General features: G+C 39.6%; 4 protein-coding genes across 4 annotated transcripts in view; 2 read left to right on the forward strand and 2 right to left on the reverse strand.

The window, feature by feature from the left end:
- Positions 1-3,583: 3,583 nt before the first annotated feature.
- On the reverse strand, positions 3,584-68,386 carry LOC115790657 (muscleblind-like protein 1). The gene is given in 13 exon segments (XM_030744527.1): positions 3,584-7,299; positions 8,454-8,523; positions 8,838-8,929; positions 9,789-9,824; positions 12,033-12,186; positions 13,045-13,099; positions 14,503-14,603; positions 14,605-14,742; positions 17,598-17,740; positions 17,743-17,821; positions 25,415-25,585; positions 48,771-49,770; positions 68,292-68,386. Coding segments are annotated over 11 exon segments (1,200 nt in total). The 5' UTR covers positions 48,945-49,770; positions 68,292-68,386; the 3' UTR covers positions 3,584-7,299; positions 8,454-8,466.
- On the forward strand, positions 49,649-107,955 carry LOC115790469 (succinate receptor 1). Its single transcript, XM_030744277.1, has 3 exons — positions 49,649-49,760; positions 106,641-106,720; positions 107,005-107,955. Exons 1-3 carry the CDS (start codon positions 49,649-49,651, stop codon positions 107,953-107,955), a joined length of 1,143 nt encoding a protein of 380 aa, XP_030600137.1.
- A 3,540-nt stretch (positions 107,956-111,495) lies between these two features.
- Positions 111,496-119,540, reverse strand: aadac (arylacetamide deacetylase). Its single transcript, XM_030744404.1, has 5 exons — positions 119,136-119,540; positions 117,534-117,762; positions 116,899-116,968; positions 115,133-115,304; positions 111,496-113,326 (listed from the first exon to the last, which is right to left on the reverse strand). Exons 1-5 carry the CDS (start codon positions 119,274-119,276, stop codon positions 112,712-112,714), a joined length of 1,227 nt encoding a protein of 408 aa, XP_030600264.1. The 5' UTR covers positions 119,277-119,540; the 3' UTR covers positions 111,496-112,711.
- Positions 119,541-139,360: 19,820 nt separating this feature from the next.
- The window catches only part of igsf10 (immunoglobulin superfamily, member 10), a 13,159-nt gene continuing 8,340 nt past the window's right edge, over positions 139,361-144,179 (forward strand). The window contains exons 1-5 of the mRNA XM_030745295.1: positions 139,361-139,489; positions 139,758-140,041; positions 141,445-141,574; positions 142,350-142,740; positions 143,306-144,070. Coding sequence (XP_030601155.1) covers positions 139,839-140,041; positions 141,445-141,574; positions 142,350-142,740; positions 143,306-144,070 — 1,489 coding nt within the window. The 5' untranslated portion in view covers positions 139,361-139,489; positions 139,758-139,838. The remainder of the gene's footprint in view (positions 139,490-139,757; positions 140,042-141,444; positions 141,575-142,349; positions 142,741-143,305; positions 144,071-144,179) is intronic.

Raw genomic sequence — 144,179 nt, forward strand, 5'->3', positions numbered from 1 at the left:
TATGCAGAATCTGTAGACCTAAGATGTTTGATACAAGAGGCCTTATGATTTCCATTTGTAGGCTGAGCATTATTGGCCAATCATGTTTGAGCTGGCGTTGCAGGTAAACAGCCCAAGTTTTTTATGACCTTTATTTCCCAAACAGTGACTCACACGCTGTAACATTACGTCCTGGATATGGGCTCCTGTATTTACTGGGAAGTGATGCATAAATTTTTTTTTAATGGAAAAAACATTTAATAGGTTTTATAATATTAAAGGACACCACAGCTGAGGAATTCATGCAATCTTGAGCAGTAAAATGCGTAACATGCAATGACACGGAAGAAATACTTGCTTGAGTTACTTTTGACCTGTCTGGAGTAACAGATTATCTATGGTTACGCAGCTATTGATGTGAGATTCAATGAGTGTGACAGGAAATATAAGGATAACACATCTGCTGTTTAAAAGGGTAAGGAGCTGGTTTAACCGAGAAAAGGGCAGCTGCTCATGTAGTAGCAGTGCTATCTGTTCTGTAAAAAAAAAAGAAAAAACATAGAAAAAAGATCAATTTCGTACTAGATGTAAGTCAGACAGCATTTGTCAAAAAACCTCTAAAAAAACAGCCTTTCTATGGTTGCCTCTCACTGACAGCTTTACAGAAGTTGAAACTAATGAAAATTCATGTTCACTGTCAGGAAGTTGCTTTGAAATCAGCCAAAGTGCCAAGTTTGATCACACCCAAGTTTACAGCTGCAAACATTCAAACTTTTTAGCGAAGCCTAAATTGCAGACATGCATCATGCGTCTTTGGACAGGCTTCAGTTACATGACAAAACCACAACCAAACACAGACCTTTTACTGGCAGTGCAACAACAGCTGGCGTAAAATTTTGCAATGGACTTGAACTGACCGGATCAATAACTCGCCCCTTGCAGGAGGAGATGTGATTAGCTTAACACGCGGCAACTCTTCCACTCTCTCTTTTTTTTTTCCATCAACACAAGAAAACGCTCAGGCACTTTATGTGAACATACACACCAGCATATTTCTGTAATCACATACCTGGATGCTGACACATACACACTCCCACTTACACCCTGGAGAAAATTGGATATTTGAGCACTTCTCCAAGTAGCAGTCAGTGAGAGTCGTGGTGACTCAGCAGTCAGATAACAGTGAGGGAGAGACAGCGGTTTCAGTGAAGGTAGGGGATGATGGTGCATAAAAGTAATGAAATCATTATTATAAAGTGAAGCCGACAGAGATAATCTATGCTGTCTGTCTTTTGATCATTGCGTATCAGCTTTGGAATTATCTGTCATAAATCCTGTTATGATGCCTGGTTTCTAAGCTGTATCAGTTACCGCTGGTCCTAAATGAAAAACATCATGATTTATGTTTTCTTATAACACGCATGCGTCTTTTATTCACTTTATTTTTATGGCTTATTTGCTTTTCCTCTCTTCCTTGTTTAGCTCTGTTTTTCTTCCTCTGCCTCCCTTCTTTACATAATTGCCTTCATAATGAATCAGAGCATTAGTCCATTATAGGGTCAGTTTTTAACTGCTTTTCTAACCCCTTGATAGAACACACGCACACACTGCTCTTCAGTCTGCATCGGTAATTTAAAAATAGAAGTATTCCAGTTTTTTATTACAACCTCGCAACATTTTCTCCCCTGAGAGAAATTCATTAAGGGACATTTATTGTGTATTAATGCATACTTATGGCTGAGTGCTCAGAGTGCAAACTCTTGTGCTTCCTTTTTGTCCACATGACAGCTTGGCTGGAGGTTCAATCTCTTGTATTCTCACACCACACACACACACACACACACACACACACACACACACACACCACACACACACACACACACACACACACACACACACACACACAGCCTTCTCTGTTGTTTTAAAGGGAACCTAATTGAAAAAACTATAACATATTGAGGGGTAGTAGTAAGTGAGATCATGATGCGTTGAGGACACGAGGTCGTACATCACACTTTGTGAGGCAGGCGACAGAAGCTGCCATTATTGGATCAACACTGCTTCATTAAGCCTCCACACGCCGTTGGACAGAGAGATGATGGGAGGGGAGGGAGAGAGGGAGCGAGCGAGAGAGAGAGATTTGAGAAGGAAAGTGAGGACAAAAGCTGTGAGGGAAAGAGAAGAGGGGGAAGAGACAAGGCAGAAGAAGGGGGTTTTTCACAGAGTGGAGGAAGGGAGAGAGGCAAAAATAGTTTTATAAAAAAAAGCAAAATGGGAGCAAAGAGGGAGACTGAATGTGGAAAAAAAAAAACCTCAGCCATCCAAAATATTCTTTAATCTTATCAATCTAATCACCTTTCCTTTAACAGAAAATTATGGAACGTACAAGTGTCCAAACTTTTGATGATCCACCTTGAACTTGGCAGCACTTTTTGGCTCAATTCATTGTTAAAGATCCACATCCTACTGTGAGAAGAAACTAGTAAGGAACAGCCACTCAACTTTATGATATCGGCATCACTTTCTTTTTGTTGAGGCATATTAAATATTTAGATTATCAGTAACAGCTCTGGCTTTCTTGAAGTAAGACAGCAACTTGGATTTCACTTCTAAAATATATAGACCCTCCTTGATATCGGTATGATCAAATGAAGGGAAAGCATCAACAACAATAATCTCAGTGTAGTTAAATACTTATTAATTAAAAAAAAATACCCCAATGAGGTTATGATAGTTTTTCCTAAACTGTGTGTTTACTATTGAACCAGAAGAATCAATTCACAGAGAGATGGTGCCCTCTGGTGGTTGTACAGTGAATCCACTTTTGAATGAGCAGCACGGTTCAGCTTATGTTGGGTCTCTGCAAGAAGAAACAGCCCACACCAAAAAGCCCCAGAGAACTTGTGAACCATGCAAAATGCGCTAACAAAACTTTATAGATGTGTAGTTAAAAATACAAAGAAAACTGCTAAAGAGATCTTTTTCAGATAATGTGGGATAACAAAAAACACCCATGTTAGAGAACTCTGGGTCAGTTTAAGTACTAAAATGCTGACATAAAGCTGTACAAACGTTCTATTTAATTAAAGTATCACGTCAGGAAATCCAAGCTATTCCTCACTCTAATTACACAGCTCCCTTGTTAAAAGACTGCAGCTATCGGTTACTGCATCTCTATCTCAATTAAAATCTTTTCTCTTAATTGGCAATTTTAGTGGGTAGGACAAACTGATCCATCATGTAAAGAGATAGTTTAAACAAGAGTTTGATGAATACAATATAAGATATATATACAGACTGGACTAAAGTTTTTATATATAAAATTACACATATATGTGGATACAAAAATATTTAACTGTACACGGTAAAAGCTGCTGATGGTTGTGTGTTTAGAATATGTGTTAAATTGCTTGTGCTGGTTTGTGTTGTGAAACAGAAGCGTTTAAATGAACAAGAACAGGTAATAAAAGTCAAAGCCTGCAACTCATTAGCTTTAGCTTAGCACGAAGACTGGAAACAGCTAGACGTTCTCAAGGAAAACAAAATCAGCCCAGATCAACCTTAAGCTCAAATGAACAGACACAAATTCTCCTTTACTTGAGTTAATTTGTAAATTTTTATTACTTTTTATTCATTAACAGCAAGAATCAAATATAGCAATGCAGGCCCCATGAATAATATGGGTCATGTACTTTTCTCTTACTGCACACATCCATCAGTGTTGGCACAGCACACCACAAGTTATATTAACTAACTCCATGACTTGAATTATTGCATGATGCTGTAGTTAATAAAACCAAGGCAAACACAATCCTATGAGCTCCAGAACATACCACTCACCACCTCCTTATCATTTCTGGTTTCTTCTCATATTTCATTCTTGTGATTGGATTTTTATGGCTTTAGACTGTTGCAATCAATGGTTTTCTCTACACACGCTTTCCAGATGAGGTGGCTGGTATGCAAACATGACACATCGTTCCAGGGGGCGCCGCAACAGTAAAACAAGCAGAAACAAACTGCAGCAGAAGACAGAGTACATCATCTTAGCACTACAAGCAGAGAAAACAAACAACAACCAAAAAAAGTTCAGTTTACATTTTATCATAAATGTAAGCACGCGTGCTCATAGAAGATGAGAGATGACTAAGAGGATCAGGACAAAATTTCAAACTGGTTAATAACCAAACTACGAAGCAATATTTCAAACTGGTTATTCTTAAATTCTGACCTGATGTTGAACGACGGTCCTGTTGGGTCAGTTTCATCTACTAGAAGCACAGCTTACATAAACATAAAGAACATACTTATAGCTATGGTGTGTGTGTTGCATGTATTTAAACTCTCCAAGTGGTTGAAACTTAGTGAGTATATTCTCAGGAATCTTTTTTTTAAATAAACCACTATTCTATTTTTATATTATTTATATATTTTATTCCATTACATTGATAGAATATTGTATACTGTAAATACAACTTTCTGTGTAAATGTTTTCTTAATCAATGATACTGTTGTTGTGATTTTTTTTTAAACTGTATATGTATTTTCCTTTAACATGCATTCCTCTCTGAGTACAGTAAAGAGACAGGACGGGTTGTGATTGGTTGGGCCTGGGCGGGCGTGGCCATGACACACACCTGTCAGTACAGGCAGGTTGGGGCACCAGACAAACCCAGTCAGGCCCTTACACTGGAGGGTAGTGGACACCTCCTCCGGAAGGTTACCTGGCAAACTACAAGCTGCTGACAAAAAAGAAGAGCAACACTTGGCCTTTTCTGAAAGGGGTAGGAGAGTGAGAACTCAGTGCCCTTTTGATGCAAGCAATTTTGTTCAGCCTTTCATAAGATTTTTTTTTTGTTATCCTAGCAAATTCCTTGTCTTTATAGACATTATTTTTTTTTATTCAAAATAAGATCTCAATATACATGATTCTCTCTTTTTTGACTATGTACAGAAGTGCAAAAAAGTCAACCTTTATCACCTTTATCACCTCAAGATTCCCCACCCCACCCTTGTTGTTTGCAGTTGGCTGAGCAGGAAACGAGCGTTCAGCCTCGGCTCCCCACTCACCACGTTCACCTGACCCCGCCAGCAACGCCCCAAAAGTGATCAAATATGCAGCTTGTTTTCCAACATGGCCCAATTTCCAGGGAGAGTAAAAACATTAAAACAATAGTTACTATTTGAATGGATACAGTAGAAAATAACATCTTTACTCTAACATCTAAGAACTAGATTTTTATAATAGTCTTTTTTTTCTTATATGACTAGTTACAAACCTTACAATCATTAAAATATTACTCGGTTATTGGCGACGGTTGCCACAATGGCAACTTCAGCCTCTCTGTTCTATTATTTCATTACTGTTAGATACTCATATAAAACATCTTTGTTCAAAGAAGACAAAAAAGACTAGCGAAATGAACCATATGCATACAGTTCAACAATATGCATAACGTAGAAAATATTGAGTTTACAATCATAATCATACTAAAATTAACATTGCATGGAATTTCAGGGAACTGTGTATGAGGAACACACAAACACACACACTGTACCTTATATTCCTTATAAGAAGATAAATATAATAAGCCAAACTGAAATCAGAACTAATATATAATTAAAAAAAATCATCCAAACAAAGTAAAGTAAAACACTCGTCGTCGTCTAAGAAAGAAAACCACAAGAGCGTTAAGAAAACACTGACAAAAAAGTGACACTTACATAGTGCTCTCTGTGTGTTAATATGGCGTGGATTAGGCAACTGGATGGTTCAAAATGGCATGTTGCATTGTGCTGACCCGATAATACATTCTAAGGCTTTGGATGAGTTATACAATCGTTTAGATTCTTGTCACTTTCCCTGTACTATCCACCAATTAAATATGCCTGAAGAACACCCAGAATACAACAAAAAGGAGTTCTAGAGATCTACCCCAAACACTCAATCCTTCTTTGGGCTGCTTTTTTTCTTTTTTTTTAAATTTAGCCCCACTAGTCTATCCACAACACCTAATAACAGTGACACAAAGAGACTTGGCTGACTATCTGAAAGAAAGAAAAAAAAAACAGTTCTCAGGTAGACGTAAAAACAAATACTTTTAAATATGTCTGACTTTATATACACTACACTGAATTTACTTTAACCTGTCCTAAAATATGAATAACGATACCAATGAAAAACAAATCAGGTCATACATATTCATCACCAGTTGCACTGTATATTTTGACTTCTGTCTCACAGCAGTGTGGACATCACCTGGTCACCCTGTGGTTTCATCATAACATCTTTATCACTGAGAGAGCTTCTTTGGTCTCTCACCCAGGCCGAGATCTCACAGTCAACTTTTAGAGTCATCGGGCTTAATGGCCATGGAGAGATCTGAGTACAAATCAAGTCATTTTATGTCTAAACAGCTGACATCAACAAAGTTGAAAAAATCAAATCAAAAGCCACTGATTTAGTAGAAGATTTATGTAAAGCCGACAGTCTGGGGAAGGTAATCTAATCAGCAGTGGTGCTCTTAGGAATCACAGACAATGACAGGTTATGACGTTGGACACTACATGCTGTCCAAAAAGAGAAAACAGACGTATTAAAGGGAACTGTTGAGTTGCAACACTTTGTAACACTGCTTAAATACCATTCATGTAGTTTGAGATGTATGGCACTTTACAGGGATGCCTGCAACATTAAAGACATGTGCTTAAGAGATAGAAAGGTAGGCTACAAAGGTTTGAAAGACACCTCACAGACATTCAGTTGCTCTTTTGCCTCTGAGTGCACTCATGTAATTTCCCTTATATCTGGCTTAACAAAATAAAATCATTAACAAAATCATTGTGCATGCATATGTGATTCAGTCAGATTATTTGTTTCTTTTTCCTCAAACCAAATACGAGGTGCACCTTTGTGTAAACAAATGAACACATTAAGGTCAAAGACCAACAACCGATGAAAAAACACACACAACAAAAGTCGTGATTCTTGGTCAACACGTACCGTTTCAGTCGACTTCTTCAGCGACTGCTCCACACATTTACCTTATGTTAACATTCAAAGTGTGTCTGGTGAATAAAGGTTAGTTGCCTCTACAGAACGAAAGGCAGTCTTTGATGCAATGTTGTTCTTTTCTCTTGTTGTGTAATAGTGTGCATGAAGTACACATGAAAACGGTTCCAACAAACTGTGCCTCCTATGTTAACATGCAGATTTATTCCAAACCAGTTCAGATTTGGTTTTCCACTTCGCTCCTGGTGTTACGGGCATGAAGGGTGACCACTAATCTTGGACTTGACCACAGCACGCTCCAGTTCCATCTGGAGAGAAGTGCATGAAATACAGGCGGTCAGATTCTATCGAAGCTCGTGAGTTTCTTATTAAGTTAAAATCAGAGTTCAGTCAGAGAAGAATGCCTCCGTGGAGGCCAATCCATGACTGATAGTGTTCCATTGTGTGTTTTTGTATCCACGTATGCGTTTACTGTAATGTGTGTGTTTGGGGATCACTGTCATTCTGAAAAATGAAGCCGCTGCCAATCAGATGCTTTCCAACAAGGTATGACATGCTGGGTCAAAATCTGACAGTACTTTTCTGCATTCATAATTCCATCAATTGTGACAAGAGCTCCAAAACCACTGGCTGAAATGGCACAAGACATTTGCCACAATATTGTAATTATAATTATATGGGAAAGATAAAAGCAAACTAAAAGCTCAGTGAAGATCTGTGAGAGGAGCCGAACTCAGGACTTAATATTTCCTGCAGTGCTACTGAACACCGACAGAACTCATGAGCCACAGCATTGTCCAATATGAATTTATTTCTTAGAAGTACAAACTGGGCTTTAACAAGAAATGTTGAGGTTGCTTTAAAAAAACAATTATTATTATTGTTTATTTTATTATTTTTTTTATATTACTGTATCTTGTAATAGTTTGTATCAATAACTCTATAATACATACACACAGTAGTTTTATATTCTACTCTACTAAAAAAACTAAGATATTTACAGCTGTATTTAAAAAATACTATTATAAAAATAATATACAAATGATAAAGTACTATAATACTAACTTTCTAATCTTGTTTTTAAGGAAAACAAAGAAGGTTAGAAAGTATGCAAACTCAGTGTGGCTGAAATCAGTTTCATCTTGTTAAGCTGTTTGATGACTATGAGATGAACGTCATCAGTGGGGAATCAGCTTTTACTCTTTGATAGTTTGCAAGGTAAGCTTATATGATATTCCTGCCACCATGTAGCTGCTGGGATGTACAAGCAACATGAATGTGAACAATTTTATTTAGCAAAAAATGATAAATTATTCTACACAGGTACATGAAGCACATTAAATATAGAAAGTAGTTTTTGCAACTCTGTCGCATGAAAGTTTTGGAGGGTTTTTTTGGGTGAAAAGTTTCAGAATGTATTGTTCAAATGCATTGTGTGAGATGCTGGAGGTGCAGTACATACCATTCTGAGACTCCTACATCTGGGTCACATACTTGTGACTAGTCAGATGGTCTGCAGATATTATTGGAATCTGATTGGAAGGAGAGAAGACAAGAGGAGGAAGGGGAAATAGGAAGACAGGGGAAAATAAACAGGGGTCCACTGCAATGAGGACAAAACACACTGGATCCACAACCACTAATAAAGATAATCATAGTGATTATGTCTATAATCACAAATTCACAGGTTCAGAAATAACTAGCTGAGAGGTGAGCCTTGTGCACAATTCATGCATTTTTCATTTCCTTTCATTCATTCACACTGGAATCACAAGATTAAAAGAGAAAAAGTCAGAGGTGATAGCAGAAGTGAAAGACTGTGAAAGAAGGCAGAAGAGGAGCAAACCTGATTGGCTGTTGCTGTTGCAAAGGGAACACTTGTGGCAGATGTGGTGGCTGCAGACACAGTGGCTGGGGTAGCACCGTGCATCATGGGTACTTGGAGGGGAAAGATCACACAGGCAGTTGAACCAGAGCAGATTTAAAGCTTTTAATGCTTTACACTTCATTTTTATGTCCGTGTATAGAATGCTTATAAACATGAGAAATAAAAGTTTTAAATAGCTTAAACTGTATTGCCTATTTCTAGTGATCTTTAACATTCTTCTGGCTACAAATATCCCACCAATTTGTGTAACATCTTAGCAACACACCTGCTGTGAAGGAAGAGAAAGAAACATCAGGGAAATTATTTAGAGAGCAAGGCAGCTAATGGGAAATTTGACAAGCATATAATATCAGGTGGGAACATGTTATTTCTTGGCGGGGGGCATTAAAATATTAATAAGATAGTTCAATAAGTTTTGCTACAATTACAGTATAATTACTATTGCAGAAACTTTACACAACAACTTCCATCCTTTCTTCCACTGTGATTAATAAATCCTCATGTTTATATGGCATTTATAACCAGACAGTATAATGAGGTGCTCAAGAGGTTAGAGAGCTTGAAATGTAAGTATAATAAAGCAGGGGTCGGGGGGATTTTGAACTGCAACAAGCATTAGGTGACAGACAGATCTGTGGCAGAGCAAAAAAGGACTTCATCAAATACCTCAAAGATCTATCATACAGAATATTAAAACACATAATGTCCAATTGAAACTACACAAGTAAATTCAAAATCAAAATTTGCTATTTACATTTTAATAGCCTGTGTTGAAAAGACACTGCACACCATTTTGAGTACATTTCAAAGTCTAAATTAAAAAAAGTGCTCACTTTATGTGATGAGTTCAATGAAAGAGAGCGACTAAAATGGGCTCAAAGATAATCAGTAAGGAAAGCTGGCACCTACCAACACTTGTTGCAGGTGTCATGCACAATATCGAGCCTGCCCATCATGCATTGCAACAGGGAGTGGAGTGAATAGGGGAGAAGAAATCAGCAAAATGTATTACAAGTGTTACAAAGTCAGACAATATTGGATTTATTCTGGATGTAAACAAGCCACTCTTTAATAGAGTGGCTATAGCTTATTAAATAACAGCATCGGTTATTAATAATTACATAGCTTGCAGTTGCTGTAATCACACATACTGCATGTTTAAGAAAGCATATGCATGAGAGCTTTGAGTGGGAAGACGTGTGAAAATCTGGAAACAAAACAAAACAAGACTTGCTGGCCATCCCCAGTTTCCTGTTCAACTGATCCATTAAAGTGAAGGACAAATTAAACACTATCCCTATTCCAATTTTCCCATCAGAGCCGTGGCAGCTGTTTGTACTGTAAAAGGTTTGAATGACCTGCTTTTTAATCCCTCAAAACAGTGCAGCTGTAGTGATGTGACAGTCCAATAGTGTGGGACATACGAGGATCTGAGTATCTGAATCCTTCACAGAGGGGAATCGATGGCAGGCTATTCTTAGGCTGTCAGAGGAGAATATGGGGCACAGTGTAAGATGACTATGCAGTGCCCAAAGATGAGCAGTTCATAAGAGCTGTGTGTGTGTGTGTGTGTGTGTGTGTGTGTGTGTGTGGTGTGTGTGTGTGTGTGTGTGTGTGTGTGTGTGTGTGTGTGGTGTGTGTGTGCGCGTGTGTGTGTGTGTGTGTGTGTGTGTGTGTGCGTGTGCATTTTGTATATGCACACATACCTTGGGTGTAATTTGCACTGGTATAGAATGAAGTGCCTCTCAGATGTCCTGTATAGTTTTGCCCCATTTTTCAGAGTTTCCATTCAGTTAACTAAGTCTGGCAGTTTCTCATCCTGTTCCTGCACTGGTTCATGTAACTTTACATACATGAATCAGTTTTATAATGTTCATATACTCGTTTATATAGTAATACTACTATTGCCTGCCTGCCTACCTGGCTACATTTTATATATATATATGAAAAAAAAAAAACAAACTCTGACATTATTTCTCTTCCCACTTGTAACACCAAAGTTACACCCATGCAACACATGTACACTATATTGCCAAAAGCATTCACTCACTCATCCAAAGCACTGAATTCAGGTGTTTTCAATTATTTCATGGCCACAGGTGTAGAAAGCAAGCACCTAGGTACGCAGACTGCTTCTACAAACACTTGTGAAAGAATGGGTCGCTCTCAGGAGCTCAGTGAATTCCAGCGTGGTACTGTGATAGGATGCCACAAGTCCAGTTGTGAAATTTCTTCACTACTAAATATTCCACAGTCAACTGTTAGTGCTATTATAACAAAGTGGAAGCAACAACAGCAACTCAGTCACAAAGTGGTAGGTCACGTAAAATCACAGACCAGGGTCAGCGGATGCGGAATTGCAGGGTGCGCAGAGGTCACCGACTTCTGCAGAGTCAATCACTACAGACCTCCAATTTCACGTGGCCTTCAGATTAGCTCAATAACAGTGTGTAGAGAGCTTGATGGAATGGGTTTCCATGGCCGAGGGCAAAAGCATGGGATGCAGTAGTGTAAAGCATGCCGCCCCCTGGACTTGAGAGCCGTGGAGACGTTTTTTCTGGAATGCCGAATCACACTTCTCCATCTGGCCAATCCGATGGGGACCATTTCATGCTCCCAGCTTTGTGGGAACAGTTTGTGGATGGCCTCTTACTGTTCCAAAATGGCCCATAAAAGATATGGATGAGCGAGTTTGGTATCGAAGAACTTGACTGGCCTGCCACAGTGTCCTGACCTCAACCTGATAGAACACCTTAGGGATGAATTAGAGTGGAGACTGCGAGCCAGGCCACCTCATCCAACATCGTATCTGACCTCAAAATGCGCTTCTGGAAGAATGGTCAAAATCACCCATAAAACACATTTCTAAACCTTGTGGAAAGCCTTCCCAGAAGAGCTGATAGCTGATATAGCTGCAAAGGGTGGGCCGACATCATATTAAACCGTTGGATTAAGAAATGGATATCACTCAAGTTCATATGCGTGTGAAGGCAGACAAGTGAATACCTTGGCAATATAGTGTATGTGCAATACTGTGCAATTTTTTTTTCCATCATTTCACATATTCAGCCAGTTACGTCTGATTCCAAACCATAATCAAGGAGTGCTTGAACATGAACAGGATAACTGCCACAATGAAGACTCGGGCTTAACCTGATGGTATGAAGGCAGCCTGTTGCTGAAACTGCATGTTGGCCAGGCGCCCTGTTGGTACGGGAAATACACCAGCATGAACATAGTGGTGGCACCGTTGGCTTTTTTCAAGTGCAGGTCTCTTTGGTAAAGGAGGCAAGACGGGAGGGAGCCCCTGAAGAGGGACAACATCAAAACAAAAGGATGGGAGTGAGGGAAATCAAAGAATGGTAGCAGTGACATTCAAGACAGACAGAAGAAAGAAAATTCATTAGAAGATTAAATTGCCCATCAAAACAGCTATCAATATATTGGCAAGCAAGCGGTGGACTACATTACTTCTGTCAGAGCAGGCTGGCAGATGTGCTAGCTGACAAAATGTGTGACATATATCTAGTGACAAGCACACAAGTCCTCAAGATATTGCTGTAAACCTTTTTTTTTTAACATGATTTTGAATAATACAGTACATACAATCATTATTTTGCTGGCTGAGGCAAAACAAAATTTTTCTGTAAAGAGAACTTAGCAACTTTTTAATATAAGTCGATGCACTGACTGTTGGACCATCAATGGAAATGAAGTAGTTAGGAAAGCTGCGCTGCCAGCTCCATGATAATAGTAAACTATAAGCTTGCTAAGACTGTCATGACACCTCTTTAACAATTACACATGCAATGTGGGAAATGACAAATACATGCAAAGGCTACCATAACTTATATAACCAATAAAATATTGCACTTCATGCTTCCAGTGAACTGCTTTTTGAGATTCACTTAAGGTGATGAACTGAACATCGGAAAAAATATGGCCGTATTTTCCAGTTATTTCCAGCCCGTGACTTTTTTTCTTCCTTGATGTGATTGGAAAGGGCAATTTATCAACTTTTTTTTTTTATCCTAGAAAACTAAAGGTTATAATCAGTTCATCACCCTTCAGTGTTTCCTCAGTTTAGTTAATTAAATACACAGCTTAAAACTATATCTATCACATCACAGCAGCATGCCAAGCTAAAGGTGAAAGGTCATAGTACCAGATCAAAAGTTGCGTCGAGGGGTCGCTTCAGTGATTTGACAGCCGACCTGAGTCTTAATTAGCAGGCAGCGAGCACATGATGCAATGGGCCAATGGGTTCAAGCGCATTAACATAAACCAGCAAAGCGAAGGTGCACTCATGGGGGCAGCAGTGCAGTGTGGGTTGGTGAGAAAAAAATAAACAAAAAAAACAAACAAACAAACAAACAAAAAAAAACGAATCATTGGAATGCAATAAACAACAATTACAAGACTTGTGCATGCACATTAATGGCTTCAGGTTACTGAAAAAGAATTCGGCCCTTGGCAAACTTTAGTTATTTTTCATGAATATGAAAAATTGGAAAAGTGTTCCGGTCCAGAAATGATTATTAGTCAATGAAAAAGCTTTAAATTCAAATCCATTAATTTGAAATAGACTATGAATTTTATCTAATATGATCCTGCCCTCTGCTCCAGATACTCTGCTTTCTTAAAGCTTTTGGTGACTGGGCTGAAACAAATTCCCCATAATGGCATATTATCCTGATCCTGACCCTGGTCCTAGGCCAGTTTTAGGTAATGGTAATGTAATATTAATAATACATTGTGCCTATAGATTTATCCTAACTGTCATTTTACACCCTATACAAGCAAATACAGGAAGTTTACCACATTTTATATGGTAAAGATAAGACTGGACATGAATGCTCTAATGTAAATGGCAGGCCTGCTCAAATTGTACTTAATTTATAGAAATAAAGAAATGTGAAATGTTAACTGAAATCAAGTTGACCCTTATTTGTGAATTACCTGATGCACAATGTCATCTACTGTACAGTGCTTGGCAGAGCATGACCCTTTTCTGTCTCTTTACAGAAACCAATCACTGCATTGCGGAAACAAAATCAAAATAAGCTGCAGTCTGCACAGTTGTCTTCTCAGCAAAAAAATTTAACACACCTATTGACTGTGAAAAGCAAAATGTAAAACTAACAAAGCAGCAAACAAGGAGGAGCAGGGGAGGGGGAGCAGAAGGCTCAGTCACATACTAGCATGATTACTACTGCTGCTAATAAAGCACACATTGACACAAGATACATCTGTATCTTTTTAGGGCATACTGAGTCAGAGCTGCAGAGGCACAATGGAGACTAAAGGTTGAGTAAAAGCAAAGGCTAAAAGGTGCTGGCTCAAGCAACTCTGTCAATACATAGAAAATTATCTCAGCTACGAGTATCTGAGGTGTGATATCTGTGCTCTAAATTCAAATAGAATTACCAGGTCCTGTTTATTGTAAAATTAAGCCTGGCTTATCCACTTTCTTTTAAAAAAAAAATAAAATCTAAACATTTTAAAACTGTAAAGTGCATTACATTTCATTTTAATTGTTAGCAATGGGTTGTGATATTATAATACATTTCATGTTTCTTAGATTCAGCTGCCTTTGGTGGTGTAACGGTGTACAGATACCTACCATGGCTGCGCGGCTGCAGCCTGGTTGACTTGGTGTTGGGCGGCTTTGATTTTGGCCTGCAGGTGAGCCGGAGGGTGAAAATACTTGCACTTCTCCCTCGAGCGAGCGGCCCTTTATGTAGTCCATACAAACAGTGACTGTGTTGTCGTTGGTGTCGATCATGGTGCTATCTGCAGGATGGGCAAAGCGACAGTCGTTTTCCCCACGTGTGCAGTTACCCCGCTGATATTCCCGGCATACCTGAGGCAACAGTAAGAATTTGATCATAAACCTAACACACACACACACACACACACACAACACACAGACAGTCTTGCACACACAGTTGCACACACCAGTTACAAAGTTACTGGTGAGTTTGCCTCGTGATAAAGTAATCAATCTGCTCAGTCATTTCAGAACTTCACAGTCACTTTATCAGACAAGGTAACCGATCTTAATGATGGGTTCAGCCATTAATGTTGATTGATAAGCAGAACAGATCCTAACCAGCGTTACAAGCCTCATTAATCATACAGTATTCATCCATTATTCAAATGAGACGTGTTGTTGTTCTTCCCGTGTGTGGACAGAAGGGGGCAGCACCTGCATGAACAACTGGGAAAATAACTGCTTCTGTGTATATTACAGGATCAATGAGGCTCATGGGAATATGAAATGGTTACCCTCAACGGAGGCTGTAGCTGACGTAATCATCAGCCCGCTGGCACACAGTAGCAAACACATACGCGCACAACAAGGTGGGTGTGCATGCATATTATAGGGCAGCATTTTTTTTTTCTTTTCATTTTTTTTCACACTTAGAGAGCCTTGTGATAACTTCAGATCCCTGTCTGCTCACCATCAGACTCTTGAGTCTGAACTGCATTCAAGATCCAATCCTCCACCAAAAGAATGCAATTTCATGGTGCATTGTATTGATCTATCAGTTACTGTGATAGAACAAGCCATTTACCAAGTCTGTTTTCCAGTCTCCCTGTCTGCGTGCATAAAGGATTTGATTTGTGGTGGACCGGCTGCCAGACAAAAGGCCACCAGCACCGTTATCTGCAAACTGCTCTGTCTCCAGTCATGACAGCTCATCATCCACATTCACTGACTGCTGTGAGTGATGGTGTTTCTCTCTTTGTCTGTCTCTTGTTCTCGTAGGTACCGCTCTCTTATTCAAATATGTATTCTTACATGTGCCACACCACCCCACCACTGCTAACTACTACTACTGTTGCTGGTCTTATTTTTAAAAAGGTGAGACTGCCTTGTTGTCAGGCAGATGTTGTAGAGGCGGGTGAGGGAGGGCGGAAACTTGGAAGAGAAGGAAAATCTAAGCGTGGTTGACGAATATAGAATAAAAGAGATGATAGATGGGGATCGAGGGGAGAGTGAAAGCCTTTGGTGATGAGGTGTATGTGGCTGCCATAGAAAAAAAAACAGAAGGGGACTGAATGACAGGAGTTTGATTTTCTCAGGACCAGATGTGGACTAGTGTGTTTGTCCTTTACAGTGATAAATTATTTAGGAAAAGGTAAACCACTGAAGGTGCTTAGTTTGAACAAACAAATAAAGGGTCTGATAATCATATTTCCTGTCCCTATGGTAACTATCCCCCGAGCCACTTACATCACCATGGTTGCAGGTAAGCAACATATGACTTTATGCATGCTGAGAATGTTGCAGTATACCGTATACGAGGACGAGACAGAAGAGACTTCTGGAGAATATTTTCTCAGGAAAACTGTCTGGGGCATTGTCTTCTAAAATAGGAATTTCTCACAGCCTCAAGAAACCAGACTGTAACATATCTAGTGAGCGGTATGTGTGCTGCTCCACAGAATTCCAGCTATGTTTACTTTGAATGACACGCACTGGAAACTGAAATATGACTGGCCCCTTTCTCTAAGATATTTTTAGCAAACCTAGTTCCTTTCAAATTAAGAAACTAGGATATGGATCAAAAAGCTTTCATGCAGCCTGACCACCACAAATACTGTGACCAATAGGCCTCTATATCTAGAAGGAAAACAGTGGAATGAGCAGAGTATTATTGCATTTGGTTAATAAATATTTCATATCCTCTTGTTATTGATCTGTTGCAGGACAAATTGTTTTAATCTGAATCAAGAGCTGCATGCTCTCCTACTAACAACATCTTGCCTCCACTTATCCTCAACCTCTGTGACATGACTTTTCTAACTCCTCTAGAAATTCAGTCAGTGCCCTTTTCCTTTGTTTCTGGTATTTCTGTCTCTGCCTGCTCCAGTCCCTCCCCTGATGACCACAACAGGTCTACAAATTGATTTCCTATCTTCCACCTCCATCTCTCTTTCCTGTCAGTGACCCATTTCCTTGCTCTGCATGTTGTCCACTCATTCGCTTGGTCCAGAGACTTACCCAGCCCCTCACCCCATTAATTACCCAGCTACCACATTACATCTTAAATGTAACCTTCCTACATTCTTGCACGCCTCCTGCCTGCCTCCAACGATTTCTCCATTATTCCGCTGCCACTGTTTCTCGGGTGGGGCTACATAATGGATGAGATTGACTTACTGTCCAATTAATGATTATCTGAACACAGCGGAGGAGGGGGTGCTCATCGGGTTTCAAATAACTAATTTCTTCCGAGAAGAAGTAAAGATTTTTCTGAAAATGACATATGTAGATTATAACTTGAGCTTGTGCCAGACAAAGTTATCTCCTTCATATTGATAGAGCCGGCACTGGTAATGTTGTAGATACTTCATTAACATCTCTTTCTCTTGCTCAAGTCTGAGTAATAACTGTATTATGGTAATGGGATGTAGTTGCTGTAACAGTGTACATACACAAGTCCTACAAGTCTGTAAACAAAAACTGTTAAGACTTCCCAACCCATTTCTTTAATATTCAGCAGACACAGCCCACATCTGAAAAGCCACACGCTGCAAAAGTGTGAAAAAGGTACTTGCTGGGTGCAGCATTTACTAGGGTTGGTTAATCTTTTATAATCTGGGAGTGGCAAGGAAATCACAAAATACTTATGCAAATCCTCCTGATGTGGTTATATTTTTTTTCCCACTTATTCTTGTGACTGCGTGGCAAATGTTTGTGTTCCTCACCTCCAGTCTGTCTGTCCTCATGAGTTTCTGCGCAGCAGCAGCGGCAGCAGCAGCAGCAGGTATAGGAACGCTGGGGTTGCTGGTGACCAATACAGGGGCACTGGGCAAGATGTCAGTGGGCATCAGGCCGGGCGACACTGGCCAAGGTAGGGGTTAAACGCAGCAGCCGCTGCTGCAGCAGCATTGGCATTGGTTGCAAGGCTGGGTGTGACTGAAAACATGGGCTGAGGACACATGCGAAATAAGAGAGTTGGTCAAAGCTGATCCACAATGACTTCTCACAGTCGATATATAAAGATACTGAATATTCAATTACATCTTCCACGCATGATGCCATCATTTTTACTCTTATTCATATTACCCCTGGTAGATATATAGCAAAGAATACAGTGATTGTGGAAAGAAAGAAGATGGTTAAAACAGATAATTAATGGACTTACATCTGAGGAAAAAGAATATGACTCCTTTCATGCCTGCTTGCCTTTAATTTGCACTAGCACACAGAGCAAGCGTCAGTATTTTGTGCCACCTTCTCCCATTGATCAGATGAAATCACATGCTTCATACCCCAGATATCACACAGTTAGCAGGAGTGATGAAGGACGTCAGGCTGTGTGAGCATGTGAGTGGGGAGAGAGGCTTCACTGTAAGTACTGGAGTTGATAGAGAAAACAGGGAAGCTAAGGAGTATGTACTGCAAGTTTCCCCTGCCCGTTCCTGACCTCAGCCCCAGTCTAAGGATTGTCTGTTGAGCCCCTGCCAACAGGACACAGTGAGTAATAGAGGAGCGGCAGCCAGGGCTGTACTGATGCATTCTTCCTAAAACCTCCTCACTTGCGATGACTCAGAAAATCAGAAATAATTCTTCCAGTGCTGCCCTCTGGAATGTCTGTAGAGTTATTGCTATCACAAGGTGCTCTGGAAAAGCAGATGTGTCTCCCTTCCAGGTGCTCAGATATCAGTTTGAGATAGTTGCAGCTCGAGGTTGGATGGAATAGGCATGATGTCATCGAAAACATTTATGGTCATGGGGTTTTAACTATGCAGTGATATCATCGTGCAGAGTTTGAGAGCTTACTAACAGGCCTTTTTTGGAACGTCTCAGAGTTTAAGTAGTGATATGAAACTGAATATTCTTATTGTAATTCAAAAGATATATCATTGCATAGGGCACCTAATGTCAGCCATTTGTGGTGCAGCAGTATGTGAGATTTGTGTAAGAAATTCTTATTAATGTTTAAACATTAGCACTTTTTTTTACTATTTACAGTATAATTTGTTATCTCCTTTCTTTCTTTTCTTTCTTTTTTGCATAATCATACATATTTTAACTCTTTTAAACAACCCTACATTTGAAGATTGTACGGTCTGTACATCAGACAGAAGCACTACATGCTAAATGTGTAATAATTAGGACACACCTGAACATCAGCAGGGAGAAAACAAAGAAAAACATGAACTCCCAAACTCAATAAATTCTACAGTAAACTCCCAATAAACTCCAGTATCAGTGCAGTAGATTAACAACACCTACATGTGGTGTTTGACAAAAACAAACTCTTTGAAGGAGTCGAAGCTCAAATCCAGCTGCATCCTGATGTTCTCCAACACCCGAAGCTGCTTCTGTTTTGGAGCTAGCTTGGTTAGATGCTCGCTGATTAGACTCGCAGGGTCTTTGCAGCCTCTGTACACAACCTACAGAAGTGTCCGACCTCAGGTCCGCATTTATGTTGTGTAGCTGTGTGTGTTGTGTGTGTTAATTACATTGTGGTCGGTGCCAGTTGGGACTTCTTTTTTGGTCCTCGCTCTTTATGCTCAGTTTTTTGGCTGCAAACATATTTGTCCCTGTTTTTCCACTTTCTTCATTTCCTCACGTCCATTCCGACAGCCGTCTCCCTCCAGGAATTTGCTGACATTTGTGAGTCCTTATATTGATGCTTTGATTATTATTCCTGATTGTTATTCTCTCACTGATAAAGTAGACGGAAACGCACAAGAACTGAACAGGTAATCACAGCGTTGCGGCAGCGTGGACCCGCTCTGGACCCGGTCGGTTCAGAGAGGGTCTGCCGCTTTCTCGTGCACACGCACGCACACAGCTGCCCGACGGCGCTCCCAACTTAAACTCGGAGAGCGGAAAAATGATCAATCCACAATAATTTCAGTTAGTTTTAGTTAGTTTTGTAAACTCACAATACAGTTTTAGTTAGTTATCGTTTTTTCCTTTTAATTGTAGTTTTTATTTATTTCAGTTAACGACAATGTTTTTTTCAATTTCAGTTTTCGTTATTTCGTTCGTTTTCGTTAACTATAATAACCCTGCATCAGAGTACAGACCTAGCCTGAGCTTTGTTTACTGTAGTGCAAACTCTTTGCCACACTAGTCTTAACTTCAGCTCCTAAATATTTAAACAGACATGTGGCCAATTACCACTGGAATGCTGTTGCATTGTGGTTTTTGTGCTTTGACTTTTCTTATTTTCAACAGGTATTAAACAGGTAACCAAATGTGAGTGACAACCAGATGTGACAGACCCTAATTACGTCATTGTGTTCATGGTCCCATACATGAAAATAAAGTAGTTTACCTACATTCACTGAGGAAAGATGGACAGCTGCAGATGAAAAAGTGGGAAATAAAATTTGATAGAGACACTGAGGATTGAAGGAGACTGAGCTACAGACACAAGGGAACAATGAAGGAATAAAGTCTGATTCCTAGAAAGGCAAGTACCCAGTTTTACCGTTTTGATCCCCTCTGCACATAATATTGCTCGGTTTTTCTTGACTTTTCTTTGTAGTGCAAGTCTAAAGCCATCTCTCCACACTGCTGTCATCCAATCTCCTTCACTTTACCTACCTGCCTTTACCCTGCCCATTTATCTATTTCTGCTGTGTTCGGTTCTCCCTTTCTTCTTCTGCTGTGTCCTTTGTCAGCTTGTCTTCCTGCTTCTTCTGTCTTCTTACTTTCTCTCTACCCATGACATAAACAGAAAGGGAAGGCTTTGCAGTTCCAGGGAGATCTGTGCTTCTTTAAACCCTGTCCCTCCCAATGGGCCTCTCAGCTCAGCCCCTCTTTTCTAGATAAGGTTGATAAGCCATCAGCTAAGTGTGCACTTGCATGTGTGCGTCCAAGCATACAGCATCTTTTGAACTCCTCCGAATAGCGTTAAAACAAATTCACTCCATTGCTCTTACTTAAACATAAAGGGACAGTGGAGATGACAGAGGAATTACTTCAAGCCTGACTGGCAGTTCTCATTGTCTCTGTAAGGTCTCTGGACCGGTCATGGAAGGATTCATTTGAACTGGCTGAATGGGGCTCTGGCTATCACCTTGAACATCCTTGGAACATGATGTGCATGTACAGAACAATGTCTTATTCAGTTTGCTGTGTGTGTATGTTTCATAGTTTTTTAGGAACCTATCCCAACTGCCTATTTAATCCATTCTGATTTGATAAACATAAATGACCATTTGACAAAACAAAGGTCAATTTACTAGAACTACTAGATCTTCTAGAACAGTTAGTTTTTGGTTTTCTGGATTGTACCAAGCATAAACTCCATTTGCTGAGGCGAAAAAAGTAAGAATTAACCTTTCATAATTATTATTTATCAAATTAACTAACTCTGTTAATTCTCATTAAACTAAACAGAACTGCTTTTTCATTATGGCAAAAGTTCATTTGAAGTACAGTAAACAGACAAACAATCATACCCATTGGCAATCCTGTGATCGGCTGAGTGCTGATCATATGAATGTCCTTATGACTGGCTAATACTGGATAAATGCTACAAATAATTTTTGTTTTAAAATCTGAGAAGTCGTCTTTCCTATTAACCCATACATACTGTTCATTTTTCACGCCTTTACAGTATGGTCCTATTTAGAATGTATAAATAGCCTATCTGACATTAATAAATGGATGATTAATCCTTGATTAATGTCTCAGAGAACAGAGGGAGTACTTTTTTAGGGTTTACAACACTTTTTTGGAGGAAAAACATCTACAATCACACAATATCATATCCTATTTTACCTAAGGCCTGAAAACATAACAGCCACAATGATCTAAATATATTTTATTAAAAGTGAAACTGGCAACAACATTCTGGAACTATTGGGATTTATTTTATATTTATTATATAACCAAATAATCGTTACAACCGTTAAACATGTCCTCATTATTATATCATAAAGAAAATCCTCATAAATACCACCTGTAATTATCAATGAACACTTAGAACACAGCGCACAGAGCACAGAAAAATTGCTTATTGCAAACTAGTCTGTGCATTCAAAGCAGTGAAACCTTGTGTGTGGGGGACTTACACTTGCATTTCCCGCAATCACCAAAATGGCAGCTCAGGTGCCTTTATAATTTTAGGAACACCCTAACTGCTCTTTTGATATGTTTTAATCTGGTTGCTTAGTTTACTGTCAGTTATAAATGGATAAATTTGTTTATTTATAGATTAATTTGTTACATTGCAGGTGCTTGTGCCTCCAGGTGTAAATCTTGTGTCTGTGTCAAGGGACCCTTTAATTTCTGCATTGCTTGTGCTCCTTATGTGCACCATATATGAACTTACACCATCATACAACACCATACAGTGCTTAATAAATTGATCACACCACCACCCAGTGTAAGGTTTATGCCAGAGTATTAGCAGTATTGGTAATTACCAAAATCACTGGTGTCATTCTTTCTGTAATGGTTAATCCGACAGTATGCAGAAGCTCCTTAATCGAAATGATATTTTTAATGCTAAAGTCTGATTATTGCTGTTATCCATTAATTTTCAACATTAAACAAAAGCAGAAAAGATAGTAAAGCAAATGCCAAATTTTACTTGCATTCCTGAACAGAAAAATTAGCTTTAGTGGTTGAATGCTTTGCTTGATTAATTCCTGACTTCTTAGAGAAGTCCAGTTTGCCGGCGCAAATTTGGGTATAAAAATGTGAATTCAATTTGCTATTTGTCTAATAAATAACAATATAATTTTTAGTTTTAGAGCTGTTCTTGACAGATTTCTAAAATATTTGTGTTTTCTATTTTTTTATGGCAGGGAGATCTAAAAAGATTTGTTAAACTGCGTAGAAAGCAGTATGTGCTGCAGTAAAAGGAAGTTGAGCCAATGGCCCAAAATTTGTGTTTTGCTGGCCGCTGCGTTAAAACTGTACTATATAATTTTATGTGCCGGTCTTTGTGTATAATATCAGCACTCGCTCCCTGTCATTCTTTGTTTCTATTGGTTATGTGAATGTACATCACAGTGAGCCACAGCCGCAGTATGTGCGAGTGCTCCCCAGACAGCACGTTTGTGCTGCACTTTGCCAAACCAATAATTCGTTGCAAGCCATAGGAAATAATGGGTTTCAGAGAGCAGTGTTGCCATTGTCGTGTTGTATGTGAAGGGCCCTTTATGCTTTACTGTTTCACTCTTTCAAGATTCCCTGTGATCCTTGAAATGGCACTAGGTGCCTGTCTCTGCAGGAACCTGGGCAAATATGGTGGGAACACAGACAGTTCACGTGACAGTGTCAAGGTCTTCCTTGAACTGTCACCACTGTCCCATAAAAAATATACACTGACATCGCATGTACAGTTACAAAGTTTCAAGATTCACTAAAACCGCCATTTTGACCCACACTAATGGATATGAAATCCATCTAAATTTTAGGAATGTTTAATGGACAATGTCAAAAACTGTCTAAACAAAGGCATTAATCACATTCTTCAATAATAAATCATACTTTAAATGCTGCTTAACTTTTGTCCCTCTAGTTTTTTCATGTCTTTGTACAAACTGGGTGGGAAGTACTCGGAAATGCACAGGGGAAAATGACAGTGCTGAACGGGCCAATTACAATCGCTGTGGGCTACATCGACCCAACGTGTACATTTCTCAGGAGCTGCAAGTCAGCCATCAGGTTTCATTGTAGGTTACGGTGTAGGGTTCAAAGAGATTTCTGGTTATGATGAAGCTTACAGCATAGATTTCCTGCTCAAGTATAAATCCCCGGTTATCAGGGGCAACACAGAGGTATTCCCAGGTCAGCCAAGATATAATCTCTCCAGGGTATCCTGGGTCTGCCCCAGGGCCTCCGCCCGGTAGGACAAACCTGGAACACCTCACCCAAGCACCTCAGCTGGCTTCTTTCGATGTGGAGGAGTAGCGGCTCTACTCTGAGGCCCTCCCGAATGCCTGATCTCGTCACCCTGTCTCCAAGAGACAGCCCAGCCACCCCTTGGAGGAAGCTCATTTCCGCCGCTTGTATCCATGATCTCGTTCTTTGCCTTCAAAATAACTAACAATATTAGACCTAATAAAAATTTCAGGCCAAGATTGCGAAGACATTTTTCTATAAAAATGTCAGGGACCTGGTGCCATATGGCTGCATAAAATTCAAGACAGCCATTTACCAGCATAGGGCACCAATTAAAATTTTAACAATTAGGTTAAATGACTAGTAACCATAGCCGGCTAGTTGCGTACATACCTACTGTCAAAATGGGTCAGATTTGACCTGAACAATATCTAAGAGTTAACATATTCCATGAAATGAAAATCCTGCCAAATACACTAATAAATCAGATTATAGGCAATCTTAAATCAGGAGTGGGACTACACCTCATACACTCCCCTTCCAGTTATTTGACTATATACACCTTCCCATGCCACAGTAGTTTGTTCTCTTTTTTTGTGTCCCACCCTCCCTCCCCATTTCTCATTTCTCATTTCTCACACCCCATATTAGTACATCGGGATCGGCCTGGCCCGGGTGCCGCTGACAGGCCTAAATGAACCCTTCCATAAACCACAGCCTCAGATCCATGCTTATTCCATTTGCCATTCTCTTACAAAAATATTGTCAAATCTAGTTGAGGATGTGGTCCCGGCTAGTGAATTAAGCCTAATCCTGGATTTTTTTGGCAAATTATTTTGGGCCCGGATACGGGGCCTAGTATTGTTAAAAGTTTAAAAATAGTGATAATTGGTTTTCTAGAAATGTATTTGTATTTACACTCACTGACCACTTTATTAATACCGAGTTAGCCCCTCTTTAGTTTTCAGAACAGCCTTTATTCTTAATTCAACAAGGTGCTGGAAACACCTCAGAGATTGCTCTGACAGGTGCTCTATTGGATTGGATACCAGACATGATGGAGCCATGCCTTCTAATTGTTTATGCCAAATTCTGACCCTACCACCTGAATGTTGCAACAGAAATTAAGATTAATCAGATCAGGGAACATTTTTCCAATCTTCTGTTCTGCCCCATTTTGATGAGCCCATTTTGTAGCCTCAGTTAGCTGTTGTTAGCTGTAGTCCATCTGCTTCGAGGTTCGACATGTTATGCATTCAGAAAGGCTCTTCTGCATACTTTGGTTGAAAGAAGTGGTTATTGGAGTTACTGTTGGCTTCCTATCAGCTCAAAGCAGTCTGTCCATTCTCCTCTGACCTCTGGCATCAAAAACGCATTTTTTTGCCCAGAGAACTGCCGCCCACTGGATATTTTCTGTTTTTCAGACTATTCTCTATAAACCCTAGAACAGGTTGTGTGGGAAATCCCAGTAGATCAGCAGTGCCTGAAATATTCAGACCAGCCCATCTAGCACTAAAACCACCTCTTTTCCTGATTCTGATGGTTGTTTTGAACTTCAGCAGGTTGCCTTGACCATGCCTAAATACATTGAGTTGCTGCTATGTGATTGGCTGATTAGATAGTTGCATTAATGAGTAGTTGAACCGGTGTACCTAATAATACCTAATTGCTCTGTACCTAATACATAGAAGTGCCTACTCACCACTGGTTGTAGCTGTGTGCCGGGCATCATGGCGTTAGCGAGCTGCATCTGCTGGGCCAGCATGGCCATGTTTTTCTGCTGGATGAGGTTGTTTCTTCCATTGATCTCCAGCTGGGTCTTTAGGTGAGGAGGAGGATGCAGGTACTTACAGTTTTCCCTGGAACAGCGGCCCTGATGGGATGAGAAAGGATGAGAATGGAGGAGATAAGGAGGGCAAAAGTGAGGGAGAGGGGTGAGGGGGACAGAAACATGGAATGTGGTGGATTAGAATACTATTCCCTTTAACTGCAGCCTAATGTATAGAAGTAATGAGCCTTGAATTAAGTCGCTGCCCTTCTATTTAACAGGCACTGACCTCACATCCTTGACATCTGAGCCTGCCACTCAGTTTGTCATAAAGAAGACCAATGAGTTCTGCAGAAGATGTACGCTTGCTACCTTCTCTATTTTCTCAAGGTTCCCATTGGGAGACAAATTAGCTCAAAGAGCAGATATAAAGAGGATTAACTGTCTGTCTGCTCCTTCTAAGAGACTGGTTTACACAGAGCAAACATCTGACAATGAAAGATGTTGCAGTGTGCCTGTGATAAAAGCAACACTTTTCATTTTGCATTAATCTGGAATTTCTTTTTTCATTTGTTTATCGTTTGATTAAATTCAAAAATTTTATGACCATACTTTCTTAAATGCTAAAATAACATCTTTAAAATCAATTAAAAAAAAAAAATCTTAAATAAAAGTAACTGCATTGAATTGCTTCTGCATTATTGCTCTAATTTGTTTGGGGAATCTAAATAAGCAAAGCTTTCCAGTCTCCTCCATTCTGCCACCTTAGAAGCTGTCCAATTTGGTGCTGGATGTTTTACAAAGCCCCATGAATCATCATTGATCTCCACTCAATTCAAACAAATGAGCTATGTGTCAATATCGGACATAATTTCAGAAAAGATGAGGTGGGAGAATTGATGCGGGATCGATACATGATTGGAGACTTCTAAACACAACAAACATAAACACATCATGGCAATCTAATGCTGTATTATGCTAGTATCTATAGACTGTGGTTTGTGTCTGTGCATACTCACTGCTGTGGGTACTTATATTCATCCTGCAGCCAGCAGCCCAAAGGGAGCAGAGAATGTAATTTACACTCTCATAATGCCTGCTCCACTGAACACTCCCCTGGCTAGGTGTAATATCTTAGATATCTCCACCTCTTTTTTTTACTCCCCCTTTCTCCCTCATTCCCTTCCTTTCACATCAATCCCCATACATCCTGAGCCCCGTGCTGATATTTGCTCTCCTCATCATGAATACAGAGTAGCGCAAGTGCAGAGGTACTGCTGTGATCTGTGTATATATTCATGTGTGTGCAGCATTTGTACTACTCCCTGCTTTTGTCAGCTTCTCTCTCTTTTCTTCTTCTTGTCCTGCCTCAACCAACCTCATCAAAATGCATCCTCAATCCATCTCTTCCCATTACTGCTTTATGTAAATCTATTTCCTGGGGGATTGGAAAACCAGCCCTGCAACAACTCCACCGTATCCCCTCCCATGGGGAATTAAAGGTTGGCTGTCATGCTACTGCTTATCTCAGTGAGATTACCTGCTGCTCACTGTGGCCTACTATGACACTTGCTTTCACAACCTAACACATACACTCTCCCACTCTGTCTTCATGCTTAACACCTCTCTTCTTTCTCCTCCTTTCACTTCCTCATCTTGCTCTGTCTCTCCACCTCTCCCATTTATTCTGCCTAGCTACAGCAGGAAAGGTACTTTGCATTGGAGAGCTGGAGAATGTCAAGACATCTTCCAGCATTTTGATTGGCTAAGAGCTGTGAAGAATAGTATTCCCAGCCTGACCATTGGCCCAAAGGCACCCATTAACAATGCTCCAAGTCTGGGTCATCCCTGTGCGGCTGCAACTATTGATCAATGTTAATTGGTTAATGTCTTTTGATTTTCAGGGTACATTCCCTCTGGGCTCAAGCATGTCAAATCCAGCCGTGTGTGTGTGTGTGTGTGTGTGTGTGTGTGTGTGTGTGTGTGTGTGTGTGTGTGTGTGTGTGTGTGTGTGCGCGTGTAATCAGTTCTGACAATGCGGCGCCTACAATTACATAAATTACAGCTCTATTTGATGGCTGTAATTTATGTAAGCTCTATTTCAGCGAGGTTCTCTGCATCAGTTTTCAGTGGTCAAAGCTCAAAAAGGTTTTAAACACTTTAACATTTTAATGAGTCGTTGTGGGAATAAGCTGCAAAATAATTACTTCAAGAATGATAATTGGCGAAAAAATATTGTTATTTACTGAAAAAAAAAAAACATTTAAAAAGAAAAAAAGATTCTAACATTCTAAGAGTCAAATCTAAAATATATGAGAAATACGCATATGTTTAAAAAACTCATGACATTACAAGCCTTTTGTAGACAGGCAGAAACAGGGTGTCATTTTTCCACAATGAGCAAGAACGTAGATGACCTCATGTTGTCAGCATTTGATCTAAATATTTCTCATAAACTGACTACTTGACATTCTATCATTTTTAACTGAGACCGTAATTCTTCACTACAGTCATGCAGTGCTACTTTCAAAACAACCCTGTCAAAATTATTTGGTAGGTTATGTTTTTGAAAAAGGTATTTTCTTCCTCGAAGACACACAATGAGGATTATCCAGAAAACAGAGGGAATTGGGATAAAGACAGAATCAGAATTATCGTTTATTGGCCATATTCAGAGAGGTCATCACCCTCATCTATTCATCCCCCTCTATTTTCACCAGCAGCCCCATTATCTATAGCAGCGTTGTTGTTCTCCAAACAATGCCATCATGCATGAGCCCGAGGTCCTTGCCAATCACTGTCTGTGATGTTAATGCTCTGGCTTCTCTCCTGGGCCTTGTCACCTGTCTGTTTGTCCGTCATCGAGACATTAATATGCTAACAGACTACCAGCATCTGTTTCTCAAGAGCTCTCTCTATTGGTCTGTCTTCTTCTCCTCTTATTGCATCTACTTGTGTCCTCTCTATCTGTTTCCACTTCTCCAGGTCCAATTCCCAGCAACCCCCCTGTCATAAGCTAATTAGTCTTTCTTCTTAACGCTATGAAACAAATTTCAAATGTCAGGTTAATGTTTGGTTCACTCGTCACATAATGGAGATGGCTATACATATATATTTTTAATCTGGGTTTTAAAGTTTAAACTGCATTCATATGCAGTGACTAGGTATTGTTGGCCCAAAAGTCAGGTGAACAGGAAATCTTGGCCCAGATGTGTGATTGCTACACTGAAAGTCCCTGAAGCCCCCAGAGGCCAATTCGGGAGACAAGCTGATTGATTTCCAGACTGTGACTTTGGCAGCTCACAACAGTGAGTGGGAACAATGTTTTAGTTGAGTATGCAATACCCTCAGCCTCGATCCAACACTTTCAGTTGCAAGGAGATTGCACAGGTCGCCTGCTGGGAGGCATCCTGTCTCCAAACAGTTGCAGTCACTCAGACAGATTGGCAAAGTTTATAGATGACTGCCGTCTAATTTATAAATACACACAAATTGCCAACACGTTCCAATCAATCTGCGTTGGTCTGCACCAACAAGTGCAACTTGTCAATGTTGAGGCTCTTTGCAATAGGGGACAACTCAACTGGCTGCTAGCTAGTTATTTTCTGGTTATACTGTATTTCTATATACAAGCAAGGTTGCCAAGTGCCATTTTGCAATTAAATCGCCATTCTGCAGCAACAACTATCTGTGGAGGAATTTCATTTTCAAATCTCTGAGGTTCTGGCTGGACGTAACTAATGTAACTATTAACTGAATGTAACTAATTAATGTGAATTTGCAACAGACAGCAACAGATTTGCAATTTTTACTGATTTATAATAAAGATTAGAAATCATCACCTACTGACCAACCAGTTCTCCAGAAAACACCGTCACAATTCCTGGAAGATCAGTTGGAACTCTGCAGGGAGAGTGGGAGGTTCTTAAGTTTTTAGTAGCATCTAAAGTTTTTTTGTGTTTTCCTGATTTTTTTTTCCCGTTGGCTGCAAACAATTTTGCAACAGTTTTACGCTAATATATGATCCTAAAAGAGGACACCTGCACTGTACTTGCAAACCTCATATCAAATTTATATGTAGACTAAGCCTATGTTTGAATTTTCTTTTTATATTTAATCATTACTCTCAAACCCTTAAACACCACCGAGCCTGAAGCTGACAGAATTAAAAATTAAAACCATTGGGGGCAGGCTATTTTTTGGGGGGGGGCATTTTCACTTTTGTTTGATAGAACAGTGAAGGTTTAGACAGGAAAGTGGGAGAAGACACACAACAAAGGACCCTGAGTCAGATTTGTAGTAGTAGTTGTTGTAATAGTAGTGCTAGTATGCTGTAGCATTATTTACCACCAATATATCTTTTTACTTGCTCTTCTGTTTGCTTTTTTATTGTCATCAAATGTATGATACACATAAAGCCACGTGTGGGGGGTCAAGGCTCAAGACACTGGCTCATGTCTTTATGAAGTCACTGAATCCCTATTTTGGGGTACATGTGAATGTTTTGTGGGACTGCATGATAAGAACCTCATACTGTCAGTCTTACTTGTTGCCTGTGGTGCTTTGACAGCTCTCTGAATGATGTGTCTGTGGAATCCCAGTGAATAAAACCTGTGGCAGAACTCCTCTCAGAGATTGGCAACAGAGGCAAAGACAAGAACAGAAAGAGTGGAAGGCAGAACAGTCAGAGAGAGCTACAAAAAAAAAAAAAAAGCAAAAGGGAGTGAGACAGACAGAGACACAGATGCAGAGTGTGCTTTTCATATTAATATTAATCAAAGCGGTCTGTGCAAGTGATTTCGGCTGTGCCTTCGCTGGCATGTATCTACAGTATATCCTCCAATGGGCTGAATGGCACATTGCTTTCCCTTCTGCATGTTCACTCCCGTAATCACCCATTGATTCTGAATGATCTTTTAATCTACCCGTCCAGAATGACTCATTCCAACTTAACCACACATAATCCAACAGCCTCTGATCTTTTCCGCATTCTCAGTCTGTCTCTGCTATCGCTGTGTCTGAGCTCCCCTCAAACCACAGCTTCTGCTGCACAGTGAACACCGTGACCAGTGTGACAACTGTAGAGCTCAAGTCTGGACAGCCACCGATCCAAGTCCCTTTGCATTATTAATTCCCTCCCAGTGGAACTGCCTCTCCCTCCCGCTCCCAAAGACAAGCATCAATCAAGAAAGTGCCGTCTGGTTGAGGGCCGTGATGAGAATACACAAGCTCACACACTCACCCAGACACACACTCAGGGGCATGTGCTTTCCTGACCAAAGGTTCCCGTTGGCAAGCATACGTCAGACAAAATATGACATCAGATACGGTACAAAGAACAGCCTGTCTGAGGACTCAGAGTGCTGCCAGACAAGCCAATAACACACCGAGGCACACGGTCACACACAGACACACATACACACTCTAATACAGAATTTTTATTAAGCAATACACTCCAGCTGCAAACCACTGGCAAGTCAGACAGCATGTTTGGAAGTAAACCTGATAACAGGCATGTTTTTCAGAGACAAAAACATCCCGTTTTCATTGTCTTTTCTTTTTACCACCTCTCCCTGTACCATAGCTAATACCACACGGCTATATAAGTCTCATTATCTCTTTCCAATCATTCATTAAATCTGGAACACCCCAGGTGCATTAGTATATTAGCCTGGATCAGTTAATGACCTTAAAATCTCATTTAACTGGGCAGAGGGATAAGCTTTTAAGACAATGACACAGATAGATATATGGATAGAAGAATCACAGACAATGATAGACGAGGTGACACACCTAGTAGAAACTAGAGATGGAACAAAACAGCGGGTGAGTTCGCAGAAGAATGCTGCCGGACGTCACAACTGACGCAGAGCCCGGGGAAAGCTTTTAGCCGTGTTGCTCAATTAGCCAAAACACCAATTACATCACCCAGTAGCACACAGAGTGTTAGCATGTTTAGGGTGGACGCTAGTACAAAACCATTAGCACAGAAAGCTAATGATGGGGCAAAATCATTAGCCCTCGTGGCTAATGACAGCACTCTGCTGCCGCTGAGATGAACTGCTCTGAGTTTGTGATCCATTACTATACATGGTGGAAATATATAACTCAAGTAGTTCATGTTAAAGGAACATTTAACATTTAACATTCTTTTGCTAATATTATGCTCTGCATTGACACTGACTGAAAAAAATGTATATCCCCTCAAGCATTCATTTGAATCTGCATTTAATGTGTCATGGCTATTTTCTTGGTAGAATAATGAGAATATTGAATAAACTAGCTAAATCATATCAATCAAAATACCAGAATATAGCAATAAAAGCCCAGAATTAGGATTTTGTAGGATATTTTGTTAGGATTGTCTAACAAAAACATTGCAGTTTTCACCTAAGACAGATTTTGCAATTCTTTCCATTGTGCTGTCAGGATATGAATGAGAGTCTTGTTGAGAGTCTCTGTTTGAATCTTCAAACAGAATATCAAGGGGAAAAAAAAGCAGTTGCTGAAATCACATGACCTGGACACAGATATCTGAGGAATTACAGTGACATTACTATTTTAACACCAGCACTGACTTATTTCACAGTGGGCCACCTGACACCTAAAGGACTGTACTGGAATTGGCTCACAGAGTGTATACCATGTAATGATTAGACTCCCTTGGGGCTGGACAAATCAGAATAAGGTAAACCTACTGTATCTGCTGCTGACCGCTCTGAAAGTGAACACCCACATGGTCAAAAAAGTCAGCATTAGCACCTAAGAAATAAAGATGGTAGTGAATAAAGGGATTAAATGTAGTGTCAAAGGGACCGAGTCAGCAGCACAGACTCTTTTTCATCTTTGCTCACTATGCGCCTTTCACAGCACACAGTCCAGACTTCTTTTTTCCCCCGCCTGCTTTAAAATGGGGGATGAAAAAGTTCAAATAAAAAAAGTCTCTGCGGTGTCTGACCCTCTCTGGAGCCTGCAATATAGGTGGGAAGTGTTGTCCTGGCTCCAGTGGGAACGTCATTGTAGAGTTGGGCAAGGCAAAGTCCCTAATTAGCTTTGTTCTCATTTCGCCTACAACACTATCTCCCCTCAGACAGACAAATACACACATTTACAAGCACACATACACATATATACACAGCGATGAAGTGAGCGAAGAGAGAGGCCACCCCACAGCCCCTGAGATCTGGCCCTTCTTCTCTATTTCTCTTTCAATTAACCCTCTTCCTCCATCCTCTATCCGTTCATCTTTTTCGCTCGGCCCTTATCTCTCCTTCACTCTCTGCCTGAGCGTTCTCTATTCACAATCTCTAAAGTTTAGTCTAATTCAGTTTTATCTCCCTTTCACTCTGCCAAGAAGGCAGGCAAAGAGCAGACCCATTAAAACAGCCTTAATAGAAGACTGTTGAACAGGCACACAGGATTCAACAGCTTTTAGACCTAATTATTTTCTGCCCATCTTTGTAACACTCGTTTTGCAGATATATGGGCGTCACTGGCTGCTGAGGGCAGATGTCTTTTTTTTTTTTTTTTTTTAATCTTAACCTCCTCCCTAATTTCATATCTTGTGCTCCACCTATTTTCACGCTGCTTGAATTGCTTTACACTTATTGTCATTAAGTGTTCATTACGAGGTGGGCTAAAGAGATTTTTATTTTTTTTTTTATTGTTTGCTTATGAATCTATTTCAAGACAGAGGAAAGCCGAGTTGTGGGGGGTGGGTGTCCTCGTAAATGAACGATACATGCTTGCTGATCAAGACTGGCAGCTGCCTTTGATTTGTGCTGTGATCTTTAGCAGCTCCATAAAGTGGCTCCGAAATGAAAACAAAAGACGCTAATGGCAACAGGCAGAATGCTGAACTCAGCCAGTCAAAACTGCATCTAGTCACTTGAGAGCAAAAAAAAAACTGTGATGACTTCTCTGTATAATGACCTGAAGAAGGAGTTAATATCAAATGACTGTTTTTTTATGAGTTAGGATCAGATGCAATAAAGTCAGAGGGCTGGAATGTTTTATTCACTTCTTCTGATGAGTCATGGGGGACATGGCACATAATCACAAGACCACACCCTAAAGCTTCTGAGAGTCAGTGTGAAAAACTAAGAGAAAGTTGTCAAATGCTAGTAGAGACATCTCTTCTTACACCCATGTGTAGCACATCTCCATTCACACACACGCATACATATTCTCCTTCAACAAAGGGTGTCACTGTACTGGCATCAGCAGCTAGTGTCATTGCCTTGAGGTTAAAGCAGATAAGAGAGGATTAGCATTCATTACTCCATAGAGTGATGATACACCCACCGCCTGCACACACAAAATGATGCATAGGCTTTCTCAAAGCACACGCACTCGAGGAGCATAGCCAAATGATTTTCTCTAAAGATTGCATTAATAATAGAAGGGAAGTACAAAGGGAAACAACAGTAATACAGCATGTAATCCTTTGTATCATCAACAACTGCAGGGCTCGAAATGCTTAAACTGAAGCCTTCGGGATACATGATGAGCTTTGGCATTGTTGGGAGAAAAAACAAAATGACAACAATAAAAAGGAAACTGACTAAACTGAATTAAGTATTCAATGCAAGATCCTTCAATTTTCATGATGAAGTTACCCATTTTCCATGCCCACTACCCAAGAACACTCAGAACAAAAGTAAGATTTGTTTAAAAAACTGTTAAATAGGTTTTTGACCCCTCAGAATTTTGTCTTCTCTATTGCAAAGGAGCACAGTGTCCTTTTCCCATAAAGATACAGAAGGGAAAAAAAGTGAAAGATGGGCAGAAATAATAGAAACAAAGACTGAGACAGAGTCATGGGTTAAGGATATATTCTGTTAGGGTGATATGTCATGTAGAAAAGCATGCCACAATGTGTCTTAATTCCCTCCCACACACTGTGCATGACAGAGCAAAGGGCCATCACCCCCCTCCTTCTTCACATAGCGCCTTCCGGCTGCACACTCATCCACATCGATCCACATTGATCAAAGTCGGCTTGTACCACTTCAGCAAAGAGCAGGGAAACAGTGGACAGGGTGATCACCTTCTCTAAGCCTCTCTCACAATGGACTCATCTGTTGTCAGAGCTGCCACTGCAACACATTGTATCTTGCTGAAGTCACAAATGTAATGTTGTCTATCAACAAAGCCAATTAGAGAGAACAAATTTGGGTTAAAACTGAACTGAATTTACACAGAAGCTCACATGAAAAAGCTTGCTTGAAAAAATCAGGATCTGACTGTACTCTCAATGTCATTTAGATCAAATATTTGTGAGTACATGTAGTCCAGTCTAGACTTAAAATACCAGCAGGGAAGCTGCAGCGATAGACACTGCGGTGACAGACAGCAAGCTGTCGGCAGACCCAACACAACACAGCTGCTGTAGCCCTTCTGATGGCTGAGCCTGATAGCGATGTAATCCAGTTAAAGCCTTTTGAAGAATCACAATGTCTAACAGCAAGCCCTGGAACATGCACTGTAACAATAAAGGGATATTACAGACATTCTTCAATATTGCACATGCCGAAGAGCCGACTGGCACAACTTCCATTCACTTCCATGCTCTTTTGCTTCTATTACTTTCTCTCCATCTGCACACCCTCTACCTTGCAGTTCCTTCTTCTCTATCTGTCCATCAATGTTCATGTGACACCATTTGATTTCTGTGCAATTAGCCATCACTCTTTCAATGTCTTTCACTTTTATTTCATTGCTGCACAGTCTCTTTTCCTTTCTGGCGTTGATCTGCTTGCTTGACATCACCCTTGTGCCTGTCTGTCTCTGCAGGGATTACACTCTTGGTCTCTTTTGTGTCGTGATGATGCAACAACAGATGCAGACATTTTCTGCAAATGACATTGTCTCATTGTGTCATTTCACCTTGTTTTGTTTTGCTGCTATGCCTTATTTCATTTCATTTCTTCATTTGCTGGAGAGGCTTGCATGACTTGCATGTTTCACGGTGGATTTTACAGGTTGCTGTAAGATGGTGACTCAAAGTTGATATATTAGTTTTTGTAGAAAGAAAAAGAGAGAAAACCCATGCTGAAAGCAGCAAAACATCCGCTCCATAATGGTCACGAAGGATCAATACTGCATGGAGAGAAAGTGCCGTTAAACAGTGTGGTTTCTGTTAATTAGCACTCCTCTAATAATCTCTCTCTCTCTCTCTCTCTCTTATTTTCTCCTTCTCTTTTCCCCACTTTTCACTTTCTGTACTTCCCTCCCACTCTCTTCATTCCCATCCATTTAAACCCATTCTTTCTCTGACTTGATAAGTTGGTCACTCCCCTGTTCAGGTCTGCTGATTCCATCCTCCCAACCAATGTTCTATCACTAAGCAAAGAAAACAAAGTGAGAGGAGGTCTCTGAGTTCTTTTCATAAGCGTGATGAATATCCCACTCCTGTGTTTGTGGCTGATGGCTCTCAAGGATGAGATTTAATGAAGCTCTCATCCAACTCTGATTATTTTCTAATTAAAGGAAGGAGTGATGGGGGCAATGAGTAAATTCCTGAATGCATGTTTATAACTGGGGGGGAAAAATAAAACGACAAACATACTGATGACAGACGCAGAGACAGTAATCATGCTCAGCTGAATGTTGTTTACTGCACTCCCTTGGGAATGGAGGTCGTTTGGCAGAAATAAATGTTTGTAGCACTTAAATTACAAATCTAGCATAGACGCACATTTAATATGTACAGTAAAATATGCATGCATCTGCTGTAAATATTTTTTCTTAGTTCCATTAATCAGGCTGGACTCACTGGCTAAAAACCTGGATAGACATAAACATATTTTTTTATTATGTTTGGTAGAGGAGTAGATTTAAAGGTAATTAATTTTTCATCCCTCTAGTAGCTATCTTCCAATTCAGTTCATATACTATTAATTTAATTATTTGCCAAACTGGTTGGTCTCTATCAAAGGAGAAGAAATGCAGTTTCAAGTAATTCTTAAGTTGTTTCATTTAAATGTAGTTTTATCCAGAACTGAAAGAAACTGCACAGCTGAGGTAGGCTTCTGTTAAGAGTAGTCACTAAAACGAAAACATATTTTGTTTTTTTGTGAAGGTGCTGATTTTGTTAGTAATTTGCCAAAACACTGTTTGTTTGTTTTGGAAAATCCTATAAGCAAATGGAGTGAATCCATATTCCCTAAGCAAAACCACAAGAGAGGAAAACTACATACTCTGAGCTAAATGTTAACAGCAGTATCTAATAGGTTCACAATGACAGCACTAACTGTCAGTTCTGTTGTTTAGCAAATGCAATGTTAATAATGACAATGAACCCGAACACACCGCCAGTGCAGTAAAAGCATACCTGGATACCTGGAAAAATACATAATGGAACACTAACAGTCATGAATTGGCCTCCCCAGAGCCCGGACCTCAACACATTGAGGCAGCGTGGGATCATCTTGACAGGGAACAAAACAACAGGCAGCCAACATCCAAAGAAGAGCTTTGAATGTGCTTCAAGAAGCCCGGAGAACTATTCCTGAAGACTACTTAAGGAAATTACAAGAAAGCTTGTAATTTTAAGAGAGTTCAGGCTGTGTTGAAGAATAAAGGTGGTCAAATCAAATATTGACTTTCAAGCTTGCTAGAGCTGAACAAACACTGTTTTTGCCTTGTATACTGCATTTCTATTTATGTTTGCATGTGTTTCATGTGACAAGAGATCAGCTGAAAGTACTTTATTGCTGCACTTAGTTCTCAAGCAAAATATAAAGAACTGAGGGGTAGTGCAAGACTTTTGCACAGTACTGTGGATGAAAAAATATTCCATAAAGTCACAACAGTCACGGCAACAAATCCAGTTTGCTTTCACACAATACTAGAACTATCAGCCTCTTATTGGAAGCCGTCCTGCAGACTGCCTGTACAACACATCTGCCTCTGTTCCCACTTTGATCATCCAAACTCTCTCCTGACCCATTCTAATTTCTCTCTTCCATCGCGTTGCGACTTGCGAGCTATCCTGCCGTGGCTTCCATGACGACACATAATCGCTTCAAAATGTCCAATGACACAGCAGTGTGAGACTGGCCCAGCCTCCAGCTTCCTGCCTGCTATAGCCTGCAATATCATTAACCAGGCACCAAAGCCACTCTATCGTGATTACCTACCTGAGGTGAATACTTATTATTTTTCAGGACTCTTTGTGCTTTACTGAGATCAGTGAGTGTGTTTGTGTCATTGTGTGAGTGGGTGTCTGCAGTAGGGAGTAAGTGTTTGCTGCTCATGTCAGTTTGTGTGTTTATGTGTTCAAGGCTGAAAGTGAATGATTACACTTCAGAAGAGTTACTGCATAGTTCCCAGACTCGTGAGATCGGATGAAGAGCACAGGGTCACTGACAGATAGAGGGAAGTGGAGATGGAGCAAAGAGAGAGGTAGACAGAATTACGGTGCAGCCAATCGACAGAAGCAGGAAAACAAGTTGGCAGATGACTCTCTGTCCTGGGGTGAATTAATGTTCTGTTGCTTCCACTCTCCATTTACTTCACCCTCCACCCCCGTACACCTTACTTGTCTGCAGTCTAATTTAAATGTTTGTTTTATTACATCAACTTCAAAGAATTACAAATGGAGAGCTTTAAAAGCAGTCCGAAGATAGCGAGTGCTCAGGTAAAAGAGGTGGATAGGAAGGGGAGGAGAGGGAGGGACGGGGTTCAGCGTACATGGAGAACAACGATGAGTTCGTTTGGTGAGACGGGGAGGGGGCGCAAGACAGACTAACAGGAATGGATCACGCCATAACCGATTACATATTCTATTCACAACAGCAGTAGCAGCAGGAACAGCAATAGCATTGGGACATCACGACTCAGCACGCAGATATTCTGATATTACATTCAGACTCTCTAAATGTGCAGGGCCCGCCAGTTTGTTAAGAAAACACATGCAGAGATGCATACATGCGATGGCAAAAAACTAACAGTCATATTTGGAGAGAAATTAACCGAAAGGGGCAACATTACAAGCTGAAGAATGAAGGGTGCCAAAAGGTGAAAGAGGGAAGTTTCCATGAGCTGGGAGGCTATTCCTGAATGCCCTTGTATATATTTTGGCTCTGGTGTTGTTGTGTCATGTCTCCATGCTGATGCAGCATGTTTAAAGATGGATGTGTGTGTTTGCGTACGTGTGTCTGTGCTGATGCAGTGTATCCACAGATGGATGTAATAGTGGCCTCTCTGAGGGCAGAGAGACATTTAGAGGAGACGTTTCAAGGGAGGACTTGCTCATGAATATAGCCAGACAAAGTTAATAGCTGCTGGCTGCGTGTTCACTGCTCAGTCCACGGCAATGTGCTAATAAAAGCCCCTTTTAGGCCGATAAGTGTGAAAAATTATATTTAGTATATCCTGCTTAGTTAGACCAGATAATATAAAAATGGATGTGCAAAGATCATGTGAGATAGGATTACACATAATCATGCTATAGACAATATTTATACACACGTGCTAATTTCAAGGCAAAGTCCAAAATAAACAGTTAAAGTTTCCTTTATTTATCCAGAAACCTTTCTGCCATAAAATCAGCAAACATGTCTTTGGTGTGTGACTTGTTCTATGTACTCATTTGGTATAAATTTTTAATGACAGTTTATTTGAGTGTAATTTTCTGCAGTAGAGCAGCCCTTGACATGTTTGCCACAGAGTGCGGTGTCTAATGGGAATAACTCCTAATTTTAGCAATCTAGGTTAACTAGCTCTCACTTAGTGTAATAACGAAGCATAATGGGAGTTCCCAAATGTCATGACACGGCATCTCCTAACATTGCTCACCCGTGATTGCCCATGCAATAGCCCAAAAAAAGATTTAATCTATCAAAATATGTTAAATGTTTAAAAATGTACAATCATTTTAGACTACTTAAATAACCACAGTGAAATGAGCAGACAACCTGGAAATTAACTAAAACTAAATTTGAAGCAAAAAAATTGAAATGGAATAAAACTAATGTAAAAATAAAACACTATAACTCCGGCTCGCTGCAGGCCAAAGCCCGATGACTCAACAAAGGCACTTAAGTTTTGTCCATCATGAAATTCTGATTCACTTCTTTCTGCTGGTTGGTCAGAGTGAAAATAAAAGGACAAATCCAGACAAACAAACGTCTCACCGAAATATGATGAAAAGTGATAAAAGATAAAATCACTTTGTGTGAAATGGAAATGAAAGTGTCTGGGACGCCTGGAAGGTAAAAAGAAGAAAGGGGGAGAAAAGGGGGATGGAGGGTGGGACGGGTTGAGTAGAGACAGATTAACAGAAGTAATGAGAGGAGAGGATGAGAGCGAAGAGCATGACAGGAGAATACAGATACAAAGCAGATTAACACTGTTGGAGTACGTTTCCCTTTCAAAGAGTTCTTATCCAATATACCGCATCCCTCTGTGGACTACACACTAACGCACACTCACACCTCTCCTTCTGTTTTCTGCTGGGCTCTCATCTCAATATATTGCCTATTCTGCTGTTATCTGTTCTCTTTGCTTTCCTCTCGCTTGTGCTTGTCCACCTCCTTACTTTAAAAAAAAAAAAAAAAATTCAAGGACTTTGAGGTATACAATATAACTATGTGGGTCACTATACCTTCCAAATGCTGCTAGCTTGTGTGTCTCTGCAACATGACAATATACGTATGATTGTTGAGTCCATAAGTGTAGCTTTTAAACACTGATCACTCTGACAGGGAGACAGGGTGATCACTGTGTAAATATGTTTCTCTATTGCAAACTAAGCATACAGTATTGATTCAAACACTAGGGCTTTACAACAGAAATACATCATTGTTGTTGGTTCAGAGGATAATGAGTTTACTAACGCTGTAAAGTGTTTGTTTTCCTTCTGACAATCTTGCATGAATTATTAAGGTCCTCTGGGCAACTTTAAACAAATATAATAATACTGCATCTTATTTGATTACAATGTGCTTCTTTAGTCCCCACTGGTTGGAACATCAAAGTCTATTTTTAATCTGATTATGTATGTATGACTTACACAGTAGGGATTTGGCAGAAACCAGACCTTGTTGTAGACTACAGCCACATTCCAGTGATACTGTTAACAACTACCTTTTTGAATATTAAAATGGGCCTTTGCGCTTTTTTTTTCAGTGTCTACAGCACTTGTGCTTCTTGCATTTACAATTTCAAGAAAACATTTTAATTACATTGCTGTTGCTTGAGCCACTCTATCATTGCCATTATAGACTTGAACGGGCACTCTTGTGTTTACAAGGGTAATAGCACACATTGGCATTGGTCTGATGATAGCAAGGGATTCCCTGTGTTATAGCAATAATGCAGTCACCAGAACTCAAGGACACATGGAATCACTAGTATAATCCTAACCTTCAAAGTAATGCACAATGAAACTTAGAACAGCGTGGTACATTTAATATACATAAACGGCTGCAGGATTTCATTAAGCTCAGACAATAACAGCACATTTACAGGCCAAGCTTTCGGTTGAGAACTTGGCTTTGTTGGGTCTAATAAACAGCATCTTGGGGAATATACTGCTGCTTGGAAAGATCCAGGAAGGAATAGCACTTTTCTGCTCAGCTGTTGACTGTCTAGTTTCTCTGCTCAAGTCTTGTGACACATCAGTGGTCGCTGGCCCGAGTGTGAAATGAACATCCCCTGGATTGCCAAATCTAAATATGTCCTTACCTAATAAAAGTCAGACCCCACACTGACCATATATCATGAGACAAAAGCATTACAGTACTTCAAACAGTGTTTGATCTTTCATTGCTGAATTTTCTCTTTGTCTGTGTTTGTCTGGCTTTTTTCATCCTGGCAACTATACTTTTGCATACAATGAGCCAGTCAAATTAAATCAAACCAGTGTCCCTCTATAAATACACTCTTTATAAGCTGATTTTTTTTTTTTTTTTGCTCTGTACAAAGAGACAGAATTGAAACCTCTGATGCCTGATTGGTTAATTACCATAAATCATCTAGCAGCCCATTATTGAACAGTACATCAGGAACATAATTGCTTACAGAGTGTTAAAATTGTGACATGCTGTATTTACACCGTGTGTTTTACCAACTTGAATGTAGGCCACCAAAATACTTGTAGTTCAATGTAACATACAAATTAGTTTACTCAACCAAAACCAATAATATACAGTTTTTACAAATAAAAATAATGATAAGATGAAAAATATCAGCGTCTCATTACATTGTGCAAGGAAGAAGGAAAGATTGGAGAGGAGCACACACTGTGTTCTCTGTCACATTTATTCGCAACATGGCAAGGAGAGGCCGCAGATTCAAGAAGGCATAATTAAATGTCCTTGACATTCACTCAGTGAAAAGGTAAGCCGGAACGATTACAAATAACATTACACCTAAACATCACTTTTTTCTCTATTCCTAATCTTTCATGCAATTTTTTTCCCCCAAACCTCAAGTTCTACCAGCAATAAGAGGAGAATGGCACTGTGCATTTACTGTCTGCTTCATAAGAAAATTTTCCTTAACAACACAAAGTAACAGCTGCTAATATATATCCATGACTACTTTGAATTTTCTTGTGTAATGTTGTTTTCCTCAGTGGGTTTGTAAGACTTCTTGTAAACACTGAATAACAAATTCTATTTGGGCCTTAAATATATTCCGTACATGATGAAAAATCTTCATAAGGACACTGTGAAAGTAAAACTAAACTTCCTCATGTCCATTGTTGATATACAGGGGTTGGACAACGAAACTGAAACACCTGTCATTTCAGTGTAGGAGGTTTCATGGCTAAATTGGACCAGCCTGGTGGCCAATCTTCATTAATTGCACATTGCACCAGTAAGAGCAGAGTGTGAAGGTTCAATTAGCAGGGTAAGAGCACAGTTTTGCTCAAAATATTGCAATGCACACAACATTATGGGTGACATACCAGAGTTTAAAAGAGGACAAATTGTTGGTGCACATCTTGCTGGCGCATCTGTGACCAAGACAGGAAGTCTTTGTGATGTATCAAGAGCCACGGTATCCAGGGTAATGTCAGCATACCACCAAGAAGGACGAACCACATCCAACAGCATTAACTGTGGACGCAAGAGGAAGCTGTCTGAAAGGGATGTTCGGGTGCTAACCCGGATTGTATCCAAAAAACATAAAACCACAGCTGCCCAAATCACGGCAGAATTAAATGTACACCTCAACTCTCCTGTTTCCACCAAAACTGTCCGTTGGTAGCTCCACAGGGTCAATATACACGGCCGGGCTGCTATAGCCAAAACTTTGGTCACTCGTGCCAATGCCAAATGTCGGTTTCAATGGTGCAAGGAGCGCAAATCTTGGGCTGTGGACAATTCCCCATATCCGGGAGAGTTACTGTGTGGAGAAGCCCCAAAGAAGCGTACCACTCAGACTGTTGCATGCCCAGAGTGAAGCATGGGGGTGGATCAGTGATGGTTTGGTCTGCCATATCATGGCATTCCCTTGGCCCAATACTTGTGCTAGATGGGCGCATTCACTGCCAAGGACTACAGAACTATTCTGGAGGACCATGTGCATCTAATGATTCAAACATTGTATCCTGAAGGTGGTGCCGTGTATCAGGATGACAATGCACCAATACACACAGCAAGACTGGTGAAATATTGGTTTGATGAACATGAAAGTGAAGTTGAACATGTCCCATGGCCTGCACAGTCACCAGATCTAAATATTATTGAGCCACTTTGGGGTGTTTTGGAGGAGTGAGTCAGGAAACGTTTTCCTCCACCAGCATCATGTCGTGACCTGGCCACTATCCTGCAAGAAGAATGGCTTAAAATCCCTCTGACGTGCAGGACTTGTATATGTCATTCCCAAGACGAATTGACGCTGTATTGGCCGCAAAAGGAGGCCCTACATCATACTAATATATTATTGTGGTCTAAAACCAGGTGTTTCAGTTTCATTGTCCAACCCCTGTATATAGTTTAAGAATAAAATAAATGATCAAAGCAGTGCCAACCTGTTAATTTCAACAGTGCATCGTTTGCTTGCTTCAAACGTAGTTATTAAACACTCACAGGCTTTAAACGGTTCTAAACTTCTCATAGAGAAAAGTGGCTTTTACAAGAGAAAATACAAAACAGAAATTTTAATGAGAAGAAATTGTTAAGTCAACTCACTGTCAGATAATTTTAACACAGTCATCAGTAGCCAGTCTATTATACTTCAGTGGAGCCCCGTTTGGCTTTTTGGCTCACTCTCACCTGCTTCCCATCACAGCCCATTGGTAAGTTTATTGTATTTCGTGAGCTTAAATACCCCCAGATTTGCTTTTTATTCACTTGCAGTGAAACCAGCTTTGTGTCCAGCTGCTAATGGCAACAAGCTGTTGAATTCCTTCAGCAGGAGAAAAAAAGAATGAGCATACACCACTTTAACCATTTCTCTCTAACAGTTATAAAAAATATGTTGTTTGTCTGAGCCTTCTAAACTGACTGTTTAGCACCCATGCCCTGGGTGAAATCTACAATCTAATCTGGCATCTCTTTGGCGAAGGTTTGGTTGCATTTAAGTTGCAGAAAATACTTGATTGAGGGTGGAGAAAAATCACCTGATTAAATATAAACAATTTTGACAGTTCAGAGTACAGGAAGTGCAAAGTCACTCCAATGCCATAACCTCTAAAGGTGCATTCATCAACCACACTCTTCTTCATAAGAGTTTCTGCACCAGGACACGACATCAAGCTACTTCTGTGTTTGGCAGACGGACTGGAGAAAATTTACGATATGGCACAACTGCATACAAAGTCAACACTAACATGAACACTAACTCACAGAATTTCACTGTTAAAAATGAGAACTCAGGTGCAGACAAGTCTGGCTCATTTGAAAATCTTAAAAAAAGAGAAGAGTTTGATTTTTTTTTGTTTTTCTGGAAAGGACAGTGTTTACTTGTGCACAGAGTGATGGCTGAGATACATTTGATGCTACAAGACTGCTCAAGCAGCTGTTACATCGCATTAGTATCCCTTCCAATAGCAAATAAACACTAAATAAAATCATTTTGAAGTTGCACTGTGTACCTAGACAGATTCCTTATGTCTTTACAAAGATGTTATTTTTGTTACTTTTGTGATTCCAGGCTGTGAGGGTCAGTCTCACTGTAATATCGGTCAGTCCTACAGAGCCTCTGCCTCTGACTCATTTCCTGTCTGCCTTTATCACTCCATCCTCTGTTACACCCCCCATGAAATGGAACTTTCCACCACATTCACTGCTAACAAACACCTATTTTTGTGACATCGCTGAATGGCTGAATGGAAGTTTAGATATAAAAAAAGGATATTGGCATAAAAACACCAACTGGTAAGAATTCACAAGGCTCTGATGTGAGAATAAAATATGTTTATTGAATCTGAGATAGACTATCCGAATACAAAAAGATGATGAACAAATGAAGGAAGCTATCGACACATCTTTCTGTTTCTGCTGCTACAGGGCCTCCCTTCCTTTGCTAGCCTGCATTTCTAAAGCAATGAAGGGCAGGTGGTATGAAAAATTATCCAGGAGTGGGAAGCCACGTTTACCACCATCCATCCCTTCACTCTCCTTTTTCTATCCACATCCTCCTGCCTGTCCTTCCCTTATCCCTTTGCCCCCACTCCATGCCTAGCTATGTATTATGAATTCATCTGCAGATAAAGCAGATCTATCATTCTGTCATGAAGGCAGGGAAGGGAGGCAGACTGTGGAATGCCCTGGCACTGAGAGCAGGGAAGGGCTATGTGCATAGTGCTATGCTTCCTTGCACATTCCCTGCTGCGGCTGCTCTTGCCCTCTCCAGCTCTGTCTGTCTGTCTGTTCTCATGATCCATGCAATGCCCCAGCTTCCCCACTTATCCATTCCTCTTACCTGTACCAACTAAACCCACGCAGGCCACCTTAGCTCCAACCAAACAGCCCATAACTGTAATAACACAGTGCCTGGCTTAACAAGAAATCCATCCCCAGGCATAAACCAAGGCCTGGACTGCTTGACTGACTTCCAGCTCAGGTCTCCAGTTACGCAGAATAACACCCTGCTTGCCAATCAGATAGGGGACAAATTACAAGATGTGCACAACAGAGTAGCCAAAGCTCTGGGATCCAGAACCACTCTGCCTACTAGAGCCAATATACAAAGATTTACTTCACTTATAGTGTTGTATCCAGCACATTTAGAACATATAAAGTAATGAGAAAGCAGTCTGAGATATGTGTTTTGATTTTGTGTCTTGTATTTGTCATATCTATGTGCATTTTGATGATCTTTCTATACAGAACAAAAGGCTCAGTCATTATGTTTGGCTCTCAGCCATGACACATGCTGCCACTGGCCAGCCTTTACAGCCTATTTAATTGCATGCTCAATGTGTATGAGTGTTTATAACTGTTATGTATTTTGATAATCCACCCACTTTCTTAAACAATCCTTTTACTGTCCCAGCTGTTGTTGCAAAGGGAAGGGGAAAGAAACAGTATATACATATGTACACTCTAACACCTACAGCCAATTTAGAATGACCATTTAACCTAACATGTTTTGACAGCAAGAGGAAGAACCTGGGCAGCTGGCAGATTCAAACCCAGGGCCATCTTTGAGACAATAGCGTTAATCACTGCATTGCTGCGTCACATACACTACATTGCTAAAAGTACCCGCTCATCTACCTTCACACGCATGTGAACTTGAGTGACTTCCCATGACAGCCCAAAAGCGTTCAATCAGGTTGAAGTCAGGACTCTGTGCAGGCCAGTCAAGTTCTTCCACACCAAACTTGCTCATCGTATTCTTATGATGTTTTGTGCACTGGTGGGTGCGCAGTTATGTTGGAACAGGAAGGGGCCATCCCCAAACTGCTTCCACAAAGTTGAGAGCGTGAAATTGTCCCAAATGTTTTGGTATGCTGAAGTATTAAGAGTTCCTTGGACTGGGACTAAGGGGCAGAGCCCAACTCATGAAAAACAACCCAAAACCATAACTAAAATATAACTTTACAATAAAACTTTACATTTGGCACAGTGCAGTCAGACAAGTACCGTTATCCTGGCAACCACCAGACGCAACTCATTCATCCGATTGCCAGATGGGGAAGTGTTTCGTCACTTCAGAGAACAAGTCTCCACCGCACTGGAGTCCAGTGGCGACGTGATTTACGTCACAGCATCCAACGCTTTGCATTGTGCTTGGTGATGTGAGGCTTGAACGCAACTGCTTGACTATGGAAACCCATTCCATGAAGCTCTCTATGCACTGTTCTTGAGCTAATCTGAAGGCCACGTGAAGTTTGGAGGGCTGTAGCGACTGACTCTGCAGAAAGTTGGTGACCTCTGCACACTATGTGCCTCAGCATTCACTAACCCCATGATTTTATGTGGGCTAACCACTTCTTGGCTGAGTTGCTGTCGTTTCCAATTGCTTCCACTTTGTTATAATACCACTAACAGTTGACTGTGGAATATTTATTAACAAGGAAATTTCATGACTGGACTTGTTGCTCAGGTGGCATCCTATCACAGTACCACGCTGGAATGCACTGAGCTCCTGAGTGCGACCCATTCTTTTACAAATGAAGCAGTCTGCATGCCTAGGGAGTGATTAGAACACCTGAATTCAATGCTTAGGATAGGTGCGTGAATACTTTTGGCAATATAGTTCAGATCTGACTTTGTCGCTTTAGAAACTATGTTTTATAGCACATATGTTTTGCAAGAAAAGCTTGGATTATTAGATTATTTCATTAGATTATATCTCCCTGTCAAATTAATATTTGAGATATCAAAATGTTTGTGTTTTCATTCGTTCACCTACAATATATGCAGTACAATATACAGGGTATACTGCCAAAAAACATGAGACAGGATGTGTTTATTCTTTGACTATGCTAACATTATGGCTGTATGGTGAATTGTACCTTGTACCTTTTTTGTACCTTCTTTAGTGATTTCCTGCAGAATCACCAAACAAGCACCAAGTTTCTAGTTTGGACTGAACATTGTTTGGACTGACTTTGTTCTATTTTAAAACTATTAACATTCCCATCAGTCTCAGCTATACTTTGTATTTAGTTCTCCTTGGCAAACATTTGTATGCTAACATGCCAAACTATGGTGGTGCCAGCAGTAAAGGAAACATATTAAACATCATCACTAATCACCATTCATGGCTCTAGATTTAATTTTATTCAAAACTGGATCATAATCAGAAACCTCTCTAACCAAAGTGTTTAGTTGCCTTGATCTAACATTTCTAACAGTCAAGATGAAAAAAAACCTCTCCAGTATCCCCACTTGCCAGTATCAAACTTTTGACCATTGTCTACCTTCCATACCACTTACACTTACAACAAAAGCATCTCAGTTATGCTTCTTGCAAAATGTAATAAAGTCAAATTGGTTGAAAGCATATACACAGATCAAGATTAGAAGACAAGCTGCCAACAAGCTGCTAACATAAATATCCATATCATTTCTTATGGAAGTTTTAAACAAAACTTTACTCATGCTTGCGGCATTTTGATCTGTTTTAAGCATCAGATAAATAATTCTCGGCCCATTTCTTCACAACTTCTCAGCTCAGTCCATTCCAGTTTCCACCCTCTTTCCATCTACTCTGCTGTTTGATTTTTCTTCCCCTGTCTCTGAGAGAGGAGCTGCATAGTGGGAGTGTGTTGTCTCAGTGCCAGGGCAAAAATAGACAGTAAATTACAGAGCCTTCTGAGAACACCCCACTGTGCTGCATGACCTCAAAATAACACACACAGACATATACCCATAGACTTACATACAAACGTGAATTACACAGTATGCTGTCCTACTTCTCTATTTCCCATGCAGCCTGTTGATGTGACGATCACACAGAATCTTTTGCAATGCGCCAACCAACAGTCCTCCACCAAAGTTATATGCCTGCAAAGGAAACTCTGAGTCTGATTCACAGATGTTAATGCGATTACGGCCTCATCTCAGTTTACCACGACACACATACACACTTTTAAAAGTATTTATAAAGCTCTGCGTTCATACTGCCGCCAAGGCATAACCACATGGTAGTCATAAGAAACATGGCAATAAAATAAATGTCATTTTCTTGTATTTTTCAAGTGATTAAAAAAATGGATCAATTCTGCACCAGTGAGTGAATCCCCAAATAAGTTTGATTCATAAGTTCTTGTATTACTAACTCTCAGACAATGCTTGTCACCACTGCAAGCTAGAAAAACAAAAAAACAAAAACAGGGCAGTGATGAATGAACATCACAGGTGTTTGTCATACTCACCTTGAGAGAGTCAAAACAGGCAATGACTCTGCCATTTTCCACTTGACAGCTCTTGGCAGGGTGGGCGAACTTGCATTCACTGTCTGGTCGTGAACAAGTTCCTCTCTGGAATTCCCGACAAACCTCCAGCGTCAGCCACTTTGTGTCCCGGATCGGTGTCACATTCACCGCCATTTCAAACCAGGAAGGAGGGGTTGATTAAGAGCAATAGCTATCCGGCAAATGCAGTTATGTCTATATCTGTATGCTTCTAATAACAGTGGGACAAATGATGAGAAAGAACAGATAAAGGACATGGGAAAAAGTCAAACTTTACAGGTTTTCTCCCCAGGGTCTGACTCTGAATTGAAGCCTAAGAGGCCTTGGGCTCATCTACCACCTGTGGCCCATCCTAAAAGTCTGTTCAGGGCTCGTCCAGCACCTGTCACCCAGGGCTTAGGCTGGTGATGGCCAGAGAGACCTGTGTTGTTATAGCTCTCTTTCAAACACACACACCATGCACACCAGTTCTCTCTGTCTTGCTTGGTCCTCAGCTGAACTGTCAGGTGAGATGAATGGCAAAATGCATTATCGATCGGGCTGGCCCATGATGAAAAGATGCATGGTGGAGGAGAGAAGAAAGGAGGAGAAGGGGGAGAGGGGCTGTTGGAGGGGACAGCAAAGAGACAATCTTCTTCTGCTCAAACGAGCCGATAAAAGCTCTGTGTCTTCAGTACAGGGCTCTGTCTGCAGAGAAGGGTGGAGTGTTTGACTTCCACAGAGGAGGGCTGAGTGGCATGGATGGAGAGAGGTCTGGCTGGCAGACAGAGGAGGAGATGGAGGGGAGGAGGGAGGTGTCAGTAATGTGGAGACAGCCTCAGTGGATGAGGTTGGCAGTCATGGCAGTCCTGGTGCTCGTGGTGTGGCTGGCAGCTCCGGCAGACATGGACAAGCACAGAGGCACAGGCGGCTTCAGTGGAGCCAAACAGCCACAGGGGTCAGCGAATGAAGGCACTTCTCTCTGTGGAGAAGGAGGGAAGAGTGTCAGGGTAACAGTGCTTGTTGCATATGCGTGCTCACAAACACAAGGTTAATACTCTTTCATACACACACACACACACACACACACACACACACACACACACACACACACACACACACACACAATTGGATACATACACAAAGCTTCATTTGAACTTGCCTCCCATTCATTCTGTTGCACACGTTCTTTCACAGTAGCCCTCACAGAGACTACCATGCGCTCAGCTGGAAAATCAAACACCATATTGCTTACAGGAAGGTTCAGCAAAGCTCAAGCATTCAGGCACAGATGATTTATTTCAGAGGTTGACAGTGAAGAAGAGAGGGGGGGCAGATAGAAATTGGAGGAGGAACAATTATGTTGTGCATCTTTGTGTGTGTGGTGTGCAATAGTATTAATTAATATTTTTAATTTGCATTGTAAACAAAAGGAAAATAATGAATGACAAGTGGATGATAACAAAATAAATAAAATGAAAACACACTTTTAACTTTCACTGGGAATTCTTGATCTCTATAATAGATGTTAAAAAAAAATCAGCTCACAAAAATCAAGAAACTCTATACTGTGAAATATTGCAGCCAGTACTTCCAAGTAGCAATTGGTGACCATTTGAGTATCAAAGTATTGATCAGTGATTTAACAATCTGCCCATCCCTGCTGATACTCTTAATCTTAGAGTATCAGCAGGCTAGATGGGTCCAGCGTCATTGTCAGGTAGGACAAACAAGGAAATGACTTAATAAAGGTCACTATGAAACAGGGAGAGGTTTGGGACATACTTCTTCTCTTTACTTTTCATTCATTTATGATCCATAAAGCCTCTAATTCAAACAAAACTAGATGCTGAAAGATTTTCTCTCAGAACTCCAACAGCTTACTGGAAGTGCCCCAAAACCTATATGCCACAAGTGGTTACATCACTTCTAGGTGCCCCTCACTATAAGAGATGAAATGTTTTTGTGACATTGCTATCATGCAAAACTGGTAGGATGTTTATATAAAGCAGCCAACCAGACAGGAATCCTTTGGTAACTTCACAATGACCTTATTTAGAGCAACCTCTCAGTGTAGCTCATGATGGCCTGTGAATCATACAGAGGTTCTGTTCCTAAATATGCATTCTTAGTATTAGGTAATCCCTCTTTACCTCTAAAGCGTGTTATAACTTCAGTGGGGTTAGATTTGTATTTACAGTAGTACATGAAAACAAGTCAGACAAAAAAAAAAAAAAGAGCAGCACTGATAATGTGATGTGATGAAGTTTTAAGAAGCATTTGAGCTTAATATCAGCAACTCCACACACCAAAGTATCACTTAAACACTACATAAATGTAAAAACATGAAAAAGAAAATGATTTGGACTTTGTTTAAGTAAACTAAAGCCAATTTTGCTTTTTTGAGAATGGTTAGACATTAAGTCTTGAGCATGACTGTAAAACCTACTCTCAGGTGTATGTAATAAATCAAAGCATTTATCTTTCTGGGCTGTCACAAAAACCCCTAATGATGCCAGATATTTAATAGTGATAGAGCATCAAAGAACTGGCTTTTTTCTGATCTGTAATCACTAGTCTAGCAATGTGGCCAAGAGATACAAAATGGCCGTTTGAGGAAAAATGAAGAGCAACATGAGATAGGAAGGGAAAAAATATATAAAAAAGAAAGTACTTGGTCAAGAACTGATTGCTCCTATTTGGGCCAGTCACTTTGTGAACTACTTTTTAAGCCCAAAACTGATATTTTGGGCAGTGCAGATATTTGCAAGTGGCAGCAGAATGTATCAGAATCAGAATCAGAATCAGAAGGTTTTATTGCCATATGGGTGAACAGGTTCACAGCATTAGGAAATTGCTGCGGTACTTCGTGCTTACAGAAAAAACAAATAAGTATAAAAACTATAAGACAATATACAAATACAGAGAGGGCTACTGTTTCTGCATCACCCAGTCTTCCTTCCTGAACTTTCCTGTATCAAGATATATTCTAACATCATATTATTTTTCTCTAACGACCGCAACCCAAGATGTGAGGTAGCATTTTTTGCAACACCAAGGCGTTACTTGGCCAGCCGAGATATATAATCTCTCCAACGTGTGCTGGGTCTGCTCCATGGCCTCCTCCTGGTAGGACATGCCTGGAACACCTCACCCAAGAGGCACCCAGGAGTCATCCTAGTCAGATGCCATACCACCTCAGCTGACTCCTTTCGATGTGGGGGAGTAGCAGCTCTGGTCTGAGCCACTCTCAAATGACTGGACTCCACCCGGGATAGGGACATGGAGTGGGCACTCCACCCTTTTCCAGCTGAGGGCCATGGCCTCAGACTTAGAGGTGCTAATTAGTGATGGTCAGATGAAGCTTTATGAAGCCTTGAAGCATTCTATCCAACTGGTTCAAAAAAAGGCTAATTTCTCGAGGCTTCATGTGCACACAAACCCCCCTGCTGGTCAAAACCTTTACTGCATTTCAGCTATTTGTGATGGCCTCTTGGGTCTTTTGCAATATTGTCAGCATGGGAGTAATCACTGCCAAGAATTGGTATAAAAACACCTTAACTTGATTTTGTGCGATTCATTTATTCATCGAATGTGTTTTTGATTAATGTGATTAATGTAAAAATGATTTCCGTCAGTGTTTAAATGAATCCAGTAGGACATGAAATGTTTATATTAAAAATGCTGTGGGACAGTGATCGTGTTTATAAATGCTGGGGTGATGGTGACTTTACTCATTTTCATTAAGAAATTATATTTTTCTACTGTGCTTGGACTCGGTTGGTTTCTCTTTTTGGAAATAACCACTCCATCTTTAGAGAAAAGCCTTTCATATGGTACTGAGGAGGCAGGGATGCATGAGTATCCCACAGCAAGCCTGTATAGGCTTGGATATATGCATCTCTGCCTAGATGATACCTATAGATGAGGTGTTGCTGTTCTATCCCAGCTGCTTGGCAGACAACAAACACTTCACCTTGGAATGAAAAAAAAAAGACTTGTGAATATTATAGTAGCGACACATTTCATTATTTATAGGCATATTATGTGTAATACCTTACTAGGTAAAATCAGCTCAAAATGTTGCCATACAGGGCAAACCCTTCACCTTTAGCAGGCTTCATGAAAACAAGCTCCTCTATGTCACAGGCAAACTAGCGAAATTCCAACACTAATACTAACACACAAATTTTGTGGGGATCCACTGAACTTTATAATGCTCATAAATCACACCAACACTCAAAGTACTACCAGAACCAGTGAGGCTTTAGACGTCATCAGTGACGTGACTCGCCTTAATACAGCAAGCCTCGATACACACTTCATTAAAGACTTCCTGGATTTCTAGACACCCACTCTGAAGCTTCTGTAGTAGTCCCATCACTAGTGCTCATCACTAATTCCAATAACTGCTGCTTCACTCTCAGCTGTGAACCGCTGCACTGTGAGCTGGAGGCTGCCATCTGATGAAGTCAAGAGGACCACATCCTCACACACACATCAAGTCAACATGAAACCATATAGCATCTCTGTAACGCTGTATGTTTGTTTGCTCCTTGTGTTACTTGCTACTCACAATTGCCAATGCTGTGGTCGCCAAATTTACCAAGCCCCAGCACCTCCTCGGCAAAGGTGCCACCACTCCCAGAGTAAACGCAGCAGTGTTATGGTGAGGCTGAAGGCTGGGTTGAAGCATTATTATTCAGCTTCTAGAGCTAAATCCAGATCGAGGCTTTGACCTTCCAGCGCTCGCTGGACTCTGTCAACACCTGGTTGGTATCTGTTGTCAGCCTGGATGAGGTGTCCTTGCCCCACCACCCCTGCTCTCCACGTCCCCATTGGGAATCTATGGCACCTGTGTCAGGTTCCTCAGACAGCTGACATTCCGGACTTGCCGGCTCCTGCCAGGATTGGCCTGGTGAATGGTTGATCACTAATGAACAAAACTTCAGTCCAGCATTTTTTACGGAACTCCTACCAAATGATTGCTGCCACATGAACTCTCCCTGAATATCAGGAGGTCTAGTGAGGTCTAGCGATTGTCTACAAGAGTGAGTTTAAATGTAAACATATGTGGCTGCCGGCCTCCTTCACAGCTTTGAATTGGTATTGTTTGAACTGGGTTGCTCTCACACAGTGTTGTGTGCTCTGGTCTATCGGCCTCCTAAAGTCCTTTTATATGGAGATTTTAATGTCCATGTGTGTTGTGCTGACCACCTTATTGCAAAGGACTTTTTAACCGTCACTGACTCATTGAATCTGGTGCATTCCATGTCTGGTCCCACTCAGGAACATGGACACACACTAGATCTTGTTTTGACACATGAATTGTCAGCTCTTAAGTTGGAGATTTGTTAGGCAGTGTTTTCTGACCTGTTTGAGGTTTCTGGGCTGGGCTGTTCTGCAGTCAGACATCAGCCCGCTGCTTGCAGATCCCATATTATGAACCCTTCCACTGCTGTTCAGTTCTTTGCCATTTTCATACAGAACTGTATCATTCCTGAGCGTGTGGGTGATGATACGGTGGAGATGAGCTTATGGTTTCATAATACCTGCCTAACTGCTATCAACAGTGAGGGTCCATTAAAGATTAGGCATAAAAATCTAAACTTGAGCCCTGGCTGAATGACATGACCCGCTCATTCATATGTGAGTGAGGTAGAGCTGAGAGGAAGTGGAGAAAAGACTGTTGGCATCACTATCAGTCAACTGTGAGAGAGATTAAGACTAAATATTTCTCAAATATTGTCATCTCAAACTGTCACAAGCCTCATGTGTTGTTTAAAACCATCAGTAGTGTTCTAAATCCACCAAAATCTGACTGTATTGAGGCCTCCTCCGATGTCTGTGAATGATTTTTGTACTTCTTTATTAATAAGGTCACTTCTACAGCAGCTCTTATTTCACCTCCTGCAAATGACCCCTCAGTCTATTTCTCCTGTTCTGCTGTTTTTGACAAATTTAAGCCTGTGATGTAATTTCTACAGGAGACTGTTGGTCATTCGAAGCCTTCAGATTCTCCAAATTATGTAGTCCCTCCTTGTCTTTTTGAAGAGGTTTCCCTCACTATTGGGCCAGCTGTGCTTAATAGTACTGTATAAATAGCTGTCTGTACTCAGGTGTGGTCCCTGTAAATTTTAAACATGCATTTGTGCAGCCTGGTCTGGATCCTACAGTTTTGGCTAACTTCAGGCCTATTTCTAAACTGCCTTTTTTATATAAAAAAAATCCTTGAGAAACTAATGACCTTTTTAAATGAACATAATATTCTTGAAGTTTTCCAATTGGGTTTTAAACTCCTGCACAGCACTGAATCAGCACTTTTAAGAGTTTTTAATGACATCGTTTTAGCTGCTGACTCAGGTGATTGTATTGTTCTTGTTCTTTTTTATTTAATTGCTGCTTTTGACACAGCGGACCATAAAATTTTAATCTCTCGACTGGAGCAGTGGGTGGTGAATCAGGGGCACAGCACTGAGATGGTTTCAGTCATACTTGACAAGTAGGATGTTCTGTATCGGACTTTGTGATTCTGTGTCCTCCACTGCCCCAATTGTGTGTGGTGTCTCACAGGGCGTGGTTCTAGGCCCGCCTCTTTTCTCTCTCTATTTACTACCATTGGGCCACATGCTTAGAAAACATGGGATTGATTTCCACGGCAATGCAGATGATAGCCAGATATATGCGCCTCTCAAAAGGAAGAACTCCAATTCTGTGGAACCATTACTTAAGTGGCCAGATCATATTAAGACATGGATGACTCTAAAGTTTCTAAATTTCAATAAGAGAAAAACAGAGGTGATGGTTTTTGGTAGGAATTCTGTGACCTCTTTGGGTTCTCTCTGGCATTGTATCTTAAGCCAGCAATCACAAACTTGGGAGTCAAAATAAATTCGGACCTGAAGCTCAATAGCCACATCAAGGCTGCAGTCAAGTCAAGTTTTTTTCACCTGAGGCAGCTGGCCAAAATAAAGCCAGTTCCCCAGAGGCAAGACTTTGCGACAGTAATCCACGCTTTTGTTACCACTCAGCTGGATTACTCTAATGCACTTTATATGGGGCTTAGCGGATCCTCTATTGCTCGGCTACAGGTGGTCCAGAACCCTGCTGTGCGTCTTTTAACTGGTGCTGGCAAACATGAGCATATTTCACCTATTTAAGCTTCACTCCACTGGCTGGCTGTTCATTTCAGGATCCTTTTAAAAATTCTTTTATTTGCTTTTAAATCTCTAAATGAATTTGCCCCACTTGCCTCTCTGAGCTGATATACTCGTATTATCACACCCGGTCTCTCAGATCAGCAGATCCGCTGGCAGATCAGTGGCGTAAGGCTTAAGCTCAGAGGGGACCAGACTTTTGCTGTGTCAGCACCAAATCTGTGTAATGATCTGCCACTGCATGTTAAACAGGTCACATCGATCACTCATTTTAAATCTCTTTTAAAAACACACCTCTTTTCTTTGGTTTTTAACACCAGGTTAGATGCTGAGTCTGTAAACTGTGTTTTATTCTTTTGTGTATTTTATACGTATTATTTATCTTGTATGTATTTTTTGAATTGTTTTATGTATTTTATTGTCCTACTCTTTGGCCCCTGTGGGTAATTTAAAGTGCTTGATGGAGTCCAATACATACTGGAAATGAGTCAGAGTTATTGCCAGCTGCAGTTATAGAGGGACTGAATGGCCAGATGCCCATACTCCCGCAGCACCTGCCACAGGATACCCAGAAGGATGCAGTCAAATGCCTTCTCCAGATTCACAAAACACATGTAGACTGGATGGCCCAACTCCCACCCATACTCAAAAATCCTTGAGAGGATAAAGAACTGGTCCAGCGTTCCACAACCTGCATTGTTGCTCTCTCTAATTAGAAGTTCAACTAACTGAGTCATTTTCCTTTCCAGCACCCTGGCATAGGCCTTCCCACGAAGGCTGTGGAGTGTGAGGAGCACACCCTCCAGTCCCCCTTCTTGAAGATGGGAATAAACACCCTTAGTCTGCCAATCCAGTGGCACCGCCCCCAGATCTCCTGCAACATTCCCCTATTTTCAGAGGTTAAGAAGTAATTGGACAGTTGTCAATTGTTTTATGGCTCTGTGACGCATGTTACCTAGTTATTTCATGATAAATTAAGCAGATAAAAGATCTGGAGTTAATTCCAAGTGTTAAACTTGCATCTGGTAGCTTTTTACTGGAACTCTCAATATGAGGTCCAAAGAAGCAGGCCGTCATTAAGTTGAAAAAACTAAATAAATACATCAGAGACACCAAAAACTTAAGGACTGACCAAATCAACAATCTAGTACATTTTCAATAAGAAGGAATGAATGGGTCAACTCAGCAATACCAAAAAGCCTGGAAGACCACAGAAACCAACTATAGTGGATAACAGCAAATTCTTTCCTTGGTTTAAAAAAACTCTTCAAAACATCTAACCAAGTCAAGAATGTGTGAGGCGGTAACTATATTGTTGTCAATATCTACAATCAAGAGGTGCCTTCATGAATGGAAATATGCACCCTTTGCAATAAGGTGCAAACCACCAGTTACAATCAGGAACAAGAAGGCCAGATTAGACTTTGCTAGATAACATCTAAAAGAGCCTGCACAGCTCTGCGGGGGAAAAATTTACCTGGACATATGAAACAAGATTAACTTATACCAGAATAATGGGAGAAAAAAAGTATGGAAATGGAAAGAAACAGCTCATGATCTGAAGCACACCGTATTTTCTGTCAAACATGGTGGAGACAATGTATGGAGCCAAGCCACTAGTGTTTATTGATGATGTGACTGCTGATAGAAGCAGCAAGATCAATTCTGAACTGTACAAGGCTGTCTGCTCCAATTCCACCAATAGCTCCAAAACTGATCAGACAGCACAAAGTGCAAGTGGATAATGACCTATACTGCAAATGCAACCCAAGAGTTTCTCAAGGCAAATAAATGGGATCTCAATCCAACAGAGTACGCTTTTCAATTTATATATATATATATATATATATATATATATATATATATATATATATATATATATATGATATAACTGAAAGCAAAGAGACCCACAAGCAGCAACTGAAGGTGCCAGCAGTAACAGCCTCCAGTGCATCTCCAGGTAGGAAACAAAGCATTTGGTGATGTTCATGGGTAATAATGGAGTAACTCTGGGACAGCTGATACTGTAGACATGAGTCTGCTGTAGCTGGAAATACAACATTCTGAAGATGAACATGTCAGAAAATTTACCCTGTTGTCTTTTTGTTTTGTTTTTTGTTTTTTTTATTGCAGGCTATAAAAATATGGACATCTGAAAAAGATTACCTCATTACTACGGTATAAAATGAAATAAAATACTTGTCACACTGAGATTAGTTGCTCATTCCGTTGATACCTATTTTCTCTTCCCACTGAGGAGATGATCCAGTGTACCTCCTGTCTTTTTTAGGGCTTTCAACATCTGTGACTGAAGTAAAATTAATTAATGATAATCCTGAAGTTTGACAATACAGGAATGCTCAAATTGATGATAAACCTTAAACTTAATATACTGATGTATGTATTCATGCTATTTATTTACAGATCACTAAACCCACGGAAGTGCTTGGTACTAAGCAGATTTTAATAAAAAAGCATATCTGCAGTTCACCCATGGGAATAAAAAAATGTGCATGTCCAAAACATATCATCATATCTGTAAGTTATAGTATGAGATGGATGGATGGATGGATGGATGGATGGATGGATGGATGGATGGATGGATGGATGGTCAAGATAATCATTTGTTTCATTGAATGACTGAATTCTGGGAAGCCATTATCTTCTTTCTTCTTATTAAGCATGCACTACTGCATCTGATGGTAAAGGGTGAAATAAAGGAAGCCCTGAAGTATCTTTTCTTAGTATTTAGAGAATTCATCCATGTCTGATTATGGCTGCCACACAGATAATTTCATTTTGCTTCACACAGTCAGAATCCTCCCAGAGCAAAATCTTCTATTTGATGGAAGGCAGCATATGTTGTGCCAAAATCTGTATCATTCAGGACATTTTAACTCTTTGCCTTGGTCCTTCTGAAATGAACTTTAGTCCCGAGGAGGTGGCAGTGTTTCTGCAACTTGTTGGTATACATTTTTTGAATGGTAAAATTTTAACTTGCATTTGTGGTTGAAGCACCAAACGATGTTCACTGATAACGGCTTTCATAAGAGTTCCTGAGTCCTGCAAACATTTCTGCTGCAGAATCATCCCTTATCAATTAACCATAATAATTCTGTAATTGTGTTCCTTTCAATGTTTTTAGCACACATTACAAAATTTTTTTTTTAAATCCTATTAAAAATTCTCAATCTCAACATTTGTTTTTATTGTTTTTGTAACTACTTTTAACAAATTAAAGGTATAAATGTTTGATAATCGCTATATTCTGTTTATAATTTAGTGCTGTGTCCTTGTGGATGACCTCTCCAGAAAATGGACAATAGTGATAATTTTCTGAAACCTAACTAAGCAGTGAAAACGAAAGTAGTAATGCAATAGAACAGAGTAATAAGTGTAATGCATAAAAACCTGTATTCCCACATGGACAATGAACCTGCATCTCCTGGTTAAAAGCCTTGTTCTATTTGGTCTAAGAAGAAAGTAAATGAGAGATCAGAGCACAAACCCACAGTTCAGTTGCACTGAACTCTACCATATTCTCTAGATATAAAAGCGAATATGCCTAATTTACAATGCAGCATGAATTAAAAGAAAGCAAAACAGCTTGAGAATATGCATGGATTTGATTAGACAAACTCACCCTTGGGTCCTAAGGCAATGGCATGCTAGTTTTCAGTTAAGACTTATGTTTTCTTTGGATTCTGTAATAAGGAAACAGCTATGACAAAATAATATAGATTTAATGGGGCTTCACTTTTACATGCATTATTAGTGCCAGTTCCACACCGAAGAGGGAGTGAGGCACCTTAGTCGACTCTCACCTCAAAACAGGATTAAAACTAAGAGGTAACAAATGTGAGAAATGACTCCGGCACAGAGGAAATATATAAATAAAGTAGTCATCAATAAGCATCTTAGCATGTGTGAATAATGCATGTGGCCATTTCCCATAGCCTGAGGCAGAAGATATTATTACACCATCAGATCAACTAGCCAAAGTAATAAGTTGGAGAGGAGAGGGAGGTGGAGAAATCTGGGGAGTTACACACCCACAAACGCCTAACACCCCAATTCCTTCAAACCCCAACCAGACAAATACACCTGCAACACACACACACACACACACACTTCTCAAAAAGGATAAAATACTGGCTAAATATTCTGTCTCATTCCATACCAATCTCAGCTGTTGACATGTGGTCAGCACAAAGCAGACTGTAATGCCGAGTGTCACCGGGGTTCACGTATCTCCTCGTTTAAAGAGAGCCATCTGATCTTGTGCTAATCTACCTGGTAAAATGGTGCCATTCATTTGGCCCAACTCTGGATTATTTCATGTTTATGACAACTGTCCAGGAAAAACACACTGATTTAGCCCGGAGTCACACCCCTGTTGCAGAAATACTGACTAATAAGATCCTCTTATAAAATCTGCAACAGTTTTATAAGATTATAAAGCCAACACTGATTTGGCAACTTTCTCAAACAAAAATAAGACTCATGGTCATGTTATGGTTGTGAGGAGCTGCATGTAATGCTTCTCAAATTGCCCTCAACTTAAGGAGAAATCTGTGAACCAATGAGCTACTCAGCCTTATTTGACTCTGGGGACAACAGTCAATATTTTTTTTTTTTTTTGCGGCTTTCTGCTATCCAGATATCTGCGCCAAGATTTCCATTTTTGTCCACTGGTCATTGTTTCCAAATGCAGCTAAAGGACAAAAAGCTAATAAAAAGTCAGATATTTATAAGAACATAGCTGATGGTTTCTGATGCATTTAATAAATACGATCCCTGATTTGAGCCCCACACATAGTGTTTATTTGCATGCAACCACAGGCTGGTCAGATGTGAAGAACACAAAGTAGGCTACAACCTGAAAGCTTCGAGTATAGAGTCATATGTGGCATAGGGATTAATAGGAGGTTGAATGTTAAGTAGCTGGTGGCAGTAGAAGAGGATTCAATTTTGGCCTGACACTAAATAAAAAGATCACCAAATTTATTGTAAGTCATGCTGAGCTGCACATCAATATCAACTAATAGTTGTGGCATTTCACTTAAAAATGCAAATGCCACCCTACAGACACTGCCATAGAAAAAGTGAAACCAGCAGGATTCGTCCTCCTGGCAGCATAAATGTCCGTGCAAAATGTCATGGAAATTAACTGTTGAGGAAGTCTGGATCAAAATGGCAAGCCAATCAAAAGACAGTTGTTCATAATGATGTCAGTAGTTTTTTGTTTGTTTGTTTAGTTTTTGATGTAGCTGCATACTTTAATATTATTTGCACTATTAAGCATAACACACATGGAACTGCACTATTAAACGAAGCAACATCCAGCCCTGCATCTGAGACTAATAAACCGACAAAAAGAGGAAGAATGAGGAAAATTTTTGTGAACACAGGCCAAAGATCTGAGTCATTTATTCACCTTGAATGACTTCCAGAAAAGGAAAAAATGAAGGTGCAGAAATAAAGGGCAGAAAGAGGTTCCTTCATGTTTGATTTCCTACAGATGATCTATCAAACGCAGTTCACTGAGAAACAGAAGCTTGCTGCAAACTAAGAGAATATAATATGCTTGAAAACAAAATTCCCCAAGAGAGTCACAAGGTAAACTCTGATCTGCTAAAGTGCCTTTGGAGTTGCTGTCTAGCATTTGAGAGGTCTTGTTTGTTTAGGCAGTAAGTTGACGATTCAGACATTCTTCAAGTGTTACAAATTCAGTCAAGAGTTCAGAATCTGATTTTTTTTTTTTTAATGCTCTTTCCCTTAAGATGTTGGGAATGTGGCAGGTTAGAAACAGGAATTTTTATATTTGGGCTCAAATGTAATTGTGCGATAAGTTTACACTACAAGTAATAAGTCAGAAGTTAGTGTGTAAGAGGCGAGGAATGGGAAAAAAGGGAGGGGAAATTCAGTAATGTGAGAGGTTAAAGGGCGCTGACTGCAGCAGCAGCAAAAAGCAGATGCTGGACGCTTCATATTACACCGCATCACCGGCTGACCAGGATATCATCTATAAACGACCTGAGCTGCCCTTTATACTGATAGGCACATCAGGGAGAGCGTGTATGGGGTGGGGAGGCTGTGAGAGACAAATAGAGTAAAGGAGACCAAAGGTGGTGACAGGAAAAGGATAGAAGCTGGAAAAGGATTGATGGGAGGCAAACAGAAGCAATTAGTACAAGTCTGTAAGAGACAGAGGTTGGTGTCTGGTAGTAAGAGGGGAAAATCAAGGTGAGAACTGGCAGGTACGCAAGAGGAGGAATCAAAGGGGAAAGCAGGGAGTAAAAAAGCTGACTTTTCAAAGCATGACTGGCATCCTGCCATGATACCATTTCAGTATTTCTCATTCCTCTTCATTTGTCTTACTCTAATTTCCACCTGTTCTCCTTTTCTTTTTCTTTACACACGCATGCTTCAGTGTTTTACTGCTTTTTCTTTCCCAAGTCTTTATTCTTCAAAGAAATCTGCTCGCCTTCTGCTAATGTTGCTCTCAGAGTATCATGTGACATAAACAACTCTGTGAATGTGGCTAGTCTTTTAATAGTAGCTGTCCTCGTTTTATTCGCCCACTGTCTCAGCCTCCTCTACCTCTCCTTCTTGCTGTCTCTATACTCATTCCTTGTTCACACAACACCTTATGCTGCAGTACTACAGTAATGTGCTGCAAGGTCACCATCGCCACGGCAACTAGATAAACCATGCTTAAAGCAAGGACAAAATGGTTAATGGTGTCAGGTCCAGACTCATATCATAGCGGTGTAAGGGAAAGACACAGAGTTTCCAAATGACACTGTGACATCGGAGCGGGCACTGGGCTGTCCATTAATGAGGCTACAGTGGTTAGGAGCAGGGGTAGTGCAAAGGGAGGAGACAATGCACATATTGTACCTTTAGCTACTGCATGAACCCAAATATTTCATAAAATGCCTCCAACTAAGTCTCATTACTAGCTTCAAAATTGATGAAAAATGATGCCCAATACCTTATGGACAGTAACTTTTCCCCTATTTAAATGTACAAAATTAGTTTCTTTTGGAAAGAAATATTTGATATTTAGCTCTGTGAGTTTATGCACTGTCTAGTCAAACCAGGGCCTGCACACTTCTTAATCTTTTTAGCACTATTAACAACTGTATCACACTGCTGATATCAGCTCATAGTCCATTTTTCAAATAGAAAGACTGAAATAAAAAATAAAATAAAATATGATACCCTATACCAAGGAAATGTAAAATATGCATCTTTTTCTTCGTTTGTGCAGATAAGATGGAGATTTTAACTCACAGATCCATTCAAGTGGTTTCAAAAGTCATTTTGATTATTTTATGGCACAGAATGTTATGCAATGCATATTATGTGAATTAATTTCAATAATGCAATTAACAGACACACTGTAGGGCAAAAGTAAAACATGATGTTTATGCGCCTTGAGGCGACTGTTTGTTGTGATTTGGCGCTATATAAATAAAATTGAAGTGAACTGAGTTAGAACACTTTAAGAGCTAACTGAGCTGCTTTGGGATATTGCATGATGAGGAATTAGTTTTCTGAATACCAGTTATATTTAATATTTACATAAAGTCCTCATTAGAGAGGAAACTAATTTCATCTACACAATTCAATTCAATTTTCAATTCAATTTTATTTATATAGCGCTAAATCACAACAAACGGTCACCTCAAGGCACTTTATACTGTAAGGTAAAGTCCCTACAATAATACAGATCAACCCCAACAATCAAACAACCCCCTATGAGCAAGCACTTGGGGACATTGGGAAGGAAAATCTCCCTTTTAACAGGAAGAAACCTCCAGCAGAACCAGGCTCAGGGAGGGGCAGTCATCTGCCACAACCGGTTGGAGGTGATACGAAAACATCAAATATGATAGGGAAAATGAATAATGGATTGTGCATTAGCTTCCAAAAAATATTGAATTTGATCTCCATGAATCTACAGTACCGAAGTAAAAATAAAACCTGGTTTCCTCCCTCTCAAGCTGCTAAAGGAACAGTGATGGGCATCTTGGTCATGCATAAATGAACTCAAATACCTTGCCGGGGGGTAGAGCTGAAATTATAAGGCTCACACATGAACCCTGTCAAGCAAACACGGGGTCCCACTCACGCAAGCTGGAGATTTGATCTGACAGTGTTCAGCTGAGTGTTATTCATTGTGGAATGATACTCCATTATGATGACGGTTCTGCAGATTGTACCATCAGGGTAATCTTATACCTCATTCTGGTGCCCAATTTGTGACACACACACATTAACCATGAGACAGCAGGTCTGCATCAGCTAGAAGAAACACAATTGTAGTGATGAACAGAAGGTCAACAAGTGCATTTATAATCAAGATACTACCATATGAGTTGTCTATATGCATTTGAACATCAACTGTCTCTTGTGCGCTCTCTCTAATTCGCACACACACACACACACACATTAAACACAGTCTGTGACTCCCTCCTTTAGCTGTAATACAAACAAAGGGGAGGGGAGACGACAAGGGGCAGTCAAGTGGCACGTGTGCAAGCTGTCGTCTGCACTGTGGTATCAGCACAAGTGTTTAAAAAGCCTGACATGCACAGACAGGGGGTGAGGCACTTATAGCACAACTGATATGACTTGTGGTGTGAGATCATACAGATTTAACGGTTAAGATATGTGTCCCAGTGTGTTACAGACGGAGATTACATGCACTCTGCATGTATTCATACATTTTGTTGATGTATACATTTTCTTCCTCCTTCACCGCAGTGTGGCTACCTCGCTGTGGCAATGCCAGTGTGGTGTGATGCAGCGGCAGCAAGGGTGTCACTGAGTTCATGGACATAAACCAACCCACTGCCAGACCAGTCTGCTCCTCTCAGGAATAGCAATGGAGGAGGTGTGTGTATGAGTATATGTGTGCAAAAGTGTGGGTGGGAGAGTAGATTGAGAAAGATTGGAAAATGCCGAGAATGAGAGAAAGAGTCACAGACCGAAAGATAGATAGAGACAGTGAGTGATAGAAGAAGATGTCCAGGGGATATAGCTTTAATGGCTGGAAAGGGGGAAGACAGACGCCCACGAAAAATACCTTTTTTTTTTTTTTTTTTTTTTTTTTTTTTTAAAAAGCCTAAATTGTAAATTCACTTGGCATTTTGGTATGTGTCATTTCAAGCACATTATCACACCTGAAAAACAGCAAATGCACAAACATATTTGATGTCTTTCCTTTTCAGTTTAACAATGTCTCTTTTACTCTGACACATGTCAACCTCGAAAGACAATACAGGCAGACAGGTGAATACATGAGTCATAATAAAGAAGCTACCAAGGGGAAAGTGACATACAGATGGAAAGACAGGCAGACAAAAGGGAGGTACAGGTTTTATGGCCTGAGAAAGCATAAGTGATATTTTGCAAATAATGAGAGGAGAGGAGTGAGAAAAAGGTTTCAGACAGCAAAAAGTGCAATAGGCAGAGCAAACTGCGAATAATTTATGAGCAACTTGGCTGTGGAAATCCTTTATAGAAAAAAGATGATCACCAATTAGACACTGAAAGTCTGAAAAGCTTAATAACGTAATTGTTGTAAAGATTAAGAAGTTAAATAGATGAAGATTATTAATGCTAACGATTTGACCTTTCTGGGACATCCAAGAGTCTGGCATTTTTGAACAAATGAGGAAATACCAAAGAAGAAAATATCACCACCACACCCACACACGAAGTGCAAAATCCTTGACTTGTCATCAGATCAGCAATCGGCCAAACGGGGGAATAATCTGTGCTCTTCAGCTGTCTCTGACCAGTGATTCCTTTTGACACCTTAATCTGTGGAAATCACAGAGGACTCCTCCATGGAGCCAACTGTATTTACTATAGATTACATCTTGCACTAGTGTGCATTAGTCCGGTGACAGCTTTGCAGACTGCAGGGAAAACAGCAATCATACACCATTGACTGACTCACTGTGATTTTGCCACTCACCAAATGGCCTCGTAGGACTTCCCCAACCATTTGTCTGAGTGGCTGTCTATCTGCCACTTACACACTCTGTGTTGAATTTCCTAGGCTTGGGATTCAAACTCATCTCTGCTCACGTACTCTTGCTTCAACCTTGATCAAAGCATCCACCCCATTTTCTTATTTTCTGGTAACTGCATAATGCAAATGCAAGGTGTGCTCATGTCATTATGCACATACACTTTAGATTTTTCAAACAAACACACTGCTCATCTGCATTCGACAGACTGCCCCATGGCTGCTGAGGACAGCAGGGAGATGACATCACTTCTAAAGGACAGATGAGCTGGTGGATGAAACTAGAAGGTGGGGGGAGGATGAGGAATGAGGACAGATTAATGAGAGGCATTCCTACATTTTTTAAATGACCAAAAATTAACAAATGTAGGTAATCAAGCATTCTCTTGCTCTCCCTCTATTAGTGTCTTCTTGTCTTACACACACCTAGCTGATCAGTTAGAGTTACGCGTGCTGTGAAATTCAGTATGTATCCGAGTGCCTCCGCACTCTGCTGTTCTATACCCTAATGACCTTGTAGATCTGCCTGCTCTGATCTGCAGAGAAGTTCTTTCAACCGACTCAGAGGCAGACACCGCAAAAGAAGCAAAGAGAGAGCCATAAAAAAAAAAGCTGAAAGAGAGAATAAGACTGAAAGAGAGAGAAAGAAAGACAGAGATCTTATAGTTTAAGAAAGTAAAACTGTCAAAGCAGGTGTTGAGATAATGACTGATAACAAGAAGCAAGGAGCATCAGCTTGGTAAATAATGACAATGCATATGTGAGCTCAAATATGACAATCAATCTTGTTGCAAAAAAAAAAAACAACCGGGTAAATAAAGTACTCATTGTACTTTCACCACCATACCTATCAGTAGGTGTGACGCCCACAAAGTACAATCAACATTCAACCAGCATTACTTTTTTCCCGAAATTTTAGATATGTTTTTTCAATTTTGTGAGTCATTCCAAACTGCCATGACACTGGAGCACGATACCATTAAGGCTAAGTCATCTCACAGCAGCAAAATAAGTCTTTCACTGGTAAACCACCGCAGTGCTTTTATTGTGATTTTACTGCTGCAGAAAGTGAAGCTTTAGTCCTAAATGTGAGCAGCAGTGAGCAGCTCCCAGATTTAAAAACAGCAGCCTTTAATAAACTGATATTTTACTTTCTTTTTGATAAGTGCATTGGTGTTAAAAAAATAATCAAGGAGCTCAAAAGCATTTCACAAAGAACTTCAGATGTGAGGCACTCATGACACTTTGGTTGTACCTGTCATTATGTCACCAAAGAGACATCGTGTACTACAACCCCTGTTTGTGCAGTGTGGAAAATGTATGTAAATGAGTGGCAAATGAGATGTGCATGTTGTGAAGATAAATTGGGATAAATTTGGATAATCATAATTTCAACACAATTGCTCCCCATTTCCTAACCACTCAGATGCAAATATAACAGCCTTTAATATACTTTTCTTAATGGATACACAGTTAAGCCCTGTTCAAATTATGTTCATTTTTTAACCATTTCTAAAGCCTGCAGATTTTACATTAAATACAATTATTTTAACAGATTTTCTTTTGCTTTTTTGCATTAATGCATTTGTGTGTCAGTCTAACACTTAGATCATCTCCTGAGGGCAGCTGTACTGTAAACACCAGTAGCTTTGCCATTATACTGAAGTGTATGACTATATTTGTGTGAAAGAGTAAGTCAGTGTGTGTGTGTGTGTGTGTGTGTGTGTGTGTGTGTGTGTGTGTGTGTGTGTGTGTGTGTGTGTGTATTCAAGTATCCATCAATGTGAAAGCATATTCAGTTTTAATGTTAACAGCAGCATTCACACAACAAGAATTTTATTGCAATCCAAGAAGAATGACAGAGACAGAGAGTAATCTGCCAGAAAAGGGAATGTGTGTCAGTGTGTGCCTGTCTTTGTGCATGAGTGTGTGCTAACTACTCTGCGGAACATTAAACACTAACCTTACCCATTCTTTTTGTCTGCTCAGCTCTTTTCCACATTTGAACTGTCGCAATTCAAACTACTGCACATTAGCAGTGGAGCAGCGCGGTGTCAATCTGCATATGTACACACATGCAAACCCATACTTAGAAACACTCATAAAACTCAGTCAAACACCCATCAGCACATCACACACTCAACATCCACATGGTGAATAAAAATTTCAAAAGCGACATGGCAGAACAAAGGAGAAAAAGTAAGCATGGACAACTCGGTCTTGTCAACACAGTGTAGCACACAACCCACACACACACACACACACACACACACAAACTGAGTAAACAGCAAGACTTACTGTATCTCTGCATGGACTCATCTGACTGCTGCTGAGGGGAGAATGGAAAGCGAAAACCTCATGCTTGCTTCACGGCACTCCTCTCTTTCACTCCCTCTGCCACTGCCCCCTCCTTCTTCCTTTTTCCTTCGCTTTCTCTCTCCCTTGCCTCTTTTCCTTCCTCCTCCTTCTTCTCCTCCTCCTTTTCTTCGTTCCCTCTTTCTCTCCTTCCTTCCTTCTTGGCAGAGCCTTATAGTATTCAGATACACCAGTCTCCATATAAGGCAGCACAGCTAAACATGTCACACATAATTTATCCACAGCAGGCTGCAAGTTCACCTTTCACAGCTCGTGCTTGGATCGTATGCAAAGGAGGGAGGGGAGGAGAGAGGGAGGGCAACGCAGGGGAACAGACAAACTTCTACTGTCAACAGCCACGTTCCTTCAATTTTGCACCGTGAGAGAGAGTGTGTGCAGTCGTGTGCATGTGTGTATGTTAACAAATGCTGACAATCAGACCGTGAAAATGCTACCGGAGACCAAAATGCAATTCACCTGCACTATTTCAACACCTCCCTCTCTGTCTCCCTACCATCTGTAACAGTAAATCTTATACAGATGCTGTTTGTGAGACCTGTCCACCTGCGCGCCCCCTCCTCCACCACCCTCTGCTCCCAGAAAAAGAGAGAGAATGAGAAAACAAACTGCAAAGAAGGGCAACACCGAGCCCGAAAAAGAGAGGAAGAGTTAGAGCAGTTTGTTTTGTGACTAAAAGAGGGAGAGGCAGCAAGTGAGAAGGGTGAGATAAAAATAATATGTCAACAAATAAGACGCGATCCGGACTGCTGTCTGGTTGCAGCTGTGAGAATCAGTGCAATTCCCTCTGATGATGTGTCAGGTTTTGCAATCGATGGCTTCAAAAATACACGATTCCTGACCTCTCTTCTGCCTCACTCGGTTGAGTTTTTTTTTTTTTTTTTTCGAACTTCATAGCCTTTATGACGGTCATGAAGAACAGCAAAAGCACCATAAAGATTGCTGCTGTGAAAAGCAAGAAAAGGGAAAAGCAAGGAATGAGAGATTGGGAATAATAATAGCTGCACTTGAGAAGCAGTGTTGGCTGTTAGCTTTCTCCTCCCTCCTCCACAGTTTCAGTCCACTCACAGGACAGCAAGAGTCACAGCTCTGTTGCCATGGCGTCTAACTCCATCAAACACTACGTCAGGTGCATGTGTGTATGTGTGTGAGCATGTGTGAATATGTAGTGGTGGTGGTGGTGTGTGTGTGTGTGTGTGTGTGTGTGTGTGTGTGTGTGTGTGTGTGTGTGTGTGTGTGTGTGTGTGTCAGGTGGGTGTTACTGAGTGACTCAGAGCCACATCACACACTTGCAGCAGCAGTATTTCATCCTGTATATTATTTGTTTGTGCATGTGTGTTTTGTGTAAGACAGTAAGTGAAAGGTGTTGACTGATTGCAGCCTAAGGCCCGCCTTCAAAAGCACCTATGATGGATCTCTGTGCTGTTCTAAGTGTTAGTGTTTAGCTCCAGCTTCTATAAATATTTATCAGTTCGTTCATGGAGTCAAAGCAACACAATACAGACACCAGTAATATGGAATTCAGATTTTGGAGATGGCAAGTCAGTGTTCTGTGCCCAAAAAAGGTCCTGTAGTTGACTTACAGGATGATGCTCAACCGGGAATGGGATGCAGTGTTTCCAAATGTGTACATGTTGCACTGTGATCTTCTGTAAATCAGATGAACTGAAAAATTACAGGACTTGACAACAGTTTTGTACTGGAAAAAGCACTGTCTGTAATAGGTCTATTAATGAGAGCATTCACAGTGACAAGTGCATGCTGGAATAGTGTACTAATAACAGTGAGGAAGTTCAGTGTGGAATGCTGCACACTTCTTGGCCTTAATTATGAAGCAGCGTGGGAGAGACAACCAGCCATCATCAGCAATTACATCATTGCTAACTAGCTAACACTATCAGCAACTGATGTTATATGTGTTGTGACAGTGTTTGGTGTTAATGCGCATAAAATAGTCACTTTCAGGGCAGAAGAATTTAGTACTTAATGTGTTTCAAAGGCTCAGCAAGTTGTAAAGGTCCACAAAATGCAACAGTTAATGTGACACATTCAAATACTGCAGTGTTACTTCAAATATGTGATTTGAAACAGCACCACCCTGTCGAAATTATGCAAGCGTACATAGTGTACGGCGTACATGAATGTAACTACTCATCTACCTCATTCAAGAACATTCATCAACATTACTGCGGGCAACACAGCAGTACTACAATGTTAAAATTATCCTTTTAAATTAAAAAAAAAAAAAAAAGTGGTGATTAGCATTGTTGCCTCACAGCAAGAAGATCCTGGGTTCAAATCCAGGCTGAGGCCTTTCTGTGTGGACTTTGCATGTTCTCCCCATGTCTGCGTGGGTTCTCTGGGGCTTCCTCCCACAGTCCAAAGACATGCCTGGGGTTAGGTAATCGGTGTCTCTAAATCAACCGTGGGTGTAAATGGTTGTTTGTCTCCGTATGGTGGCCCTGAGCAAGACTGGTGGCCTGTCTATGGTGTACCCTGCCTCTTACCCTCTGAAGCTGGGATGGATGGACGGATGGATGGATGGATGGACGGACGGACAGATGGACGGACGGACGGATGGATGGATATTCAAAATGTTACTTTGGTAAGAATGCAGACCACCTTTGATGGTCAGTTAGGGGGCACATGAAACAATTTAATTGCTTCTGGTGATCTGGAGTGGATTTCATATTCAATCTCCTCTTGACGCTGACTTGGTCTGTCCCCAACTGCAACTGCAAAATATTCTGTGTTCACTATTATTTGCTATTCTTCAAAGTCTTAGTCTTTAACTAGTATCTGACTGCCCTTTGCTGCTGGCTAGTTTTTTAAACTTCCCAGTGCAGAGTGTGGTCAGAGTCAACCCAAACAGTAACACATGCCACAGTGGAAGTCTATAACTGCAGTGGTCATTAGAGGTGACATGTTTCACACTACTCTTGTAGCTTGTCCTATTGTTGATAGAAAAATATTGATCAGTGTTATAAAAAGCTACTCAAACTTCATATGTAAAACTGCATTTCTTACCTCAGAAAATCAGTGTTACAGTACTGCCATTGTTATTTATTCTTTAAAACGTAAAAAGAAGTATGCAAATGTTAAAGCTGACTGAAAACTAGTTGTTAGAAGCAGTTGTCCTCTGATTACCAGTTCCAAGGTCTGAATTTCAATAGCGCATGTTCCCTATGAGGCAAAGTGAAAGCCCAAAGTAGTACAAAATGGAAATGATCAAGTAAAACACAAGTCCTACAGAACTGCTTGAGTAAAAGTATTTTTCCACTGGCAGGTTTATAGTCAAAAGGGCTAAACACAGTGATGAAGAAACAAGGCACAGTGAAAGGTTTTGGACTTGCAGATAATTGCTGCAATTGCAGATAATTTAATGCACACTAAGGTTGTTGCTCACTGCTCTGCTGATGTCTGTGCATGGAGGAAAAAACTAAAAAGAAAAAGTAGTTTGAGTCACTGCTTTCTAATAGGAGCCATTGCACCTTCAATCCTCTCTCATGCTGATCATATCAAAACAAGGTCATGGACCCATGAACATGTGTGGCTTGTGTTCCAGATCAATAAAGTTAGGAATGAGGGGAAAATCTTAAGTAGAACACCAGAGACAGCATCAATTACAGCTGGGACAAGCAGATCTGGATTCATATATCACTGTTGAGCCATGCTGCTGAGCAAAGCCAGGGCTGGGCCGAGACCAAAAGAAGATCTACTACAGACCCTTACAGATTTTACTGAATCGACAGTCCTACATAACAACATTCGTAGCAGAGCTGTCTATATTGCTGAACATCTAAGGGCTAATCACCAACACTTGACCTCGCCTTAGTTCATCCTCAATCTGAACAGCTCTGTGTACAGGTATAAACGTATTCTGAGGCCCTGCCAACGTGACCTTACTGAAAATGTGGGAATCTTTCAACACAGAGATTTATAACAGAGCAACAGTAGACTATCATTTGTTTAAAAACCTCCTAAACTCACCAACTCACCACTGAAATAGTTCTGGTATAACCACTGTTATTCAGAGAAATGCTGGATTTACTCTCACGATCCGCTTGAGCCAAACCACTATTTTTCACCCCCCCCCCAACTTTTAACTAAAGACAGGCATGCATTCTTCAGTTGTACTTTTTTCTTTTTTTTTTTCCTTCTGTTTAGAGCATCTGCAGAAAATACACACAACAAAGCCACATACATGAACAAGCCTAAGTGGCTTATTTAAGCACCAACACAGAATTATTACAGAAAGGATTCAGAGGTGAAGACGCTGCAGTCGGCAACACAGATATCATAGAGGGAGACACTTAATGAAAGCAGCTATAATGAAAAAGAGGAGCATTTCCATTTTATATTTGACAGGTGGATTTTTGCCGTGGAACAGCAAAGAGAAGTGGTTCTCTGCCAGTGCTAAAAAGGAGACAAACTGAATATTCAAAAGCGGCTTTTGTCTGATCTGCATTACAGCTTCTTCTTTTTTTATCTTTTCTTTTTTTCATTTTATTTACCAAAAGCTTTTTGGATAGCCTGTTAATGCTCACCAAAAACAGCTCTTATATCCACCAGGTGGAAGATACACAAATACACTACATCTTCTACATGTCATAACTCTTCAATAAAGAGCCATATAAATAAAACTACACTGAGCTGTATTTCATTCAAAAGATCTCACAACTTGTATTTTGGTGTTCCATATGTACAACTCACTTTTATTTTGATGGTCTTTTTTGTCTCTACTTAACAATTTTAAAAACATGATTGTACACTGAGTCCCAGAGGGGAGACTTGAAATTTCACAGTTGTGTCCCGAGGTAATAAAGTTTAAGAGTGCATGCAATTGGGCTCTTCAGGTTGCCTGGGTCTCTGGTGCAAGAGATATGATCACAAGGCTCTGCAGCTGTTACACCACAAAATGACCCGTAAAAAACAAAAGCCACCCTCAGCTTGCACTATTGTCATTTAGGTACTGCAAAGTAGATTGCCTTCAAAACTTTTACATTTTAAATAGTATAATTGTTATGAATAATTTTTATAGATTATTACTTTTGTGTAATTAAAAAAAAAGACTTTAGTATAAAATGAACATGGTAGACTGTTCACATCACACAATTTGTAATTTCCTGGAAGTTTCATCATGTTAACCAACACTCTCTTAACAGAAGCACACGCAAAACCGTCCCAGCATATTCAAACTGTCTGCAGTTAAACAACTCTGACAGATGAAAGGAAAAGAATATGCAAGTAACCCACAAAACTAACATGAAAATACATCAGCTATTTTGATTCTGCTCTATTATATTCCTTTTGAATAACCCTAGTTTCAGTTTTTCTTGGAGACAGAATTCAGCAGCAGTCACCAGCAACAGGCAAGGAAGTTGTCAGAATCATAACATGTCAAGCATTAATGATACCCTGGCATCTGTATAGAGCCACTCTTGTCTTCTCACTTGGCAGCAGCAGACAGAGAAACAGACAATCTTGAAAAACTCATCGCTATCTGCACAATCAGAGCAAAGCTGTCTTACCTGCCTGGATGTCTGTGTAATTTTCTTGCCTCGGTCTGGGTGTATGAGTGCGTGTGGCGCTCGCAGACAGCCCCTCGAACAGAAACTGATGAATCTGCACGACTTCAGCCCTGCAGCGTGCGGTGCATTATGGGGTTTCAGTCAGACTCCCTCTCTGCTCTCGCTCTCTTCCTCTCTCTGTTGGCACAGTGTTAGAGGGGGATGTCCTCACCTCCTGTCTGGAGAGAGGAGGGTGAACTCACACACGCTGTGTCCACACACACACACACACACACACACACACACACACACACAATGCAGAAGAAGCCTCATGATGACGACTGCCGCGGCTTCGGTTGCCATGGCAACAGCTTCCCTCCCCATCCCACCCCCCCTGCTCCTGTAGTTCAGACTCTCTCTTAGACTATTCTCTTAAAATACTGATATAGAAACAAAAATGCTCCACATGCTGCATTCTCTCTACTTGCCTCTACTTCTATCTCTACTTGGAGCCTGAGCTAACCAGCTGACTCTGAATTGAGGAAACACTCTTGTAGTCATGTGACCACTAACTGTTGCTTCTGCCTTCTTACATTATGAAAGGGTAGTGTGTGGAAAGAGAAAAAAGTAGACAGATAACAAGTGTGTGTGTGTGTGTGTGTGTGTGTGTGTGTGTGTGTGTGTGTGTGTGTGTGTGTGTGTGTGTGTGTGTGTGTGTGTGTGTGTGTGTGTGTTTTGAGCATGCGGGTTGATGTAATGGTTACTGGAAGCAGGCTTCCTGTTTGCAGTTTCTTCCCTTTTCTCCATTGCTACAGCCAGTGCACTGAGGCCTGCTGCCCTTTGATAACACATTTCAGTCACATTATAAACATGGGAAGTACAGCTGGATAGCCCAGTGAAATGAATGGGTGGTTACACATGTGCATGCAGGCAGACAGCAATACAGAAAGACTAGCTGTGCCCTGAATATTTGAGTTTCACCACTACTCACCTTTCTGGAGGTTGGTTAGTTATTTAGTGGCCAGATTTAGAATGACTATATAAGCTCAGCAAGTTATCAAGAAAGAGAGTGCAGAATATAAAATGAGCAGAAACAGATGGTGAGCAAAAGAGAGGTATAAAGAATTAGAAGCAGAAGGAATGAGACCGAGGAAGAAAAAGAGACGAGGTCTCCTCTGTAGCGTCGCCCATGGAGACGGAGTGGGTGGAAGGTCGTGGCTGTCCTTCAGGCCCTGTAAATCAACAAATCACAGCTGAGTCCTGCAGCGCAACCATCACACTGGTAACCCCTAACACTCAATCTTTACACGTCTAGCTTCACTTAGGTTTATTTTGCATGTTTCATCGCTCTCTCTGCCCCGCAGTCTCTCACAGTCTTGCAGAGTGCCATTCTGCCTTTAATCCATTTGATCCCAAAAGAGTCAAGGAAGACATGCATTTTTACACGTTTAGATCGAGATTGGTGATACCTCCACGGCACTGGAGCTAATAAAAAACTTAGTAGACCACATTTAAATGAATCAAAACAGCCCCACTGTGTTCTCTGTCTTTCCAGTAGCCATGGGAACAGGTAAGAACTGGGATTCACTGAGCATCGATTGTTGAAATTGTTGTGACGATGATTTAATCAGTGAGCCTGGCAAGGGAAGTGAAAGGGAGGAATCCAAGGTAAGGGTGAGGTCAGACGCAACAGGTCGTGCCGTGTTTAAGCACGCAAAGATACTTTCCAAAGAAAACATTTTTTACAGTTATTTGAACGCCACATAATCACAACATTGATTTATTTAGAACTTGACCACAAGGTAATTGACACGTAATGCACCATGCACAAGTATGAATGCTGGCAATGAGGTTGGCCAGTTGTATAGGCTATGTCATAGGCTCTACAAAGATTCACAGCAAACGTCTAAATCAGTAATTATACTGTAGATCTCTTATTCTATAGTACTTTATTTTACAGTAGGCAACCATTAATTAAAAAATGATAAAGCATAATTCAGTTGCATAGAGTAATTTTGTATGGGGTTGGGTTGCCCTGCTTCTCTGAGCTGCCGACTCAAACCTGCCACTCTATCTTTTTCTTTAAGAATGCAGAGATCCTGTCGCTAAGTTTCAAGCTGCTCCTACAGGCGATCAAATCTCTGAGAGGGAGAAAACTAAATGAAATCAATAAACTGGGCTTTTCCATTTTAGCCTCTAGAAGGACGTATCAGTACAAGCATTATCACTCAACACTCAGGTGGTCTGTGTAATGAAGGGTCCTTGAAATTGAGGGACACTGAATCACCTGCTCAGATTTGAAAGCCAGGATGATTAGTTTGCTCTCTGGGACTAATGGTAGTAGCAGGTGTCCACAGACTGTGGGTGCCACATCTATTCATTAGAGACATTAACACTAACTACACACACACACACACACAGAGAGAGAGAGAGAGAGAACTCACTGCTCATTGGAACTATTCATTAACAACACTTTAGCTCCCCTTAAGCGCAATGACCATTGATTAAGCTTATGCATAATGATGGTGGTGAAACTGTTTAATTATTATAGCCCTCAGATTTTTGTTCACTTTGGTTTCGATTTTTTTTTTATATATGTCTGTACTGTAAGGATATAGTATACACTAATAGCAGTCCTATACTGTATGCATTAGTTTCCTCAGTGGAGGGTGGGACTTTCCTGCAGCTAACCTACCCATACTGTAGTTTAATTCACAAATATGCTAGTTACAAAAGCTTGAAAAGAGCCAGTTGTATGCACCCCCCAACCACCGTCACACCATAGATTTTATATAAAACATGAATATAGCTACCATAATTATCACCCCCCACTGGTTTTGTGCTGCATAATTTGAAGTGTCAGTATTAATGTTTTAGCTACCAGTTGTTTGTTTTGTTGTTTTTTTTTGTTTTGTTTTGTTTTTTTTTGAGGGGGGGGGGGTGGTTGAAGCTAGAAGTTACCATGTTTGGGTAAAAGGTTGAAGTTATCAGCTAACTAGCAAGCTTCGTTAGCAAGATGTCACCACAGACCAAATGGGTGCAATGCACAGATACATATATATATGCTAATTAGTGCTAAGTAACAGCCTAATATCTATATGTTTTAAATTAAGTTTTACTCACCAACACCAAAGGACAAACTTTCTGGATAGGCTGTACCACACAGCAAGACATATTATTTGACTAGCTGAGTAGGTACCAACTGGCTCTAGCTGCCTGGTTTGGGACATCTGTCAATCAAATCAATAAAAAGTTTCCAGATGGATGGGTTATTTAAAAATGTACCTGCCTTCGCTGTAAAATGTCCATTTTAATGCTCCAAAGCTGGCATTTTAACTTGGAAGTCTGTGGGAACTTAGAGTCTGCACTTATGAAGCCAGCCTCAAGACAAAAAAAGAAAAAGTTGGCCAATGTGTTAACTGTACTTATTAGTTTACACCTGGTTTACTCCTGTTTGAGACCAGGAGGAAACACTAATGCCTTTGGGGTTGTGTCAGGAAGGGCAACTGATGTAAAAATCTGCCAAATCAAATATATAAAAATATATAAATTTTAAAAATGAAGCATTATGTATGGAAGAAAGGTAACATTAGCTTCCACATGTGATGGCCAGTCTGCTACCAGCCAAAACAAACAAGAATGGTAATATACAGTATCTATACTGTATGCATCTATATAACATGTATTGGAAACAATTTTAAAGTAAAAGGTTGCTCACAGATCAAGAACTTTCTTCTGTTAATAACTGGTGGCAGCACTTTGGTTAGTATTTCATTAAGCAAATGAATTTTAAAAAGCTGCAGGCTACAAACAAAAATGAGATCTAGGGTCAAAACTTTCCGTGTTTTGGTCGATCACTCACCTCATGTTACAGTTACTGAGGACGTTTTTTTTTTCTTATTTTTACATTGTTGCAAGCCTCAACCGCAGTTCACGTCATGATAGCTTCATTCTCTTAAATGATGCACTGATGTGTCATATCAGTCATATGACGCATCAGTGCATCACTTCAACCCTTACCGACTGTGACTACCAGCGGAGCAGGGCACCTACCAACTGGAATATCAGTGGATCAATCCTCGACTCCTCCAGTACATGAGTCAAAGTATCCTTGGGCAAAAATACTGAACCCAGAGTTGCTCCAGACTGTGAGCGTGTGCTTAGGCATAGATAAAAGCACTGTATGAATGTGTCTGATTGGGTGAATGAGACTTGTAGCAGAAAGCGCTTTGAACACTCAACTTGAATTAAAAAAGGCTAGTCCATCAATGCTGACCTCATGCTGACCTCACGAAAAGTTTGTTGTTTCACATTTCAACTGACACATCTTCAGCCATGCGAAAAAATTACATTTAATTTAATTTAATAAACAAATAAACTAATTAAAAATGACAACCTGAAAGGTTGCTTTGATTTCAGCCTATTATTTTAAGTTTATGGTTGTCGATCATTTTCACTTGCAGAGAATACTATAGGAGCTGTCACAGCAGGCCCATTAGGCTGGGATTGAAAATAAATACAAAGAAATTACAATGACAGCCCTGTGGACACCATGTGATTTTTTTTTTTTTAAAGAGTTTGAGGTCATATTCACAGCAGAAGGGAAGTCATTATAGGAGTTTGGGATAATACATTATAATGGTCTAAAGTAATCACTGCAACAGTGCGGAGGTACCCCATCTGAGAATAAGGCAATGATGGCTTGACGCATCACTGACATGATGGGCTGAGGACATCATATTTTCATGGCTTTCTGTGATGACGTTACAAACCTTTATTACTTGAGACAGTTCCAGGAGTATTAAACAAATATTGCTTTTGGTTCCATCTACACTATATTGCCAAAAGTATTCAGTGTTCCAATAACTTACATTTTGGTGTATAAAATCAAGCACCTGGGCATGCAGGCTGCTTCTACAAACATTTGTGAAAGAATGGGTCACTCTCAGGAGCTCAGTGAATTCCAGCATGGTACTGTGATAGGATACCACCTGTGCAACAAGTCCAGTCATGAAATTTCCACTCCCCTAATTATTCCAAAGTCAACTGTTATGGAATCATAACAAAGTCGAGGTGATTGAGAATGACAGCAACTCAGCCATGAAGTGGTAGGCCACGTAAAATTACAGAGCTGGGTCAGTAGATGCTGAGGTGCATAGTGAACAGAGGTCAATAACTTTCTGCAGAGTCAATTGCTACAGACCTCCAAACTTCATGGGTCCTTCAGATTAGTTCAAAAAACAGTGCATGGAGAGCTTCATGGGATGGGTTTCCATGGCCGAGCAGCTGTATCCAAGCCTTACATCACCAAGTGCAATGCAAAGTGTTGGATGTAGTGGTGTAAAGCATGCTGCCTCTGGACTCTAGAGTAATGGAGACATGTTCTCTGGAGTGACCAATCACACTTCTCTGTTTGGCAATCTAATGGACGAGTCTGGGTTTGGTGGCTGCCAAAACAACAGTACTTGTCTGACTGCATTGTGCCAAGTGTAAAGTTTGGTGGAGGGCAGAGACAAAAGAATAATCTCTTAATCTCTTGCCTCTCGTGGAGGGAGGATTATGGTGTGGAGTTATTTTTTAGGAGTTGGGCTCTTTGGTTCCAGTGAAACGAACTCTTAATGCTCCCAACTTTGTGGGAACAGTTTGAGGATGGCTCCTTGCTGTTCCAACATTCAAAAGTAAGATCCATAAAGATAAGCCAGTTTGATGTGGAAGAACTTGACTGGCCTGGTCCTGACTTCAACCCGATAGACACCTTTGGGATGAATTAGAGCAGGGACTGTGAGCCAGGCCTTCTCGTCCAACATCAGTGTCTGACCTCACAATTCTGCTTCTGGAAGAATGGTCACAGATTCCAAAAAACACACTCTTATACCTTGTAATGCAAAGGGTGGGCTTACATCATATTAAACCCTATTAAACTTGACTTGACTATTGGTTAAGAATGAGATGTCAATCAAGTTCATATGCGTGTTAAGGCAGACGAGCTAATACTTAGTGTACATGGAGGCCTATACTCAGTAGATGGTGCTAGAGATGTCTCTATATCGATAGATGTTATTTCAAGCAGATCTTTTGATTGATTTATTTAGCATGATGATGAGGGATTCTTATCCATTTACCTAGGCTTGCAGAGGTTGTTCAAAGTCAAGCAAATAAGAAATTTTGACACAGTGCAGTATGAAGTTCCCTCTGGGATCAATAAAGTTATTCTTATTCGTAGTATAGATCCAAGTACACCAAGGCAGAGAGGGGGAGCACATACACCACATGCAAATTTATTTAGGAAGCCTGCATTAAAAATATAGGTTTTTCTGAGAACATTATAGAGCTCTATTTTTTTAATTATTTCCCCACTATCAGAAGATGTAGAGACTCTTCTGGACAGTTGCTATTTGATTTAGTCCTCAGGGTGCCTTATCATACTGCTGGCAAAGCAAAAAGAAGACCCTATTTGTTGATGCACCGACAGAAGCAGACCAGAAATGTTCAATACTGTACATCTAAACCAAGCTGCATGCTAAAGCACTGAATAAATAGTTGGATCTTAGGTTAATCTGTAAACAGCAGAACTTCTAGTGAAGACTTGAGGTCCAGTAGCTCATGGCGAGTTGAACAGGCTTTTCAAACAATGTATCTGACAGCAAAATAATATTTACTCATTTATTTTTAAACATATCTTCCCTTGTCTCTATCAGAGAAATGGAACAAGGATGGGTGCGGGGGTTCGATGTCTGCCTCTGTAATAATCAGACTGTTCCCGCTGAGAGAGACACACATCAAACAGAATGAGCAAGCATCACAGTGCTGAATTCCTTTTAAAATTCCTTTACATGCAGACTATCAACAGTCCACTCAGTAACATCCTAACAATATGAAGGAGGCTAATGCAGAATAGTTCCAATCACACTAAAATCAAAGAAATATAATTATTCTTTGTGAAGTCTACAAAAAAGTGTTTAAAAGAGACATCTGCACTAATCCACTAATTTCTCGTTTCCCTGCCAAGGCTAGAAACTGAAAGACAATGCCAAAATGTTGTCATCAATCTTAAATTAAAAGTTGTTGAGATTTGAGGCTGAGTAAGTTCTACTTACTCCAACAAAATGTCAAGAAAAAAAGCAATAACTCTCAAGACCTTGGCAAGAGTCAAAATACAGTACACAAATGACAAACAGCAAACAGGTGATTCTTTCAAAATTAGCAACACGTTTTAAAGAAAGCAACTGTAACATTTTGAATTGTCAAAGCTGATATTTACATTACTTGTTTTTATTTGAAAATGTGACTTCAGTAGAGTCTGGTTATAAATTATTGAAAATGAAAGAAACTGCTGGGGGAAAACAATGCATTTTATATCCCCATATGAGAAAGAAACAGAGACAAAGTAAATGTTTAAGTCTCATATTAATATTTACATGACTCATACTTAATTTACATAATTATGTTGCATTAGAAAAATAAAAAAGGGGGCATTTTTTGTGAGAAATCATGAACCATTTTCACACATGAATTTGGGTAATATTGGATCAATCAGGGCATGATATTTTCCCGCAGTCTTTTTCTAACATAGCGCAGAAAACAGTCCATTTCAGACACATCCACACTACTGGAAATACTCAGTGCATCAGTTTTAGGTGATGTAGCACACATGATGCCCACTCATTAACGGCAAACATACAAGACTACTGTGTGATATGCACAAGCAGGTTAAACATTGGCGAATGTCCGATCCAACTTTTAACCTACTATTCGCCATATTGACATACAGTAATGATAAAGCTGACCTCCACAAAATCAGCTGTACAACCTTGTCTGCCAGTCTACTTTCAGCCTTACTCAGCACCTTTGATGGGCAATAATAGGAAAGACATCACTGATAAGATAGCAAGAATAATTTGCAAGAAACTGTGGCCAACTGTCGTTGCTTTAGGAGGTTTTCATAATGACAGAACTGAAATCACAATCTCAAGACAGCTCATTCATTTGTATGAAACCATACAAGGAAATGTCGAGACTGTAACTGCAGGGTAAAACAATTAATTTGAATGCAACAGCATGTATTATGAATAATTGGAAATGCATTCCTCCAGAACTGACAGTGTTCAGTGTCACGATACAAATGCTTAGATTTTTCTTTTTTTCCAAGTAAGAGTTGCAAGCATTTCATGTGAAGGTTTTTAATGGGCAGTAAATGTGCTGTCCTCCTTTCAGTGAGTAGTTCATTTCACTATTGTGGAGCTAGGAGAGAACCTTGTCCATTATATGATCATGAGGACCACCAAGCACACTGTAACTAAAGGACAACAAGGAAAATAACAGGTTAACTATGCAGTCAGAAACATAAGCATTCAGTAGATAAAGAACCCTGCTTGTTCCAGTTAAATGCTATTCAGTCACATCTGCTTACCAAGTTGGATTTTCCTCTGTCTGTCAGCTTAACAGGGAGTTCAGCACTGCTGCCCCTGACTGCCTTCCACAGATGAATGCCACTCAGTGGTTGGGAAAATAATGTAAATTGTGGGAAAGTGTTCAATAGAAGAAAATATATTGCAATTGCTATTCAAATAGAATAGTGCAATGTTGTTGCAACCTTGTGCGCTTGTTGCTGCTTGACCAGAGTGCAATGCGAAGACACAGAATTATCAGTTACCTAACCATGCTGTGGAAAAAAAAAAAAGCTCTACATCAAATGTAGATTCAACCTAACCTCAAAATAAATAATGATAAGGGACCGTTAAAAAGCTTTGTTTATGAAGTACAGTAGGAAAGACTATGTGGGAGAGTTCTTGACACTTCAGATAGCATAGGTTACTCTTGGGTTTGTTCGAAGTAATACCTAAGGCTACTGAGAGAAGAGTTCGAATACTGAAAAATAAAACACACATGCATACACACTGAGGCTAAAGCCCACAGAAGAACGCATGTATATGCATAAAACATGGTGGAAGTGAACAAATCTCAGAAGATTACCTTTGGTAACTTGCTGTTGGTAAATATTAATAAGGGTAATCTCTAGACTCATTGCAACTAGCAGAAAGATGTGTAAATATGTGAGATGGCGAGGGAAAGATGATGAATTTTAAAGAGAGCGTTGAAGAAAGAGAACAGATGCTAAGACACTGAGACAGATGGGTGAAGGATAACAGAGTAAAAACATACCATCGGTTTCATGGTATTTTAGAAATGCTTGAGAAAGAAAAAGAAATGCTTTGGTTTAAGAGATGCGCATACTTTTTTGAACTAACTGGCAATTACAGTGGGTTATAAATGCACAAAACTAAACTGCATTTTATTTATGTGTAGATTAATATCTGAATAGTGATGCATGAACAAACCTATTAGAGAGTTTTATGCAAGTAGAACACTGACTTTCTCTACTAATGGGCTTGAATTTGAAACACAAATTGTAGAACTTTTTGACACCATGTCAGTTCGTATTGTTTCATTTATTGGAATAATAACCACTACATACTGTTCATTTTTCATGCATTGAAATATGGCCATACTTCCAAGAATTCCTCATAATAAGTGTGTATGAACTATGAGCTACAGATCTATTTAGACTGTATAAGTAGCCTATCAGACATATACATAACCATACCATAACCATACCATAACCATTACAACCAATGTCCTTACTGCTTTATCATAAAAACATTCTCATAACTACCATCTATAATTATCAATACTAATTCAACATTAATTAACACTTAGAATACAAAACATTTTTTTTAAAAGTGCTCATTGCAAACTAGCTTGTGCATTCAAAGCAGTGGTAGGAAACCTTGCATATGTTTCCCCACACTTATGAGCTCTGTTTTAATCTCAGTTTAGCTCAAAATAAACGGATTCCAATTTGTTTATTTTTAGATTATTTTGTTACTCGCAGGTGTCTGTGCTTGAAGGTGCCGATCTCTTGTCTTTGTCCTCTACATGACCTCTGTTCCCTTTTTGCACCACATATTATCACTCCTATTTACTGTTTCACTGTTTCAAGATTCCCCCATGCTCCTTCAAGAACCAGCAGGTGCTTGTCTCTGCAGGAACCTGGCCAAATGTGGTGGGGACATTTGCCCAGTTCTCATTCCCAGTTCTCAGTGTAACCCTTGAACTGTCACCAGTGTCTCATATAAAATACATATAGAAGTGGCATGTATAGTTTTACAGTTTCAAGATTCCCTAAAACTAACCAAACTAGTAGATCTAAAATCCATCTGAACAGAAGTAGGTCAAACTTGACCTAAAACAGCCTCAATGTATGAAAGTTTGTAGCACTTGTACAACAGTATAGAAGAATGAAGCTAAAAGAATAACATTTAGGGTATTTTTACTGCTGTCAAATGTCAAACCAGGTCAAATTTGTATGTGAGGGTTAAACTGTTAACTCTGGTGGGAAAATCTAAGAAAATCACCTCCAGCAGCACTAGGCAATATAAAAGATGTTTTATTGGACAAACAAATGTCTTGTGAAATAATTTTGTCAGAGATAATTATGAGTCCTTGACATGCACTGTCATAATGCTATGATATTTACCAAATGAGGTGCATGGTGATTAGTGATTTAGAACACTTCTTAATTTTGTATTTTACAATTCAGAATCAGAATAGCTTACCCTGAAGGCATTTGCTCTTTTTCAGCAGCTGGTTTATAGCTATGGGGAAAGCCTGATGGATAGTCAAGACCATGCCCACTATGTGTAACATATACTGTATACTGAAATCTGCTGGTCTCCCACGTTCTTTTTCACTGGTGATTTAAAGTTGCCTATAGCTCAGCATTCTGAGCAAAACCATTTTACCATCCCTTTAGGAGAACATCATGCTGATCTTCTGAACCTGTCCTTATATTGTCATTTTTTAAATATTTTCATGCAATGTATATTTTATGCAGTATGTCTGCTACCAGTGGCACACAGGTGGAAATGTAAAAAAAAAATTGAATGTGTGATCCTTAACTTTTCTGTTTTCTTTGTTGGCATCCTGCAAAATATACTAATAGGGCTTACTGATACAAGATAACCTAATAAAATCAGCCTTCTGCTTCTGTATGAGATTAAAACTTTGTCCTTTATTTGGGGAAAAAAAAGCAATCACAAGATCCATATCTCTTTTAGCTAAAAATGAGTCTGCTTCTCAGAGGTGCTGACCAGCCTAATAAACTAATTAACTCAAACCTCCGGAGTACTGTAATAGGCAAAAGAAATTTAAGAAAATTTAAAAAAAAATTTAAAAAATCACACAACACTTTGCACTGAAACCAGGGACTTCCTCTTTTTGTTGGTGTGCAATAGTTTGTGTTAATAGCCTTTCTTTAATCTCTCACTTTTTCTTTCAAATATGGATCTAAACATGCAAATCTCTGTCACGCACATATTCCCTGACGCAATGATTTCTCACTTTTCACACCCTTTTCCCCTTTCCTTTACAGACAGTAATCCCCAGCTGCAGCACTAATAGCATTAGCAGAGCATATCCAATCCCCTTATAGTACTCCGCCAGGGAGCTCAGACCTACCCTGAGACAGACACTCTGGGGGACTACATTACCCACACTCCTCAGGAGTTACTCAGTTCATTATTGATTACTGTAAACTAAAATGAATATTAAACACAAAGTAAAAAGGCATTTTATATAAGCTATATATCAACTGGAAAAAGGCAGCTGCCTATAGAACAAGGTAAGCCCAAAGTATTTTTTTAGTCAGCTGTGTGTCAGTGTGAAAGAGGGATAGATCTGTAGATTATGTGAAAGAAACTGGAACAGAGAAGATTAGGAGAAGCTGTGTAGAAGCAGCCGGTTTTAGGTATGTCCAATGTGTTCTTATTCCCAGGGTTTTAAATGCTGCTTTTTTGCAGTACTGACAGCAGCAATATTGGATGTTGAAAGTTATTTGAATGGTTGTAATTAATTGTTTGGTTAGGTTTAAACACCAGCTCGGTTAGGAATCTTAGGAAAAGTTTGTGGCTTGAGTAGAATACCATAATTCACAAAGGTAACCCTGCACCTTGAAAAATGATCCCAAAAGGTTGCAGGGCATTTAAATCAACCCTCCATGTGTGACAAGTTGAAAGTGAGATTGGAAACGCATCCAAAACCAAGTTTTTTATCTTTGAAGGCAGGTTTTAAAGAACCTCAACAATTGTAACACTGCTATAAAATGTTGTACATTTATGGGCCCAATCCCTATATCAATCCCACTGATCAGAGCTGTGAAACTTAAAGGGCATGCAGGGCAAAAGGGAAAGGAAGACCATTCTCCTAAAAAGTAAAAGTTGCACCCTTTGAAACATGTTGGCTGCAGCAGTGAAGCACAGCTTTTACTTTGAAGGTGAATGATCTGCATTTCTGGTTTGTGTTGTATTCTTCACAGTTCCACAGCCACTTAGCAAGTAGTTGGAAACTGTTTGCAGACAACTCAGCATCTTCCATACAAACTACAGTTTACCAAAGCAAGGAGTTTTTTAGTGCTGTACCGTATACCCTTTTGCAATCAAATTCACCTGGCGACAGAAAGCTGGGGACTGGGGCTTTAGACTGACTGCCTGCTTTGCTCTTACCTTACAGACTGGACAATAGACAGTCAAATAATAGGATGTGGGTGACTTGATTCCTGGCTCCTCAGCTCCTTGGGCAAGATACTGAACCCTAAATATGCCATTGATGCAGTGTGAGCATGTACATGATTGTTAGAAAGTGTTTAAAAGCAGAAAAGGGATATACAGTATGAGTACTCCATTTAATATAGCACATGCTTGTATAACTTTAATTTCATGTATGGGGTTGTAGCTGCTTATAGCTATGTAGCTACTTATATAAACATATTTGTTTGTCCTGCTTTATTGCTTTTAGGCTAACATTGATAACCATATACTTAATGCAATAGGCAATTTTCTAAGGCAAAAACTGTAGAAATGCAACCTAACAAAAAGCACATATAAAGGGTTAAAAATGTCTGCAATGCAGCCATCTTGGACATGATCATTTCCCAATGGGACAAGTCTAACCCCTCATGGATGTAGCATGAACCCATCTTATAGTCCTTTTAATGTGGACATTGGGATTGGGCCATGGTTCCTACAGGATGGATCCAAAGTCCTGTAGAGCCACAATAAGGCAGACATTTGAGAGTTTTAAGTAAAATTGTTCTACAAAAAGGATGAATTGCAAATCAATTTAGGAAATTTTGGCTTGTTTTTGATGTGCCAATGTTCACTGCCATGTTGCTCATGGCAACACTCACTAAATCAAATTTTGATTTGGCCAAACTGTTTCTGACCAAATATGGGCAAAAGCTTTTGACATTTTCATACTTTGTTTACTCATATCAATTGTTAGTATGATGTCTTATTTGTAAATAACTTACATATTATTACATACTACATATTATTCCATGTTCATATTTATTTCTTTTTATATGCACGAAAGACCACATAAAAAAAAAGAAAATTATGAAAAACATGCCCCGCATATTCATGTGTTTTTGAATGAATAAACAGTACAAAATAATTTGAATCTAAAATTTCAAACTGGAATTAACAACAGCATCATTCCTGAATTATTCATGTACACACAATCAATGCACGTGTATGCAAAAGCAAAGCACTGTATGCACATTTCTGCTTGGATGTGCTTTTGTGTACTAAGAGAAAATAAAAGCAGACAAATAGGAAGGAAAGTTAAAAATATAATGCATGTGCTCAAGCAAACCTTGTTCCCAGACACATCCTTCTAAGGCAGAGCAGCACCAAGCCAACCAGTAGAGAGCTTGTCTTCTTTCATCCCAGCCTCTGTAAGCCAGCCTCCAAGCACTCTGCTTCTTGACTGCAGCTCCATCTCTCAGTCATTAACCACTGCTCACAGTGAGTCATTGCCTTAAAAACAGGCTGCAGTCTGCCACGGCATCAGCTTATAAGCAATCATTCTACTGTGTAGTGTAAATATTGCTGTTTTCTTTCTAACGTTTTTGCATATGTGCAAGAAAAGATGAAGAAAAGCATGTAGATATGGGGAGAGAAGAAGTAAGCTACAGAGGAATTAGAATGGAAGGGAAGATGGGGAAAAAAGAGAGTTGTGTGTCAGGCCTAAGAATGAGCTGTAACCTAATGAGTCTAAATGAAAGCTGACTGTCTGAGCTAACTCAATTCTTTGCTCTGCTAGTCACAGTTCTTAGCTTAATTATGTTTGCTGCAGACTACTGATGCAAAAGCCAATGCTAGATTGTCTTTTTTTGGTCATATGTTTTCCTGTGCGCAACGTCGCTCTTCACCGCTTGCATGTGTAGAATGTTGAACTTGGCTCAGGCAGCACACACGATGACATCACCCACATTGTGGAGCAGACATCCGTTTAAGACGTGTTTACAGTGCTTAAACCATCAGCATGCCTCTGTCCCCGCTCGTATAAACACAGAATGCAGCTCAACATGCGCGCAATTGTGTGCCATGTGCACACAGTGTTTACACAGAACAGATAAAGAAATACAACCAGAGCGGGGAATGGCAAGGCTGCAATCTGTGGCGGTGCGGTTAAATACAGAACAAAGATGAAGTAACACAGGGGCGAGGATGTTCCAGGGAGGTCTCTGAAAAAAGGGTATAACAGATTTTGAAGGGTAAGCTGTAGAGTGTACACAGAGGTGAGAAGAAGGCATAGTTCATGCTCAGGAATGCTGTAAAGCTGTTTGTAGAGTCAGCAGGCCACAGAAAAAGTCTAAGTGTTGGAGCTTTGCCAAAGGAGTGTTGGCAAAAAAGAGAGAAAAGACAAAAAATGTGGGAGAGGAATAAAAGAAAAGTATAGGATCCATAAAGAGAAATATGTTATCCATCAAAGAGAGTTTTTAAGTGAGTGAGAATCCAGCCTCAGATTTCTTTAGAACTACACTAAAACCCCCCTCCTGCCCTACTGCACCGTTCCTACCCTTTCAATCCTCTTAGTTTCCTTGTGCTTATCAGCAGCACATCTGTTTCACACATCACTGTGGATCCAGAGCAGATTTCTTTCATAGCCAGGTGTGTGTGCGTGTATGTGTGTGTCCTGACCCAGTATCACAGAGTCGGAGAACAATTAAGTCATGCACATACCGGGAGGGGAAATCGTTCATGGTTCTCCAATGACTTTTTATTGCTTGAATTTTCCTCCTTGTCAGTTCAATTTGCTGGCAAAAATATAAATAAATAAATCAAAGAAGCCTAAAAGCCATGCGGTTAGATGCACTACCAACAGGGTAGCGAATCCATAACTAGCATCTCATAAGCTGCAAAACTGGAAAAATTAGATAAGATTGGATACAGATGTGAGGCATCAGAAGAGAAATATGCACTCAGCAAACTTTTTTTTTTTTTTTGCTGATAAGTCAAAAATATATGTGTCAGTTTTAGGTTACCATATTTCTGTGAGTTAAGTTAAAGAATTCTGACACCGTGCAGCTTGTAGTTGAATGTGGATGAGTGCTCTCCTACAAGAGAGGCATGAGTAGTGATATTTGTGAGTACCTCAGCTACAGTAGCTTACTAACCCAAGGTTAACAATAGCTCAGGTGTCAGACTAAACCTCTGACATAGGGAAGTCTTATGTTTTTGTTAAAATTCCATCCCTCAGTTACAAATTAGTTGGTTTTCTTCTTCAGTGGCTGAGATTTACAGTGTAGACAAAGCTAGTAATGTATGTGCTAATGCACACGGTAAACAAACTGCCCTTTTCATGGTATTGAAACTCATTTTAAGAGGAAACGTGTTTCCTGTCTCTGGATTTTTCACTGGAAGTAATACTATTGGTGGTTGGTTTTTGTGGGCATGTACACAAGAAAGTAAAATGCATGTTCATGATCTTAAATTAGCAGATTGAATTTCATGACTATTTCCTAAACTGCCATGAGACTGTGTTGATGTTCCACTACAGAGGCAAAGGGAAAGAACATTCTACACATCACATTATATAAATTGTTAATCAAAAAAAATATAATTGGTCCAAAGCCACTGTGGTAACAGGACACTGTCCATGCTCTAATAGTTTAAAGTTTACATTTAAAGGTTTGGGGTTTTAGGAAAAGAGGGGTTTGCGATTATGATGTTGAAGCATAAATCCCCAGCAAGGGTGAGTGGAATATTCCAACCGTAAAGCTCCACCAATAGGCGAAGTCTTTAAAACCTGGGCAGGTGAAAGATACCTCAACATCAAGCCCAACCATACACCCAAATTCAAGTCAAATCAGAAATGTACATAAAGGTTTTAAGAAAGAAGTAAAATCTATGTCCCCATTTAAGCCAGGATCATTTTTTTGGATGAAACTCCTTTGTCTGTCACCTCTTTGTATTGAAAGAGGGATGTGGTCAGTCCCAAAGGCTTGTGGTGTAGATGGATTGCTATTATAAAAGTCCAGGTAGTGTCAAGTCATGGGGTAATTAATGTTACTTGTATCTTTAGGCACATTGTTACTGGCAGCCTATTACAAAAACATATCAATCTGTCCCATTTCTTTAGTTGAATCTATGAAAAGGCATAAAATAGAATTTTTGCACCAACAAAGTAATTCCCAAAGAGCTATTAGCCAAAAACATGGCATATCTAAATGCACGGTGTGCAGTGTTTCCTTACAAATTTGAGGAAACTGGACAAGTGGAGAAAAAAAGAAGAAGTAGCAGTGCTGAAAAACAATCTACAGTAGACGAAGAGTTTCTGAAAGTCCTGTCCTTAAGAAATAAGAAAAAAATCCAGCAGAGATCTGACACACGACCTGAGAGATGCATCTGATCCCTCGGGTGATCTATCAAGTTCTCAGTGGAAGGGTGGCTGTCAAGAAGCAGTATAAGCAAGGAAACAGGGAAACAAGGGGGAAAGGTTGAGGTATGCCAAGTTACACAAGAACTGGACTGAAAATCAGGGGCAACAGGTCTGATGGAGTGATGAGTCCAAATTTAACATTTTTCAATATGTGCAGAGGAGGTCAGGAGAGAGGTACAACCGTATGCATCTACAGCCATCTGTAAAACAAGCTGGAGGCTCTGATGGGCCATTTCAGCCAAAATTGTCAAAACTAATGGCAATATGAACACAGTCAGATTTTGATGCACCATGAAATGCTATCTGAAAAGCATCTGATTGGCAGCAGCTTCATTTTTAAACTTAACAATGATCCCAAACACACTGCCAATGCAGTAAAAGCACAGCTGGATAGAAAAACACACAATGGAACACTATCACTCATAGATTGGCCTCCCCAGAGCCCAGAACTCAACATTATTGAAGCACTATGGGATCATCTTGGCAGAGAACAGAACAAAAGGCAGCCAACATCCAAAGAAGAGCTTTGAATGTCCTTCAAGAAACTTGGAGAACTATTCCTGAAGGCTATTCTATTTCCCATTTTCCAAGCACAATATAAAGAAATGAGGGGTGACTCAAGACCTTTGCACACTGCTGTATCTGCCCATTACTCAAACTTTCAGAGTAACTTTCATTATTGGTTCTCCACCCTATCCCCTCCTTTTGAGGATTGTCCAGGGCGTCTCATCTAGTTTTCATCATTTACTCTGCTCCATGATTACCAGTGTGTAGAGTCTAACAAGATCCAGTCACTGTCCCACAGTGAGTGTGATCTATAATGCTGCTTCTCATCTCATTGCTCTTTATTCCAAATTGTCTCTCTTTAACAAAACCTAGTAAGTTTGTCATGTTCCAGATAGAAATAAAATTCCTTTGAAGGATTAAGGACTTAAAAAGAAAGCATTTACCGGCAATTAAGTTTACCACCAATGCTACTTTTCCCTATTGGAGGTATGCGTCCTAGCCATCCGTACACAGTGTTTGTGTAATTACTCTCACTACCAGCAGGGAAAAATTTTCCACACTGTTGGATTTAAGCAGATAATGCTTGTCAAGTCTCCCATCTGTTAGCAGAAAGTTAATAATGCAGTAATATATATATATATATATAAACAGGTATTTGTTCATGAACCATTTTGACCTGATACAGTATGTGTGAGAGTCAAGAAACCTTGAATTTCATTTGTAATGTCAATATAAATATTTCAATGATGTACAGAAATATGTGCTGACAGACATACCAGCGTTGCCATTCACAGAGCCATGCGCTGTGTGGGAAATTTAAAATAAAAGAACTGTTTGTTTGATTTTTCTAAAGACAAGGTCATGTTTTGAATTACAAATCAAATGAGGGACTGTGGCACAGAGAGAGGAGAAATTCTGTGCAGGGTTATTTTAGATTTCCATCTGAGCAAAAATCTAATTTAGCTCCATCCCTCCCTGACCACATACCCATGCAGACTCCTCTTCACAGTGCAACATAACTCAAGGACAATGAGTCAGTCAGCCAGCCAATATGAGCCTAATCAAATTCACGGTCTCCACCGTGAGACTAGCAGAGAGTTGTGATGTCACAGGGCAAGACCTTCGCCCCATCTACCTGCTGACAGAGGAGATGACAGAGGGAGCACGAGTGGAAATAGGAGATGGGAGAGACCGCTTCCTTTGTTCTGTTGCCATTTTTTTTTCCACAGCTACTGTATGTGCAGCAAAATACAGAGATTGTTGTTCATAATTGTCACCTGGGGAGTAAAAAGAGAAGAAGGCAGTTACTGACCAATGACAAAGAAGGTAGGAAGTGAAAGCATAAGGGAAAGAAACTTCAAGAGGACGGAATTGCCAAATAGACAAGCACACACAAACATGCATCTATTATGGATTTCTCAGTATTTCCTTTGCATCTAAATGTAATAAAACAAACAGGATAACCATTCCTGACCACAGCACAAACATTTAAAATCTTAGTAGTTCATTTTCTTCTTGTGAGCACCTCCAAACATTATCTCTCTCCATATTTCCTCTCTTTATTTTGTTAAAGCCAAGCAGACCAAGACAAATTCCTGTGGGTGTGCTATTTAGGAGAACTTGTGACCACTTCAACAATGGCTGGCAAAGTGAGCCCCGTCATGTAGTGCCAACACATACAAACCAGGAAGTCAAAGACCCCACAGAGAAAAGTCATAATTCTTCACCTCTGACATGAATGCCTTTTATAGTAAGATATTTAGACTTTAAGCTGTCAGGCTTTATATTGTGAACTCAGCTAACTGTGAAATCTTAGTTCATCACGTTACTTTTTATCTCGCCGAAATGATGTGAAAATACATCCACATTATGCTGCCGCTCAATGCATCATTTTCGCTCCAAGCGCCTATTACAAGCTCGCTGTTCGTGAGTGTGGAGACAGATTTCAGTGATGTCCTCTGTAGTGCCTGAAGATTTTCCCGTCCCCTGACACTTTGTGACACCAATTAGGAGGTTGCTGGTCTGACATGCCATTGGTCCAAATGCTGTAACTGGCAAAAAAGAAAAAAAAAGCCTCTATAGCTGTGTTGCTGTGAGATGAGATTGATATTACAGTATAGTGAGGTAAAAAGAGTTAAAGATCATTGCAATGATAAAGACGGAGAAATAAGAAGAAGCCAGATAGGAAAGGAAAAGCCAGAAAAACAAATAAAGATGAAGCTGGAAGTTACAAATCTCTGATGTCAGTTTTGGAAAGGGACATTTTTTTGTCACCCACTCTTGAGTGTCAGCTGACAGAGCTGGCAATCCACAGCGAAAGAGTGGCAAGAGAGCTAGTGTGCCGATGGAGTACTTCTCTGATGGGTACTTGCTGTTTACAGAAACGCACACTGCTTCACAGTCACCACAGGGGTTTACAAGACACTCACTGTGCTAAACCATCACAATGAGCTTTACATAATGTAACCTGTTTCACGGCTCCCAGGATCCCCATCAGCAGCAATATGATGTCATCAAGTCAAGATGCAGAACAGAGGGATCATTATTTTCTGTGCACTGTGGATATGTTCACATCTGTGATGCCAGTAATGAAACAAGAGAAGATTTAAAAAACCAAAAAAAAAACAAGCTCCTTAAGTGTGTGTTTGCTTGTGTGTGTGTGTGTGTGTGTGTGTGTGTGTGTGTGTGTGTGTGTGTGTGTGTGTGTGTGTGTGTGTGTGTGTGTGTGTCATGCGCTTGGAAATCCACAGAAAACACACGCCTGCAATTCATATGGGCTCTGGGCACGAGCTGGCAAATCATACACATATGATGCCATTTAGAGTGCACCCCTGTGCGTGTGTGACGTGAACTGCCAGTTTAATATGGGAAACAAGTTTCATGGCTTGTGAAAAATCTACAAGCTACTGCTGAGGATAATTAAAAGCAGGTTGCTGCTGATGACATTTCTGACAGTCCATCGTCAGAGAAACTATGCACACCCTAACCGCGTGTTATCTGAAACTCTACTGTGGGCCCTGAACACAGCAGGCCAGTGTTAAAGCTTGTATGAGCGTAACATCGTACAACCATAAAGTGTCTGGATATAGCCGCAGCTTGACATTAGTTGTGTTTGACTGACCCTGAGAGCTGCCTATCGGAGGTTGAAATGAAAACATGACAGGGTTAGATATTACTTAACCCCCCATCTGAGGCTGAGAAGTTTAGCTTTGCAACATTTCCAGTGACTAGCGTAGCGATTAGCTGACAGTTAGCTGACCTGATGGTGGTTTTGAATTTATATGTCCCAGTAGACAGCAGAGGCAATCATATCAGTAACGCTGAGAAAGCCTTACACAGCATACACCACCAGCGTGTGTAAAACAAGCCTCTGGAACCGCAGTGACTGAAAATGAAATAGATGCGCAGCAAGGCAAAGAATACCCAAAAGATATCAAGGAGATACAAGGTTCACACTAAAGGGGTCTGCAGGGCCACGAATGCAGTACTCAACACACAGCAGAGAAACATAGCAGTCCTGCTTATTTAATTGTTACATATGAAAACAAATCTCAGATAACTTGGATTAATTAGCTTGTTAGCTGATTTGACACATTTTAATGCAGGTTTTAAGAGCAGTTTTGATATGTTGTGTATGCATCATACACTGTAAGCTAAAAGATAAAATTAAAAAGACAAAAAAATAGGTAGTAGAGAAGCATTTCTGAAAGAAAATATCCAATGGTCATGTTTCACAATTTCAGTATACGTTATTCTAATATGTTTAACTGAGCATGTGCTGCAATAAAGGGCTAAATTTTGAATAGATATCAAAAAGTTGTGTTTGACTTCGTTCGTCTGTAAAAACTGAGTCTTATTTTCTTTCTACAGCAGTCAAGAGCACAAGAAAGAGGGATCTGCAGTCCTTTATAAATTCATTAAGCTACCTGTCATTAAAAACAAGATACTACTATTCTGATTACAATATTTTGGAAATTTGTCAAAAACTTGTATAAAGCTAAAAAATATATATTGTCAAATAGCAAAATGAATTCATGTTTTTATACCCAAATTTGAGCCAGCACACTGGACTGCAAGATACTGGAAGTCAGAAATTAATCAAGCATAACATTCAGCCACTAAAACAAATTTTTCTGCTCAGGAATGCAATTAAATAACTGTAATTTGGCATCAACAAATAACAATCAATAAATAATACTGTGCTTTACTATTTTTTGTAAGACAGTAAATTTAAAATTTCATGGATAAAAATATATATATATATATTATTCATTAAAAATATCACTTTGGTTAAAGAGCTTACACATACTGATTGACCACTACCAAAAAAAATAAAAAATGATTCTGGTAATTACCAGTAATGTTAATTTAGGGCAGTCGTGGCACAAACCTTAAGTAGGGTGGTGAGCTAATAGATTACATAAATAGATGTTAAACACTGTAATTTGACAATGCCTGACATGGATAAAACATCATGAGACTAAGCAGCTCTGTCATGAACCCCAAACCCTAAAATGGCCCAAAAAAACAAAAACATAAAAATGAACAAAACAGCTGTATATCGATCAGGTTTCACTGAGACAGAATGATCACACACACACACACTTGAACAATGAAAACAAGGAGTGTTTGGGAGCTTTTAAGGACATTTTGAAAATCAGTTTGCGTAGCTGGACCTGCGTGTGACCCCAATAAGGGGACAGGAGCAGGTGAAGCCCCCAATCTCCCCTCTGTCTGAGAAGGCCAATTTGAGTGCTGCTCAGACAAACACTGAATGAATTACTGAAACACGACCTGATCGTGCCTATGAGAACATTTTGGAAATTGAGGGCTATAAGGAAATGAAGGACATGGTTTAAAAAAAGAGAGAGTTACAGAGAAGGTTGAAATGATGATGAAGGATGATGCGATATAGGAGGACACTATATGGGAGAAACATTCAAATAAGATGAAAAGGATTCAAAAGAGAATAGGAGATTTAGAGAGAGACCAAAAAAAAAGATTCACCTCTCATTTTCCTCACCGCTGTCCTTTTATACACATTAAAACATTCATAAGGCCATATGCCATGACGAATTGTGATCCAATTAACTCACTGTCAAATGTGAACCATGTTGATAATTAGTGCAGAGCTGTAGTGATAAAGCTGTAAGTGTGTCACCTTCTAGAACTAGGACAGCAGTGCAAGTTGCAGAGGCTAATGGGAACACTCACTCACAATCAGCCTGCATGAAGCACACATGCTCTCACCTCACTCATGTGTTACTGCACCATAAAAATGCACTTAAAATGATACCAATTTTTGTTCGCCCAAACAATATTCCCTTATTCTACCAACACATATGATTTCCTTGAATCTTTTAGGCCACCCACGCCTTTAGTCTTTCATGTTTTCTCCATCTTTGTATGTCGTTGCGTAAACGTACATACCTCAGGGTACATTTGGGACTAACTGCCCATCTCTGGAGGAGAGAGTAATAAGCACAAGTTCAACTAAGCAGATTAAGTTTGTCATTTCAAACAGAGATCTACTAACACCTGTGTACGCACAATTGCAAATTATGAGAGCACTGTGACATTGCTGGCAGATGCACTCTCTGCTCTGTTATGCATTTCCTCACTGGCTCTCATTCTGCCTCCTTTTTCAGCATTATTTTAACCAGCCTGTACTATCGTGCAATAACTCATCCTTATGATTCATAACTTTTAGAATTTTTTAATTTTTTTACCTATTTCTTTATTTCATTGTTGTTGTCTCTACCCAATTTCAGCTATGTATTTTTTATAAACTAAGTTTGGACACTTGTAGCCCAATATATGAGCGTTGACTTAATGCTGCCCTCTGCTGCATTAAATTGGCATCACACAATGTCTGTTGGGGCTGGTACATGAAACGTAGAACTACAGTAAAATTACCACTATGAGTTATATACAGTTCCTGTGAATATGTACACAGTCTGTTTATAAATGGATCTCATTTATATGGCTTGCAATATGAATAGTCTGTCTTTTGGTTTCTTTTAACCAACATACGCCACATGCAGCACATATTTACACTTTATAGGCTTTACTGCAAAAGCACATACACAACAGGGACAGTTGTGTTTTATTGCAACTGCGTTCAACATAAAATAACATCCATTCGGAGCAGCAATTGCAAAGCGGTGACAAGATTCATAAGATGGGTAAAACAATTCTGCTGTAAGAAACTGTGGGGCTTTTTTTTTTTACTCTTAAGTCTCCTTTTAACACTTTTTTCTTGTAACAAACTCTCTGATTTCACTCCAGGACACTTGTACCAAACACATTGGCCATCAGAGTGTCACTTTGAATTGCTAAAAAAACAAAGAACACTAGCTTCCTCTCCACTTGGTGTACACGGGGACACAAAAAAAGCAAAAATTATTAATGCTGATTGCACTTGTGTGAAATGCCAACAACCCTTCAGCTGCACATGCTGTTATGAAAACTCAGAAGTCTTACATTTGCTCAGGCTTTCCACCAGAGAGCACTCTTGTTCTATGCAAAATGGCAAATAAACAGACATTGAACCATATTAAAAAGTAAAAATGGATTATTGTAAATTTGATAATGCAGTTATTTTGTTATGTGATTCAAACAAAGGTATGCACTCTTCTCTTTTGCCAGCAGGAAAACTGCTGATCCCTGTTAAGAACAATGTGAGACATTGGGGAAAGTTTTATTTATTTATTTATTTTAATTCATATCACTTAAGTGACTTGCAGAAAACTAAGTAAACATATTTGAAGAGTACCGTTATATATACAGTACCAGTCAAAAATTTGGACACACTCAGTCAAACAAATAATAAAATAAGCATTAAACAAAAAAGGAATGTAACCATATGAGACTTATTTGAAAGGGTAATGGTTCACATCTATGCTCTTAGATTAAGTTGCCTGGCTGACTCACAGAAATCCAGCTGACCTCGACTGATAAAACGCTACTCTGTAATCAGGAGACTGCTGCTGATGAGATTTTTTTTTCTTCATGGCTGACATTGGACAACCATGTATTTTATGTAACCTGGACAATAATCAAGAATTCATACTTCAAAGATGATTATGTATCCACTGTAAATATATGCAAACCATAACATCATCTTTCCCAAGTGAGAATTAAAACAGACTTGTGTCATTGCCTCCCTGCTGGCCTCCACTAGAACAAATCTGAACACTATTAAAGACAGGTATGCTACAAGATTACTTTTGATCCCATAACCAAACAAACCCCTGCCAGTCCCCGCCTGGGTTTCATAAGGACATACCCACTTTATTATGTCTGGCTTACTTTCTCTGCAGCTCAAGGTAAAAAAAAAAAAAAAAATCTACCCTGACTTTGTCTCACACAAACGCGTCTCATGATCTCTCAGCACTCTGTCACGCGCTTTCAAAAGGCTGGTAAACATTGTAAGCTCTGTTGCCAAAATATACTGTAGGCTCACTCTCAGAATCAACATAAGCAAGATTGTGTGTGTTATGTAACCACAGGACAGGTGTTGAACACAATACAGTGGAAAATTAACAAGTTAGCAATGTGGCATTGTCGTTTTAACTCTTCCAAGAAAGAATTTTGCCCATAATTCAAATTTTTAATGTTAAAAGAAAAATATAATTATTTGATATGTTATCAATTACTTATTTTTTTGCATTTTTGGCCACAGCAGCTTTTTGTTACAGTGGAGAGAGACAGGAAATGGGAAAAAGATAAAAGGGAAGACACACGGGCAAATTGGCGACGGGCTGGGACGCGAACCCGCGCCACCTGCACCGCAGCGCGGCATATGTATGTGGTCGCCGGCTTCACCAGTAAACCACCCAGGCTTAGTGGGGAAGTGCCAATTCACAACTCAAAACACTTAACACAGTGAGGCCAGTACACTACAATATTAGACATACAGTTGTGTTCAAAATAATAGCAGTGCATTCAAAAACATGAATAAAGCTCAGAATCCTTATAATAGTTTTTATTTACATGCATTTAGGACACTGCACATTATATTCTAAATCAAAACATGTAGAAAAATGCATAAATTTTCCAATTACTTTACAGGAAATTAAGAAAAATTAATGTTGGGCTGTTCAGAAAAATAGCAGTGTCTATGAACTGTTATGAACTGAAAAATCTTTAGGAATTAGCATTCCTGTGAACCACTAAACTAATATTTAGCACCATAACCACTGTTTCTGAGAACTCCTTCACATCTGTGTTGCATGGAGTCGACCAACTTCTGGCACCAGTGAACAGGTATTCCAGTCCAGGATGATTTGACAACTTTCCACAATTCCTCTGCATTTGGTTTTGCGTCAGAAACTGCATTTTTGGTGTCACCCCACAAGTTTTCTATTGGATTAAGGTCCGGGGATTGGGCTGACCACTCCATAACTTTAATTTTGTTGGTCTGGAACCAAGATGCTGCTCGCTTACTGGTGTGTTTGGGGTCTTTGTCTTGTTGAAACACCCATTTCAAGGGTATTTCCTCTTCAGCACAAGGCAACATGACCTCTTCAAGGATTTTGATATATGCAAACTGATCCATGATCCCTGGTATGTGATAAATAGGCCTGACACCATCGTAAGACAAACATCCCCATATCATGATACTTGCACCACCATGCTTCACTGTGTACTGTGGCTTGAATTCAGTGTTTAGGGGTCGTCTGACAAACTGTCTGGGGCCCTTGGACCCAAAAAGAACAATCTTACTTTCATCAGTCCACAGAATGTTTCTACATTTCTCTACAGGACTTTATGGGGGCTTCTTGCCAGCAGATTAGCCTCACACAGGCGTCTTCTAATTGTCACAGTGCTCACGGGTAACATCAGACTGTCTCTGATCACCCTGGAGCTGATCATTGGCTGAGTCTTTCCCATCCTGGGTATTCTTTGATCCATTTGAATGGTAGTCTTCCGTTTTCGTCCATGTCTCTCTGGCTTTGCTTTCCATTATAGAGCATTGGAGATCATTTTAGCCAAGCAGCCTATTGTGTTCTGCACTTCTTTATATGTTTCCCCCCTCTCAAATCAACATTTTAATCAAAGAACGCTTTTCTTTTGAACAATGTCTGGAATGGCCCATTTTTCTCAGGTTTTCAGTGAGAAATGCATGTACAACATGCGTTGGCTTCATCCTTAAATAAGGGCCACCTGATTGACACCTGTTTTTTCATAGAATGAATGACCTCACTGACTGGACTCTATACTGCTATTTTTTTTAACACACCCCTTTCAATTAATTATTCAATTACACAGACTCAGGAGCATGCATCTCATGAATGTTGGGTCTGTTGGTTTTCTATGACTCTGCTACACCTACTGGTAAATTATTTGCCATGTAGTAATATGATTTCTACCAAAAATATTGATTGATCTGGTTAGTCATGTTGGACTGCTATTATTTTGAACACAGCTGTACCTCAATATAAAATCCCTGCAATCAGACCATCTCCTATGAGTAAGTGACGGTGGGAAGGAAAAACTCCCTTTTAATAGGAAAAGACCACAAGCAGAACCAACATGGGGGAGGGGCAGCTATCTGCTATGAATAATACTACTACTACTACTACTAATAATAATAATAATAATAATAATAATACCTTTATTGTACCAGGAAGTCCAACTGAGATCACAATCTCTTTTACAAGAGAGACCTGCCCAAGATAGCAGCCATATAATCTAAAAAAAAACACTAGTTGGTGGGGGAGGACAAGATAACAGTTTATGACATGCAGTAGCGGCATATAAACATATAGGGAGTGAAAAGAGTGGAGTGGATGAAGCTAAATCTACAGCAGCGCAGGAGAAGATCCTGATAACTGGAGGTTATGAAGTGCTTTACTGGGATAAGATGATATTATGAGGTCTTTGAGATTTGGTAGGGCCTGATCACTCAGGACTTTATGAGGATAAGGATTTTAAATTCATTTCTGGATTTAATAGGACACAGCGCAGAAAAGCCAAAATGTGAGAAATGGGATTCTCCCATTAGTCCCTGCTAGCACTTTCACACAGCATGGACTAAAGGCTTTTCAGGGAGCTACACTAGTCCTGCCTAGAAATAACAAATTCATGAGCTGGTTTTCAGCACCAGACTTAGACCTGATGTTTCTAATCATGGCAATACTGTGCAGATGAAAGAAAGCAAGCCTAGATTTGTTTAATGTGGAGATTTCAGGACATAACCCAATCCCATCTTACAGGCATGTACAGTTATATGAAAAAGAAAGTTTTCACAGGATTCTTTGCAGTCCTGTGATAAACTAAGTGCACCCATGCTGCTTCCTTTTGTATTATGAGACTAATTAGCAGCCAAGTGCTGCCCACATAATGCACTTGATTAACTGAACAACAGCAAGTGTGAGCACTTTTGTAAAAGCAGAAGTTTCTGCAGTTTGCAGGTCTCAAGCATTCAGACGTGTGTCAATGCCAAGGAGGAATGACATCACCAATGATATTAGAGAAGCAATTGCTGCTGCCCATCAGTCTGGGAAGGCTTCTAAGGCCATTTCCAAATAAATTGAAGTCTATCATTCTACAGTGAGAAAAATTATTCAAGACAGTCTCCAATCTTCCCGGGAATGAATGTCCCAGGAAATTTACCCCAAAATCAGATGTTCTGAGCAATGTTCTGAGAAAATGCAAAAAATCCACGAGCTAGTTCTCAGGCCTCAGTTGAGATTTTATGTGTTAAAGTTCATAAAAGCACAATTAGAAAAAGACCAAAAAAGTATGGCTTGTTTTGAAGGGTTGCCAGAAAAAAAAAAAAAAAAAAAGCCTCTTCCCCTTGAAAGGAATACGGCAACAGGGCTTACGTTTGCAAAGTTGAATCTGAACAAACAACAACAATGTCCTTTGGACATAGGAGACCAAAGTGGAGAAAACCAAACACAGCATATCAGCACAAACACCTCATGCCAACTTTCAAGCACAGTGGTGGAGGGGTGATGATTTGGGTTTGTTTTGCAGCCACAGGACCTGGGCACCTTGTAGTCATTGAGTTGACCATGAACTCCTCTGTAAAAATTGTACACTTGTTCACATCACAGCCAGCAGAGCTGAACACTTTTTCATTTTTGTTAAGTGGCCATTATTGTTCAGCCCTCGGGCCCCCGCCCCACTGGCCTGGGGCCCCAAGAACAAGTGCCGCTTGGCACCTATGCTGCCCGGTGACAAGCAGCACCTCTGAGTATACTACAGTCTGGCAACTGAAGTTTGGCCCAAACTGAGTCATGCAACGGGGCAGTGATCTCAGGCACACCAGCAAATGTACAACAGAATGGCTGAAAGAAAAGAACCAAGATGTGGCAAAGGCCCAGTCAAAGTCCAGACCTGAATTAGAGCTGTGCATAAACAAATGCCTACAAACCTCAATGAACTGAAGCAACGCTGTAAACAAGACTGGACCAAAATTTCCTCACAGCAATACGAAAGACTGAAAGTCATACAGGAAATGATTACTTCAAGTTATTGCTGCTAACAGTGGTTTTGCAAACTACTGAATCATGGGGTGTTTTTGTTTTTTCATAGGAATTTATGCAGTCTACTTTCTTTTTCATGACTGCAGTTTTACTGTAAATTTCTTTCATCTGGCTTCACAGATAAATAAAACTGGGTCTCATCTGCAAAGCAAAGGAAATGTACATGGTGTTTTCCCATAATACTGCATCAGGGAAGCATTTATAATGAGAAGCCTATCAGTGCTAACACAAAACCAAGTGGAGTCCTGCAACTATAGTAACCTTTGTGTGTGCGGAAGACTCGTCATTTTTTTATGAGCAAACTGGAATCTACCAGATAGATATTAGTGGTAATATTAAAATCAGCACAGCTTAATTCCTTTAATTCCAATGCAACTGCCACTGCCAGATTACATTTATTTGAATTAATGGCACCTGCTACATACTCATAAATATTTGAGAAGTAGAGCAGGTTTGGGCTTCATCTGGATAGCTCCAGCTGTTAAAAGTAAAATTAATGTATTGTATTAGCTAACAGATTTATAGCTTCTGATTACTAAATTGACAGATTACAGTAATGAGCCACAAAACAAAGATAAATATGAATATTGTGCTTTTTTTTTATTAAAATGACATATATATATATATATATATATATATATATATATATATATATATATATATATATATATATATATATATAACTGTATATAAATATACTACAGAACTTTTGGTAACACTTCCTTCCCCCTAATTGCTAGCTTTTTAACCAGTATAGGGAAGCTACAGATAAAATACTAAACAAATCATGTGATTGCAACCATTATATAACTATTGTATGCACTAGAAAACAAGACAAGCAGTACTTAGAATCCCTCTTCTATTCTCCATTAATTCCAACTATACCTGCAGTTATCCAACATGGTAACTATGTTTATTATGTATGATCAAGAAATGAGGCAATAAAATAAGTTCTATGTTTTTTTCTGGCAGGGTGCTCCAAGCTTTAGACACCAGAAAAGCTTTTCCAGACACCCATTTTATTGTACTCACACAAAAAGAAGCATCATAAATATGAATCACTAAACATTTCAGTCATCTAAGCACAGCAGTTATCCAAACACCTACATTGCAAAAAATATTTCTTTCCTGCCCAATAATTATGGCATAAACTTGTGATTTTTCTATTCTTGTACAATACACATGGTACAAGTTTGGGTTGGCTGCGTGGAAAAGGAATTAATCTATTACAGATTATAAATATGTGATAATTGCCTAGTAATGCTATAAACCAAGGCTTTGTTTTACAGTAAAAAGTTGGCTTTCTTAAGCTCTTTTTTCATACACTGTAGCTCTGAACAACGTGGATTTAAAATGTCCAACATCGACTAGCCTGGCAGTATTCTTATGCAAAATCCTTGTGATGTCCAATAGCACTAATTTGTGCCAATGTGATATAAGCACAAGTAATAGGCTGGTGAATTCAAACAACAGCAAGTGGCCTTCCTGCATGGCCTACTCGAGCAGCATGCTTCATTAAACCAAATACAGTTTGTCTAAAAGTCTGAGCGTGGTCAACTGCAGGCATGTGCAAAAATATACCCAGTATATTAATAAATTGTACCATGCTGAACTCATTCACACTATTGACTGCGTGAAGTTATATTTAAGATATTATAACACCAAAAGTGGAAGTATACTTGCCATAAATGGTAAGACCCAAGAACTACTCAGAAAATGCAAAAAGGAACTCAACTATTTCTGTAACTATGAAAACAATGACGTGATGGAAATTTTTGCAGCTTCATTAAGTTCTCATCAACAAGCATAACAACATGGTGACCAGAGGAGGGTGACCAAACTAATTGCTTAGGGACATTGCTTTGCTCTTAGAATTTAGGATTTTCAACATATACAGAATAGGTAAGTAGCACTGTATATAGGTTGATGACTAGACAAAAAATAATGCAATTTTAGCCAGTTTTGTCTGTAACTACTAGGTTTTATGTAGAAAGACACTTCAACGTATTTCTTCAACACCCATTTTTGCTAAAATATTGCTAAAATATTTATACTATCTGATTTCAGTTCATGATATCTAATATCACTGTATAAAAGCTTCAGCTGTCAGTGGTCTGCTACATCGTTTCATTATTGTGCGTCCTTTACAGTAATTCCATTGAGGTGACCGCAAAATGTGTTCAAGGGAAGAAATTTTGCAAACTGACTTGTTGCAACAGTAGCATCCTGTTCCCATCTCACGCCCAAGCTCAGCAAATTCTTTAGAATGATTCATTTGTTCACAAATGTTTGTAAAGGCAGACCGCATGTGCTTAATTTTAGACGCCTGTGGGAATGGGATTGAAAACACCTGAATTCAAAGATTAAGAAGTGCGGCTTAATGATTTTGGCCATATATGTGGTGTCTGGTCTTAAAATGCCAGCTTCAAACTGGATATAATTTACTACAGTGATATTAGATATCATGCACTGAAATCAGACAGTATAAATATTTTAGCAAATATGTTTCAATATCATGTTGATGACTACAGATGAGTCACAAGTAGGGTTTAATCCCGGGATCCGGGATTCCCGGGAAATGCGATCAGAACCATTTCCCGTTTCCCGGGAAACGTTAGACGGGAAACCGGGAAAAAAGTCGTGCGCGTCGATTTGACTTTCAGAAAGAAAAGAAAGCTTCAGAATGTTAAATTTAAGGAAATATTGAGAGAAGGGTTCGTTTAATGCGAAAAGCATTACTCTTCATTTCAGGCACGTTCAGCCTCCGTTTAAGGCTTCAGCCTTCATCTCAAGCGTTTTAATAGAGGTATTAAACAGTTGTACTTTTTTCCTCTTTAATTTGTTGAAATCGTAGGCAATGTGTTTACCCTAAGGTATTTTGTATTATATAATTCTATATTATTATATATTGTTATATTGCATTATATAGCCTATAAAATATGCCTGCCCTGAACAATAAAGAAATATCTGTTTAACTTCGAGTGTTTCTTTTCCTCGTTTGCAGCCGCTTACTAACAATCATGAATTAGGATACGGGCCTAATGTGTGAAGAAAGTATCATGAAATAGATTGCTTTAACATATTTCGCTTTTAAAATGGAGTTGAGTAAAATGTATATTTTTTAGGCTATAAGGATTGGCCAGTTTTTCAAAAGACGATTCACAGCGAACCTACTTTAACCCTCAGACACGGTGTTATAAATTTGCTGTTGCCAGAATGGCAATGACCAAGTCGTACTGCATTACTCAAGGCCCTGTGTTATGTCATATTATAGTGAAGTACGGTAGTTTACTTTTCAATGACTATTACAGCGTTCCACTGGTGGAGATATAGTGCAACAGATGTCGCCACGACAGCGTGGCTGAGTCTTTATCAATGCTGTGGAGATGAACCGTATTGTTTTGCACCAGCAGTTGTAAAATATCTTGGTATAATTCCATGTACAATGGAGGAATATTCTAATTATATTTGTTAAGGGAGTGTTGAGGAACGATACAACACCGCATAGCTCGAGCACTCCAATGTCGAGATGTAGGTTTTATTGCATTAATCAAGCTGACGTTACCCCCTACTGGGCATAACAGGACATAGCTGGAAAGCTACCTCTACAATATCACAATAGGTTAAGGCCGACACAGGCTACAGAAGGCCTAATTAAAATAAAAAAATAAATAAACTTTTTCCCGGGATTCCCGGGAAATGGCTCGTCATTTCCCGGGATTTGATTCATGTCATTTTCGGGAAAAATATTAAACCCTAGTCACAAGAGATCATTTGGGCTCCTGATAACAAGATAATAAACTGTTATAGTTACCCTTGTTCTGTTTGGTTTGCTCAATGTTTTCATGTTGTAAATGCAAATTACTTAGAAAGTGTGTGCTCAAACCATAAGTGGAATGACTATTTAAGCCAGGTTTTTCAGCCATGCCATATCAGAGGCACCAGTACCCTCACTACTCCGTGTTTACCTTTTCCAGTGTACAGAGAGCGACTGCACCTGCTCACGGTCACACTTCGTATTCTCACTAACAGCAGCTTCCAAAACAACTACACCATGGTAAGTCTAATCCTGACAAATATAATGTGTATTGTGGTCAGTGTTCAATGGTCTGAATTAAAAAAAAAAAATCACTACAGTTTTTTGTAAGAAAATTCCCTTAAAGTTTTTCATACTTTGATATAACTGATTATTGTTTGAATAAATGACTTACCTTGTTTCTTTCCCCCATGTTCCCCTAACCCTCCCCTTTGTTCTCTTTCCTTCCCTTGCTTTCACTCCCTGCCTCTTCCCACCCATCTGCTGATTTTTCCCACTGTTGTCTGCGCTCCTCTCTTTGCTAGGTACCTGATTGTACAGATTTAGCTGCAGTACTGTCAAAGTATTACCTGCCAACACTTTATGGAATTGAGTTCTGTGTTGGTTTCCTGGGCAACCTATTGGTTGTACTTGGTTATATATTTTGTTTGCCAAAGTGGCAGAGCTGCAATATTTATCTTTTCAATCTTGCAGTCTCTGACGTAATTTTCCTCTCCACATTGCCACGCCTCTGCTACCTTTATTCAAATGACGAGCAAGAGTACAATCCCTATATTTGTGTTATCAACCGCTACGTCCTGCATGTAAATCTTTACTCCTCTATACTCTTTATGGTTTGGCTCAGCATGGACCGCTTCCTGCTCATAAAACATCCAATGAGGAATCATTACCTGCTCAGGCCAAAAACAGGCCAGATCGTGACAGGACTGAGCTGGCTAGCTGTCAATGTGGAAGTTGCCCCAATGATAGCACTGATGGTGCAGGACCTAAGGAGAGGAAACTGGAGTCACTGCAGAGATTTTGCCAGTCTAAATGGAGATGTCAATGTGTTTGCCTACAGCTTAGGGCTGACAGTGATGGGTTATATTCTCCCTCTGCTTGGACTTTGTTTTTTTTCCTACCAAATAGCACACCTACTGCATGCACAGGAAAGGGCTCTGCAGCGCACGACAACATCATTCAAGCGGCCTCTCAGGGTTGCTGTCTCAGCCGCAGCCTTATTTCTGGTTCTTTACACTCCCTACCACGTGTTGAGAAATGTGGCAATAGCAAGTGTGCAGCCCTGGGCAAAACTGGAGAATTGTACACAGATGTACATAAAGAGCATCTATATCTTGACCCGACCTTTAGCCTTCTTGCACAGCGTAATTAACCCAGTCTTCTACTTCCTCATGGGTGACAAGTTCAGAGACCTCCTACAATCTAAGATTAGAAATCTAGTCAGAAAGACAGAGCTGCAAAGAGACCCTTCATGAGGAAAATTAACACAAGATTACTGCAAAGCAGCATACATCACCGCAGCACCGCAGAAGCAGCATACATCACCGCAGCACATCAACATATGCAAATGAGATCTACTTTACATTTTATAGATATGCTTTTCTTTTGTTTTGTTTTTTTTACTTTTTATATTTTTAGCATTATTGTTGCATCTTTAGTGATACTCGTGTATAGTTTTATAGTAGGTACAATATTTACACATCACATTGTTATTAATAGAAACATGTAATACCATATTCTAAAAGCTGTAAGTGTTGTTTTATTTTCATATTTGTTGAAAAAGCCTTAATTGATTAAAACTTGGCTACATTGCTTTATCATTGTTACTTCTTATTTGGTGATGTTTGCACATTTGAGAATTGTATAGTCATTTAATCTGATAAAAACTATTTTAAAAATGTCAGCTCATTTATTGTTACTGAAATTTAAGGATTTGTGGTGAAAAGTAGCATTTGAGCATTTTTTTTTTCTGTTTCTTTGCATATTTCATCTGTAAAAAAACATTTAATATGCAATTTTTGAATCATTCACAGACTAAATGAAATATAAATTTAAAAAAAAATAGGAATTTCCCTTGCCTAACTGTATTAGCAATACAAAAACACAGTGTTTGTATGCTCTGCTAGAAGCAAACCAATTAACCCCCCCCCCCTTACTCTGCTGAGCTGGGTGTGCAGTGACAAAATAAGTATCAATTATGCACATTCATGTCCTGTATTCACTTAATAAACCATACTAAGTAGAAGGCTGATTGAACTACTCTATATCAATTAGAATTATTGAAATCCTAACAATATGTTTCTTTAATGTATATTATGTAATCAAAGTTTCTTCTCAAACACTGAAAAAAGTGTATTCGCTACCTTACACTTACTAACAGATGATACTGTCGCTGTCCTGAAAAAGCTCTTTGGGTTTCTTGGTCCCCATTGTCTTTGTTTCTCAGCCAAGACAAGAGTGGAGTTGGAGGTATGTTTTTGTCCGCTCCTCTGCAAGATTATTCAAAACATAAATCAGTTTCCTAAAACTTGGTGGAGATCTGATGTTTGAGACAGTCATTCTCCTAGTCCAAAGAAATGCATGTTAGGTAAACTGATGGCCAGCCCTAACATGATAAAATCCAAGTGTTGTACAAGCAGTTACAAAAATGGATGGAAAAAACTGAATCCTAGAGAAGCCGCATGCAAGAATTTCTTTCTTCTCATTGTGACTAACGACACCAACCAGCTGACAAATCTGAGGAATGTTGTACTTTGATGTGCTACTCCTCCCAGGTTGACTGCATCCAGGTGGCCTGTTTAAGCTTCAGACTTTGACGATGATTCAGTGTGAAAATATTTTCATTTAATGGTGCACCTTGGTGGCATGCCGATTTGCCTTGAAGCAAGAAGTGATTGTTGAAGGGCTTGGAAAGCACCACCTACAAAATTAAAAAAAAAAAAAAAAAAAAAAAAAAAAAAAAAATTCTTTTAAAATCAGCACCGGGGCTGCATTTCATCTATACTGTATATCTGAAATTTTGGAGCCTCATTTAATGTTGTGAGACATGCAATAAAGTCTGGGACCCGTACCTGAAACCCAACAGGAAGTCAGCCATTTTGACTTTTTAAAGGTGTAATTTTAGCAGCGTTTTCATTGAAGGGCGTGGTCACGACAGCATGCCAAGATTTGATCATTCAACACAAAATTGTCACATCTCAAATACACATTGTCCCGTCTGTCCCAGACTTCACATGCTTGATGAGAGTCTGTCTGGAAGCATTATTAGGTCACACTCATAGCACCAATAACTGGCACACACGAATCATAGTGCCACAGCACATCTCAACACCAGATTTTTAACACTACCACACAATAAGAAAATGTTGATTGTTGACACTGATGAAATATTCTGAAGATAGTGTTAATTTGTTAGTAGATGAAGTACAATTAGCCAATAGCCAAAGATCAGGTAATTTTATTGACATAACTTTAAAATAATAAAAAAAAAAAAAAAACAATTGCAAATCATATGCACCTAGCAAAGGGAATGCAAGATAAATAATACAAACTGTTATATTTACAACTGAGCAAGTAGAACTGTTTGAGGAAATAGACTAGTTTTCTCTGTTATCTTTGCTTGAAATGTTACAAACTTTGACAGTACAGTCTTAGTTAAAATAATAATTAAAAAAAAGCTCTAAATCAATGAAGACAGACCTCACACAGTTTTATATAAACTTCAAAACTTTCAGGACAAAAAAGCTTGAAGGCCAGTGTTAACCAGAGATTATGTTAATTAGATATCTGCCGTATGTACACAGAAGTCACAGAGGTGATGTCTCTCGGACATAAACAAACTATAGTGACAAGTGAATAGTTTACAGTCACCTCACCAGAAAGAAGCAACATCATTTCTGTTGATGTTAGAGATATAAGCAACAAAATTCTAAGAAACTGCAATCATAAATACACAACCACACTGTAAACCCATATTTTGATTCCACTTAAAAATACTGAGTTCATATTACTTAAAATTACCTAGAATGTGAACATTACTTGTTAATGCTGAGTAGACTTTTTGATGGTCTATCTTATTGTAATCATGTGTTTGAGTTCAAACAACTTAATATCATCAAGTTTTGCACCTGCTAAAAATCTAGTTTATACCAGTTTAAACAGACTGGATTAATGAGCAGCAGCATGGTGCCATGATGTTTAGTACTCCTGCCTCACAGGTAAAATGCCATCTCAAAGGTCTGGGTTCAAGTCCACCTTGCCCCAGGCCTCTTGCTGTGTGAAGTTTGAAATAGCAGATATTCGGTCCTTTTGTTTGTTTTTGTTCACAACTTTCTCTTGTATACTTTATTGTTCCATGGACAAATGTTATTTGTAAATGTTAATGTACCAGTGTTCAGCAGTTGCCTGTCTCTCTCTGTGTTAGCCCTGCAACAGGCTGGTGACCTGTATGGGGTGTATCCTGCATCTTACTTCAGCTGGAATAGGCTCCCACCCCCACGACCATGAAAAGGATAGGGGAATTGACTGATCAAAAGACACTTTATTTTTTTCATGAACTATAAAAGATAAGTTTGGTCAATTAGAACATACAATTTAGTTCAACTGTAATGGAGTGGTGCTTACTTAACAGGCTGAGTTAAATAAATGGGTGGTGATTGCTTAAATTAAGTATCTTCAGTTACTGAAACTCTGTTATTAGCACATTCAACTTAGATCTTTCATTCCATTCCAAAATTTCTCGAGTACACTGAACATGGTCCCCTGCACTTATTCAACTGTTTCATTACTTAAAAAATTTAAGGCAACGAGTTACCTTGGTTTTTTTTAAGTAGATTCAACTTATCCGGGTTTACAGTGCAGATGTGCATAGAGTCAAATTGCTAGCTATTTAATCTCATCTAACACTGTTCCGTTATTCAAAATGTACCAAATTGGCAAATAGTCTTGTACTTCCACTAAGTGCCCTGGCCTTTGTACCATTGTGTATGATGCAAATAAAAAAAAAAAAAAAAAAAAAAAAAAAAGAAAATCTACATGCTACACACTTTTACTTCCTGACATGCCACATTCTATGATTTTACTATTATTCACGTTCCCAAATGACAGCATTTTTCAAGATCCAAATATAAAGCCATTTATTTACACACCGTACGGCCTTAAAAAAACAAATTTATCAGCTCATATTATAGAGGGTGAGACTTGTGATAATCTGTAAAGATTAAGGCTCCTGATATGTTTTCCTAAATTTGTTTTTATCTCTTTGCCACATTGCTTTATTACACTCAGCTAAGTTTTAGAACAAGAAAATGTACATGCATGCAGCAAAGCTTTACTCTACAGCATACTCTTTGACATAAATACCAATATTCTTCATGGAATGTGGATTTTCTTATTTGTTTGTAGACTTGAAGAAATTGAACAAGCCTTTTTCATAGAGCACAACACAAGTAGATGGGTTTTTCATGAGGACTTTAGATATTTTTGAATTAAATTACAATGCCACTACCTCTGCATTTTAAATTATGGGTATTACCATAAACATAAGTATCTCTGTGTGCGCTGCACATGTGAGGGACACACAACAAAGGATTAGTTCTTTTTTCTGAAATGTGTTGTACGTGCAAGCGATTATTTTTGATATTTTTGCAAAATCACCTCATGCTTCAGTAGGACCTGCAGTCTGTGATAAATATTAACTTTGGCTAAACAGACTGTTGTGAAAATCCTTTTCTGCCTTGCCAAGACTTACACTGAATTCTTTAAACCTCTAATGGGATAGATTTTTCAGTGGTATGCATTACTAACTAATGCCATAAGATCAGATCAGATCAGATAGGAGGTGCTGTGGATGGAAAGCAATGAAGAAAATCATAACAGGCCAAAAAATGTAATATCCAGATATTTTTACCCTGATATACTTGCCTGTTGAGCCAAACACAATACTATTCTTTGTACTTCTGATGGTTTCATGTTGTTCTGTACTCAACAAGCCACCTTATATGGAAGAAAAAAAAAGTTCAATTTTCTCAAAATCATGTTTTCTATTTATATCCATTGTTGTAAGATGTACAAGTTCCTCAATAAATACAAAAACAGCATGACCAAAGAAAAAGAAACACACCAAAACAAACAAACAAAAAAAAAAAAAAGACCTGATGGTAGAAATCTGCACCCAACCAAACATTGTTGCATTCTGAGGAAAAAGTGGAATAACTGCTGATACTCAAGTTTTTACAAATTTTCCTTGAGCCATTTGATATAGTTGTCTGTCATGCGACGCGCAATCAGGAAGTCAGTTGGCCACACGGTGAACATCAATGCTCCGTGAAACCCCGTGTCATAGTGTTCATGTGTCACCTCAACACCAGCGGCACGGAGCCGTGTGGCGTACATGATCCCGTCATCTCGAAGAACATCATACTCACACGTCAGAATGTAGGCCCTCGGCAAAGAGCGTAAAGCTGCATCTGGAACAAGCAGGGGAGACGCCCTCGGATCGGCAAGAGATTGAGATGGTCCATCCATCCCAACTGCTCCGTCAGTAACTGCGGGTGCACTGTAGTTGTATTTTCTGTGATAGGTTTCTGGCAGAAAAGCACTCCAGTTGACAAACTTCAGCAGGCTTGAAGACTCTGGGTTGTTGTGAGTGTTGGCCATCATTGCTCTGAAAAAAGCTTTGTCGCTGGTGAAGTACTCACTCCAGAAACGCACCATGAGAGTGCGGGGCAGAATGGGCATGTACTGATTCTGCTGATAGGAAGGCGTGTTAAGGTCCAGAGCCTGCAGCACAGGGTAGAGGAGTGCTTGGGCCTTTAGCTGGATCTGTTGACTAGGCTCCTTTTGTAACTGTGATGACAAAAAGAAAAAAGAGAAAGAGGAAGAGAGCAAGAGAGACATTAGATGAAAGGTGACCTTAAAGTTTCTAACTGAGCACTCAAAGCCTCATTTGTGCAGTCTGGATGCATCAGGGGAAACTCGGGGTTCAGCATCTTGCCTAATGATACTTCGACATGTGGACTGGAGTAGCTGAGGACTGAACCACCACGCTACAAGAGCCCAGAAAGACACCACTTTGTAACGGACACATAGGATACACAACAGTTCTCAAAATGTGTCAGCTCATTTTGAAAAATGAGCTTCTGAAACCCCAAATATATTTTGCAATTTTGGGTTTATGGATCAGTGGCACTTCTTAACTGCTTTCAAGATTCAATTATTCTTCAAGGCAAAATGATATACAGGGTATGAAGGTTGCATTTCAGGTGTTTTCAGGAACCAGAATTCCTAGTTCCACTCATTTTTTTGTTTATAGAATCTGATTAAACAGATAATATAGGATTTCATCCTCAGCACAATGGAATCAGTCATCCATGCCAGCAGCAACAGCAGTAGGCGTCTCACTTCAGCACAAATATGATGAGAGAAAAGGTCATGCAGAGTGCTTCAATCTGACATCAGTTGCTTAAAGACTCGGGAGAACTTAAAAACTTCCCTGACTGATGACAGTATGTAGCTGTGGAAAACAGCATGAGCTCACTTGGATGCATGTACAGTTAGGTGAGGTTTTTGGACAATGATGTTTTGTTTTTTTGCAACTTTGTCTCTGTACACCACCACAGTGGATTTTAAATAAACAATCAAGACGCGATTCAGCTTTAAGGGCTTTAACAAAAGCCCAACATTGTTTTGTTTTGAAATTACAGCCATTTTTATACATTGTCTTCCACTTTCAGAGGCTCAAAAAAAAAAATAGTATGCCCATCTAACAGCACATATTTTAAATTCAACGTTTATTTGTTAGCATCTGTAGTGTTTGTACTACAGTACTACCGTACTGAAGGCATACTGAAGCATCTAAGAAGTAATTCACAAATCTTAACCTAGATCAGCATGAAAAAATTAAATTCCAAAGAGATTACTTGAGAACTCCTTGGCTTGTGGAGACATTTTTCTGTGAGCACTTACTTCATCTGTGTTTCCTAACATGTTGCTAAACTGTTTTTTTCCTCTTTCAGAAGCTTCCATGAACTTTTATGAAAAAATATATCAGCCCCTCAAATGGGAATACAAATATTTATAGTTTGTTTTTAATAGTATTTTCACCAGGATCATTTGAAAAAACTTTGCAACCGGCCCAGCAACAACATACTTGACATGAGAGTTTTAACAAAATTAATAATCTGATGGCAATTATTCCAGCTCGGATCCTATCTGCAGGCCAAGACTGACAATTCTATTTACTGAGAGTTAAGTAGCATTGCCCGTCAACTTTAAGGTACCCACTTTTTCTATAACCCAAATCAAGCCTTTATTCACATTTCAAGTTCACTAAATCACACCAAGTATGTACTTTTGTGAGGGCAGCATGTTTACTTGTTACTAATCATCACCGGGAAAGCAAAGAAGTTTTGGTTGCTTTTATTACTGTTGGGTTATTTGCCTGCTAACCAGCCAAGATCTGTAAGATAAATGTATATATGATAAACAGTAAAAAAAATAAATAAATAAATGACCCAGAAAAGAACGGTCTTGTGTTTCAGGGTAATGAAATACTATTTATCACACAGAGGCTCGATAACCCATTCTTCTGTCACCTCATGAACAGGAAAACAGATCTGACATTGTAAAGAAAAGAAAAGACAGATTCAGTACCTGTTGGGTGACTGCAGCTGCCAGGTTTCCCCCGGCACTATCCCCAGACACAGCAATGCGTCCAGGGTGCACAGAGTACTGGGCCAGCACCCCCTTCTGGAGGAAGTGTTTGACCACACGGTAAACATCCTCAAAGGGCACAGGGAAGTGGTGAGCAGGGGCAAGGCGATACCTGAGCAGATTAAAGCCAAAGAATAAGCTATTTAAGTCATGCGCACAGATGATATTTCAGCAAACAAAATACAGTGCAAAACTCACTTGGATGCATGTACAAAAAAAATTCACACAAATAAATAAATAAATATATATAAATAAATATATATATATATATATATATATATATATATATATATATATATATATATATATATATATATATATATATATATATATATAATTTATTTATTTATATATTTATTTATTTTTTTTTTTTACGATGAGTACAAACAATTGTCTTTCAAACTGAATTATCCAGTGGCTATTATTATTACAGCACAATTATGGATTGATTGCAAGATTATACAAATGAAAACAACGTTATTAAAAACAATTTAAAATAAGGTTGGTGAGAAATGAACAATTTTCTCCTAGCATGGGGTTAAGAAAAAACATGGGGTTAGGTTCATTGGTGATTCTAAATTGCCCATAGGTGTGAATGTGAGTGTGAATGGTTGTCTGTCTCTCTGTGTTAGCTCTGTGACAGACTGGCAACCTGTCCAGGGTGTACCCTGCCTCTCACCCTATGGCAATTGGGATAGTCTCCAGCCCCCTGTGTGTCCACCCTGAACTGGATATGCAGAAGAGGATGGTTGATGGATGGATGATGGATATGGATGGATGCTTATTAATCTACAGTGGATATTAAATAGCTTCACACTCCTTAGTTTCTTAGCCAGGTTAAAAAGGGGGGGGGGGGGGGGGGGGGGGGGGTGTATAACAATCTGGTTGTATAAGTCTGCACAGCTCGTTATAAATAACACATGTTCAGAATCAACCAATCATTTCACAACTGCAGCTGCAAATTGCTTCTACACTACTGAAATAATGTTTATACATTAAACAGTTTTGTTTTGCTCTGACCTTTGCAGCGTTGGTGTCATCTCTACAAGTATTTTAATCTATTTGCCAAATGTTACGCATGGCTGACCCTGAGACTCTCTAACACTGTAATTACGCATTGAACCACTGGCAAAAAAGCAGAAAGGAATTCAGATGAGGCCGATAAGGCAATACCCTACACACCCCAAACCCATACACTGTCCACTTTATCAGACAGCACATGGGTTTCATAACAGTAAAATACTACACTTCAGGAAGTACAATACTGCATAATAACTAAAAAATGAATCATACACCTAACTGTTTGAAGAGGTAAAAAAAAAAAAAAAAGTGTGAGTAGCAACAGTGCTAGTATCAGCAAACAACAGAGAGAGACAGAGCAGGAGCCGGATGTGCCAAAGAACAACCGTGAATTGTGCCATGATGGGGAAAGGCTTACACAGTCCCAAACCAAAAAAAAAGAAAACTGCATCACCACTTCAGTCTAGCCTGTGAATAATGAGGGAAGACGGTGACATGACAAAAGAAAATTGTGTGCGTGCGACAGCGAAGAAGTAGGGGGACAGAATAAGAACTATCAATACCACAAACAAAAAAGGAAATTCAAATAATGACAATTAAAATACAGTGCTGCTGTTAACCTCTTTAACCCCTGCAGTATGTTACAGTCACTGCATATACGTGACTATGAAATATGAAACACTTACTCCACAGAAAGAACCACAGCATCAAGCTCAGTGACCATTTTTCTGGCCAGGAGATCATATGGACTCATCCCTAAATAGAGAATACAGGGATCATGGGAAAGAAGGGGGGGAAAAAAAAGATGGTTTTTAAGCAACACAATGCACCACATCAAATTTCATAAATTTAACACTACAGTGAGAGATGAACTTGGCATGTAGCTTGGCAATATTTCCTGGAAAGATCCATGTTACTGTAATTGTTACAGCCCTTCAACAGATTGCAAGAGCAGCATGAGATGTGTCAAACTGCATGTCATGTCTTTGGATTAGCATGGGTAACCGCGCCCTGAGGTCCCCACCGCTCCAGCAGAAGGCATGTTATTTCCTCAGAAAACCGAAAGCTTTGTGACTTGTTTCACAGTTTGTTCATTATTTAAGATCCTGTTATAGTACCACTCACCGGGAGTTGATACGAAGCTGTAATGTCACGAGTCACATCAGTCAGAACAAATAAAATATTCACAGTGCTCTCTTGAAATAACAATGGTAATATTCTGAGATCAGCACACGACGTGTTCATCTTTCAATTTATCGTTAAAAGCCACAAAGTCGTTATTCAGTGGGATAAAGGAGAACACGGGACACCATCAACTTACGGGAACTCCCCAGACACCATCCTCCACCGTGCAGGTATACGACAGCTCTCCTGAGGTCAGTGTCACTACCCTGGTGCTTTGGCTGATATAACACCACCTCTACTCCATCAAACCTTTCTTCTGTCACCTTGACATGCTCATCAGAAACGGGTGCTATCTTTTCTAAGAGAGTAATGAAGTACATTACCCCCATATAGTCCTTCAGGCCCAGCAATTCACTTAGATCTGCCTGGAAACGGAAAGAGACAAATTTAAGATATAGAGAAAAACATTCATTTAATTTGTAATAATTTGTTACTGTTTGTCAAACTGGAGTCATCTCTATTACCTTTTCTATAAGTAAAAATGTTACTGCAGCCCTGTTTATCCTATGTATACAGCATCCCTGACCAACATCCATAATATTCAAAATAGAAAAAGGTCAAATATGCTAAACTTGTGACCATGTTAAAGAGGAAGACAGGGAAACAAACAGTCACAAGGACACTATCTGGCAAAATTTCAAGTCCCCTAAAGTTAACTGTTGAAAGAAGTCATAACTAAATGATAAGTTATAAAAGCATGACTGGTACTCCATTATGTCTGCTTGCTGAGGCAGTAGGATGCTGGCTTCAGGGTAATCAGCTGATGTAACCACAATAAACTAATCAGAGTCATCCAGGCCTGGCACCATCAGGAGCTCATATCAGGCTTTATTTCAATAAAAAGGACTGGAGCACTCTGTTTCCTGACATTTCAAACACCAAAATGATGTGATTATATTATTATTAGAACAGATTAGAGGGGGGAAAATATATCAGAAATATAATATAAAATACAGTCATTAAATCTCTGATACAATTAGAATTTTTTTTAATTGTTTATATATTTTCGTGGTGATAGAGTAAAATGTGATATTATTTCTACTTTAATAACAACATTGTCCTGTGGGCTTTGACAGTAGCCTGCATCTTTTTTTTTTCTAATGTCATAATAATCCAGTATGCCCAACAATGCAATAAGCGCAACACCTTGCATTGTTGAATAAACTGAGGATGTCAAGTGTGTCAATGAGACAAAAGATGTCCCAAAATAAATCCACTAACAGTCAAATTAAAACTGCACTTAGGCTGCTGCTGCTGCTGCTGATGTGATGCAACACTAATGTATTCAAACCGCATTTGAAGACAATAATTAGCCGCAGCACAATGCGCTACAGTAAACCACGGGCGTCTTATCGGTCATAAACACAGACGGGTTTCCTTGATAGGTTCTATTATTAGAACAGGTGAGCAGGACTATACAACACATGGATTAGCGTCTGACATAATCTGGTGTAACCAGCATGTGTATCTACATCAGCAAAAAAAAACAACAACAACAACAACAAAAAACAATAAACGTTTAAATCTGCCACCTTAGCTGCTCAGAGAACAAAGGCAGTTTACACACCGTTTCTTAACCCCTGCCTGAATTGCCCACACACTTAGACTAAAGTGATCAGAAAGGTGCGTTCATACACCCATAAATACTGAAGAGCCTGCACTCTTTGGGGGTTTGTTTCAGTGACAGCAGACCAGATTATAAAGACAGACGGCAAGAATAGTTTTTATTTTTCCTTACCAGATGGCTGAGACTTCTAAAAAAAGAGTTGGTCAGCATGAGTTTCCATCTCTCTTCTATCTCCTCAGGAATGGGCTCGTAAATGTAATAAGCGGTGAAAGAGCAGAAAGCGACGAATAAAATGATGCTTCCCAGCCTCATTTTACAACGTGGGTCCCTGGCCACAAACTGCGGGGTGCTAAACAAACAGGCTGTTGCGTTTAAGTCACTTCGGTACGCGACTAGGCTTACTGACGGAATCAGTTTTGGGTCCACGCGAGCTAAATATTACAGCGAGCGCTCGGTGTCACTTTATGGTCATACTGCGTGCATATTCTGAGCTTTTCTCGATGCTCCCGTGGGCTCCTCAGTGCATGTCTGTCTCGTGGAGCGGCGGAATTAATTGAAGTGTCAGTGATATGGAGACAGGAGCGCGCACGCTGTGTGCTCACGAGGCAGTAACCGTCCCACCTTGGCCTGCAACTCAAATTCCTCAGGTGCCTCCTAATCGCTAGATTACACAGGACGCGCGACTAAACTTTATGCTGAGATGCACCTGATGCACGAATGTCACAGCCTGTAACTCAGCCGGGGGCCGATGCGTTCAGCTTTGCTTTTTACTTTTCACTCCTTCCATTCCCCCCGGGTGCAAGTTTTCCAATTTAATTTCTAAGAAGAGAAAGGCTGAGTAGTTTCTATGCGGCCACAGCAGAAGTCTCTGTACTGCAGCTTTGGTTGCAAGGCAGTCCAAGCTAATTATATAATTGGTGACAGAGCCAGATCTGATGTCTGGTTTCCTAGTAGGACTGTCAAAAGCAACATGACTCTCTGATGCACTCACGTTTTAAAACACTGCAGGAGGGGTGATCTGGTGCCGCAGCAGTGTGAGCAAAAGTTTTCAGATGCATTACTTTTTGTTTGCTTGTTTAGCTAATCTTACTTTCATATCCATGTCTTCGTGAAAAATGTATGTGGCGAACTGGTTCAGCAGAAGTGACAAGTCACAAGAGATGTACTTTTGTACTGACTAAAACAAGACCATTCAAACCAGCAGTGGAGCAATGCCAACAGTGCAGGGAGCCGTAGCGTGTGTGCTTGAAGTTTTGCAAACAGAAAAGAAGGTTGATGCCAGTTGGATGAGAGAAAAAGACGATACAAACATACAGTAGGCTGGATGGTGGCCCAGCAGCATCACAGGCAAAATACTAGCAGTAATGACCTAAATTACATTTGTTTGGTAAACAGTCCAATAAGTGTCACAGGGGCAGCTTAGGTCAGTAATTATTGAGGAACCCCATCACTGTCAAAGTTTACAGCAAAGAAAAATTCTTAGGGTGAATTTACACGTGTGGTATATTCCCATATGACCGGCTGGTAACACCAGAGCTTTCTCACAGATTCAGTTGTACTTGAAACCTTTTCACAGGGACATTTCACACTGTTAAAAGGAATAAAGGGAAAGTATAAGACAACACCATCCTTTAGTGTTTTTAAAGGAATAAAATGATCAATGAGACTTGAAGCTATTTTGGGTCATTTTACATTTACTGCTTTGATAGTGAGTTCGTTTGAGCTGTCTGGTGTGCATTCGTTTGAGCTCTCTTCAGGCTTCATCTCAGAAATGGTGAACTGCATACTTCCACGTGACTTAGAGTTGACCTCTGTGCTGTGATCTTTTAACTTTCTCTTAGTCGTACTGGAATTTGAAATTAGCTGGTGTTAGAAGGTGCAGGCAGGTGTCTCTTTTCATCAGCCGTCAAAACTCAATTGAGATGCAATCTGCACAATCCAGGGCGTGACAGTGGGTGAAAGCATCCATGAGACCGCTCACTGCTGAGCACTGGAATACTAAAGCTCTTCTCTGAATACAAAATCACACTTCAGACACTCAGGGATTCTCCCTGGAATTCCCTCCCTCCCTTTCGCCTCAGACAACTGGCCTCAACTTAGCTTCTGATGGAGACCACCTCAGATCACTAGTAAATCTTTAATGGAGCTCTCTTCACTCTTTGCATCTTGTTAATGGGGAGGATGGAAGATGCAAGGGTGGATATGTTGTCTTCATCTACATATAGTCATGCTGTGCAGTGCTATGCCACGTGACTCCAACACCCTGCTGCGTGTACGGGTACCTCAAACAGATATGTACTGAAGTGTATGAAAATATGTTCTTGTGTTAAAATGCATGTGCTTGCTCAGTGTACAGTAAGCTCACAATCATCCATATGCATGTGTGTGCACACAGACATTCTTGAGATTACCACATACACAGAGGCACTTCAAATATAATTAAGGAACTCAATCCAGCCCTCCCCGGCTCATGAGTATGAGTGGCAAACTTGGTAACTTTTTAAATTGCAGAACCCCTGCTGAGGCAAAGCAGCTGCACTGCATGACAAGAGGCATCTGAAGGCACTTAACTCTGAGTCCAGGGTGAGATGAGTGGAAGGAACATTTATTTGATATAATAATCAAGAAATAGGTCAGGTAACATTGCCAACTTTAAGCAACTAATCACAGACAAAACTAAATCCACAAGATTATTCCATCCTCAGCAAAAACATCATCATATACAAATATAACTGAATACAAACATTCAGCCTAAAGCCAGATGCTAAACTCACACCCCACTAAATTCTTCTGAGCTTCCAAAGTTGTTTTCACACAGAACAGCTGTTTTCCTCCAGTGTGAAACTTAATGTGCGGAAAAAATGCACAACACAAAGATCTTGTTGAATTTCAAACAGCATGCTGCTGATGTTGTTTCCTTGCAGTTGCTTTCAGTGCATGTATTCTATATTATAGTTTCTAATCATTTTTACAGCATTGTTTTTCCAAAATAAGTGAATGCAGCAAAGTAACAAAAATATATTTGACTATGTTAAGTCACACAAGGTGCAATCAAAAATTTTAAATCAAAAGAGCAAAAAGCTTTTTTTTTTCACCTGATTAAGATTTGAACTTCAAGAGGTCGTCTTGACAATGTCTATATGCCTAACTGCACTCAGTTGCTGTGTTGCGATCGTTCGATTAGATGTTTGCGTTAACCAGTAGTTGAACGGGTGTGCCTAATAGACTTTATTTTGTGCACTTAAACACTTTATCTACCCTGTATTCACAGCTATTCACACCTGCCAATTTTGAATCACCAATTATCCCAATTAAACCATCATCCTTTAACTGTGGGAGAAAGCCAGGAGTACCTGGAGGAAACCCACACTACACAACCCCAGTGAGTGCTCCACTGGTCGAGCTTCTGAACTGATGTGTCACTTTCAGGTTCATACAGTGCAGGTTTGGTCGTAGCTGGAGACCCAGCTCTCGTCACCAGTGATTATCCTCAACACTCAGTGTTTGCTTTTGGTATAAGTTTGAGGTCCATGGGAAAGTCGCAGATGAGTGTGCCCAATGGGACTTCCTACAACAGGAGTGTTGGAAGGTGCACAAGGAGGAAGTCTTTAAAGAAACAATGGGCCAATTTTAAATCAGGGAATTTTTTTTCTTTGTTCAAAATGCAGCTCTGCCAAACAGACTTATTTCATCTTTCTAGAAAACTGCTCATACATACAGCTGCACTTATATTACATCATAAAACATAGTGACATCTTTATGTAATCATTTTTGTGTATGTACCATTAAGTGATTGTTGTTTCTGAGTGGATTCATCAACACGTAACACAAAACAACAGTATCTGCATGTACAAGTAAAGTAGTGGGACTAGGTACTACATGTCTGGGCAATATCTTAAATATTTGTCTGTGTAGGTTCTCAGTGATCCAGGTCATATGACCTGGATCACTGAGAACCTACACAAACATATTAAATATTTGTTAGTGTTTGAACCTGATTATACAAGCTACAAGAGAAAATGTTTTTCGGATTTTTTTTTCCTCCATGTGATATATAAACGCATAACAATACGCCTATTCAACTCTATTTTTCACAGTAATTCGTTGCAGCTAAACAGGGTAAACTAACTGGCTTTGATTCCAAGCTTTAGGCCAGAAGCAGACACAATGTGTCTATTTGTATTTCTGAGCTTGACAGGACATTTTGTGTTGTTGGTCCTTCTGTCAGTCACCTTTCTGCCCAGCTTTAAGTACTAAAGTCAGGATTTTTAAAACCTTTCATTGGAATCAGTAGCTTTACACACAGTACTGTACACGCAACAATAAGGTACACCAGTTTTAGGCATGAACGCTCTTTGCTTTTGAAGGAGCACATATTTCCCCCAGGTATTAAGCACAGGTTTTTGAGCTATAAAGCAAGTTATTCAGACACCTCTCTAATGATATAAAAATCTAAACATCCAAAGTACGGTAACACTATACTGTAATCATATTGTGATTATCAAGATTAACAGACAAAAGTAAAAAATTCCTCAGACATACATTTTTATGAAAGTAAAGTCTGACGTTGAAAAAGCCACAATCACCAGTCCCGAAAATAGAACAACAGAAGTTTGTAAGAACATGATTCCTCATTTTATTGATTTAATAGTAAAGTTGTTTTTGCATGTCATGACAAACCCCTAGATCAGTAAGAACACACACCGAGGTTTTTCTTCTCCAAACAGTGCCAAATACTGCACACGCAAAGCATTGGATTTGCAAATGTGAAAGACTTGTTCATATCAGCAGTCACATAGTCGTCATTTATGGATCACTGGTTTCATAAGTAAAAGGCTGAAAGATCTGTTATCTTGTATTTGAACCAGTAAAGACTGACCTGCAAATGGCACGCTTGCATAATATCTCTAGTAGGATGGAAAATAGTATTTGGCCACAGTGAAAAAAGATGATCACTATCTGACTTAAGTGAAGTGAATAAGAATAATATTTACATGGATCATATACTCTGTCAGAGTTTGCAAGGAGCCAAACTTTTACTGCTGTTTCAGATTAGAAATAATATAGAGTGCTGCAGTTTGTATTCCAACATAAACTCATTAGTTTTTCCAAAGTTCATTTTGTTTGGAGAATAAGTAATTGTTACTAAATCCTTGCATGGCAATATTTGAAATATTTCTTATTGTAAATAAAGCCAAAGAGAGAATCAAAATCAGGAACAGATTTCTCCTCCTGACGAGCAGACCTCTACTGCTGCCCAAAAGAAGAAACATACTAAATAAACCACAAAGGATTATGATATTTAATACAATCCAGTAAGTGGTGTCCTGGAACTATAAGGCCACCATATCTTTGCAGTCATTCGTCTTTCTCTTACACAGAGTTTGGAGACTGGACTGTGACTTTAAATGAGCTTTTCACCTAGAATGTTTAATTTTAGTTATCGCCACCAGATCTTCCCTATGTCTATAGTGACCAACATTGTTTATTGTTTCCACACTGAACCTTGGACTCGGTGTAGGAGAGGGCAGTGGATAAGCTCTTTATCAGCAGTTGCCTATGCAACACTTGTGTCATAAGGAATGTTGGCCTCCCACCCCAATTCCACATGAATTTCTGCTGTTATCATCAGACACAAGGATATCTAAGGGGGTTTGCATTCAGCTACACAGTGATTAAAATACTCAAAACATAGACAAAAAAGCTTTGAAAAAAAAAAAAAAACTTAATGCAACCCTTGCCTGTTTTAACCAGCTTTGACAAGTTATTTGACTGTAGGCCAAACACTGAGAAACATAAAAGGTTTGGGGTTTACATCATCTCTGACATATTAAAATGGAGTCTACAGCTACACTGGCAGCTTTATGAGGCTGTGCTTAAGCACTTAAGCACTATCTAAGCCCTGCTAATGTCAGCATACTAACATGCTCACAATGCCAATGCCAATAACTGAATGTGTAATGGAGTTTTTTTCTACCATTTTTCTCCATCTTATCTCAGCATGTTAGAACATGAACAGGGCTAAACACAAAGTACGCTGCTGACGATGCTGGAACAACATGAACAAACACTGAAACATATGAAAAACTTGAGCTGAAAATTTCACTATATGGCAAGTCAGAGATCAGAAAACTGATTACAGTCCATCTTAAGCAAGGCATAAATATTAATTATAATCCATACAATACTCACAGAAATGTCCCATTCAAAGGCCCAAATGTGGGCCTAGTGGAACAACAGGGGAGACTGAGGAATTACATAAATCATTTAAATTGCAGCTCCAGAAAAGAAAAAACAGAAGAGGTTTCTTAAAATACATTGTTAGTGTGACAGCATCCAAAATGAATTGCAGTCATATCTTGAAGAGAAAAAAAAAAGGAAAGAAGAAGAAATGTTCAATAAACAACTAATTTCCATGTGCCTGTCACACAAAATACAAAGCGCCATCTTCTATCAAATATCTCTGTACAGTATAATACACTAAAATGATTTGTACCATCACACTACATAAATGATAGTCTGGACTACTCAAGTAACACTCTAATGCACTTTTGCAGGAAAATTACTAAAAGCTGCAGTGCATTACTGCTTACATTAAGTACCATAAACCATGCTTGGCCATTGAAGTTCACTCTCCAGCAGAGGGTGCTCTGTCCTAAATGAACAACTGCGAGGATTCAGTTCATTCACTTCAACTTTTTGCTTTTGTCAGGTCAAAACCATCCATCTCCCAAAAATTACTTAGGGGTGAATAACAACACTTTTCAAAACTTTCAAAAAATTCTGCGGGTGGTGGGTGGTGGGGGTGGGGGGTACAGTGAGGCATTTTAAATATAAGATGATGAAACAGCATCTGTATGAATGGGGGAAAAATGCATACCACTAAATAAGTGTCCAACAATTAATATTAAGTATTCAGTCCTCTTATCTATTTACTGCACATTTGGTCAAGCAGTTGAAACACGATGTCACCATGGGTCTGTCTTAATGCTGTGTGAATTGCATCAGTAAAACTATGGTTGTGTATGTCCTCCTTCCTCATGCTAAGTCATCCAAGCTTTGGAAAAAAAAAAGAACTTTCAGTAGCTGGACGACCACAAGGGTTCTCTATCTGAACTGAGCAGACGAAGAAACCAAAGTCATAATATCTGAGAGCTGACAATAAGCAGACCAGACACAAATAAAGGCACTGTCATGTTTTTAGCAACATATTTTGTAAAGAGGTGACTGAGTACCAGGACACCCCAAGAATAATTACTGTAAGAAGCAATGAGAATAGCAAATTAATAATACTAATAGCTAAACTTATTTCTTCTCAAATAATTATTAGTTATGTAACTAACATCATCTGAAGACCCCAAAAAAAGTATTAATATTAGTATTTCTGGAAAGTTATAATTCATTTGCATATTTTGTAAAAACATTTTTGTAAATGCTTTTCTTTTATGCAGCCTACAGCTTTTAGCCAAAGTGCAATCCATATTATTACTTAAAATCTTATTTATTTTATTTAGTAATTTCAAGTAAACATTATAACCTCACCCACCAAGCAGGGAGGTTCTGTTTTCACCCTTCTTTGTTTGTTTGTCTGTTTTGAACCAAAATGTATTAAAGTTTCTGGACATAATCCTTAGGGGGATTTATTATCAGGGTCAAAGGTCAAGATCACCAAAAAATTTCAAAAAATAAAAAAAAAATCCCTGTCTCTCATCATTGGAGAAATTAAAAATTCATATCTCAATGAATTTTTCATCTATCACAATGAAATTTGGTACTCAGGTATAAACAGTTACTTTGCGATCTAGTAATTTATGATGATTATGACAACATTGAGTGGTATTTATTGCAACGTAGTATCGGTGCATAGGAAATGTGGGGAGGGGGAGATATGGGCTCTGCTGAGTCCCTTTTAGTTTGTGTTGTATTTATATGATGAATCCAATTGGGGTCATTTTGACCCTGATGCCAGTTGAGAGGTCTAACCTCTCCAGCATGTCCTGGGTCTGCCCCTAGGCATCCTCCTGATAGGACATGGCCAAAACACCTCATGGCTCATTTCAATGTAGGGCCTCTCCTCTGAGTCCCTCCTGACTGACTGAGCTCCTCAGCTTATCTCTAAGGTCTCTCTCACGTCACTCTCTCATCGCTACTCAGAGCTTGTGGCAATACGTGAGAGTAGAAATCAACAGCTTTCACCAAAACAGACTGGTACAATGTCCGCATCGCTACTGATGCGGCACCAATCCATCTGTCAGTCTCGTGCTGCATTCTCCCTTCACTTGTGAACAAGACCCTGAGATACTTCAACTCCTCCACTTGGGGCAGCAGCTCATTCCCAACCCAGAGTCAGCACTGCACACTTTTCCATGGCCTCAGAGTTGAAGGTGCTAATTTTCACCACAACTGCTTCACAGTCAGCTGCAAAACACCCCAGTGCAAGCTAGAAGTCACAGCTTGATGATACCAACAGAACTGCATCATCTGTAAAAAGCAGAGATTAAATCATCAAACTGCCAAATGCTTCACCTTACATCCCTTGGCTGCTCCAAGAAATGAACAGAATTGGTGACAAAGGGCAATTCAATTCAATTCAATTTTATTTGTATAGCACTAAATCACAACAAACAGTCGCCTCAAGGAGCTTTATGTTATAAGGTAAAGACCCTACAGTAATTACACAGAAAGCCCAACAATCAAAACGACCCCCTATGATCAAGCATTTGGCAACAGTGGGAATGAAAAACCCCCTTTTAGGCCTGATGGAGATTAAGACCCACTTTGAATGAGTCTGACAAACTCTCATTATAGTTGTACAAGAACTGGAAACAGCTAAAAACAGCTAAACACACACTACAGACAGTTATAGTAAGTAGACAGTTTGCCTTATGTTATGCTTGCAGCATCCAGGCATGTGACAGGAGGAGGAAACATTTACTACCTTCCTATCTGTGTTTTGGGTGCAAAGGTAGCATCTTTATTCAAGTAGATTTTCCAACCAAGTGTTGGGGCCTGCAGCATAATGGTGTCATCCCTTTTCATGTGTGACATGACCAGTGCACGCCCCATCTGTCTCAGGTAGATCCGGTGCCATCTTGAACATACTTCCAGTCTGGGAATTTCCCATCCAGATGATGAAGACAATGATGGCATCTGAGTCTTTCCTCTTTAAAATGAATGACAGCTTGCCCCCACCTACTTTGATACTGTGTGATGCTTTCATTTAGGACCCATGGCAAACACTGACTGAATAAGTAGTGCAGTTTATTATAACTGCATAGGGGGAACTGGGTGTTTTTGAATGGAGTCCCCTGGGACCCCAAAACATTAGTATTTTTAAAAAGCACTGGTCAAAGCAGAAATGGAAAACAATGATGTGACATTATTAGGAACAAACTGATTCACAAAGTCATCTAAAATTAGAATGATTAAAAAAATACCCGTGAGAAATGACAAAAAAATACCTCTGGGGTCTGCATAGACCCCAGTTGGTAAGATGAGGGATAAAACAGGTCCGATGTGCATAAAATCACAAGTTTCAACGATCCTAAAGAGCTTCTAAACTTTCACTAAGTCAAGAAACTGGATTTTCTGTCCTTCTTCTAGGCAGATGGAAAGATTGGGCCTTGCCTTTACTGTTCATCTTTGTCTGAAAGTGAATAATATGATCCTGTGACTAATCCCATTAACTGAAATTCTGAACAGACCGAGTTCCTATTTGGTAAAGCATAAGGTCATGCAGGATAACAGGTTGGCTCACTACTCCTACTTTGGACCTCTGTGCCTTTTAAATGTCGGGATTCCTGGATGTTTGAAGCTTCTGTTCCTGTGAGGGAAAACTTGGCCATCATCGAGGACAAAGAGAAACTGGAAGAAAACGGGATCTGGAGGATCAATAAGCCACATGTTTGATTTTTACGTCCTTTTGGCATCCTTTGAGACACAATAAGGCCATTCACTGTGGAAGAACGATGTAATTTACAAGCCCCTCAAACACAGACAATATTTGTAGTGCTGTTATTTCAGAATTTTGAAAGGAATCCAGCACTGACATAACAGCTTTATTTTGTAGTGTTTAAGTTCTGTTTTGATTGAACTGTAGAGCTCTAATCTTGCGGATGCAAACTTTGGTCAGTCATCAGGGATACAGCTCTGTTAATGGTAATTTGCAATATATTTTAGATTTTACCCACAAGCTTTCTCATTGTTTGCAATGGGCTTATCGTTTGATTGTTATAGATCATTTTAGGGCAGGTTTTATTTCATCATCTTAATGTCTGGCAAGTTCTTGCTGGGTTTTGTTCTTGGTTTTTCTTTTTCTTTTCCTTTATTTTTCCTGTCTCTTTACAATCATTGCCAGGTGGAGCTGCTGGGCTGTTGTAATGCTTCTGTCCCACCTTGGGATGGAGTTTTTCTGGCAGTTCTTTCCCTCCTGCACCTGTTCTTGATCATACAATTAAGAGACCAGTATTTAAGGAATGAGTGGCACCACAGCTTTCCACCAGTTTGTCTTTGACACAGTGGCCCTTCTTGTTTCTGCTTAGCCATAGCCATTTACTGTTGCTCACCTTGACTTTCCGAATTCTGTGCAGTAACCTGTTTGAACTCTGTGGATGTTTGGCCTGCTCATGTCTTGACCAGCTTGTGGACTGCGAACACCACCAGCCTGCAAGCTAAGACCTGTAAACGAAGGGGCTGAACTGCCTACCTGCTCTCTTTCAGCTGCATCCTGAAACTGGTGGACAGCCGCCTGTTGGACTTGTAACCCTCCCAAACTCTTGCTTGCATCTCTGTCAAGTAAGGCTGCTCAAATAACTCTAAAAACTCAGTAAAAAGCACTAATCATCTTCAGGCCTCTATTAACACGCTCTTTCTTCTCTGGCAGAGCCAACGGACACTTCTCCACCCCAAAGCTGCTTTTTTCACTTCTCCACAGTTGCCTTATCCCATTCCCTTCACCTTCAATAAACTATAAAATGCTGCCAACTGCCATCTGTGTCCGCTCTTTGAGTCCAGTTTAATTCACATGACACTTGAGGACTGTGGAGGCAGTACAGCAAGGAGGGCAAAAGGGAGAATATGTTAGCAAGTTTAAACAGTTAGTGACTGCAACATATTAATATTGTTAATAAGGCTTGCGCACAAGTAGTTAGTAAACAATATGGGGTATAATTTTCTTGACTACTGACTGTCAAACATATACAGTGAACAGTAATGAGCTATGTAACTGAGAAAGTGAATGAGGACAAAGTAGAAGATAAAATAGATGCAACAGTGAATAAAATGATGCACAATTTTTTTTTTTATTTTAAGTCTGGCCATCAAATCCTTAAACAGGAAAAATACACTCCTGTCATTCTTCTGTGGAACAGGAGTCCCTTTCACTTACAGTATGAGTCAAACTAGGAAGAAGAATTGCATTACTTTAGCAACTAACTGACAGTTTACGCAGGCCCTGATGTGCACATCTATACTGTGTCAGCTAGGTGTTTAAAAAACAAAAAAGACAGTACAGTTACCCAACATTTCTTGTACACATTTCTTGTACTTTTAGTTAATTCTTCATATGGCTGTGAAAGCCTCACAGTTTTGGTCATGGTTTTAATTTTATGCAACTGACAAAGTGCAAGCTGTTTTCCATTAATGACATTCTTATTCAGTGAATTAACACACATGTGTTCAGTGTGGTGCTTCTCAGTAGATGCAGATAAAAAAAAGAAATGTGATCAATACCTAGCAGCATAGCCCTTGATAATCCTTTAATGGTTCCAATGGAATGCAGTATTTTTATTGGGACCATCAGAGCCCAAAGGACCACTAGGCAGGGAAATATAGTGGGATAAGAAAGGTAGCAGGGAATGGGGTTTTTGTTTGTTTGTCTGTTTTTTTCATAGTTCTGGGGCATTAGATCAAAAACATATGTTGTTATACTTGCTTCCTGATTGGTTTAGTTGTTAGCAAAACACTGCACATTAGAATTACTACACCCAAACAAACAAAAAAAGGCAGGATGTGTGCACCACTGGGTCCTGCTACACCAGCACAGGCTAGCTATTCTTTTCTCTTTGTTTCCCAAATGTAAGACTGAACTATAGTAGCACTGTGTCCTAACAGACTGTTTACATTTTGATATTAATACAGTTTGTTGATTATTCTAGGATGCTTGATGATAATGATAATATGAGATCATACTGGTAAAAAAAAATTAACACCAAATTATTGCTCAGTTGTTACGGCAATTATATTTTACAGCCAAACTTGAGATTTGAACACATCCAAGATGTACTGTAAATGCATGCAGATTTGAAATTTTGTTTCACCACTTGTCTGATCACAGTGTCTCACTTCATATTCATCTGTGTGACCAAGAATTAAGAATATGGCATGGTACACTGGTTGAGATTGTGCAATCTGCTGCAGAGAGCACAGTGTGCAATATAAAAAAAAACAAAACAAAAAAAAACTTGTGGTCCTTTTAAATCAGGTTGCTGAGAACTGATCACTGCAATCAGAGGAATAAACAGAATGCTAAACACAGAAGTTTACAAGTCTCTCAAATGACAGTGTGTATTTCTGGCATGCTTCTATATATCACAATGAGGTCACATGCATACACACACACTAAAATGCTTGGGCTTCTCCAACAGCAACATCAAAATGATTAAAGGGCTGATCCAACATTTTTGACTAAAGTTTTCTAGTGAAACAAGATGTGAACAAGAAAAGTGGAAAAAGGTGAATGGAAAATATAAAAGAGTAGCCAATTATTTTTCTACAGTAACAGAAAACTTGCAGATTACTAGATGCTGACTTACAATTTATATGACTCTAAAGCAGCTATGTGAACATCTGAATTTCTCTTGCCACATATTTTCAACCATACAGCATATGCATTATAAACTGCCAGGTTTTTGTGTTATGTACACTCAACAGACACTTTAGCAGGTGTACACCGCACTAATGCCAGGTTGGACCTGCTCTTGCCTTCAGAACTGAAGCAGTTCTTCATGGCATAGATTTAACAAGGTGCTGGAACCATTCCTCAGAGATTTTTGGATAGCATCACACAGTTGCTGCAGATTTGTCGGCTGACCGTGGAGGCCATTCAAGTACAGGGTAATCATTGCTCATGAACACCATACAGTATACTATATGGTATACTGGATGGTATACCCTGCATACCTTGGTTGTAATGAGTGGTCTGGCCATTCTAGTCCACCCTCTGATATTAAGAAGGCATATTTTCCAGAGAACTGCTGCCCACCCTAGAGCTGGTTGTGTGGGAAAAATCCCAGCAGATCAGCAGTTGAAGCAGCTAAAATCCTCAGACCAGCCCGTCTGGCACCAGCAACCATGCCAAGTTCAAAGGCATTCAAATCACCTTTCTTCCCCATTCTCAGGCTTGGTTTGAACTTCAGCAACAGATGACATACTGGGGACAAAAGAAAGCACGTCTCACAACATTAGCAACAATATGTGAAAGATCTTAAACATTTGCAAAATGATTGCTGAAAAAACTTTGATACCTAAAATAACAACAGACTGATAAGGGGAGAACTTACTGAAACACTCAGTTGCCTGAATTACTATGTTGAGCAAACGTAACCCCACTCAGTCCACTAGTTTCCTTTACTCCAATCAACCACACAGACAGATAAGAGACTACAGATTAGACCCACTCCACAGCAGAGGTCACAGCTGCAGAAGATTGTTGTCAGACTCAATAACAGTGATATGTTTTAATAGAGGAAAACAGCACGAGGTCACAGTTTATAATAAAGAGATGCTGACAATAAGGAGATGCTGAATGCCAACTTGATAGAGTTTGGCTCTATCATGTTTGGCTAAAATATTGTTTACAGATTTCTGTGTTACAGAAAGTGCTATTTAAAGCAAATTAGCCTCTGGTGTAGTCTCTAGTAGGGATAAACACTATGAGGAACAAATAGTTGTTGATTAGCCAACATTAACAAACTGATGACTGATAAGCTGAAAATAATCAAAAACAGCCACACGAGTTCATGATACAGTATTATAAATGCTCATCACAGCTTCAGAAATTATTTCAGCCCAGTCCGTTTTCAAATAATCATGACAATGCATGAGCCTACAACCCCATGAGTAAGGCAGTGCTGAAAAATCACTGGCACTGACAGTGCAATGTATCCTCCATAATCTGATTTCCACATTTCAGAGGGAATTTGAATTTCGCATCTGTTCCCTTTTACGCTAACAGTAATGCTTGTTTAGATCAGTTTTTCATGTAGCACAAGCACAGTAATAACACAATAATAGCCAGATGACTACACATAACAGAAACGGAATATTACAAACAGGATAAAGTCCACCAGAGTTCACCACAGCATCTTCAAGCTGTGTAGTGAGTACAAAAAAGATACACTGCCCATAGAAGACAGTCCCAAACACAGTTTTGCAATATCAACTATAAGACAAAAGAATCTTAGTAGAAAATTACTTTTAAATTGTTGTTGTCAGTTTTTTACAATCTGATCTTACTTACTAGGCCAAAATACATCTGGCTTTGTTTTGCTGTGGTAATGAAGGCTACTCATTAATAGTAATCAAACAATCACAGTGCAGTTGCTAAAATGAGAAGATGCTGCTGATCCTAAAGCTGTAAAACACAGATCCATCAGAAATTTACTGAGCAGCCTGCAAAGAATCTCCAGCATTTCTTTGCTATCATGAGCATCATGTTGCGGCCAAATCGCATTTCATTATCACTGTGGTTTAACTGCTTAGTGACCCAGAAGAGCCAATGCAATGCAATGCTTGTAAATCAGTGCCAAGCACAGAAGGATTCAAAGAGTAATCAGTGACAAAATATCACTAAATTCCAGAGTCTAACAATAGATGAGTAGAAATGTAAGAGATACATACAGTAAGCTGTAGATGTGTATTCCTATGAGCCATCAAATACTGCAGTTTTGTGGCCCAGTTCCACAAATCCCTGATTTACGAGTCTATGGAAAAAAATAATAAAGCATTAAATTTAGTAAAAGAAGTCAAAGATGTTTGGTTGTTTGGAAATTGTCATGGCCGGTGCTGAGATGGGCCAAAACAGAGGACTCCAGAGACAGACATAACTTAAAAGAGGTTTATTAAGGTTGGGAGGAGAATGAATACAAAAATCCTACGGAGGGGTGACGAAGGGAAAACACAGGAAACACAGGGAACACTGGAACACGCTGGCACAATAACATCAACGACGCGACAAAGAACACATGGAAACTGAGGGCTTAAATACACAATAGGTAATCAGGGTAAGAGGAAACAGTGGGGCACAGCAGGTGAGGCAAATGAAACTAATAACACAGGGGAAGCAAAACTAAACACAAAGCACAGGGAAACCAGACTGTCAAAATAAACAGGAAGTGACTAACCAACATGCAGACTCAACACGGGGAACAGGCACACAGACTCAGGACAGAGACGCAGACTAGTCACAACACTAGGAGACACAAGGAACCAGAAATAGCTGAGGGCAAAATACAAAAGACAACAAAACATAACTCGAGAAACAAAAACAATATCAAGAAAACATAAGGCACTGGGCCACCAGCCCAGGACATGACAGAAATTGTGTTGTTCTCATGCACCTCAGATACAAACAGGTGATTGTGTGAGTTCCCAAGTGCTGGAATGTGTTTGACACTTCAAAGCTAACTTTAGCTGACTGACCTTGACCAATTGTCAAAAGCCAGAAATAAGCATGTGGATGCACACAAGAAGAAATATGTGTCAACAGTGTCAGTGTGTGAATGGCAATGGAGAGCATGCTTTTTAATGCTCCACACAGTGCAGCATGGTCAAAGACACAAATTAAAGTTCATTCAAAGAGATATCCAGGGTTAGGCCCTGTATATTTTAGTGTTGCTGTATGGAATGACATACAGTATGGGCTTTACTACAGTCCTTTTTGCTGAACTTGATACTGCCCTGCACTTTTTTGGCAGCATCTAAGGCAAATAAACTCCCCACAAAATACACCAAGATACGTTTTGCTGTTCTACAATCATAATATATCTGAGGCATAAAATTAGACTAAAAGAACAGAATATCATCAGTGCCCTACAGAGTTAACAGAGTTAAAGATGCCCAAAGCAGACAGAAATCTTCGGTTTGGAATTTGTAAAAGGCAGAAGTACAAGAACTATCTGAATAGTAACAATCCTGCAGTTATCTGTTAAAGTGTATGTGTATCACACTGAAGTTTGCTTTATCCTTAGGGAGAATTTCATCTACCTCAGCATGAAGGAAACTTACTAAATACATTTTGAGCAGATGTTTGAGTTTTAGAATAACACAGTCATTTTTTTTGTAAAATAAGTCATTAATCATTCTCTGATACAAGGGTGCAATCACAAGTATTGAATCTATAATGCTGACAGGAAAGAATGATTATTTCTTTGTAAAAAAAAAAAAAAATGCTGCTGCTGCTGAGGTACACTTCATCAGGCCACTGCACTTAAACTGTTCCAGAAACCCAATTACGTGGCAAATGTGGCAAATCACCTTCATCTTATCATCTGCATAGTGTGCATTAACAAAGTTGCTATACACCAAGAGACTTTTACAAAACCAGGGCAAGACACGGGAAGTGATAGGGCTCTCTCACTGAGCCAGATATGTTCTAACCTTCCATGTCATGACCCCTAAATGCCAAAAGTCACGTCAGCCTCGCAGCAGACAGCTGTTAACAGTCTGACAAATGTTACATTGGTCAGGCATGTCAAGAGAACTGGGCTCCCTTTCTTCAGTATTGTTGAGAATCTGTGAAACCTGAGTCACAGTGTGTCCAGGAGTAAAACACAGAACTGAATGCCAGTAAAACAGATTTCTCAAAAACTTGGACAACACACAAACTGATGCACAACATACAGAATCTGTCAACAAATAAGCCAGATTTAATGTCATTATATGCATAAACACATTATGAAATCACAACCCAATTGAGACGCATTTAGAGCTCCATTTCGTCCCTCAGGATATTTAAAATATTGATGTCATATCATTGTAGCTAAAAGAAGAGTGGGATTGAACATAGTGTATGAGGGAAGTCCGAGTAACAGAATGAAAATGGATTATTGAAAGTAATAGCCTACTTCTGACAAAGACGGGCATTTAAGGTCATCCATTCCAAATCACTTTCCTTGAAAATTTATGGAGCAATTTGTAAACAGTATCTAAATACATTTAAATGAGATTGTGAATGGATGGATCCCAACCCACACTGGTCTGGAATGGTGAGCTGAACAGATGAGAAAAAAAAATTCACTCTTCAGAGTAAGAAAAAAATCTGGCTAGCTGTCCTCATATCTGCGTGGCCTGGATTTTGTAATCCATCCTTTTCCCAAACTCTGGGTTTATGCAACAATCAATCTTTTCTGCTTCCCTAATATACAAAATCACTTTGATGCTTATGCTTTCCAATCCAAACTGTTAAAAAGGACTGTCTGCGTATTTACTGCTCTATAAAGCACATTGCTGGAACAAGCACACCTGCAGACAGATGCGTAGACATATAAACTTCAATTATTTTGCACATCACAGATAGACTATTGCACCAGATAATTAGAGTGAGTTCCATTTGTAAATTGAACTACATACACAAAAATGTCTAAACTAAAACTTCTTGATTCAGAAAAATAGAGAAAACATAAAATATCCTGAATAGTTGTGAGGAAAAACATGTCAGGGATGTAGAGAGTGTCTCATGTAAGGCGATATTGTTTCCAAACCACACTATTCCTGTCATTCACCTCCTGCAGAGGAGGGCCCCCAGTCAAAACCAAGCATTAAATGAGAAGGACTGAAGCCAGTGCTGTATGTTTTTGCAGATTCCTCAGAGCCTACCAGCTAGCTGTAGCTTTTTACAGACCATCTCCTCCACATTCCCTTTAGCCCACACTGAATGCAGAGAAAAAGAGAGCAATGTCATAACTATATCATTTGGCATGGTGCTGCCATGTTTGTGTAAACATTATTATTAAAAATCAAAGTCTATTGAAAAAAAAACACCTTAAAATGTGCAGCCAGGAGAGATTTAAAGGTCTTAGCTTGAAGAACAGTACAGCTGCCCTCGCAGTGCTCCTCATCTGGAGCAAATTAAAGCCAAAGGGAAACAGTTTCCTCAGCCAGAAAAAGGATGGACGAAACTCAACTTTGTGATCAGCAGAACCACAAACAAACAAATTCTGTTGTACTGGCCACATAGCTATCCACATGCAAGCACAGACTCACAAAACCTGTTGCAAACTATGCTCGTCCCATCATCTCCCCTATTCAACCCCCTAAGCCTCTTATCACTACCATTTTCCATGTCTCAGAAGAGGCTTAACTTCTCAGTTATAATGATGACTTGGATCAAGACATAATTAACTCGAGTATGTGTCTGCCCAGAAGAGAGAAAAAAAATCTATTCTGTTAGCAGATAAAACTCACTCTAACTGGGTTGGACATGAAATCCTGCATAATTAAATTAAGTCCTGTTTGTATAAGATTACTTGTGAAAGATGAGAACAGAGCCTGACTAAACTCCAATCGTTACAGCAATTGGCAAGTAAATCAAGAGTGTGGGCGTCAATAGACTAGGAGAATCAAAACTAGGAGTAAAAATTAGCGGTACAGTTAAACCAGTTAATAAGTTAAATGCACACTTACATCTGACACATAGTGACAATTACAGAGAAGAGAAGAGAAGAGAAGAGAAGAGAAGAGAAGAGAAGAGAAGAGAAGAGAAGAGAAGAGAAGAGAAGAGAAGAGAAGAGAAGAGAAGAGAAGAGAAGAGAAGAGAAGAGAAGAGAAGAGAAGAGAAGAGAAGAGAAGAGAAGAGTTCGTTGGCCATATGTGTTGGTGTGTTATCCAGATGTACAAGTAAACAACACTGATGACACAACCCATAGAATATGACAACCTTCCCTGTGACCTGAAGTAACTAATGAATGGGAAGCCCTATATGCACACAAATAACTAACCCAATAACACAAGCAATCGTCTCTCATTCCTCTGCGGTTGTAAATGTACCTGAAAGGTTGGCAGTGAGTTATTAGTTAGTTCACAAGCATCTGAAAAGGAATGCCAGACCACTTTCTGTGAGTAGTTTCTGATAAACTGAGCCAGCTGTTGAGTGTCACAACTGTAAAAGCCTCTTTTATTACTCGTTACTTAGTCATGATTTACGCTTTAGTATAATGATAAAGCTTAGTGAGATGATTTTAAGCCATCCCTCATTATTTTATTGTTATCGTATTATATTTGGTCATTTTATTATTACCTGGCATTTATTTCAGTCTGTTTGCCCTATGGAGAAAAATGTTATCTGATACTAAATAGTTTCTAAGCAGTGGTAGTTGCTTCATAATGATGACAGATGGCTATCGAGTGGCAAAAAGGTGGGGAAACAAATTAGTAACTTGATAGCAACAAAATATATCTGCTTTATGTTAACAGGACAACCTTAGCAATTCATTCCACTAATTGCTAAAGTTTAACAATCAATATAACAGCTAGTGTGCATGTGCATCTGGTTGTGTGTATGTTGTTTAACAGCGTGGATGTGGTGAACCACCAGCTTTGTAAATAGAGGCAAAATCTCACACGGTGTAATTTACAGATGCTGGTGAGGTTTGATGTTCACAATTTAATGAGCTCTGTTTACATATGACTCTTTACATATGAAGAACAGAGGACATGCAAGATGCTTGTGTAAAGGAACAGTTTAATGACTTTTGTGATTGAACACACCGGTTGAATGAATGGTATGTAGGGGGGGTGGGGGAGAAACTCAGGCCCAGAATGGTGGTTTGTTTGTGGAATTTATCATCAGAAAAACACAAAACAAACAGCAAACCAATTTATTCAAATGACCCATTTGATAGGAGAGAAGAAAGTGAACTGGATGTCGCTATTATCTGTAACACATTTGTCCTGGTTCATTGTGGCAGAAATGTGTTTCCATCTGACAGAAAGACTTTCACAGACAAGAGTTTGTGCAGTTTGTGTATACACAGTTGGGGTACTGAGTCCAAATTTAATCACAGAAAAGCAGGATTAAATAAAAACAATATATAACAAATCACATCAGGAAAGTGGTCAGATTCTTCAATAAGACATATGATCTTCTGAGTTTAGTCATATAAGTCAAAAATTATTGTCTTGGCAGCGGTTAATATTTCCACTATCAGTCCCAGTAATTCAAGATGAGGAAGAGTTGTGTTGGCCTATAACTGTCGATCAGATGTTTCAAACAAAACATATTTAGCTGTGGTTTCCCTAGAATTGCATTACAGCAGAAAATAAAAGAGGAGGAGGAGACTGAAGTGTGCGCTCTGCTGCAGGCGCTCACAGAGCAATGACTCTAGTCCTTCTGTGCTTACACCGTGTGCTCATCTAAGGACTCAAACTGGAGAACTACTGAAACTGAATGTGGACTTTAAACAGTTTGACTCGGATTTTCTCATTCCTGCTCCTGCAGCAATTCCCTCTTCTACAGATGTTTAAGTGCGGTGAGAGAAAATGTAGATAATGCAGGTTTTTTTTAAGGGTTTAAATTCCTCTGTGAATATTTGACTTCTGCAGGGGTATATTTCTCATTGTTGCACATATTTTGCTTGTACTTTTTGACTTTGATTTTCCTTATGAATGCTCTTCCTTAAGTTTTCTTCTTTGTAAATAATGAATGGCAAAGATATAAATAAAATATTCAGGAATATGGAAGAATGGATTAAATGACTTGCAAATTAAAGCTATCTATCCTTATCCCTCTCTCTTCAGGTCGGTTTCATTAATGGTTCAAGACAAAGTTCTGTCCTGATTACCCCTGCAGCCGAAGCACCCTCCCCCCTCCCATGCACAATGATTGTATGTGTGTCCAGCTCTCCATACCTGCAGAGGTGGTTGCTGAAGACTCTGTTGTTCCTGGCTGCTGTGCTGCCTTCAAGTGCTGACTGTCCCAAACCATGTGCCTGCCATGTTCCCACTGAAGTGCACTGTACCTTCAGATACCTAACTGCAGTACCTGACCACATCCAGCCAGCTGTGGAAAAAATTAACCTCGGGTAAGAGCTCACGTGCACATACTCTAGGGGAAAAATCATTTTACTGAGTGATTTAAACCGCAGACTTCATAAGCAGACTCTATACTACTTCTACGAGTTAAACTGGTTTAACAACCATATATATATATATGGACAGTATATAACTACTGTCCAAAAAAAAAAAAACAACAGACCCTAACAGCTTTTAGATTTCTGCACTTTAAGATGCTTAGCTTCACAAAACAGTGCAAAAATAACCACTCTGGTCAGTTTCACCACTGGCAAAGAAACATAAAGGTCCCACCCTGTCCTCCAGCTAATAGCTGTTTCTATGCTAAAAATTCTAAAATACATGATGCTGGAGTTTATTGTCTCATGAAGTGTTACTTCTATCCTGCCTGTGGTGGTGTGGTAAAGGAGGTGTTGCTGCTTCAGGCTGCAGGAGGAAATAACAGTTAATATTGACTGTAGTAATATTTCCCCCTAGAAGTGTCAGGTCCAAGGCCGTTATAGTGTGCGCTGACTCATGCATGGCTTACTGGTGAACTGAGTTATCATAAAAACATTAAGTCTTGTTACCTCTTACTAAGGTTTACTTCAAGTAACTCTATACTTCACATGCTACAAAAAGCATGCTGAACTAACATTATTGGATTAAAAATATGAAGTATTTTTAGTGATATAATTATAGTGATATAATAGTGATATATGATATTAATAATATTAGTAATCATCAATCACAATAGATAGCTGGTCTTGTTTAAACCTTGTGAGTCTGTGTGTGTCATGATGGCAAAATGTGATGGTGACCTACAGTGGCTAGAAGTACCATCCATCATATGTTAGAGGGAGGGTAACATGAGAAAGAGACATGGGTTCCTCTGGCTCCTCTAACTCCTAGCATCCTTTACTCAGTAATCATGGCTCTGACCACACATATCTTCCAAATATACCTTCATTTGAACCACCTTTAAAGCATCTTTAAAGTACTCAAAACCACATTTATGGTAGTTCCTGCTAGAGGAGGTTTCTCTGAGATCATATTCTGCTACAATGACACACACAGCCTCTCATTCATAGCAATTGATGGTAATTAAAATAATTAAATTGCTTGAATGAGTAGCATTTTAAGCATCTAATATGGCAATATAAGGCCAATACTTACCTCTAGTTCACCTACTTAGGTGTTTTCACTCATTTACCTGATTAGACGTCTGGATTAGGATGAATGATGACAAGTTCTATCTTTATTACCAGCATTGGCCACCTGTCTTCAACCTGAGCAGAGATCTTATCTAGTATCTTATCTAATACCTGTGGGTGTGCAGGACCTCAGAAATATTTCAATGATATTTGTGTGTAGTATATTTGGTGTATAATATTTGGTTATCAAAGTGATAACCAAAACCTTTTTTTAATTTTAGGTACAACAGTATAACTGTCCTGAGAGAAAATGATCTTTCAGGGCTTAAGAACTTGGAGCTGTTGATGCTACATAGCAACACTATACACACTACTGAAGACAGAGCCTTCAAAGACCTCGAGTCATTACAGGTAAAATCTTTTGTAAACAAATTACCTCTGTTAATTTCCCTGCAATATGTAAAAATATATATTTGAGTGTGACAAGCCTGCTGACATCATACGAATTAGTTCAATATTTCGGTGATGACAAATAAGCAGATAAATAAGTAGATCTTTCTGACATAAACCAGGAATTTTGTTTGCAATATCTGCTAGGAGGGATGGGAATGTTGTTGTTTAGCCCACACTGAATGTAAATAAATCAAAAAGCATATAATAACAACGCAAGTACCAGGGAAAAGCATTAAGAGTCATCAGTTATAAAAGAACAGGGTTATTTTTCTTTATTAAAATTATAAAGTGATTAAATAAAAACAAATCCAGACACAAGTAGATCTGTCTAAAAAGATTGATGATAACCAGTATAAGTAAATCCAGAATAACAGCATCACAGAGTCCAGACTTGGAAAAACAGAGTTGCATCAATTCTTTTCTGGCACATTTTCACAAAAATTAAACACCTCATGTTCCACAAAGAAAGCATTATTGTTGGGCTTTATAATGGAATCAATTGTGTTACATTTCTGCTCACAAGAATTGTGTGTGCGTGCATGCGTGCCTGTGTGTGTGTGTGTTATGTATGGTGGTCTCTGATAACTGGATCCTTGCACTTTTCCAGACTAAATAAACAGTTTGACAATAATTCATGGTATGTCTATAAAAACGCTGTTGTGTGTTGACATAATAGTCTTCAGTCATCATTGTTTTAACAAACATTTCCATTTTCCTAATTGTGTTTTCAAAGGTCCTGAAGATGTCATACAATAAAGTAAAGATTATCAACAAAGAGACGTTCAAAGGCTTGGACAGCCTGCTGAGACTCCACATGGACCACAACCACATTGAGTTTATAAACCCAGAGGCTTTCTTTGGCCTTACCAACTTAGAATTGGTTAATCTGGAGGGTAACTACCTCCAGCAGCTCCACCCGGACACATTTATCACACTGAGACACAGCCAGGTTTTCAGGCTATCAAGAGTAAGAAACATCCACCTGTCAGACAACCTTCTGACCACTCTGCCTGCAGACATTTTCTCAGGCTGCAGTGAGTTACAAAGTGTCTTCCTCCACGGCAACCCCTGGAAGTGTGACTGCCGTATGAAATGGTTCTCCTTGTGGGCACAGAGAAACACAGGTAAGGAGTGCATATAAAATTGTAGCATGGTTAAAAGCTAAGAAAGCCACTTACTAAATCTAAACAGTTTCTTTGGCATTAAAACCAAAGAAACTTTCTCTAAACCTTTGTAAACCAACATTTGCTACCAGCTTTAATAAGACACATCTGGTGAAGTTGTTGGCAGCATTTGTTGTTGTACTCAGGTTTTCACAGAAGTATGTTTTTCTCCTAAAACCTAATAGTGCATGGGATTGTATCCCAGGCAAGAACAGCATATCCAAGAGAAGCATATAAATCTTTGCAGAGACATTAGAGGAAGCAGATATCATATCATTTTTTCATCATAAGAGCCACAGAAAACAGTGAAGACACAGAAGAACAAAAGTTTTACATTTTATTTATGACTTGGCACGTGCAAAGGTCAACTCAAATATCACAATTCTGTATTGTGATCATGACCTTTTGTGGTTCACAAGTTTTACTTGCTAGTTTTGCATTGGCTGGAACATAAGAGTAAAAGTGTAAATTTTCCTTTCTTCCATGAATCCAGCTAACCATTGAACTGCTCAATAATTGTTTCCAGGTGTGCTGAAATGCAGGCAAGACAGGAGATATCCCAGAGGCCTGTGCCCCGTTTGTGAAAATCCTCTGCTTTACCGCAACAGACCTCTTGCCCTTCTTCCCAACGATGCCTTTCCTTGTACCAAACCTTGGATCCATCCCCATCTAAAGCAGAAAAACATTAGCCTGGATGAAGGAGACTTCATTCCGGTTTCCCCCAAGGACTTTATTGCCCCATTAGGCTCAATACAAATGAACCTGACTGACCAGTTTCACAATGATGCCAGTGTAACCTGCACTGTGCAGAGGCCAACTGCTTTTGAGAACCTGACACAAACCTTGGAGGAAGAGGAAGGAAACAACGTCACTGTGCTTACCACTGGCATAACTACATATTTGGTGTGCAATATGAACTATGAACACATTCAGCAACTGTGGCAGATCCTAGCCACCTACAGTGACTCTCCAATGAGGCTAGAGAGAGGTTTAATGCTGGCCAGAAGCCCAGAAATGGTGTACCAGTATAGTCAGATAAAAACAAAGGATCTAGAGGGAGAAATTAACACAAATATTGAGGCTGAGATTAAAGCCTCCCCTGCATGGTTAATGCAGGGAGAAGTGAGTTTCCAGCTTGACCGCACTACTACCACCTTCTCTGCTCTGCACATTAAGTACCAGTCTGTGGTAAACCTACGTATGGAAAGCACACCACCTAAGAGAGACCGCTATTCCTGGGTTATGATCAAACAAGATAATCAAACCAAGACTGAGTACACTGTACTTACAGGTGGGTATCTTAGATTAACTCCTAATAGCTCAGTGATGTGACTTTTACTTAGGTAAACATGCACCCATAACTGAACTTTTAACTTCTGCATGAAAATATAATGAGCATT

This window comes from Archocentrus centrarchus, chromosome 13 (assembly GCF_007364275.1).
Source record: "Archocentrus centrarchus isolate MPI-CPG fArcCen1 chromosome 13, fArcCen1, whole genome shotgun sequence".
NCBI lineage: Eukaryota > Metazoa > Chordata > Actinopteri > Cichliformes > Cichlidae > Archocentrus > Archocentrus centrarchus.

Coding starts and splice junctions, on each gene's coding strand:
- LOC115790469 (XM_030744277.1), top strand. CDS start 49,649: ATGGCAGTCCTGGTGCTCGTGGTGTGGCTGGCAGCTCCGGCAGACATG. Junction 49,761..106,640: donor ACAGGGGTCAGCGAATGAAG/GCACTTCTCTCT, acceptor TACCTTTTCCAG/TGTACAGAGAGCGACTGCAC. Junction 106,721..107,004: donor TCCAAAACAACTACACCATG/GTAAGTCTAATC, acceptor TCTCTTTGCTAG/GTACCTGATTGTACAGATTT.
- aadac (XM_030744404.1), bottom strand. CDS start 119,276: ATGAGGCTGGGAAGCATCATTTTATTCGTCGCTTTCTGCTCTTTCACC. Junction 117,763..119,135: donor TTAGAAGTCTCAGCCATCTG/GTAAGGAAAAAT, acceptor TTCCGTTTCCAG/GCAGATCTAAGTGAATTGCT. Junction 113,327..115,132: donor CAGCTGCAGTCACCCAACAG/GTACTGAATCTG, acceptor TTGTCATCACAG/TTACAAAAGGAGCCTAGTCA.